The sequence below is a fragment of the Ochotona curzoniae genome, unplaced genomic scaffold (genome assembly GCF_017591425.1).
Source record: "Ochotona curzoniae isolate NIBS_2020 unplaced genomic scaffold, NIBS_Ocur_1.0 contig_50, whole genome shotgun sequence".
NCBI lineage: Eukaryota > Metazoa > Chordata > Mammalia > Lagomorpha > Ochotonidae > Ochotona > Ochotona curzoniae.
Window position 1 is genome coordinate 831,575 of NW_024466446.1, and position 141,578 is coordinate 973,152.

Below are 141,578 nucleotides of genomic sequence, written 5' to 3' on the forward strand. Positions count from 1 at the left end.
TATAAAATATTCCTGAAGTTCACGCAGAGAAACGCTGACAAAGCACTTGCTGACTCTAAGATCCACCCTTGCCTGAATCACAACACGAATGGGTCTACCTACAGTGAAAACCTGGACTAAGCGGCAAGGTAGATTCTAAGCTTTGTGAGAAATGCAGATGATCTAAGTAATGCGTTCAAGGCGAGGACTATTAGCTGCTAGGCCCCCGCACCGGCCCTGAACCATTTTCTAAAAATTGTTCTGTAATATCCTTTTTTAAAAAGACATATTTATTTTTATTGGAAAACCAGATATACAGAGAGGAGGAGAGATAGAGAGGAAGATTTTTCATCTTTTGATTCACTCCCCAAGCGTTCTTGCCTTGCACACGCCAGGATCCTATGTAGGTGCAGACTCGTGTCCCGGCAGGCCCGCTTCCCATCCAGCTCCCTGCTTGTGGCCTGGGAAAGCAGTAACAGACAGCCCAAAGTCTTGGGACCCTGCACCCGCATGAAAGAACCGGAAGAGGCTCTAGGCTCCTGGCTTCGGATCAGGTCAGCTCCAGTCATTGCAGCCACTTGGGGAGTGAATCAGAGGATGGAAGACCTTTCTCTCCGTCTTTCCTCCTTTCTGTATATTTACATTTCTAACAAAGATGAATAAATCTTTTAAAAACATGTTCAGCATGAGCAAAGCTTTGCAGTCGTTTGTTAGCAATAACTGATAAGTGATTTATGACGCTTTACTATTTTCTCCACTGAAGCATAGCTCATCCATCTCGGGTCAGCTGGAGCTCCTCAGATTGCCTCCTGACTTCTTCAGCGATAACCCTGATGGTAACATGTGATAACTTTGATAACTGCTTTGTTTTATAACAGGAAGAAACATCATTGGATTATCTTGTACTTCCCCTATTCCAAAATAAGAGTCAGCTGTATCTCCAAGGAGCCCTTATCTTACTGAGAAGGACGAGGAAAAGCTTCGGCCAGGACTCCATCAGCCCCTGCTTGGACACTCTTTCTAGACTTTTACAGTTCAAAGAGAAACTATCTTGTATATTCATCTATATTTCTTAAAGACTTATATTGATTTTTACTGGAAAGGCAGATTTACAGGGAGGAGAGACACAGAGAAAGATCTTCCCCTGGTTCAGTCTCCAAGTGGATGCAATGGCCAGAGCTGAGCTGAACTGAAGCCAGGAGCTTTTTCCGGGTCTCCCATGAAGGTACAGGATCCCAAAGATTTGGCCCATCCTCTAATGCTTTCCGGGGTCACAAGCAGGAAGCTGGATGGGAAGTGCAGCAGCTGGGATATGAACTGGCGTATGCAAAGCAAGGAGTGTAGCCATTAGGCTACTGCATTGGGCCCTACATATTCATATTTAAACTTAAAATTCAAATTCAGAAAAGATCTTTACCTAACATCTTTGTATTAAATTTGAGTTCTTTTCAACCACAAAAACCTAGATATCAAGGATAGAACATTTTTTTAATTATTTTTATTATTTTCTATGATACATTCTTGCAGGTGCAAGGTCCCAAGGCTTTGAGCCGTCTACTACAGATTGCTTCCCCAAGCCACAAACGGGGAGCTGGATGGGAAGTGGAGCTGCCGGGATTAGAAGCAACGCCCATATGGGATCCTAACATGTGAGGACTTTAGCCACTATGCTGCCGCACCAGGCCCTTCCTTTTGCTGTCTTTCACGTGGACACACACACACACACACACACACAGGCACTCCACAGGCTCCCCACGTGGTTGCGATTTCCAGGAGCCAGCTTGCCACTTCTTTGGTATCTAACCTACTTGAGCAAACTTCTCTGAGCTTCCTGGATCTGTGCCTTGGTGTTTCCCATTAATTTCTGGAAAATCCTAGTCATAAACGGCACACTGGGCACTGTGCCAGGGTTCAGCCCAAGTCAAAAGACAACCCAAAAACAGAAGTGGACCGGACCTTCCCCTCGTGTAATCTAGAGGCAGGAAAGGAAGTCACGGTAGTTTAGGATCCTGTTTTTAGTGGGCTCCCTTCAGTGTTGCCAGCAGACTGAGCAGACAGTGCGCAGCGCAGGATCGGTGCTCGGAGCTTAGAAGAACTCTCAGCCACAGCATTGTTATCAGTCCTGATTATTAATGACCATCTCCTCCCTTCTCAGAACAGCTCATCAGACAAAAATGCGAACTCTGGGAGATGAGCTGACAGATTTCTGCTTGCAAGTGCTGGATAGTAGTATTTAAGTCATCATATGCGATACACTACTTACTGCCAACTACTCAGCTTTTCCGTTGCAGTGCAAAGACAGCTAGTCAACAGGTCAACAAGATGCCTGCGTTCCAGTGGAACTCTGTTTGTAGCAGTAGCAGTGGGCTGGAAACGCCCCAAAGGCCCTCCTTGCCACCTTTTGTTCTAGATGACGTCGGGCCTGGGCATTTTTTAGGCCCGCCTTCACGCTTGGTCCAGACTCCATTCTTCAGCTACATTCAGCAACTACACTCAACATCTGAGTTCATTTACGACGGAGGTGTTGTAAAGAGTGCATTCTAGGAGCCCAGCGCACCTGTTTTACTAGTTGGTTAGCTTCTGGCAGGTGAACTTACATCACCATCTATTCACTGAGAATCCACTGCATGCGGGCCAGTTTGCGGTATCATTATAACCATCACCAATTCTCCCTGACATCTCTTTTTTTAAAAAGTTTCCCTCTTCTAAAGGAAAATTGGAAAGGAAAAAAATGGGGTGGGGATGGAGAGAAAGAGAGAGAGAGAGAGAAATGAGAAAGACATGAAATGGAGATAGACCTTCCATCTCTGCTCTGCAGACGCCCATCCCAGGCAGCGACGAGCCGGTCCAAGCATGGAAAGCATCCAGGTGAGGAGGGAATAACCCACGTTCCTGGCATGCCACCTGCTGCTTCCAGGAGTGATGCTAGAAGCTAGATGGACCTGAAGAGGAGGTGGCAATCGATTCTAGGAACGAAAAATCCCAGGATAGCTTTAACCCACTGCACCCAAATACTTGCCTCCTTGTTTTAAGATTTATTTTTTTATTGGAAAGTCAGATATGTACAGAGGAGGAGCGACAGAGAGGAAGAGCTCCTTAAGCAACTGCAATGGCCGGAGCTGCGCTGATCCCAAGTCAGGAGCCAGGAGCTTCTTCTGGGTCTCCCACGTAGGTACAGGGTCCCAAGGCTTTAGGCCATCCTCCACTGCTTTCCCAGGCCACAAACGGGGAGCTGGATGGGAAGTGGAGCTGCTGGGATTAGAACCAGCGCCCATATGGGATCCAGGCGTGTGCAAAACAAAACCTTTAGTCACTAGGCTATCGTGCCAGGCCCAGAGGTAAAGTCTTAACCTGCCATACCACAGCTCTGGCCAAAATTCTTAGTTTTTTGATTCACATAACATTGTCTTCAGACTATTTACTGAACAGTCCAACTGTGCACCAATATGGGGAGACACTCCAGTGACAATTCAGCTAACTAAAGAAGCTCTTTAAATAATAAAAGTCATTTTCAATAAGAAACTGAAACAATTCTGTTTATCATGCATGTGTCATTACATATATTTTAATCTCTTGGTTTTGGCTCATAGTCACCCAACCACAATTACCAAGCAAACCTAACGGTCAACTTTAGCTGCAAGGGTATGTCTTGTGCATTTCACAATGTCTAACATCTAGCATAAAAGAAAAATCAATAAACAAAAGCAACAGAGGTCCATTCACTTACCCTCTCCACAGCCACAGCCATCACAAATTCCACTCAGCTTCCAGCCACTGCGTGTTGTCCTGAAGTTTTCATCCGCCAAGCAATCAGAGTGACCAATGGAAACAGCGGTGTGAAAACAATGTCCAGATTTCCTTGGGTTTAGCCTGGAAGAGAGAAATCGTCATGTATATAGAGCAAAAGATTTTAACTGTATTTAAGTCAGAGAAGTTTCACTTTTAGCACCAACTTGTGACTCAGACTGCCTGATCGTTTCTTTGAACTCTTGGCCACAGAGGGTCTTCCAAGGAAAACTTATCAGTCCTGGCCTGTGCCCTGTCCCAAGGAGGTGACATTTACCACGTTGAACTGACTATGAAGTATTAGGTTATTCTAAGTAAAAATGCACTTAGAACATTTGTAAAGTTCATTTGGAGTTATCATTTTACTAAACTACTGTCCCAAAATGTTCTTATTGCTTTCCATTTCTATGCCTCTTCTGTTAGAATCCCGGGAGTTTATAAGTAACAGAAGCGAGATCCCCGTGTTGCCTCGGTGTCCTTGTCATCCTGGCTGTGCTCCATTCTAAAAACTTCAGTGCCCTTTTGAACTGTCTGTCCTTGCACTTCTGGAAACCAGGAGTGGGGAGAAATGTGAGAGAATTAATAGACAGGTGTCAATCACACGGAAGCTCTAGAAACTCAACAAATTAGCATTACTTTATCCTGAAAAGCAGCTCTCACCCGACCAGCCCTTCGTGAGAACTTCTGGGGAGCGGGCATTTGTCGCGCTAATTAAGATGCTGGTTAAGACCGCTGCATCCCTTAGGGAATGCTCGGGTTCCCACCCGCCTCAGGCTCCTGACTGCCTTCTGCTAAGTTCCTCGGGGGCAGTAGGAAGGGCGTAAGTAGTTAGACACCTGCCGTCCACATGGGAGGTCAGGATTGGTTTACTTCCCAGCTGGGGCCTCAGCCTACTCCAGCCCTGAGAGGCATCTGGGGAGGGAATCAGCGCCTTTGAATTCTTTCTCTGTCACTTGTCCTTTCGCAAAGAGGAGGAAGAGAAGTGTGAGAAGCCGGAGGAAAGCAGCCTTAGCGAGGTTTATTTCAGTACCTGTCTTGGGTCTTGAACAGGACCTGAGAGGACAGTATCGTGAAGTGCAACGCTGCCCCCAGGCTGTCCTGTGGAGTTCTGCTCCACCCACTGGGTGAAGCGGATTGTGCATGCCCTGCCCTAAGCTCTGTGTGAGTCGAATTAGATTTCAAATGCATAAAGGGTTCAGGAGCTCATAGTCACTGTGTTTATTACATTATGAACTTCACTTTACTGACAGTCCATAGATTGTGGATTTAGAATTAGATGAGGACTCAAGAGTTCTTAACACACTTCTTGGGAAATTTTCAGGAAATTGCCAACTTAATTTTACCAGTTCAGATATGTCTTCTTCCCCATTTCTGTCCCTCTTGACTAACAAAGAAGGTGTTTTATCTATTTCAGTGCTGTAAACTTCTAAATAAATTCAACTAGTTTCTCCCTCTGCACCTATATTGCTACTGTCTCTAAACACAGAAAAATAATTTTAAGAAATGAGACGGGCCCGGCGGAATGGCCTAGTGGCTAAGGTCCTCGCCTTGAGTGCGCCAGGATCCCATATGGTCGCTGGTTCTAATCCCGGCAGCTCCACTTCCTCTCTGTCTCTCCTCCTCTCTGTATATCTGACTTTGTAACAAAAATAAACAAATAAATAAATAAATAAAATTTTTTTAAAAAAAGAGAGGGAGAGACAGAGAGAGAAGTGCTGTGGGTGAGTTTTAAATATTTTAGGACGCTCGTTAAATGCAAGCACTTTGAAGCTTAAAAACAAGCCTTTTTTTTTTTTCTTTTGCTTGGCTGCAACAATTGGCTAGGAATTTGACCAAAAAATGTCCTCTCCCTCCCACACACTTTAAATCACATTCATTGTTTTACATTATAATAGTACAGCATATTGTGAAACACTGAACAATTATCTTCTGTAGTTACTCCATGGCCCCAAAGGTGGATGTCCACAATCATGTCAGAAAATACTTTTCTATTGCTTTATGATACCCTCCCATAAGCTCTGGGATTCCCCCCCACACCACCACCACCCCGCCAAGTCCCTTTTCCCCACCCTAGCCTCACTGATTCCCCTGTAGTATTACAATGGGTGGTCCTTGGTGGCCTAACAGTTTAAGTGCTCGCCTTGAACATGCCGGGATCCCTCGGCCCGACTTCCCATCCAGCCCCCTGCTTGTGGCCTGGGAATGCAGTCGAGGATGGCCCAAAGCCTTAGGACCCTGCACCCGTGTGGGAGACCTGGAAGAACAGCCGTTGTGGTCACTTGGGGAGTGAATCATCCAATGATCCGAATCATCAAATGGAAGATCTTCCTCCCAAGATTAACTCTGTAACAATGCCACTACCTGTTTTTATTTCCTGGGCAACATTATAAGATAACTATCATTACAGCATAGCAAACACTCAATAAAACATGCTCTTGGTGTATGGCCAACCATATCAGAATCAAATAAAGAGAGCCATGCTTACAGGATTGTTAAGACAATTAATCATAAATAATAAGAGTGCCTGAAACCTGTGTCCCTTCTACACAGTAAATTCAAATCTGTCTTCATGTTTTGTTATTTTCATCTAGAATGCAGATGGATCTCCGCTCCACATTCCTTAGATGGCCACATGGCCAGGGCTGAGCTGGACCAAACCCAGTGGTGCAGTCAGCTCTCCATGCAGGTGACGGGGCACAACCGCTGGAGTGGTGAAGTCAGCCTCCCAGGATCCACGTTAGCAGAGAGCACAAATGAGGAGCCACCCACAGGTGGGTATCAAGCCCAGGTGCAGGCAGCAGCTGCCAGGCCAATTACCTGTTCCTTGCTTTCATGTCTAAATTGCTGCAGGAACCCTAACGCCAGCTGTCCTACCTGGGACATTTTCATCCTCTTCCTGTTGGGGAAAGTTGGTGCTGGGAGTAGAGAAGTCCCAAAGAAATGAACTTTGCATAGTGTGGCATTTGAGGAGAAAGAAGGCATCGTATTAAGCCAAAAAGCTGGCTGACTGAAACAGAAAATGTCTCATGCTGGAAAAACAAACATCCCACCACTGCAGCTGGCCAGCCACACACCACTATGGAAGCACCACAGATCCACAGAGCTTTTTCCAATGAGGGTGTCAGGTGTCCAAGCACCTGGGCCATCTTCTGTTGCTTTCCCAGGCATATTGGCAAGGAACTGGCTCAGAAGGGGAGTGCCAGTATGGGATGCCAGTGTAATAGGCAGGCACTTAACGTGTTATATCACAATGCCAACTCCTGGTCTTTCCTTCCTTCCTTCCTTCCTTCCTTCCTTCCTTCCTTCCTTCCTTCCTTCCTTCCTTCCTTCCTTGTTTCCTTCCTCCCTCCCTCCCTCCCTCCCTCCCTTCCTTCCTTCCTTCCTTCCTTCCTCTCTTTTAGGGGAAGGTGTATTTTGGCATTTTAGATCTTATGATTCAACTTGTCAAATATTTACTTAGAGTAAATAAAATGTTATGATTATGGCAGACTTTTCTACAGGAGCAACATTCCCTGCCACAAAGGCTGCTCTTGAAACAGTCTTTTGACTGGCATTAGCAGGCGACATTTGGCCCAATGAAGCCATAACTCCTGGGTCACATGAAGCTCTTTTGCTTAGGATTGACTGCGTCATGCCACCATTAGAACTCCAAAGCAATGAAACCATGCTAGCTAGGTCCGGAATAGCAGTAATGATAACAGAAACTTAAAAAAAAAAAAAAAGTGGTCTTGTATACCCAGGTACAAGTAATTAAAACAGTAAAACAAAGTTCACAACAAAATCATGCCCAGGTCACAGAAAATATAGCAGAGAAGTTTTTCTTTTTCTTGTTTTTTTAAGATTTATTTTATTTTTACTGGAAAATCAGATATACGGAGAAGATGAGAGACAGAGAAAGATCTTCTGTCCGATGATTTACCCACCCCGCCCCCTCCACCAGATGACCACAACGGCTGGTGTTATGCCGATCCAAAGCCAGGAGCCTCCTCCAGGTCTCCCACACAGGTGCAGGGTCCCAAGGCTTTGGGCCGTCCTTGACTGCTTTCCCAGGCCACAAGCAGGGAGCTGGATGGGAAGTGGAGCTACTGGGATCAGAACCGGCACCCATAGGGGATCCTGACATGTTTAAGGTGAGGACTTTAGCCACTAGGCCACACTGCTGGGCCCGAGAAATTTTTCTTATAGGAGCTTCTTCCAGGCCTTCCATGTGGGTGCAGGGGCCCCAGGACTTGAGCCATTCTCTGTTGCTTCCCCAGGCCATATGCAGGGAGTTGGGTGGGAAATGGAGCAGCCGGAACATAATCAGTGCCCATATGAGATCCTGTAGCTTGCAGGTGAAGGATTAGCCAGTGGAACCACAGTACTGGCCTCTACATATTTCCTTTTTTTAAAAAAAAATGAGATTATTTATTTTGAAAGAATTACAGAGAGATGAAGATACTTTAGAAAGTTAGAGATCTGGGCCCGGCGCGGTGGCGCAAGTGGTTAAGGTCCTCGCCTAGCACGCCCGGGATCCCATATGGGTGCCGGTTCTAATCCCGGCAGCCCCGCTTCCCTTCCAGCTCCCTGCCTGTGGCCCGGGAAAGCAGTCGAGGACGGCCCAGGGCTTTGGGACCCTGCACCCGCGTGGGAGACCCGGAAGAGGCTCCTGGCTTCGGATCGGCATAGTATCGGCCCGTTGCGCTCACTTGGGGAGTGAATCATCGGATGGAAGATCTTCCTCTCTGTCTCTCCTCTCTGTATATCCGCCTTTCCAATGAGAAAATAATAAAAATAAATCTTTAAAAAAAAAAGAAAGTTAGAGATCTTCCATCCACTGGTTCACAGTCCAGGTGGCCACAATGGTCAGGCTGGGCAGGAGGGAGCAGGAGTCAGCAATCAGAAGCCTCATCCGGGGTCTGGCATGTGGGAGAAGGAGCCCAAGCACTCAGCTCATCCTCCACCTTTCTCAGGTGCCTTAGGAGGGAGCCGGGTCAGAAGCAGACCAGCCAGAACTTCAAATGGCGCCTATCCTGCTATGGCACAATGCTGGCTCCACATCCATGTATTTTTATCCTAATGATGGAGGCTAGATGGAATTCTTTCTAGCGTTATTAAATATTACTTCTATGTTACAAAATTAACATTTAATTCTCAACTGTACTAATTTTGCTTCTCAAATTTTTGTAAGTATGCTTTTTAAAATACTGTTTTGTTTAAACATATATGATTTTAAATTCCTAAAAAATACTGTATAAATGCAGATAAGAAACAAGCCAGAAAACTAACCATGATTATATCTGGAAAAGTATTTTAACTTTTTCTATGCTGTTTTGTAACCTAATAAATATTCAAAATGTTCATATACTAGCTGTAAAATGAGAAAATAATACACATCATCTTAAAGACTGATAGACTTAATTATGTTTGATTTCACAGCTGCCTGTTTGACAATGAAGCACAATAATCAGATAAGCTTATGAAGTGAAGAATTGGAACACTATTACACACTATTAAACACACCCACTCTTCGGCACCTGCAGCTTTACAAGCTCGAGTTAGAAAACCTATCATTTTAATAGAAATAAAAACATTGTCTTCAGATTTTATTAAGCATTATGAAACTACGTAATAAAGCCTCTTGCAAGTCTGATAATTACCTTTCAACTAAAGGGTGAGCCAACATATTTTAAAGGATTGATTTAGTCTATTGAGCTATTTATAGGAAATGCATTCCTATCTTAAAGATTTCAAATGTTCAAAACACATGTGAAGTCTCATAAATATCCAAACAGTATATTAAGGAGTAACAACGAGTCTGGAGTTTTATCACTGCAACATTTAACACTGCAATTTCGTGTTCCTTACTGGATACAGGACTATTCAATTTATCCATTTCTTCCTGAAAAGCCTTGGTACTTCAGGTCTTAAAAAAAAAAACAAGATTCCACTTGATTAAAATTCTCAGTCTCATGGGAACAATTATTTGAAATGATTGGAAAAAATTATTGGAACATTTTTACACTGAGTCACCAGTCACTGAGGTTCTAATAATTTGGGTAATCTTTTTTTTTTTTTGTTAAAGATTTACTTATTTATTATTATTGCAAAGTCAGAAACACAGAGAGGAGAGACAGAAAGATCCTCTGTCCGTTTTCACTTCCCCAAGCAACTGCAACAGCCAGAGCCACGCCAGTCCAAAGTCAGGAGCCCAAATCCTCTTCTGGGTCTCCCATGCAGGTGAAGGGTCCCAAGGCCTTGGGCCGTCCTCCACTGCTTTCCCAGGCCACAAGCAGGGAGCTTCTCTTCCCATCCAGCTCCCTGCTTGTGGCCTGGGAAAGCAGTCGAGGACAGCCTAGGGGCTTAGGACCCTGCACCCGCATAGGAGACCCAGAAGAAGCTCCTGGCTCCTGGCTTTGGAATTGGTTCAGTTCTGACTGTTGTAGCCAGTTGGGAAGTAAACCAGCAGATAGAAGATCTTAGTCTCTGTCTCCTTCTCTCTGTAAATCTGACTTCCCAATAAAAATAAATGTTTAAAAAATAGTTTAATCCTTCAACAAGGCACATCATCATCATCTATGAGTATATGTGGCACTGTAGAACTAGACAAGACTACAATTTAAAGGGAGAAACAGATAGACAAGGAGACAAATCTTCCAAACACGATTCACCCCCACTATTCACTCCTACAATAACCAGGACGGGCTAGCCTGAGTCTGGTCTGTGTCTCCCCCAGGGATGTACACATATGGCTTTAATGTCAGTTCCGTTTTTGGTTTCCCTTGGGACTATGTCCCAAGCAGGGATGACACAGTGTGAGACTTGGGAGGAAGTTCATATTGGCTTTTGAACTCTCCCACGTGTTTCTCCTGAGAAATGAAAAGTAGGCTTACTGCCAAGTTCACTGACGAATGGTAGGATTCCCTATCCAGTGCTCCCTTCTCCCGAGGTTGTCAATCCTCTCTCGCTCAGGGCAACTCCCTTTCCTGTTCTAGTAATAAAACTATGGGCTTCACTTAGCTTTTGCTGCCTGTACTACACGCTTCTCGGGTTAGAACCGGGAAAGTAACAAACACGACCAAAAAATATCTCCCCCGTATGCTTTGCACAAACTGACTCCCATTGACAACAATGCTTTGACACACTTTTCAGACAGCACAGATCATTCTAGCTAGAGTTCTTAATTAGGGAGAGACACAGAGTGTATTTAGCTCTGAACATCCTCATGTTTTTTACATTTATTCATAAGCATTTTTCTACCACTAAAATTCTTTAAAATATCAAGTAACTATATTCATATATACACACACACCTTTTCCCCAAAGATTTATTTATTTATTTGGAAGTCATTGTGTGTGTGTGTGTGTGTGTGAGAGAGAGAGAGAGAGAGAGAGAGAGCAATGAAAGAAAGGAAGAAGAAATGGAGAGAATCTTCCATCCAATGGTTCACTCCTTTAAATGTCTGTGCCAACCTGGGCTGAGCTAGGCTTCAGCCAGGTGCCAGGCTCTGTCCAGGCCTCCAAGTAGGCAGGAATTTAACTATTTGTGTTAGTATCTAGGGCGTCGCAGGTACAGTATCAGGAAGTTTGATCAGAGGCTTGCAGTATCTAGGACTCCAGTGTGATTTGCAGGCATTCCCAACCATCCAGCCATATCCATCATCTATTCATCTTTTCAAAAGCTACTTTAATTTCTAAAATGTAAGTCTTTATTACATGCAATACTGTGGCATGTAAATTTGATTCTGATTCTGAATGATTTCTTTGAGATATATTAGACCAAGTAGCACCAGTAGATGATGAGCGGATTGGCGCAGCCTCAGGAGAGGCGGCAGGGAGCAGAGCCACTGACCTGCACCAGGCTTCGCAGCACAGGCCGCGACAGGGCAAGGCAGAGCGCAGCCCGAGTCAGCACGCAGATCGCTCTGCAACTCTACAGCTGTTCTGGAGACAGCCTCGGTGCCCATCCCAGCCCATGGTGCCCATGCCCCGAGAGGCCTCCGAGGCACCAAAACACAGACGCTGAAGCCAGCCTGGGGAGACCCACACAGAAACCCAGGAGGAAAGTGGGTGCAGAATGGGAACAGTGAAATCTACCCACAAATGTGGGAGTCACACAACGCAAAGATGGAACCTGCCGAGAAGACCTGCAGATCTCAAAGACAAGGGGCTTCGCCATGTCCACGGTCTCCAGGTGGCCCTCTGCTCGTGGCCAGTCCTCTCTGGTTTCATTGGTTCCCACGCTCCGTACTTCACCCTGGCTAACAACTGTTTACATAGGTCCTCACTCTCTTCTGCTATCTTGATTCTCTCAGTACGATGCTAATGTTAACCAATAATCACATAAGAAATAACAAGTCGGGCCCGGCGCGGTGGCGCAGTGGTTAAGTCCTCGCCTTGCACGCCCGGGATCCCATATGGGCGCTGGTTCTAATCCCGGCAGCCCCGCTTCCCTTCCAGCTCCCTGCCTGTGGCCTGGGAAAGCAGTCGAGGACGGCCCAAAGCTTTGGGACCCTGCACCTGCGTGGGAGACCCGGAAGAGGCTCCTGGCTTCGGATCGGCATAGTATCGGCCGTTGCGGCTCACTTGGGGAGTGAATCATCGGACGGAAGATCTTCCTCTCTGTCTCTCCTCTCTGTATATCCGCCTTTCCAATAAAAAAATAATAAAAATAAATCTTTATAAAAAAAAAAAAAGAAATAACAAGTCCATGCTATTTATTTGAAAGGCAGAGACAGGGGTGTAATCTGCACCTGCTGGGTTCCTGTCACCCATCCCTACAGCAGTCAGGGTTGGGGCAGGACCAGGTAAAGCACCTGGGACCCGCTGGGCTCTCCCACATAGGCGGCAGGGCCCCAGATACTTGGTCCTCTTTCACCTCCTCTGGTCCGTTGGCAGGAAGCTGGACCAGAAACAGGTGTGATGGCAGAGTGGCAATGAGCAACTTAACCTCCTGCGCCACAAGGCGTACCCCAATAAAACTCATTTTAATAAGAGATGGAAGCAAGAAGCAACTCAAAGCAACTTACAGCATCTAAGACTGGGATAATTCATACAATAAATAATGATGGCAATGCAAAACTCATGCAATGATATACACAGTCATCAGTCTACATTAATGTAAGTAACTGAATAATGAAACGGGGATGAAAACGCCAGTTTAGAGTAGTCTCAATGACTCAATGTGGAAAATATGACAGAAATACAAAATTACCACTTTACATATACATATATCAGTTAACTCATCAATCATTCATTAAAAATGTGAGAATATGATAACACAAAATTTATTTAGTTTCAAAGGGTAGAAGATATAGAAATACATGGAAATTAAACAACAGATTCAAGTTGAATTAAATGAAAACAAAAACACAATTTGCCAACATCCCTGAAATAAAGTACAAGTTGTACTACACAAACATCTCAAACCTACCATTGCATCGCAAATAACTAGGAAAAGCCAGAACAGATTAAACTGTAAACTAATATTAGAAACAAAGATCAGAGTAGAGAAATAAAACAGGGAATCAAACACAAAATCCAGAAAACTGACTCGAAATACTAAAATAAAATCAGAAATGAAAAAATATGAAAGGTGACACTGCAGTTATACAAAGGATCATAAAAGATAATTACAAATGATTTTACACCAACAAATTGGAAAACCTACAATGGATAAATTTCTGAACGCATATTACCTACCAAAACTGAGTTATGTAAGAATAAACTCTGAAGACTAAAAATGACGCAAAATTGAATCAGTAATATGAGAATACTTTTAACGTAAAATGTATTTAAAAGAAATGTTTATTTTGGGCCTAGCATGATAAGCTCAATGGCTAAATCTCCCTCTTGCAAGCACTGGCATCCCATATGGGCTCTGGCTCTTGTCAAGCTGCTCCACTTCCCGTCCAGCTCCCTGCTTGTGGCCTAGGAAAATAGCAGAGGACGGTCCAAAGCCTTCACACCCTGACCCACCTGTGGCCACTTGGGGAACGAACCAACAGATGGAGGACCTTTCTCTCTCCTTCCCCCTGTAAATCTATCTGCCTTTTCAATAATTCAATCTTTTAAAAAAATTATTTTCAGTTAAAAAAAAAAAAGCTGAGATTCCCGCAGTTTTGTCCATCATATGCAGCTTCATGAACTTTTTGAAGATTCTTTGTAGGTACTGACTTGAACTTTTTTTCACGTCTTACTCTGCAACTGCTCTTCCGTTTAGTACTTCTTGAAATCCTCCAGCAGCATTCCGGAGCAGGGATTTATCTGACCACCATCCAACTTCTAGATTAGTTCCAATGTTTTATTATGTGATCTCCAGTCACAAACTTTTGTACACACATTCGAGCAAATGACCTAGCTTTGCTTCCAGAAAAAAAGCATGGCGTTCCTTTCGCATCAGCAGGTAAGAATGCCTATTTCTTTTCTAAATTTACAGATATTACTAAGAAGAGAACAGAGATCTCCCATGCAGTCCTCAAGCTCCCTTCAAGGCAGATAAGTCAGCCTGGGTCTCCCCACGGCGGCATGGCGTGTTGCCTCCCAGGCCACACCTGCGGGCGTCTCCACCCACACCCACTCCAAGGCACTTCCTAGGTAACGTAGCATGGATGGATGTGTGCCATATGTCTCGCCCCGCTCTGGGCATTAAAGGGAACAGTAAGTAGCACCATACATTTTCCCACCCGCAGGTCTAACGGAAGTCAGGAACTTTAGCATATATATATATATTTTTTAACAATATTTTTACACAATTTTTTCAATATATTTTTAAAATATTTATTTTATTGGAAAGGCTGATGTACAGAGAGGAGGAGAGACAGAGAGGAAGATCTTCCGTCCAACAATTCACTCCCAAGTGACCACAACGGCCGGTGCTGCGCCAGATCCGAAGCCAGGGGCCAGGAACTTCTTTCCAGGTCTCCCACGCAGGTGCAGGGTCCCAAGGCTTTGGCCCATCCTCAACTGCTTTTCCCAGGCCACAAGCAGGGTGCTGGATGGGAAGTGGAGCTGCCTGGATTAGAACCAGCGCCCATATGGGATCCCGGGCGTGTTCAAGGCCAGGACCTTAACCATTATGCTATCGCGCCCAGAGCCAATTTTTTTACAATGGTAATTCTTTTACACTTGCTTGCTCTGCTTGCTATTTTTAAAATTCTAATGCTTACCCTGAAATTCCTAATAAATGAGGTAAAATGGAGTGAAGTTACAGGAATTATGTCTATTATTACAAAATTAAAACTAATGAATGCACCTTATGGGACCAACAACACAAGATGCACTGACACTAGGACAATGTTTGACAGCAGTGTCCGAGGTAGATAACCTTTATTTCTCATTTCACAAAGTGACAAATCTAAGGCGTGCTGATGAAAAATCACTTGCTTCATGTCACATGGGTGAGACGTTACACCAGACTTTGCAGCTCAGCGTTACTGGAAAGTACTATTACTACTTTCAGTTCATGCCTAAATTCTGCAGACACAAAATTCAAGGGCTTTTGTTTTTGATCTCTCCCATAGGCACCTTTTTCTGGATTCTAATTTCATCACAGTTGTTGTGGGCCAAGTTGATTAGCACTCCTTAAGCTGAGCAGTAACTGGAAATGGGCTTGCCTGGTCTGATTGGGCTCATTGTTAAAGGGCTTGGGGGAAAAAGTATAAAAGGAGTAATAAAGGGAGGCTTCGGAGAGACTTCCATGTCACTGGTTTCCTGTCGGTACTTGATCCCCAGGCCCTCTCCGTGTCCGTGTTACTGGCTCTGCTGGCCGGAGCACACAGAGAGAAACACCCAAGTACAGATAACAAGCACAAAGGCAGCACAGAACTCATGTCATCACTGATGGAACACCAGCACCAAGTGCGTGCTGTAACTGAAAGCAAGCAGAGAGCACGTGTTAGACGCACTGCTCCAGCTCGGGTCAGTCTCCACCATTACACATCAGCCTTAGCCTAGCGGTTCTCACGCAGCAGAGATGGAGGGAGGATGGCGGCTTACACACAGCCATCTCCTCGGTCTACCTCAAAACAGCTAACTCTCATAAATGGGGCTGAGGCCAACGGTTTTTTTTTTTTTTTTTTTTTATTTGAAAGGTAGAATTACAGAGAGAACCAGATGTTTCCTCGCACTGGTTCACTACCCAGATGGCTGCAACAGCAAGGGCTAGGGCATGCTGAATCAGGAGCGTGGCACTTCTCCGGACTCTCCTACGGATGGCACAGTCCTGGGCACCAGGGCCACCCTCCACTGCTTTCCCAGGCACAGGCACAAGAAGCTGGATCAGAGGCAGAGCAGCCAGAACTCAAACCAGCTCACATGCAGGATGCCAGCTTCCTGGGCAATGGCTTCACCATCTGGGTCCTAATGTCTGCCGCCTGGCCACAACTGCTGAGAATTCCAGCTTAAAAGTAGTAAAAATCATGCCCTCATAGCAATTCAAAACCGAGAGACAGACCACATGACACATTTCTTTCCTATTACATGACTAAAGGCAGGTGGGCCAGACACCAGTTCATTTCTCATTGCTCTGTATCCATTTTTTTTTATTGCTGATAGAATTCAACAAATACGCTACTCAAAGTGAAATTCCAACTACTTTACATTAGAAAGTTCTTAGAATAGTTTTTGGAAAGAATCTCCCACTTTGTTTGCATAGATGTCCAAGTCAACTATTTGGTTCAACTAAGAAGAGTCAATCAAATGCATTAGAAAGTACTTTATTAATAAGTTATAAAAACAATTCAATATTTGAATGCTTCCTACATATATTGCTAAAACTGCCAGAATTCTTTACATAAGATCAATAGCTTCAGAATCCAAACAAACTCTTCTTGTAACAATACACATATGACAGCATGTTGTCTCTGACAAATCCATGTCGGGAAGTTCAGTAGTAACGGCAAGCATTGTATCTTCAAAACAACTTCTCATTTTTCAAGTTCGGAAACATCATATTGAGCATGGAAAAAAATGTCCTTAAGAACACATGAATTCCCCAGTTCCGTTCCGCTCCTGTGTCAGGACTCCATGTCGACCTCGGCCGCGCCGTCCCTGTCCTGGCTGGCCGCTTCCGCCAGGCGAGCTTCACTCGCGTCCGTGATATCTGCCAGCTCCACAGGCGGCAGAGGAGTCCTCCAATACTGGAAGGTATTATACTGCCAAAAGTCTTCACTGTGCTTTGGGAGAAAAGAGACACACAAAGGCTTAGGATTGTTCAAGAAACAAGTTTCCTTATTTAAAAAATATAGATACATTTTTAAGTCTTAGCTAGAAGCACTAGCAGGGATGTTAGGGTGACATGACACGCTCCTGGCAGGGACGCACATCAGTACATCGTCATAGAAGACATCATGGAGATGCACTTAGTAAGGAAACCATTGTTTCAAGAGAGATCTTCTCCATCATGTTGATTGCAGGTCTGTTCATGAGAGCCAAGATATGGAATAATCAAGGTGTTCCTTATCAGATAAACAGGCAAATATGAGCTATACACAAAATAGATTATTATTCAGCCATACAACCTGCCGGCAGATGGAAGGAGCCACAGGACAACATGCTCATGAATTAAGCAGATACACAAATACCGTATGTTCCCCCTCACAGGAGCAAGATTGGGGGAAAAACCCCGCATCTAAGCACAGAAAGCTGGGGCTGCTTGAAAGGCAGCAGCTTCTTTCAAGTCTCCCACACGAGTACAAGGGCACAACGTGGGTCCTCTGCCACCGCTCTCCTCCGACACATCCCCGGGGAGCTGGATCAGAAACAGAGCAGCCAGGCCTCCAGGACCAGTGCCGGCACTGCAGGCGGTGACAGAGCCATTACACCACAATGCCGGCACTTGCAGTCTCATTCCTTTGTATTTTCTTTTGTTTTTTAAAAAGATTTATTTTTACTGGAAAGGCAGATATAGAGAGGAGGAGAGACAGAGAGGAAGATCTTCCATCCAATGATTCACTCCCCAAGTGGTCGCAACAGCTGGAGCTGAGCTGATTCAAAGCTAGGAACCCAGATCTTCTTCTGGGTCTCCCATGCAGGTACAGGGTCCCAAGGCTTTGGGGCTTCCTCAACTGCCCTCCCAGGCTACAAGCAGGACTGCTGGGATTAGAACCAGCGCCCATATGGGATCCCGGCACATTCAAGGCGAGGACTTTAGTCACTAGGCTATTGCACCAGGTCCATTCACTTGTATTTTCAACCATTACAGTTTTAATTTTGCCTAAAAGTACTAATCAATCAAATCTATGAATTCTTCATGTTTATAAGTATACAGATATATCTCTTAGGCTTAGAAGAATTTTAAGTAAGAACACCTCCATAACTTTCTCCCATTTTTCACAAATAGAAATGTCTGCAAAATCTTAAAACACTTTACCTTTTCAGCAAACAAAAACTTGTTTTAAAAACAGGAGCAAGACACCTCCTGGTCTGGGCAGAGCAGATAAAACTGGGGCCGCAGTACGAGCATCCCATTTGGGTCCTGGCTCACGTCCCAGCCTCCTGCCAATGCGCCTGGGCGGCAGCACGAGACAGCAGACTCCTTGGGCCCCTGCTCTCCCGTGGGAGACCCAGAAGCTTTGGATCTTGGCTTTGATCTGGAATACTCCCTGCTGCTGCAGCGAACCAGAGATGACAGGGCTCTCTTGCTCTGACTTTCTTTTAAAATAAACAAATCTTAAACACACCAACGCATGACCCTTCTTTTTTTTTTTTTTTTTTAATAATCTTAGTTTATTAGGGTACAAAGGGTCACGGGCTACAGGGTGAAAGTGGGTAATATCATTGTTTCCACACTAATATAATCATTTTGCCCTGTATCTAGGGTTAGGGGAGTAACAAAGGGGAAAGCCCCACCCTACCTCCCACCCATCCCCGATCCCCAACATGAGGCGCTCCAAGGGGCATGACCCTTCTTGGTCTGTCTGTATCCCATGATGGGGCATGGTGGGGTGCCTGGTGCCAATGCACACCCTGGGAGCAGCCGGTGCTGGCTCAAGCCCTTGGCCCTCTGCCACCCACGGGGGCCAGGCTGGACGTCTGGGCAGCTGATTTCCGCACAGCCCAACCCTGACTACTGCAGGTATCTGGAGAGTGAACCAGTAGATACAAAATGTGTTTCATTTAGAACAAAAATTTAAGGCGTATTTAAAAATAAACCCATTTATGACTTGCAGATTTTTCCTGAAGTTTCAGCTTTCTAAAAAGCATTAGGATATAAGCACAGTAAATGACAATATAAGTTCACATTTCAAAGAGTACAAAAATTAGCACAGAATTGCAAAAGCATCCCCACTTTATATAAAGGAAATAGCACAGGCATTGCACTCTTCCAAGGAGACAATTATGAACATTGACACCATTCCAGATGCCTAGACTGTTCTATCATGCTGTTCTGTTCATACTTGCCACAGCAGCACAGAAAATGAACAGGATCCACATAATTTCAATCTTTGTAGTGGGCACTGGATGCATGGGTTAAGCAACTGGCCACCACTGGAACCCAGTAGCGTGGGTTTGCATGCCAGCTGCGCTGCGCCAGACCCGGCTCCCTGCGGCTGTATCCAGGAAGACAGTGAAGCCCAGATGGAGTTCCCGTCTCCTTCCACCTGATCCTGCTTGGCTGTGGCTGGCATTCTGGCACAAAGTTCTCCCTAAGTCTGCCTTTCAAGTAAAATAAATATCTTTTCACCTGAACATCCTTTCTGACCTAATATGATTTAAAGTACTGCTTCAAAATGCAGCCAATATTTTACAAATGAATGCTTTTAGACATTATTTTTGTCATACTCAGTTTTCACAAATCTGGAATTTATTTTACTCTTGCAGTGTCGGGAAGGCTGGCCACAGGTCCATTGTCAGCAGTCACACAAGTCCAAGATGGGTCTGTAGGGAAGTCTGATCTGAGTTCAGCATCCTAGAGCTGAGAGGCTTTGAGAGGCCTCAGCTGGCCGCACGGCCATCCCATGCAGACACCTATGTGCGCTCCAGCTGTTCCACATTCCACCCAGCTCCCGCTGATGGGAGCAATCATCAGAACAAGCTGAGAGCTCCTTCTGGCCTTGGTGGTGAGGGTGCCCCTGGGCTCTGCCAAGGTGGCATCCTGCAGAGCCATGCCAGCTTAGGCCCTCCGCTGCTCCACTCCCATATCTGGGCCCTAGCCCAAATGGGAGACTCTGATGAACCTCCTGGCTTTCACGGGGCCCAATTCCAGCCATTGCAGCCATCTGGGATCAATCCGACTTTAAATAAGCAAATCCTTAGGGAAAGAAGGATAAGAAGCCCCTGGAGCCTTTCCCTGCAGCAGGACTGAGGAAAAACCCACCACCTCCAGCTCTTGCTGCAGGCAAACATGTGCCAGCCACTCAATAACTCTCCCTAACTCTTCCTTTCCCTTTTTCCCTACCCGGCATCTCTGGCGCACTACTTGGTACCAACACTGGTCTCAGGAGGGAAAGTCTCACTACACACTCTGTCATGAGAACTATTCCAAGGACGCAGTACTTCCCTCCAGAGCCAGCGGCAGTGGACGCCTCTCACCCTGCTCAGAATTGCGGACATCTTAGCGCCAACTAAAAAGAAATAAAAAATATCCCATTTTACAGATTCATTTTCTGCGGAGGTGGGCAGCTGAAGGCAGCCTGGGCACTACACTCAGCTGCCCCATTTGAAAGCCATCTGTCACACAACAGCAAAAGGCGCAGGCTGCGGTCTAGACCAAACCTTCCCAGTTCCACAACATGACTTGACAATCTAATTGACTTTTCTACTAGCCATAGTTTAAAAAAAAACTATAAAATTTTATTCAGTCCAACACATCTAAATTATTTCATCTGTAGGCAATATAAGAAATTCCGACTTATTTTTCCTTTTTTACTAACTCGAAGTAGTTCATACTCAGAGGCTCAACAGGCTAATCCTCAGCCTTTAAGTGCCAGCAGCCCATATGGGCACTGGTTCTAGTCCCAGCTGCTCCACTTCCCATCCAGCTCCCTGCCTGTGGCCTGTGAAAGCAGTTGAGGATTCAACAGCAAAGGCCCCATCATGTCCTGTGGGTCCATTTCCCAAAGAGTGTGGCTCCCCACCAGGGCTCAAACTTGAGTACCAAACGTGAGCCTTTCTAAAAGGAGATTCTTCAATATCACGAATAATGCTGTCATCCCCCAAATTCAGCCAACCTGTCCCACACTCTTGGCACGTCCCAATAACTGTGGGTCACCACGCGGGCGACCCTCTTCGGGACGACAACGGCTCACGACTTCGAGTGACCACCGGGCACCTACGCCTGGGGCTTGTCGTCGGGTCAGCGTTGTGTGGACACGGCTCCTGCTGCCCGCGTCCCCTGCCCCTCGCCCCGACGCCCGTCCCCAGCCCCTCGCCCCGACGCCCGTCCCCTGCCCCTCGCCCCGACGCCCGTCCCCAGCCCCTCGCCCCGACGCCCGTCCCCTGCCCGTCACCCAGACACCCGTCCCTGCCCCTCGCACCCGTGCCGCGTCCCCAGCCCCTGCCCCTCGCCCCGACACTCGTCCCCAGCCCCTCGCCCCCGTGCCGCGTCCCCAGCCCCTACCTGCAGCGCCGCGGCCCCCCAGGCTCCGCGAGGGGACCCTGCGCGGCCCGCCCCGTCGTCGCCGCCGCCGCCCCGAAGGGGCCGGGCAGGGCAGGGCTCCTCCTCCGGGGCCGGCCGCAGCGGCGACGGCTCGCCGGGCTCCAGGCTCCGGTCCTCAGGCTCCTCCTCGCCGTCGCCCGGGCCGCTGCCGTCCCCGCTGTCGCGGCGCTTGTTGGGAGAGGCCGAAGGGTCTGCCATGGCTCCCGCGTCGATCCTGCGCTTTCGGGACAGCTCTGGATGCGGCGGGAGCCAGAGCGGGGCCGCCGGCGGCGGCTGCTCCTCCGGGGCCGACAGGTCGTAGAAGGGTCTCTTCCACGGCACGTGAAAGGCCAGCGGCTCGGCCGCACGCCGCTTGGCCATGGGCCCGGCGCGGGGAGAGGGCTGGGCCGAGGGCGGCTGAGGAGGCCGCGGGAAGGTGGCGCGAGCCGGGCGGGCAGCAGGACGGCCGGGGCCGGCGCGAGCTGCCCGCGCTGCCGCGGAAGGACGGCCCGGATCCCTGACTGGAAAGCTACCGCGAAGCGGCGGAGATTCGAACCTGCGCACGGAGCTGCGCGCGCGCACTCGCGCCGGCCCAAGCGGAGCCTCTGATTGGCTGGGGCTTGCGAAGCGCGTTCCCGGACGCTGCCTCGGCCGGAAGAGGCGGGAAGCCGGTGGCGGGAAGCCGTGAGGCGGCGGAGGGCGGGGCGGCTTCCCGGGCTTGTCGAGTGTGGCGGTTCTCGAGTGTTCCCGGGGGGCGAGTGAAGCCCCCCGAAGTCGGCGACCGACCACGGGGGGCAGTGCAGGAGAACAGGGGCCGGGTTTCAACACAGGCCTGTCTGACATTCTGAGGTAAAGAAGCTTTTTATTCCCGCGAACGGCGGGGTTTGGGAGACTGAGGGAGCGTGAGGTAACGGGGGAAGGTGGCGGCCGCTGTGGGAAAGTGCAGGCGTTCTCGAAGGCTTTCTGAGGAAAAACCTCTACAAGACAGCACGCTCGGCCACCCAGACTCGCTGGGGAGTTTGGGCAAGAAGCAAGTGTGGGACCCCAAAACCCCGCGGCTCCCGAGGTCTGTGAGAAACCCAGGCCCCGGCACGCCTTGTAGGCTGGCTGACGGAGAGGCCCCTCAGCACCGCGGCCGCGCGGACACAGGTGCAGGCAACCGCGGACTGGCCCGTGTTCTGCCAGCTTCGTAAAGATGCCAACCAAATAAAAAGTGGAAGGAGTGGGACTTATTCAAGTGCTCGGGAGGAAAAAAAAAAAAAAAGAAAAAGCTCTGGTCTTCTGGGAAAAAACCCAATGGCTGCAAGGAACTTTTCTTGGAGCTGGTAGGTGCTACGTAAACATTAATAACCTTCTACATTTACACTGCAGGGAGCTTGTGAAAGGGTAGCTAGATTAGTTCGTTTCTAAGCCAACCCGGAGTGTGTGGCTTCTTACGGTGGTAAAATATTCTCTTTTCTGTTGGTTCCGTTCCGCTGTGTGAAGGAACCTGCCCGCCTGGGCAGGACGGATTCGCCCTTCTCGACCCTGGACGGTGTGCATTCTTGCTTGACACAGCGTCTCCCCCCCCCCCCCATGAAATTGTAAAATTTATCGAGTAAGTGGGACACATTCTCTGGCTTCAGGTACCCAAGGGGTCACTTTCCCTCTGGAAACATAAAATGGAAAATTCCAGAAAGAACTAATGGGAGACCTTTATGAGTGGTCACGCCTTCTTGTTGCATGCCTTGCAGAACGTGGGTCAGCTTGTGGAGCGCGTGCTGGGGAGGCCGCTACCAACTTAGAACAGCTGCCCGGCTCCGCTGCACTGTGGCCACCGGACACGGTCTTTCAGCTGCCCGGGTAGTGGGCCAGCGCGCCTTTGCATATACAATGAGAGGAACACACGCAGTGTTCCCGCTCACGGGTGGAATGTCCCTCGTCCCAGGACAACTGGCCCTGGTGCCTCTGCCACTGGGGGTGACTTCCTCACTCCCAGTCATTGTGTTTGGAATGTAGAGATTACGATTCCTTCGTGGAGGTGAGAGGACTTCAGAAAGTTGCTGGGGGGAAAATGGGATTTAAACATAGATTTTATCTGTCAACGTGAACTCCATCAGGCTGGAAGCCCTGGTTAGTGATGGTAGCAGCAGGGAAGCCGAGCCCTGAAGAACCGAGCGCCCCGGAAGTGAACGTCTCAGTGCAGTGCTGTTTGCAGTTGTCACGACAGGGTCTCTGCCCTTGAAGTTTTCAGTCAGAGTTGGGTAGACTGAAGCACTTAAGATGTCTGTGGGCTGGCTGTTTCTACTGTTGGGTCTTCTGACAAGATCAAACGATTTTTTTTCCTTGTAAATAAGGGTGATGTTTTTCACAGGCCTGTTTCGATCTGGTCTCTTCCCTTCTTAAAACTAAGCTCTCTGGTTTTTAAACCGCTCCTTTCTTTCGAGGCCTTGCCCCCATATTTTCCATAAAGCATCAATGATGTCACCCTTTATCTAAGCTTTACTGTTGGTTTGATGTTCATTCTTTTTTTTTTTTTAATATTTATTTAGTCCCTTTGGAAAGTCAGATATACAGAGAGGAGGAGAGACAGAAAGATCTTCCATCCAATGGTTCACTCCCCAAGTGACCGCAACAGCCAGTGCTGCGCTGATCTGAAGCTGGGAGCCAGGAGCCTCTTCCAGACCTCCCACATGAGTGCAGGGTCCCAAAGCTTTGGGCCGTCCTCAACTGCTTTCCCAGGCCACAGGCAGGGAGCTGGATAGGAAGTGGGGCTGCCGGGATTAAAACCAGCGCCCATATGGGATCCCGGCGCGTTCAAGGGGAGGACCTTAGCCGCTACACTTATCACACTGGGCCCTCTAGCATAAACATTCACAGCTATGTTTCCCTTGCAGCTCTGCTGTACATTTTGCATCCCACACATTTTGATCAATCATATTTTTATTATTCATTCTGGAAGACATTTGAATTTTGTTGAGTTGCTGAATCCTTTCCTTAGATTAATTGAACATCATTTGAATTTAATATCACGTGCTGGCTTTTCAGCTCTGCCTCTCTGTATTAACATTTAGTGATTGCTCTAATTGCAATATGCCTTTAACTTTGCAGTCTTCTTAAAGTTAACACTGCATCACTTCATGTAAAACATAAGCACCTTGCAACTCCTCTATTCAGAATCATTTTTTATTGACCCAACAGGATTTTCATTCTTCCTTTGCCATAATTTTTGTATGAAAAGCAGACTGGGCATGGATGTTTAGCCCACCGGGTAAGATACCAGTTAGCCAGAACTCCTGCATTCCGTGTGAGAGCACTTCAGCTGGAGCCCTGGCTGCTTTCTCCAATGGAGCCACTTGCTCCTGCACCCTGGGATCCCTGTCCCGCGGGTGGCAGCTCACAGCGACAGCCCTGCCCAGGCCACTGTGCGCAGTGAGAGCAACGAACCAGAATGGGGAATGCTCTCTCTCAAAAAAAATTAAGCACTCATTTTTTTCAGTTGCACTTTAAGTACTTTGGATAATGCCCAGAAATCAACAAAGTGATGAAGGGAACGTTTTTTAATGTCTTCTTGGCAAAGCAGGCTTATATACTCCTTAAGTATCATCTGCTGCTTATCTTGAAACGTACCTGTTTTAGACTGATTGAAGCGTAAAACAGTTTAAAAACTGTGAGCAGCTCCTTATTTGCCAGACCTTTTATGTCCCTGCATTTCGTCCTCTGCGGCATGTGTGGCTGCCAGATTCAGACACCTCTCTCCTGTGTGCATCAGATGTGGCCAACAGAACGGTGCCCATTTGAGTTCAAGCTGCTTTTCTTCCAATCTGGATCCCTGCCAATGAACCTAGGAAAGCAGTGAAAAAATGACCCAGGTCCTTGAGCCTTGAAACCCTGAGCGAGATCTGGTTCCAGGCTCCTAACTTCAGATCAGCACAGCTCTGGCCATTGTGGCCATTTGGAGAGTAAACAAGCAGAGGAGCTCTGTCTCTCTCCCTGTAACTCAACCTTTCAATTAAAATAAATCTTAAAAAAAAAAAAAGAAGAAATGTCAAGAAGGGTCTTTCTGCTGATTAGTACTTTTTCCATTGGTAGATTCCAACCTCATTATAGTACACACCAGTGAAATAAAGAGCAGTTAGTGTACAGGTTAGCGTATTCAAAGGAAATCCTCTTCAGTCACTCTCCAGAAGGATCCAGGCACAGGCCAGCCCAAGTTTGCAAAGTGTGTGTGCTCCATCAGCTACAACTCCCACAGTTAGTTATCAACTTAGATGGAAACAAAGAAGCAAATATAGTTTCATAGCAATCAGCAGACTTTAATATTCAAGAAAAATTAAGTCCATCGTACACATTAAAAATATAGGAAATTTCATGCAGACATGAAGCTTCCAATTCAGCCTTTGTGGCAGCTTTGAGAATGAGTGACACATCAACGCGGGACACTTTACACTCCCAAACTTGATAATTGTTAGACTGTGATTTTACAGCATCTCTTCATGTTGTATATATACACCATCTTATATACCGTCAGGCTCACTTGATTACCGTACTCTTAATCTGCACTACTTCAGAATAGAGGATTTTTTTTTTTAAAGCAAGCTCAATAACCTATTTCCTCCCACTTTATGAAAATGGAGACCTTTGTGTGTAAAACTAAGGGGAAAAAACTTTTAAGGCTCACATTTTAGTAGTTAGCATTAAACATAGGACATAAAAATTAAACCATCCAGTGACACTTCTAATACTGATTCTACATTTTCAAGTTTAGAATATATTAACGGCAAAAGCTATAAGAAAGAAAAAAGGATTTAAATTTAAGTAGAACATTAAAATATTCATGATGTCAGAAAATAAAACCAATTAAAAGGTTTCAGAATTAATATAGCTGATTTAGAAATGTGAATAACATTTTTAAACAATATCACCTGGTAGCAAAAAATTTTAACTTATCAAACTAACCCACCAGTGTCAACCTGTTTTTGCCTGTGTCAGGAAAATGATCATCTGTTTTGATAAATGTTGTAAAAAAGTAAATACTAGTCAATGACTAAATAGTACTTCTAAACTAACCAAAGCCAGCACTCAAGCCTTCTCATTCAATGGATGCTTTTCAAAAGTTTGCTCCTTTTAGGATAATAGAGAAATGTTTTTTTTTTTTTTAAATTTCCCCTTGTAATTAGTTTCAAATTAATTGATATGGGTAAAGGGAATTCACATCAAATGAACACCTGTCAAGTACTGAGGGACACAGAGTGAGAAATTGTTTTTAAAAAGTTTAGGTTATAATCTTGCCTAATTTCACAAGTCAGAGCTACTCCAAGGATCCCTCCTGCACACGGTGGGAGGAGCGATCACAAAACCACCTGCACTGTAGGCCAGTGAAGATGTCACCTCCAACAGCAACTGCCTCACCTAAGTGACAACAAAGGTCTAGAGACTCACAAATCAGTGTCCCTATTAAAACATAACATTTATGCTACAAGCACATGAAGTCCATTTAAACCAAACTGCCAGAGATTCTTTAAAGCATCACAAGAATCTGTGAAAATATTCAGAGTTCTTTCCTCCAAGACAAGGTCTAAACATCAGTCATCTCTATTTTAAAGCTATTGGAAACAGAACAATGAACATTAAAGAACAGTAACAAAAAAGAACTCCCTCTGATGAAGATCTGTTAGAGGTAGAGATTGACAGCAGCATCCACTTTTTAGGCTCCACCAACCAAAGGAACAAAACATGTTCATCTGAAGTTACATCAATGGCTGCTGCTTACAATATTGAAGACACAGACCAAGGGCACTAATTTGTCCCTGAATTTCATATTCAAAATTTTCCTACGTTAATACCATTATGACAGTTTTCACTAGCATATAATTGTTTTTTAAAAAAAGTGCTTTCATAATCCAGATAGTCTAGACATTAGTGTAAACATCACACTGACAAACTGCACTCGTGGCTTTGACATCATCCACTTCAGATGGACATTGGTACTTGCATTTCCTCAGGACCCTGACACTACCTTTACAGCACTGACAAACTGCACTCGTGGCTTTGACCTCATCCACCTCAGATGGGCAGGTGGTACTCACGTTTCCTCCGGACACCGACACTACCTTTACAGAAGCTTCTGCACCTCACGTGTGACGCGGAGATCTCCTGTGTGACCCAGGATGTGTATGCGCTCAGCAAGTGTTTGGTTCAGTCTGGCTGAAGGACTTGATTTCTCAGTTATCTGAGTGCACCTGACTGACCTGTGACGCTATTAAACTTAGCATCTCAGGAGAATGAAATTTTCTGATGCTTCTCTAAGCTCAGCAGAGCTTGAAAAAATAGTTTGAAGGATAAAATACACATATATTTCATGTATAGACTGCTTAGGCCACCATGATTATCTTAAGCCCCAACTGCAGAAGCTGAGTATGACAGGAGAGCCTTAGCCTCTGCCGAAAGCAACAGGTCCCATGCAAAAGGAGAAACAACAAGAAGAGATTATTATGGACTTCAATACTCCTAGTCAGTAAGATGGCACACTTGGATGGATAGCTTCATGAAGACACTGTGGGAAGGCGGACCTGGGCTGCAAGGAAGGCATGCCGTGCCAACGTTTCTTCATCTGGTTTTACTTGTGTAGTACAGACCTGCACGGCAGAGTGTATTTGTGAAAAAGCAACAGACATATTAAGAAAATAGACACTATTTCTAAATTTTGTTAGGAATAAGAAGGCACCACTGATTTGAGGTTGTGTCCTGTCATCACAGATTGTTGATTTTCAGCTGTTTATTTCAGTATTTTTCTTACTAGACTTTTTACTGGGCAATGTCGCTGTAGACCATTATTGTGGCTTACGGACCACAAACAGAACACACTCATAGTAGTATTTCATCATCGAGAGATCATTCACAGTATATGTTGACAAGACAGATTCCTTTTCCACCTGTAATGCAAACAACAACGATGATGACAATGATAATAATACTGCCAACACACTGAGCAGTCGGTAGTAGGCACTGTTTGAAGATTATCCAGTTACTTCACGCAATTCTCCCCATAAACTGGTACTATGAGTAATACCACTTTAAAAAGGACAGGTTAAAGAACTTGCTTTAAGACTCGTCAGCAATGTAGTAGAACTGAGAGTCACACTCAGAGAGAGGTCTTAACTGCTAAACCCTAAATTACTCTAACATACTGTCTCTCTATTCTCGAGAACTGGAACAGACAGCAGGGTTTCATCAAAACCTCGCCTTGAATGTACCAGGATCCCATATAGGCGCCAGTTCTAATCCCAGCAGCTCCACTTCCCATCCAGCTCCCTGCTTGTGGCCTAGGAAAACAGTTAGGACAGCCCAAAGCCTTGGGACCCTGCACCCATGTGGGAGACCTGGAAGAAGTTTCTGGATCCTGGCTTTGGATCGGCGCAGCACCGGCTGTTGCGGAGCTTGGGGAGTGAATCATCGGAAGGAAGATCTTTCTCTGTCTCTCCTCTCTGTATATCTGACTTTCCAATAAAAATAAAATAAATCTTAAAAAAAAAAAAAAAAACCTTTAGTGTACATGATAAAAATCCACCAAACAAGGACATACAGAGAACATCAAGCCTCACTGCCCGCGCCAGTGTGCCCACCTTCCTCCACATCAGAGTCGTCTCTCGGTACCTGTCAGTCACTCAACGAAGCCACTACTCCAAGGATCAGTTACTACTCACTGAAATGCCTCCCCTCTAAATACACTTTATCCCAAATCCTTCACATTCTGCATACCCAAATTACCTTCATGCTCAATGCGTGAGAAAAGAAAAAGATGAAGAAAAGCCAGTATCGGCCATAATATTTTGAAGTTAAACCATGGTAATACTTATTCCATCCTTACCTCTACTTGGAATCCATACTGCAGAACAACATTTTTTATGTCCTCATAGCTCAATTCTATGGAAAGCTCATTTGCCAAATTTTCAAAGTGGTACAAAAGAGGTCCTATGGTTTAAAGACGATGGAAATGAATTGGTTGAAAATGAACATGCACCAAGAGCCATTGTTACAATGAACTCCAAGCTGAATAATAAATTGGGTGGTGTATGAGACAAACATAATAAAAAGAATTAACGAACATTTGCTAAGGAAAATCATCCAGAACTTTTAAACTTAAGCCCCAAAACAGAAATTTGGGGTCAGGGCTTATACAAAGAACAAGAGTGAGCATCTGGTATACCTGCCTTCCACTGTCATTATTCAAGTCAACAGTACTTCACCTGGAACTCTGGGATTACTGAGGAGCCCCCAATCCCCACATTTCAAACTGGCAGTGATTTTCAAAAAATTCAGAAAGTTTGTATTATGTAAAAATTCTGTGCATGGATTTCAAGATTTTTGATAACAAAATTAAATATTTTTAAGAAGACACATTTATTTATTTTAAAGGCAGAGTCAAAGAGAGAAGGAGAACCCTTCTATTTGTTAACTGCCAGGCTGAGCCACATTGCAGCCAGGAGCCAGGAGCTTCTTTCAGCTTTCCTACATGGTGCAGGGGCCCAAGCACTTTGGCCCTGCTCCTCTGCTTTTCCCAGGCCACCGGGAAGGAATCAGATTGCAAGTGGAGCAACTGGGATGTGAACTGGTGCCCATATTGGACACCAGCATTGTAGGCAGCTGCTTTACTTGGCACGCTATAAGGTCAGCACCTATTTTTATTATAAGTTGGAGAGCTAGTAAGAAATTACTAGGAACCTAGGAAATTAACCTGGGGTAAACCTAGATATTTTTGGCTGAGGGTACAGGACTACTTGGATTAAAATGATCTGCAATTTGATTAGATTCTTTGGGCCAAAGAAATGACACCCCACATAAAATGGTAGGAAGTGTAAGAATTATATTTAAAATCAGAATAAGAAATGGGTAAACTTTCTTTTCTTTAACTGCAGTAAATGGCAGGAAAAACTGACCTAGTGGTTGCTAAAGGGCCCCAAAAGCATCTTCTTATAAACTAACTGGTATCTCTGTAAACACTCATTCAATTAAATAAGTTAAAATACTCAAAATTGACTACAGTCAGGCCGAGTGCGTTAGCTTAGTGGCTAAAGCTTTGCCTTGCATGTGACAGGATCCCATACAGGCGCCAGTTCGTGTCCTGGCTACTCCACTTCCCATCCAGCTCCCTGCCTCTGGCCTGGGAAAGCAGTCGAGGATGGCTTTGGATCAGCTCAGCCCCGGCTGTTGCGGCCACTTGGGTACAACCAGCAGATGGCAGATCTTTCCCTCTGTATCTCCTTCTCTGTGTTTCTGCCTTTCCAATAATAAATCTTCATCTACAATCCTTATTTTTCCCTCTTCTCTAGAAGATAGACATGTAAGTTTGAGTAACTGAGTAATCACATCACACTGCTGGGATTTCTCCCCTTGGCATGCTACTACATGTGAATGCCATTCTTACTCATTTGTAATGTTTATAAATGTGATGTAATGTGATAAACGCTACAGCAGATTCCAAGAACACAAATGTACAAAGCCGACTAACCTAACCCAAAGGGTTGCACTATTATGCAGTAAAAATGTTTTTGCATAAATGGAAATATATTTCTGTTCTCTCTGAAACACAAGTTAATCACTGAAAAATGACCAACTTCTGTAGTGGGAAGTATTTCATAAGAGGCACAATTTTCTCCCAAAACAGGCAAAATGGATTCACAATATACACTAAAAACGTGTGCTTTATAAGTGATGTGTGTCAGATTCAGCTAAACATGAATACCTAGCTTCCCACTCCCACTGTCCCTGGAGGTGTGCCCACTAGCAAAGTCTACAGAAAGGTTCAGGTTATAAAACAGGAAGCATTACGGCAATTTTCATGAACACTGGGTCTACTGTGAAGTTAGCAAATGCACAACACCTCGAAGTAATCAGGTCAATGTGATAAAATTTAATAACTACTGAAGAACTCACCTAAATTTATCCAAATTCCACCTGGCTTGAGTATTTTCCATATTGTATCGATATAATCAATCACATTGTGAGCTGTGTCGATGAAGAAACAAGTAGCAATGCAGTCCCAGGTATCTAAGAAAAATCCAATCATGTATGTTATGTTATTCCCCTCTCCTCTCAATTCCTTAAACCCATCACTTAACTCCTACAGAATATCGATGTTTTACTTAACTGCAGGCATGCAGAAGCTAAATTCCTCTCATCAAAACTAGGACAAAACCAAACAATCCTTCATGGAAGATATTTCAATGTATGCAGCTTAAGAAAATTTTATCAATAATCATCATCAATTTGGAGTTCCTTTTTGTTAACAGATTAATAATACCATTACCAAGGATATCATCTTCATTATCTATTCAACTTGCCTTCATTTAGAACCAGGTAAACAAAATAATAGTCATTTGGATTTATTCTGATTTCCCAATTCTGGCAAGTTTCAGAAACACTGCAGGCACTGACTTAATACCAATGCAGAAGTGAGTGACACTGAAATGCCTGCACATCACAGTGCAGAAGCACCAGCAGGGAGTGTCCCCGGAGACAGACTGCGTCTGTCGGAGACTGCAGTTCAGCACAGGGACAACCCCACTCTTCCTGGAGCAGAACAAGGACTCTGCACCCTGCCCCCTTTCCCTTACCATTCCTTCATTTACCTCCTGTGCCCGTTCATGCTGAGGTTCTATGCCTGACACTTTCTAGTTTCTGCTCTTACAAGCTCCCCCTAACAACTCTATCCGGCAGGCCCAGTCACTCTGTACCCCACGGCCCCAGCTCGTGTTCCTTCCTCCCAATACTAGATTTACTAATGGCCTCCTTCTATCTTCTGGTCTCCCTTTCCCTCCCTCCCTCTCTACTAGAATCTTAAGTCTCCTAGAAACAATGCTTTGCTCACTAGACCCTTTTGAAAGTACTTTCAACTTACTGCATTCTGAATAGATCTCCTGAAAATCTCCTGCAGTCATGGAAAAGTTGGACCCAGGAGGAAGGCCGTGCGGGTCCACGTCCGGAAAGAAGATGGGTCGGATCTGGTCAGCTGACCTCCGGTTATTGCTGAACTGATGGATCCAGGGGTAAAGTTTGTATTTGTTAATTTCAGAGCATCTGCAAAACATGAGCAAAAATTCAGGGTTACCTAAATATTTTGCCAAGAAAATCTAATTTAAACACTGTAATAATTATTTAAGGTTTTTTTTTTTTTTAAGATTTATTTATTTTTATTGGAAAGGCAGATATACAGAGAGGAGGATCTTCCATCTGATGGTTCACTTCCCAAGCAGCCGCAACAGCTGGAGCGGAACTAATCTGAAGCCAGGGAGCTTCTTCCGGGTCTCCCACACAGGTGCAGAGTCCCACAGATTTGAGCCATCCTCTACTGCCTTCCCAGGACCCAAGCAGGGAGCTGGATGGCAAGTGGGGCTAACGGGATTAGAACGGGTGCCCATATGGGATCCTGGTACTAGCAAGGCAAAGACTTCAGCCATTAGATTACCACACTGGGCCCTGGAATTCCCATTACTTTCTGAAGAGTCATTTATTCATACTATTTCAATCAGACAACTGACTTAGATGATAATTTGTATATGTCTTTTCATTTTAGCACTTATGATGTGTATTATAATCAAATGCTAGGTAACTATCTTCAAATTCAGAATTGTTAAAAAAAAAAACAAAAGCAAGTCAATCTGATTCTGAGAAATTATTGTATCCAACAAAAACAAATACCTGTTGAGTACAAAGTTGGAAGAAAACAGCATGAAAAAGCTCCACTCGTTTCCTTGACAAGCATAGCCGAGCATGGCTATTTCCCAGGCCAGCCTTCCCAGTCCAGCACCAGGTACCAGAACGTTCACTTTAGAAGGATCCCTGGAATGAAATGAGGCAATTATGTCCAACCCTTGTAGGAGATGAAAACAGTCAGCAGTGACACCTAAAGGTGTGGTCATCTGAAATGCTCCTCAGACTCTGACATCCTAAAATTGATAAAAACATTGTTGAGAAAAAAGTTAGCGCTTTACCACTCATCATCTGTTCTTCAGAAAAAAGGCAGTTGCCATCTATGCTAAAGCGCACAGTTGCCCATGCTCCCAGCATCTTCCGCCCAAAAACCTCTTCGGAAGACATCATTCCAAAGGATCCCAATTACACAGGAAAAGCCTGAACAAAAGAATTCTGTATGTAAAAACAATTACTTATGTGAACATTAGATGCATGTACTTTTAACACATCAGGTCTATGTCTAGAGCTTCCTGTATGCTCATTCCAGCAAGCAAAGCTGGGGAAAATGGAACGGCCTTCTAACTGAGCAAGCATGACGGCAAAGCAGAAGTTCGTAGCCACACCAATTTTATCTGCTAGTTCTGTGTTAACTCACACGCCTTCCTGTGAGACCTGGCGCCTCACTTTCACACTGCTCGAAGACTCCCAAACGAAGGCCCTTCCTCAGGAATTCTGGCAAATCAAAAGAATCCAGAGCAAATTAAACGGTACTCTTACATGGAAAGTATAATCAGGTGCCATTTTATCCATTTCCTCTCTGAAATTTGGCTTGCAAATGAAATGCAGCTTCCAATGCTACTTCCACTTAAAATTATTTTTATCTTTACACAACTTGTATTTGGCACGTTGAAACAGCAACAGCGCCTTGACTAGCCATAGCTCGTGATTTTACATATCCTGCTTTAGATGAAACTAAACGGCACTGTGGGGCTTCTGAAAATTCAATCTATACGTTAACTATAAGTTAATTTTATGACTTTCGCCCAGAGCTGACTTGATCCAAAGCAAGGAGCCAGGGGCCTCTTCCAGGTCTCCCACATGGGTACAGGGTCCCAAGGCTTTGGGCCATCCTCGACTGCTTTCCCGGGCCACAAGCAGGATGGAAGCGGGGTGTCTGGGATTAGAACCAGCACCCATATGGGATCCTGAGGGGACATAGCAGTTAGGCTATTGCACCATGCCCTTTAACTGCTTTAAACATCAGTGTCTCTCAATAATCAAAACCCATAAACTTTGTTCCCCCACTTTGTAGCAAAGTATATTAACAGTATCATGAATAAAACTACATCACGGCTTTCATTTTAAAGAATTTGCAGAGACTACTACTTAAATGCCAATATGCAGTATGACAGAAAAGATTTTAATGGGCACATTATAATATTAAAACAAGCTGTCTTCAACACTGAAATAAAAAGACCAAGAACCAGGCAATGGATTGTTGAGTTAGAGAAGATTTTAATTTTTTCCCATTGGGCCTTTATGAAAGGGGCTCTACCGCACACGGCTGACCTGAGCAGTATTCTAGGCTTTCAGTGTCAGCCTGCTGACCACAGGCAGTTACCAGAGCTTGGAGAAGCAAACCACCATAAATGAGAAATCTCACAACAGATATCCAAAGCAACAACAAAAACTTAAAAATTGCTTCCAAAGCTAGGAGATCAAAGATCATAACTTCATATACGATAAACCATCTTCAATGTATACAACGACAGGCAACAGAGAGCATTTCCTTCAAAGAATTAGGAATTGTAAGCAGTACAGGACCTCACCAATACTACCTGAATAGTAACTACATTAATAGCGCTTTGGCCCCTGAAAATTAAAAAACAAGTGAAATGAATACTGTAAAATATTTACCAAGTCCAGTATTGAATTATTTCATATTAACTTAGTGTTGATGCCATAGGAATAACTTCTTTCTAAAAAATGTAACAAGAAATGTTTATAACATATCTGCATGGCTCAAGACTAAAAAGGCAGTGAATAATTAAGAATACTACTCTGAATCTTACATCTCAGATTCTTACCATAAAGAAGCAAGTAACAATTATTAATTATGTCTATTAACATATGCAGAATAATTAAAACTGTAACTATACTTCGAATTTGCTTCCTTAAGAGCTAACTCTAGGTCTCATACAACTAACATATATTTGAACACAAGCCAGTCTCCAAATGGTTTCACTTCTGTTTTTTTGCTAGTCAGGTTTTTTTTAAAAGATATATTTCTTTTTATTGCAAAGTCAGATTTACAGAGAGGAGAGATAGAGAAAGAGCTTCTATCCACTGGTTAACTCCCAAGGTAACCAAAACGGCGGGAGCTGAACTGAGGCAAAGCCAGGAGCCTCAACCTGGACTCCCACACAGGTGCAGAGTCAGAGGCCTCTGGACCGTGCCCTATTGCTTTCCCAAGGAACAAGCAGGGAGCTGGATGGCAAGCGGGGCAGCAAGGATCAAAGGCACAATGAATATTACTGAAAACCCCCCTGCAAAGGAGCAAAACCCTATGCCAACCTCAGAGTTAACGGAGGAAGACATTGAGAAAATGGGGGACACAGAATCCATAAGACTCATTTTAAAGATTCTGGTCAAAAATGAGAAGTTAACGCAAGAGCTCAAAGAATTTAAGGAAGCAGTAAAGCAAATCAAGACTGGAATATCAGAAATTAAGAACACAGTAGAGCAAATTACAAGTACAGTGGAGAGTCTCCAAAATAGAATGAAGCAAGCAGAAGAAAAATATCAGAATTGGCAGATATCTCCTGTCACCAGGGGGAAGCAAACAAAAAGCTGGAAGCAGAGCTGGATCAGGCCACAACAAGTATTCAAGAACTGAAAGACACGGAGAATCAAGATGGCGGAAAAGGGTAAGGACACGTTTAATCGGACAGAGAAGCATTTAACCAGAATGAAGCAGAGAGGACATATTTCAGGAAATACGAAAGGACAGAAGAGCAGCAGTAGAGGGGCACCTGGAGACCGACAGACACAGGAAAGCAGCGGGCACAGCAGTGTGGTGTGGCAGTGAATGATATTCCAGCACGGCGATCTAAACTCCACCAGCAGCCGGAACTCCACCAGCAACCAGGTGGGAAGGGACTTTCACTGGGAGCTTGGGAGGTGAACCCAGACGGGGAACTGTCTGTCCTGCTGGTCCGTTTGATTTGACCCGGCGCAGAGACAGAGCAGCAGATCCCAGGTGGGCAGTGCGAGAGCAGCGAGGATTTCATAGCCCAGTCAGCCCCTTAGAGCTGAATTGTTCGCCATTTTGCCTAAGGAGGAAAGGGCAAGGAAAAGGACTGAGCATGCTCTGAGCGGGGAGCGAGCTCATTTCTGACTCCGTGAACTGCAACGACGTGGCATTCTACGGGTTCCATCTGGGGCAGGTCTGGGTAGCCCTCGGATCTGACAGCCAGCAGATCAAGAACTGTTGTGGTAGCACGTCGGGCGCCATTTTGAGCACTGTGGCAATGGCTTTGGGACTGCAGGGGACAACAGTGAACTGCGCATGTGCTGAGCTCGCGAGAACTCGCTGAGGTCCCGCAGGAAAATAATACCGACTGTGGCATCGTACCGGTCAAAACAGGTCCGTGGGGCACCCAGACCTAACATCCAGCAAGTTCCAACAAGATCAGCGCCACCAACAACCTAACTAGACAGTACACCTGGTGTCTCTTTAATCCTGGAACCCACGCCAGCCAGAAGAGGGAGAAAGGTTGCAGAGACAACAGCGCAGCCTCAGCACGGTATCACAGGAGGTGGAGAGTGGTGAGCCAAGAGCTGGGGCTGTGGAGACCACGGTGGATATCTGACATAAGAAGCCAGACCTGGAACTCGCTGGAGGTTTGTGGCACAAGCGGCTGCAAGCAAAAAGTTGTGTACCAACTGCAATAAGTAAAATCGCATTGTAGACCTGTGGGTGACACAGCTTAGAAACCTGCCCCAAGAAGAAGACTCTGCTAACCAGAAGTACAATGATCAAGAGCAAAAGAAGAGACAAAGGCACAATGAATATTACTGAAACCCCCCCTGCAAAGGAGCAAAACCCTATGCCAACCTCAGAGTTAACGGAGGAAGACATTGAGAAAATGGGGGACACAGAATCCATAAGACTCATTTTAAAGATTCTGGTCAAAAATGAGAAGTTAACGCAAGAGCTCAAAGAATTTAAGGAAGCAGTAAAGCAAATCAAGACTGGAATATCAGAAATTAAGAACACAGTAGAGCAAATTACAAGTACAGTGGAGAGTCTCCAAAATAGAATGAAGCAAGCAGAAGAAAAATATCAGAATTGGCAGATATCTCCTGTCACCAGGGGGAAGCAAACAAAAAGCTGGAAGCAGAGCTGGATCAGGCCACAACAAGTATTCAAGAATTGAAAGACACGGAGAATCAAGATGGCGGAAAAGGGTAAGGACATGTTTAATCGGACAGAGAAGCATTTAACCAGAATGAAGCAGAGAGGACATATTTCAGGAAATACGAAAGGACAGAAGAGCAGCAGTAGAGGGGCACCTGGAGACCAGATGTGAGGATGCAGTGTGGTTTGCATCTCTGTTTTCAGACAAAGATGGACTTACAGTGAAATTGTTTTTATTATATTTTGACAATAGGATTCTGGACTCTCTGCCATTTTCCATGCCCACAATGGTGCACATATGACTGAGTATGAAGAACTCAATTTTAGTAATGATATAAAGCAACTGGGCGTGGGGGGGGCGGAGTTGCGGAGGTGTAAGAGAATAGAACTGTATCATAAAATGATAGCAACAATAATATAATGTAAAGAAAAAGAGAAAAAGAAAAAGGAAAAAAAGAAAATAAAGAATGGGATTCTGAAAAGCATGTCCCAGGCCTCAGACAGCCCAGGGTCTATGGCACAAAAAGGCCCTAACCGACCCTCAAGGGTGCGGAGCCTGACTTGCTGCCAAGCTAGTTGTAAGGAGAACCAAATGTGTGTAGCTTTTTGACTTTCCCAGAAGCAAAGTCTAAAGATTCATACCGATTGGAAGCAGTCACTCTAACCTTATTTAACTTGTAGAGAACTTCCTACAACAACCACAGCAAAAATTATTCAAAATGTAATCTGCAATTTTACACAAAGCAACCAGTGACAAACATATCACTAACATATGCCAAACACACAGCAACTCTAGAACAGGACAGCGTGTGAATGTCTTCAGGAAAACTCCATGTTTACACATCTGTAAAAATAAGGCAGCATTTACCATCTCTCTTTGGGGAAGCTTTTTAGAATCTCTGTAATGATCGGCTGGTAGCAGGCTTCTCTTTCAGCCTTCCCCGTCTCGCTCCAGTCCCTGACGAACTGTCTCAGTGTGGACTTCAACTTGTCCATGTCAAATGTGGACGCCGGCGTGATCTTCCCGCTGCCCTGTTGAAAGATGAATCAACTAGCATCAGAAAGTCATCATTTTTGAATAAGACTCATCAGACGTGCTCTCAAGGCCCACAGAGCAGCCCAGCCAGTAACTTCCTAGCTCTTGGCCAGCCCAGGAGGCGGTCAAGGGCAGCTTGAGATCCTAAGTCAAGGAGTTTGGTGGTCTCACTTCTACCCTCACTGGATGAAGGCCCCTTTTTGGTAAAGTTATCATATAATCAAGCAGCCATTCCTTGGGAGAGGACAGAACTAAGCTGGCTTTTATTAGAAAGTCCAGACAAAGATCTTCCATCTGCTGCTTCACTCCCTGAAGCTGAAGGCAGGAACTACCTCCACATCTCCTGGGTGGCTGCTTCACTCCCTGGATGCCTGCCGGGTCTGGGCCAGCTGAAGGCAGGAACTACCTCCACATCTCCTGGGTGGCTGCTTCACTCCCTGGATGCCTGCCGGGTCTGGGCCAGCTGAAGGCAGGAACTACCTCCACATCTCCTGGGTGGCTGCTTCACTCCCTGGATGTCTGCCGGGTCTGGGCCAGCTGAAGGCAGGAACCTCCTCCACATCTCCTGGGTGGCTGCTTCACTCCCTGGATGCCTGCCAGGGCTGGGCCAGCTGACGGCAGGAATTTCCTCTACTCTATGTGGCTGCCAGGTACTCAAACACTTGGGCCGTCTGCTGCTGCTTTCCTAGGCCACCATAAGCAGAGCAACAGGGAAACTAGCTAGCGCCCAAATGGGATACTGGAGTTACAGGTAGTGGCTTTATCTGCTGTAACAACGAGGGCCACCCCCTCTCTCCTGAAAGAGGAAATAAGGGCCTTCAGGTCATCCATGGAGTAGCCAAGAGGTTCCCACTCAAGTGGCCCCAAAATATCCTCCAAATACAATGATACTTCAGTTCCTATTATGGCCAGTCCCTTGAGAGAAAAATGCTTGTTAAAACATAAACATCAATAGATATGTTGTAAAAATAAGTTTAGCATGGGAAATGAATTTTACTTACCTAATAAAACTGAATACAAATGTAATGCTCTAACACTAGAACATGTAAAATACCATATCAAAAACCCAACAACTATTTTTGTTTGTGAATCTGGTCTTTGCATATTGGACCTTTAAGCCTAATCAATATGATACAGAAGGAAGAGACACTCTGAAAAGAGCAAATGAGCTGTGTCAAGATTATAAAAATAAAATCCACAAAGATAAAAGGTCTGAAAACATCCCAAAATAGAAAGGAAGAAAAGGAAGCCTTTACATACGTCTTCTCCATATTCCTTATTTTCAAACATATGTACGCAATCGTTCACAATGGTCAGCAGCATTTCTTGGTTATGATCAATACATTTTCGGATCTTGTCCAAGTGAAGAAGGAACTGAGGCAGTAGTTTCTGTTGATTAGCTGGAAGTGATCGAAACTGTCTTTCTGTTCGGTGTACTCGCTCGTGCATACTGGTGCTAAAACACAAAAGGCGTTTTGTAAATTGGCAAAGGCATTCTCAGCAGAGGCCAGTCTTACTGTCCACTGTCTCTCTGTGCAATCACGCCCCTGTGCACCGGCTTCTAGAACAGTCTGCTGGTGTCCCAAGCCTAGCAGCTTACAGTTCTATGCACTTTCACTTTATCGCATGACCTCCAGCAGGCGACTAAGCAAGAGACAAATGATTTATAACCAGGAAAAGTGCGCATACCCATGAGAAGAGAAAACAACATTAAATCAGCTAACATGAAATTATTTTTCTGATTGCAACTGCTCTCAGCAGAAGCACCTGAAAGCTGCGGAGATTTCTGACCATGAAGCAGCAAGATGCTGCTGTGAATACACAATGCACCCCAAAACAGTCAGTGTAACAACGCACTAACCAAAGGGTGAACTGACATGATCTGGCTTGCAATCAAAAAGTTTCCAGATAATTCAGAAAGTACTCTGGGGGACTAGCTATCTGTAAAATCAGAAAACCAACTTAATTATTAAAAGTTACAGAAACATTCACAATGAAATAGCATTTTGTGTTAAATGGGTGAGCAAAATTTAAAAGCCTAACTATATTAAACATTACTAACAGTGTGTCATAGTTAGGACATTTATACACAGATGACTGGTACATACATGAATATGATCGTTTCAGAGAACAGCTCAGCATGACCTACGCAAGCATCATCTGGTACCTGACAGGTCACTCCGTGACCTGGCAATCACCCTCCTAACATTCCCACCAAACGGGGACCTGAAGCAAGAGTAATCTTCAAACTGTTCAAAGTAACTGAAAAACCTGAAACACCCAATGGGGCACTGCCAGTCAGCTGCATAAATTACAGTAACTCTACAACAGCTGCTCACACTCAACACTCCACCAGGGATGCCAAGACACTCTGCACCTGAGCTACTCTGGCATCTTCACAAAGTGCTACACAGAACCCGTCATTTGATGCGAACATCAAACCCCATTCATCTGAGCTTTACTGAGCTGGAGCCAACCTGTTAGCAAGGGTCAAGTAATTAATATGCACACTGAAGCTTGACAAGCACTTGAGATTTTTCATTCTTATCAAAAGAATTCTCCCAAACTATAAAGGTCAAAATGTACCTGCTGTCAGTCTGAGCTACCTCCACTTGTCTGTATGTTGAATTTCTGGGACTCAAAGCCTGACTGCATTTGGCCTCTACCAAAAACCCACACTGAAATTTAATCCATGTTGTCCAGTACTCAGAGGGTAGACAATCACTCACAGTGTTTGGAAATAGATCGTTAGGAGGCAATTAAGGTTAAATGAGGTCCAAATACAAGGGGCCTAATCCAAAAGAACTGTAATTTTCTAAGAAAAGGGCTGCACTGTGTAGCGTTGTCTGTACCGGCAATGTCGGGGCACATTCCAATAACAGACTGATGGACTTCCGACTGCTCATGCAGGACTATACTACTGTAACAACATGGGGAAAATCAAGCAGGAGGTGGGAATCCCAGACCCTATATAATTGTACCAAAAAATTCAAAGTACAAATAAAAAGGAAAAAAAAAAAAAGAAAGAAAAAACTTTATAAGGAAGAAATCTTGAGCCACAACACTCAGAACCCCCTGCTTGAACCGCCTGGGTCCGAGCTCATGACCAGCAAGAAGGCTCTAAGCAGACACCCTGAGACCATGCTGAATTCCTTCAAAACTAGAAGCTTAACAACTCCTTTTCCTCACATTACCAAGCTTAAGATACTCAGTTACAGCAACAGAGACCACGGAAGACAGTATTTTAAGGGAAAAAAGGCAAAGAACTTCAAAAGTAGATTTGCTAAGTCAGAAGGCATAAGGTTTTTTGTTTTGTTTTTTACTGTATCTATAGTTATCTAAAGGCAGAGTTACAGAGGGTGCAAAAGACCACTGCCCGAATGGCTACTAACAGGTAGGGCCGGCTGTCCTCCACTGCTTCCCCAGGCACTTTACAGGGAGCTAGACTGGAAGTGGAGCATCCAGGACTTGAACCGATACCCACATGAGATACCTGTATCTCAGGCAGTGGCTTTATGTGCTACACCACAACACCAGCCCCCTATTTTTGAAAGACAGAGTGACAGAGATGTTTGACCCACTGGTCACCCTCCATCGGCTGCCAAAGCTGGACAAGGCTGAACACAGGAACTCCAGCCTGGTCTCTGCCATCAGTGGCAGCGGCCCAACTGCTTGGGGCTTCACCTGCCACCTTCCCGAAGACAGCCACAGGAAGCCACTTCAGAAGCAGAGCAGCCAGCTGAACAGGCGCTCCTGAAACTAAACAAGTTCACAAAATCCCCTTCCTAGGATTCCTGGGCACTCAACGCCTCAGGCCCCACACAACCTTGAACTGCTTCCTACCCAGCTAACACTGAGCAGCTGCCTCTTCTCTTAATCCCCCCTCCAAGTGCTATCCTCAGCCCAGAAATGTTTAAAATTCTGTTTGTTACCTGCAAATTACCCATGTCTGATGCTTTACATAACATTCCAATCTCTCTCACAGGTCCCCGGGGGGGTCTGCCACCTGGCAGCACTGCCACAGGCTGCCCAAGCCCACCCAGGCAGACGGATCCTACAACACATCCTGAACCTCCGTATTTCAGCATACGTAAGGTAAGCACTCAAGTGCAGGGTACCCGGAAGGCAGCACTTAGGTTCTCCATGGAGATTGCTTCATGACCCTGTTACAAGGCAGCTACAGCACGCTCAGCAGGGTTGTCCATTCACGACACAAAAGTGAAGGAGCTACCCAGGATAGGAGGGACACAGAGCTGCTGGGCACAAATACCCAAGGACGCCCTTAAGACAGGTGGCATCTACCAAAACAGAGAACACGCTCCATCCAGCCCTGCTATACTACTGTAATTAAGGCTAACATTGCCTACTCAGGAAATATTTCTCACCAATAAATGTACTTTCAGGAAGAGGTGGGCAACTCAGGCCCACTGGCTACTTGGAACACAGTCACTGCCATCTGTTTGCATAATACCCAGGGTTGCTTCTGTGCCACGGCAGAGTGGAAGAGTTATAAAAAGGTTCTCAAGTATCAGAGACATTTACTAACTCTTCTTGAAGAAACGTGGCTGGCCCTGCTATGACGGGATATGTAACATCACACTCTCCTGAGTTCTAAAATCACTCAGCCTCAGGAAAAGTCCACGCATGGTTTCTCCACTCCCAACTCCCTGTAGAAAGCTGGTGTCAGCAGTTCACCTGCCACTTGCAACATGGCGGGTCCCCAGAGGATCTGAGCCAAGCACAGTGCCACACCATATTCTCATAGTGGCTGAACCAGTCTAAAAAATTCCAAACAGGAAAATATACTTATCTGTTGCAACTCATTTTAAAGCATTCTTCATCATCATCGCTTCTCGGCCTTTGGGCTAAGATCAAGGGTAAAGCATTCTTCATTATCTAACATTGGATTTTTCTTACTCATTTCACTGCTTGTTAATGTGAGATAAATTTTACTGAATAACTTTGAATTTTCATTCAGTTGCCATCACAACCTGGTGGTGTAACCACAAGCAAGTTGCTCATCCTACTTTTTTAAATTTACTTTAGATTTGTTTCTTCTTATTTGAAAGGCAGATTTCAAAGAGAGAGAGGGGAGACAGAGGTCTTCCTTGTGCTGGTTATTCCCCAAATTGGCTGCAACGGCAGAGCTGAGTTGATCCAAAGCCAAGAGCCAGGAACTCCTTCCAGATCTCCCATGTGGGTGCAGGGGTGGAAGGTCTTGGGCCCTCCAAGACCTAAGCAGGGAGCTGGAGGGCAGGAGCCGCCAGGTCTAGAATCAGCCTTTTGGAGATGCCAGCACCACAGGGGGGATTAGCATGCTAGGCCACAGTGCCTAGCACCCATTTCATTACGTGTAAAAATAAGCTCTCAATTTAAAAAAAACCTTTTCAAATCTTACCTACAAATGGTAAGTTGCTAACAATCTGTGGTTTTTCACATGTAATATCCTTCTATGTATTTAGGTATCTTACACATAACAGTGATTTTAAAGCTAGCAGTTTGGCCATTCAGTACAATGCTATACCTGGCTGGCCAGTTGAGCCCTGGAAAGAGGTCGAATGAGACAGATGGTGACCACAGTCGTGGACAGCGGAGTGCACAGTCAGGAAACCTCAGAATAGACAAAGCCTGGCACTCTGTGGTACAGAAGGCTTGCAGCAAACATAGCCTCAAATTTAGAAAGCAAATTTCTGGCATTACACTGTTTTCAGTCTCTTTTCAAGAGTACAGATGTGAAAACACGAGGTCCCGAGCAGGCCCTCTCACATCCGGCTACCCCTCCAAGCTCACCGCTTATCTACAAAAATCAATTCTAAACTCGTCCTAATGTTAAAACCAGGTTCACTTACACACAGATAACTGGGTTCACTGTAATTTCAAAGTATTTCTCCATGTTCTTTCTAGTTATTCCATACCGAGATGTATCAGGCTTTTCAGCATCTACCACTTAGCTTTGTGATGTTCTCCCAGTCACAATCCTTTCATCAAATTCTCTCACGTCCTCTCTCCTTCCTCTTGTTGCTACTAACCTGGAGAAATAGAGTACTCAGACCACAGATTCCTTCTGGGCGCCTCTGCCATGCAGTCCACGGTGAATTACTCAAGATAGTGGAACTTCAAAAATGCCCATGAAAACGTAATCAGATACTAAGTACCTTCCAACTTGTGCCGAGTTTCTAAATCCACAGGAGTAACAAGCTGGTCATTAGTGGAAGACAAGCCGATTGGGAACAGGAATGTATTTCTTTGCTATTATGTTTTTATTTGTTAAAAATAGAGCTCCAACAACATATGCCAAGCATGACTGACCTAAAAATAAATGAAGGTTCAGGCCCTGTCCTTGAGAGGGTCAGTGAGCTATCAAAGAAAGCACTCAAGTGAGAGGGACACAAGGTTTGCCCAAGGACCTGCAGGTCAGCTTCAGCTGCTCGGCTGCTCCTACCACAACTGCAGGCGCACACTGCAGCTGCCGCCCGGCTCCAGGGGTGTCCTTCTTTCCCGGAAAACCCAGTTAAGTCCCTTTCAGGTCTTGGAATTATAATTTCGTGCCTAAGCTATTCAAAGGCAAACGTGGAAGTTCGGGGGAATCGGTATTCTCAATAAGGAACGCACCAGCACACCCAGCACCAAAGGAGAATTCTATCCGTATCTGCGGACTCCAAGAATCTAGGGCCAGGCTGGCCAAGCTGCCTTTCTGGACGTTTCCCTCCTTAGCCATGGGGGGGTGGGGGACCACCACCGCCCATAATCACCCCACCACCAGCTCAAAAAGACCATTCAAAGTGCCCCTCGCAAAAAGCCAAGGTGAGCCGAGGCGAGTGGGTCTGGGCAGCCCTACAGCGGCCTTGGAAGACTCACATTAAACAGCTTAAGGGGAGGAAAAACAAACAAACAAAAAAAGGCATGCACCCGCAGCCCCACGTGCATATCCGGGCCGGGGACGGCGAGGGCCCGCCAGATCTGAGTCGATGAGCGGGGAGGGCCCCCCAGATCCGAGTCGGTGACCGGGGAGGCCCCCCAGATCCGAGCCGGTGACCGGGGAGGCCCCCCCAGATCCAGATCCGGGTCAGGGACCGGGAGGGCCCCCCAGGCCGGAGCCTCCCGCGCGCCTCACCCGTAGTAGCGGAAAGCGTTGATGATCTTCCAGAAGTGCTCGCGCTCCAGCCGCTCCTCCTCCTCCTCCGTGCTGCGCGCGGCGCTCCCCGGAACGGCCGCGGCCGAGCCCGAACGGCCGGCCGAGAACTGCACCTCGTCGGCCGGCGGGGACGCGGCGGGAAGGGGCCGCCGCCGCCGCTGCATCGCCGCCGCGGCCCTCGGCCTGGCCCGCCTGCGAGTGGCGGCCGCCGCCCCGCCCGCCCCTACACGCCGCCCGGCGCGCCCATGCCCGCCGCCCGCCGCGCGCTCCGCCCCCGCCGCCCTCAGGCCTCCGGCGGCGCCCGGCTCGGCCAGGGCTGCGGGGCTGCGGCGGCCTGCGCCTGCGCCTGCGCGAGGGCCCGCCCAGGGCCGCGGCGGCCGCGATTGGCCGTGGGCGCGCCGACGTCGCGGCGACGCGGGGCGGGGCTGCGGCGGGGGCGGGGCTCCGGTGGGACGGGGCGGGGCTCCGGCGCGGCTGGGCGGGGCTTGCACCGCTGGCACCTGTGAGCGGCGCGCACGTGGAAGGGCTTCTTGTGCAACCAATGAATGATCTTGGGCTAAAGCACTGAGCCCAGGACCGGAAAAAACGAAAGAAAAAGTTGCGCTTTGGTGAATTGATTCGGAAACTTTCTTCTTCAAATGCCAAGTCTTTTTTTACTTCACTATGTCAATACATTCCTAGTTTTAATTACGTAAGAGGAATGGGACGCACCATCAGGAAATCCCAACCTACATGGAGGTGGCAGCAGGTGAAAAACTCGTGTTTAAGCCTACAACGACCCCAAGCACTTGGCAGCACCCATTAGCTGAACTTGACCTAACCTTTCCTCTTTTTCTACATTCATTCACTGTTTTTGCTGCTTTACTCCGTGAACTCATGGCTCTGAAAGTGGCTGCCTTGGCCCCGGCACGGTGACCTAGCGGCTAAAGTCCTTGTCTGGAGCACCCTGGGCCTGTTCTAATCCCGGCACTCCCTCTTCCCATCCAGCTCCCTGCTTGTGGCATTGGGAAAGCAGTCAAGGACAGCCCAAAGCCTTGGGACCCTGCACCTGCGTGGGAGACCTGGAGGAAGCTCCTGGCTCCTGCCTTCGCTGCAGCTGTGGCCATTGTGGTCATTTGGGGAGTGAACCAGAAGATGGAAAAACTTTCTCTCTATATATAACTCTGCCTTTCAAGTAAATAAATGCATCCTTTAAAAAAAAATTGCAGGAAAAATGTGATTTTTCTGCCTCTCAAAAAATTTTTTAAAAGCCACAGATTGAGGGGCCCGGCACGGTGGCACAAGTGATTAAAGGTCCTCGCCTTGCACGCCCGGGATCCCATATGGGCGCCGGTTCTAATCCCGGCAGCCCCGCTTCCCTTCCAGCTCCCTGCCTGTGGCCCGGGAAAGCAGTCGAGGACGGCCCAAGGCTTTGGGAACCTGCACCCGCGTGGGAGACCCGGAAGAGGCTTCTGGCTTCGGATTGGCATAGTATCGGCCTGTTGCGCTCACTTGGGGAGTGAATCATCAGACGGAAGATCTTCCTCTCTGTCTTTCCTCGCTGTATATCCGCCTTTCCAATGAAAATAATAGTAATAATAATAATAATAAAAGCCATAGTTTGAGTTAAGAAGTGGAAGAAGAATTTGAAAGACATAAAAGATGCAAAGTGAGGAATGGATTTCACTTGAGGAGGTAACGAACTAAGAGCAACCTGTTCAGAGTCAACCTCCTCAGATTGGCTTAAACCAAAAGGAAACAAGGAAGGATTCGTCGTTTCTAATTCTTTAAAAAAGAAAACTCTGGCATAGATAGGTATAGACTCTCCAATCACACTGCCAGGAACCCAACACTCATTTCTTGCACTTGCCAAACTCCATTGTTTTTTCAAAGTTTCAACAGCAGGCTCAAACAGAGCTCTCATTGGACCAGCTTGGGTCATGTGCCCTTCTTTGAACCACCTGCTGCAGCCAATTAGAAATTAGCCACAATTGTGTTTCCTGCCATAAATGGAGAGAAAAGTTTTGATGAGGCTCAAAGTAACTCTGAGAAACGTTACTGTTTAGTCCAACTCTGTTGCTAGATGGCAAGAGGTTAACAACAGAACTTTCGAGGTTGCCAAGTTCAAGTAAATGGCACCAGTACCTGGTGAGGGACTTTGTGCTGCAGAAATGGCAGAAGAGCAAAACAACGGATTCACGCATGAAGTCACAAACACACTACTGCATAAACCAAGATAACTACTGCACTCCAGCAAAAATGACACTTTGAGCAGAACAGAGCTACAGGTCCCTCTCACCTCCTAAAATGTACATGTTAAACAAGAAGAAATGGCAAATTTGGAAACAATGAGCTCACCCAATTTTCCCTAAACCTCAATTCTTCCCACCCTGATCAACTATGTAATCAATATAAAAAATAAGTGTGTGTGTTGCAGCAGCAACTACATTTCAACATAGACTTTGGAGGGAACTTTCTAACTATGGCAATTACCAAAAGGTCACATTAATTCTGGCTAGGAAAACACGGAGGTCTTTGTCCTAGTGGGAGAATAGCAACATGAACAAGGTGAAGAGGAAGGTGACATGAAGAGCTGAGAGAAAACAGACTTCAGGTGATAAAACTTCTATTTTGAGCAACAATGCTACATCTGTCAGTGCACGTCCCAGAGGGCCCCTGCAGCCTTACCACAATTGCAGTTGAGGCAGTGGTATCACACAGCTTGCCAAGACAACTCTGGAGTGTGGAGTCGGCTGGCTACGGAGAAAATGTTATTGTCAAGGCCACTGGCGAAGAATCTGCTTGGGCGGACTCAGCAGGGAACAAAGGAAGGCAGGTTGAACAAACGCTGTGGCTATAGGCACAGGGCAAAGTCTGAATTTAATGTTTCCAAAGCAAAAAGAATAGGATTGGGGAGACTGGCTCCACAAGTGGGTTGGAGATGGAAATGTATTGAGGTTGCTGGGATAGGGTATGAGTTAGATACTGTTCTTTGAATTGGTGATCTTTGCCATTCAGATTTTCTAATAAGATTATATACACATGCATGCATATATATATATATACACATAGTTTTAAAGTTCATTTGTAATTTATGTGTACAGTAGGTATAGTTTTAAAATTGCTGTCAATTTAAAATAGAGAGACAGATTTTTCCCATCTGCTGGTTCATTCCCCAGATGAGAGCAGTTCCTAGCAGCCAGGATTGAGCCTCGCAGTAACTAGGAGCTGAGAACTCAACCGGTGTGTCCCGCATGAGTGATGGGCATCAACTATCTGAGCATTACTCACTGTCCCAAGGGTGTGCCTTCGCAGGAAGAAGGAATGTGTGGTGGAGTCTGGACTTCCTTAAACCCAGGCTTCCCAGCACGGAATCCAGGCATCCCAAGGAGCATCTTCACTGGTACGCTGAGCACTCACTAAGGGTTTATAATCGTAATCTCCTGGTGAGTGGCTGTGCTAAGGGGTTGAATAGGTGCCTGGTGGAACAGAGAACTGCTCAGTCACTCACTGACTTTGGTGTTTCAGTGTCAGGTTTGGGAATTCAGTTTATGAGTGACTAGACAAAAATGTCAGTATCTTGTCATTGCCTTCATCGTCTGGGTAAAAAGGAATTTTCATATGGACTCAGGAATATTGCTTAAATCTTTGCTTGAAGGAATCGGAATGTCTGAGACTGGGGGATAAGGGTGGGCTGGGAACAGAATATGAAGGGAGCAACTGTAAAATCCTCCTACAATTAAGGTTTCTTTCACGTAAACTGTCTCTCGTCTCCCTTGGAACAGTGAATCCTGCAGAGAAAGTAGTGAAAGTTAGTCTTTATTTGCTCATTTCTCTGTTAACAGATGGGCAATGATAGGAAAAAAACAAAAAAACCCCTCCTGTTTCCCTAATGTTGGAGAACTATGTCTGAGCTCCCATTGACCTAAAATTTGGGCCTAATTCTCACAGTATGCCGTGGAAGAAAGATGGAAATGTAGTTGATTGGAAGCTGATATGTGACAGTCACATGATAAGCAGCTACATTCCCAAATAAAACAGAGATTTCCCAGGGGGTGCTGCACATCAGAATCATCTGGAAAACTTTTCAACAATGTAGATGTCCAGGACACATCCCACGGGATTCTGCCCTAGCAGGTGCCCCATGAAGAGTTTTGTGGGTTGGGAGTGACAGAAAAGCAATTCCAATCAGCCTTTGAAAATAATTTGGACTGTGTATTCATTATCTAACGTCACTTAAGAAATTACGCAAAGTTTAGCAAGTGAAAATATGGTCACTTTACATTCCTTGTGTGGTTAGGATTTTTGACGTTGCTAGTTGCTTAGCTGACTTTTTGCCAGTGAGTCTCTCATGGAGTTTAAGTCAACGTATGAGCTGGGCTTGAGTCACCCAAAGGCCTCCCAAGGGTTAGACTCACTTCCCAGATAACTCAGTCATGCGGCTGACAAGCTGGTTCTGGCTTGGGGCAGGCGGCCCTATTAATTTGCCATATGGGATTTTGTGTAGGGCAGAGTGAACAGGGAAAGGAAGGAGGTAGAGTTGTGATGCAATTTTACGACTGCCATTAAGTTGTCCTGGGGCAGGAGGAAGGACATGAGAAGTGCAAGTTGGAAGATTCACTTGTTTTCTTCTGCAAAGGCTGGAGAGCACTGTAATGCCGGGTTCCAAGTCCTGAAGGAGATATAGCATATGGTCTACCACACCCATCCATTTTTTTTTGGTAGGGTGAAAATAATTTAAATGACTATCAAGGAAAGCCTTGAAGGCTAAGGAATCATAATTTTAAAAAACCCCAAGAGTTTATGGGCGACTCACCTGTAGCCACCGTGAAGGACTCAAACCTGTCTAGCCACGCTTTAACATCTTTATTAGCTGCAGGACCTTGAGACTTTCTCAGACGATTTCATAACATGCATTTGATCTTAAGGACGGTCTAAGGCTTGATGAAGTGAAGAAGGTTGAGACTGAAATACAGAACTAATAACAGGCGTTGTCATTTGTATGCTTGAAACTCCTTAATACTTAGCATCAAATATGATGAGGTAGAGATTAATGAATTCAATTCTGAAAAAAGCTTAGACTTCTTAGGTTTGAAGAAGTTAAATGGTGTGCTCATGTTCAAATGTCACAGTTTGAACAAGAATCCAGATTTCTGGGCCAGCATTGGGGTACACCTGCTAAAACCACACAGCCTGTAATGCCTGAATCCCATAGTGTCCCGGTTGCTCGCCTCTGATCCGGCTCCCTGCTAATGCACCCAGAAAAGCAGAAAAGGATGGCCTGAGGCCTGGGGCTCCTGTACCTACATAGGAGATGTGGAAGAAGCTCCTGGCTTTAGCTTGGCCCAGTCTAAGCTGCTTGGGACATTCGGAGAGTAACACAGCAGGTAGAACATCTCTCTCTCTCTGTTAACTATGCCTTGCAAATAAAAAAAAAAAAAAATCTTAAATAAAAAAAAGAAACGAACCCAAGTTTTCCTTCAGTCCCATGAGTTCCCACTTAGTTGCTTCACTTTGCAGCATGATCAGCCATGGCTCTGGCTTATCCCCTGACCATTCTTCCTCAGGCAGCACAACACTCCCTGAAAGGCAAAGGATGCTAAGTGCCAAGAGTGGAGTTCTGTTGTTGTTTTTGCTGCTGTTGTAATTATAGTGGAAAAATAAGCCCAATTAAAAGCTTGCTGGGTAGGAAAAAAGAGCTCGGAGGAAAGTTCAGCAGGCCCTTCTGGGTCTCCAAACTCTATTTTCCAGCTGTACAGTGGGAACCCTGAATGTATGATCCCTGGTCACCAGTGTCGATGTGACATAGGAATGTGTTATGATGGGTCGAGGGCTGGCATTTGGAGTAGTGCCTTAAGCTGCTGCCCGTGACACTGGCATTGCACATGGGCGCCGGCTGAGTTCCCAGTGCTCTTCTTTTGCGCTATTCCCTGGTTGGGAAGGCAGCACATGATGGCCCAAGCGCTTAGACCACTTCCACCCATTAGAAGACCAAGCTGGAGTTCCTAGCTCCTGGCTTCTGCTGGGTTAAGCCCTGGCTGTTTCTGCAGTTTGGGTAGTGAATCAGTGAATAAAAGATCTCTGTCTCTCTCTCTTTTTCTCAGCCTTTCAAACTAATGAAATAAACTTTAAGATTTATTTTATTTTTATTGGAAAATCAGATATGCAGAAAGAAGGAGAGACAGAGAGGAAGATCTTCCATCCAATGGTTCATTCCCCAAGCAGCTGCAATGACTGGAGCTGTACAGATCCAAAGCCAGGAGCCAGGAGTTTCTTCTGGGTCTCTCACATGGGTGCAGGGTCCCAAGGCTTTGAGTTGTCCTCGACTCCTTTCCACAGGCCACAGGCGGGGAGCTGGATGGGAAGCAGGGCTGTCGGGATTAGAACCGGCGCCCATATGGCATCTTGGCACATGTAAGGTAAAGACTTTAGCTGCACCAGGGCCCAACTTTTTTGTTTTAATGGCATATACTGGGGCGAGCATTGTGGTGTAGCAGGTAGAGTTCCCACCTGCGATGCTTCCCCCATCTTCAGCCCCCAGTGACTGCACTTGTGACTCAGCTCGCTGCTAACGACCTGGGAAGGCAGCACAGGATGGACCAGACACTTTGGCCTTGTTCACCATGTGGAGACCCAAGTGTAAGTCCTGACTTCTGAATTTGCCTGGCCCAGCACTGGCCTTGAGGCCATATAGGGAGTAAGCAGCAGATGGACGTTCACTCATACTCTCTCGAACTCTGCCTTTCAAGTAAGTAAACAAGGAAGTAAGTAAATAAAATAAATATCAGGGTAAAAATCGTGTTCTAGGGCCTGTCTCAAACTCTGGGTTTGAGGCCAACCAACTGTTGTAACAAGTCCTCCACAAGGTTTGGATACATAATAAGGTGGGAATCATGGCTGCAAGCAGGCTGTTCCAGGAACTTGCTTGTGCAAGCTTGAAGAGTCCACAGAGATTTTTCAATAGAATCTGGATGCAGAGTAATTTTTTGCATTGCTATCATGCTTATGATTTTATGAGTGTGACTGTCGTAGAAGTGTCGCTGTCCCGCAGTGATGGACTTGGTGCACGGAGCCGATAATGACACGCATGGACCCTGACTGATGGTCAAAAGCCGAAGTTTATTAGTGGCATCAGACTTTATACACTGAGGGTTACATTGGTTAAGAGAAGAGGTATTGAGCTTAGCAACAAAATGTACCAACTGTTTCTTTACTCTCGTTTGGAACTCCTTTTGTTTTGCATATTCTGCCAAGTGTTCTCATTCACATACGGTCCACTCAACTGTTCTCATACAAATGATTATAAGTCAGTTATACAGAAGGTAACCATTCGATTGTTCTCATGCAAATATTATCCAATCAACTGCAATGCTGTGCTCGCTGACCCTCTAGGGTCACAATGTCCTCCTACATAGAAGTTTAGGTAAGAAATTCAGACTTGAATACTCTTGTAGATGCTGCAATTGTCATCTATTTGTGTGCGCAGACATGGCAAGCAATGCCTATTCTTCCTGTTACAGTCTTACCTTTATTTCAATTTTTTTTTCAAAAACTTATTTATTTGAAAGGTGTAGTAACAGAGAATGTGGGGGACATGGAGAGAAAAGGAGATCTTTCAGTTGTTGGCTCGTTCCCCAAGTGGCTGCGTTAGCTGGCACTGCCTGTTTAAAGCCAGCAGGCTGGCACTCCGTGATGGCCTCTGGATGGGCGTCACGTTCTCTGCCACTTTCCCTGGAGAATGTGCAGGGAGCTGGATGGGAAGCAGAGCAGCCGGAACTGGAACCCGTGCTCTTAAATGGGATACTGGCATCAATAACGGCAACCTAACAACTTGACTCACAGCACTACCGCAGTGGGAATCTATTCTTTATATGCGAAAGGCAGAAAGACAGTTGGAGACAAAGAGATGGAGGGAGAGCCACCGCTCATTGTTCACTCTTCAAGTACCCCCAAAATGCACAAACTCAATCCATGTCATCAGTGCGGGGACCACACACCTGAGCTGTCCTCTGAGGCTCTCAGCTTGCAGCATTCACACTCAGAGCAGAGCTGAGATTCAAACCCAGGCTCTCCAATATGGGATGTGGGGCTTCTTTTTTTTTTTTAAAGATTTATTTATTTTTTTATTGAAAAGGCAGATATACAGAGAGGAGAGACAGAGAGGAAGATCTTCCGTCCGATGATTCACTCCCCAAGTGAGCGCAACAGGCTGCCTCTTCCGGGTCTCCCTCGACTGCCTTCCCAGGCCACAGGCAGGGAGCTGGAAGGGAAGCAGGGCTGCCGGGATTAGAACCGGCGCCCATATGGGATCCCGGGCGTGCAAAGCGAGGACCCTTAACCACTTGCGCCACCGCGCCGGGCCCAGGATGTGGGGCTTCTAAGAGACATCTTAACCACCATGCCAACTGCCTGCCTTTTCAAAAAAAATTTATTTCCATGTTATTGAGATTCCATGTTGAGAGGGCGGTGAGAACCAGCACACTGACACGAACTGGCACGGAACTCCCTGCAGCTCACCGCTGCTCCTTGACCCAAGGCTCACCTCGGTTCTTGGCTTCCCTTCTTGACCAGGCTCCACTTAGCCGGAAACACAAGCCTCATTTTTCCCTGACACAGCTCTTGCCTTTCCAGACTCCACACTTCACTTCCTGCAAGGCTGGCGGGGAAAAGTGACATAGTTTTCATGCACTCTTTATTTCAAAAATGAAAACCCCTGTGTCCGTGCAGGTGAGTTAGCAGAACTGTGGCCTGTCCCTGATTGTACCATCTGCTTGCTGCCTGGGTTGGGACAAGCCACCATCCCTGCTTTCAGTCTTCGCTCTGAGGAGCATGACATTGGACCAGCTGTTACTGCTCCCCCGTTTCATGCTCTGTGTAATATCACCGGCACATCCTTAAAAGGCGAGCTGTCAGGACCGAATCTCTCCTTTAGAATGACCACCTGCTCCCGTGATTACTGTGATAAAAAATGACAGCTTCCGACAGTAAATGCATTCTAATGCAGGGAGACTAGAGACTGGAAGATTGCACCTGCCTAACATAAAGTGTATCTTTCAAAATGCAGCCAGTATTAGTCCTCACTGCTTCGATGTAGAAAACTTACAGAGTCAAGTACATTCAGAAACGGTCTTCTTTATTTCAAATTTCTGATGCATCCTCATTAACAGTAACCAAAAAGACACACTTCTTGCCCACATTATTTGAGTAGTTTCATTTCTAACGCCGGCTACTCAGTCCTGCTCTCCCACCCCACCCTGGCAAGATAACAAGATGCTCTGACCTATTTTCACATGCTGAAACTGGAGAAATGGCAAGTGCAATGGCTAGATCAGCAAGAAGGCGAGGGAAGAAGAGAGCATGCCAGAAAGGCTGAGCAAGTTGGAATAATAATTATTATATAAAGGTTTATTGAAAGGCAGCAAGACCCACTCAGAGAGAGACACAGAGAGATCTTCCATCCATGGACTCACTTCCCAAATGGCCGCCATGGCCCAGATTGAGCCAGCCGAAGGATAAGGATCCTAGGACTCCATCATGTCTCTCTTATGAGTGTCCGGGCCCAGTTCGGGCTCTTTCTGCTGCCTCCCAGGGTGCACATTAGCTGGGAGCTGGATCGCAGGCTAGGCAGCTGGGAGCACTCGAAGCTGGCATGTGTGCTTCTGAAGCAACAGCATAATCAATTGTATCAACTCCAGCCCTATGTTACAATTTTATCCTAAAGAAACAAAAATGTGAGTAAAATTAAAAATTAAAATTAAAATATTGCTAGTGTATTTAGAAAAATACTTTATTCATTTGAAAGGGAGACAGAGAGAGACAGTGAGATCTTCCATTCCCAGATGCACTCCCCAAATGGCCACAGTGGGTAGGAGTGGGTCGGCTGAAGCCAGGAGCCAGGTCTGTCACATGTGTGGCTGGGCTCGGCACTTGGTCTGTCTTCTGCTGCTTTCCCAGCTGCATGGGCAAGGAGCTGGGTCAGGAGTGGAGCAGCCAGGACTGGAACCAGTACACCTTAGGGGATGCTGGCACTGCGGGGGGCAGCTTAACCCATTATTCCATCAGACAGACCCCAGCCAAAATATTGGCAATACAAATTGCAACCCAAGCTTGATAAAGCAAGGCTAGAGAGATTATAAAGAACAAGGCTGCTGTGAACTGGATTGCTTTTCTAGTTCTTCTGGGTTGCTTGCTAAAAGATGCTTCTTTTGGTGGTGTCATCCCAAGGACATGAATCACACACACACACCGACACAGACTAGAGCATATGCAGATTGGATTATGACGTCGTCCTCACGTTTACTCTGGGTTCCAGCCAGGGAAGCCTTGCCATCATTGTTCTAGAGCAGCCGGCCCCTCTTTGGTGAGCTGTGTCGTAGCAATGCACTCCTCCCACTGGGGGCATTCCTGTCCACTGGGATGGCTGCTTTCTGTCCCACCTGTTGAAAAAAAATCATGTGTAAAGAAAAACAAAAAACCCGGCTGTGGCTGTCACTGCACCACAGTCTGTGGTAGTCTTGGCCAACATTCCTGAACACCCTCATTCGCTTCAGAAGGCGTGCACTGCTTTGCGTCCTCATGCTGTTACTTGCAAACCTAGCAAATGGATACAAGAAGAAATTAATGGAGAATCCCAGTCCTCATTTTAGCAAATCTCCACATCAACAAGAAAACTAAGGATGTTCAGTGTACGGGGTTCTCAGGTAAAAAATGCTGCTCTCTCATGAATAATTAAATCAAGTCCAAGACCCCTTCTTTTAGTCCATGCATGACATGTTAAGAAAATCTTTGTTAGGCATCCAGCACCGTTTACCATGGGAATACCGGTCCTGGACTTCAGGGCATGAAGACGCAGCCCCATGGTGGCTGGCTGCCGTGCAATGCTTGTGGAGTGCTAGCTTTAATGTCTTGTTTTAAATGAATGAAATATAACTGAATATGTCATTAGGCTTAGAAATTCCATGAAAAATAGGAAATATTATTATACAGCTCATACTGGAAAAAACACATTTTAATCTGGTCTTTGGTTTTCTGAAATATGTAAGAAAAAAAATGATTATAGCCTTTGACCAACTAAGAGCAAAGTCTGAATTATTTTTAGGAATATAATTAAATAGAAAGCTAAAAGCACGTGCAGATATTTTTACAGCCTGTGAAACACTTATAAGAACATTACATATCCAGTAAGTGAAACCATGTCGATTTGAACTATTACCTTAGATAATTATACTATTATTTTCTAACTACAAATTATGATTTAGATCAAGTGTAGAAAAACACAAGAATGCAAACATCTGATAATTAAATTTCTATAAATTCTATAAATTTCTATGCTGTAATTTCTTCTTCTTTTGAATTGGAACCAGACTTGTGAATTAAAATGTCAATGTCAAGTGTCAGATTTCACTTTAGTGTACAAAACAGAATCTAGCTCTGACTCTTTGAAATGGCAGTGATACTCAGTCAATTTCATTATAAAATAAACTCAGTAAAGTTGTCTGATTATTAAGAATTCACTTAGAAATGAGCGTGGCTGGTTCACCACCGTCTCCATAAGTCTCCTAAAATGCAGACGTGTGAACAACCAGAGGCTGGAGACACTCATGAGAGCTTCTCAGCTTGGCTAAGTGCTAGGAACACAGGGATGACTTCTTCTTTTCTGCTTTCATATCTTAAAAATATGCCTCACGTAATGATAAAAATTAACATTTAAAAAATAAAATTTGAACATCCTGGTAACCAGACTCCTTTGTTACAGTGACGATAGGTGATGATCAGATTTGCATCAAACTTTGGATTAAATCAAGGATGACTTAAGTGTATGATTTTATATCCTTGCTTTCTTATTTACTTATTATCAGTAATTCCATTTTTAAAAATTTCTCATCCATTACTGTCGCTGCATCATAATTATGATCTTTACAGGGAAATGGAGCTAACAGGTTTGCAAAACGGTTATGAGAAGAAACCGACAGGGTGGTCACTTAGACACTTGATAACGTCTCCTCGGCCAGCGGAGGGTAACACAGCGGACGGGCTGTGTGCCCGTCGTGCTGGCTTACTGAGGAAGAATCTGGAAAGGTGAGGGGTTGCTATACATAGCACAGTAGCATTTAGGCAGCTGGAAAAAACTGTCATAAACCTTGGAAGGTAGGAAAATTGATGAGCTTGATTTCATGTCTCCTGTACTGTTTCTGCTATTTTCTTCTTTTTTAAGCCTCATGCAGTATCTTCAACATAAAGAATCTTCAATGGCATAACTGAATACTTCCTTGCCTGTTCCTGGGGCGCATACCAGGAAACAGGTGCCACTCACATGGAGACACACTTTCTGGTGGGATTGCAGCAACTGTGACAACATGCCAGCTGCTCTTAGGCCTCGGGCAGATGACAAAGGCTGGATGTGGAATGGAATGGGGTACAATTTACCTGAACCACATGGCCGCGGCTCCTTTTATTTTTCTCAGCAGGCATGTTATGAGGCCAAAGTCCAAAGTGTGATGTAATTGGTAGAAAAGAATCAGATTGGAGCACTGGGCACTCTTGGGAGAATAGGGAGGTAGGGCGGTGTCCCTGACACATCTTATTAGAGCCAGGGAAAGGATGCCATGAACTCCCGGAGAAGCAGCCCTGTCCCGGTGCTCTGCGTGAAGGCTGCACCCTCCCCTGCACCCTACACTGAATATCCACTCGTGTCAGCACCTGTGAATACCCACAGTGTCCCTGGGGGAGGCGGCTCGCCATCAAAGTAACAGATGGTAGAGGTGGGTGGGCGGAGCAGGCAGGGATTATAAATTCCACTTACAAGGAGAAGTAAGTGTGAGCATGTCCTCAGATGGGTTCATGCCCGTGGGACAGGAGGAATCTGGAATTACGAGTTACATGGTTGGGTTCAGTGTCCCAGTCAAAGTGGAACTTACAGAGGACAGAGGAAACCTCATGCGGTTGGACGCGGGCAGATGCTTCTCCACAGAACACGCGTGATGTTCTCTGCGGGAGTGACAGCGTGCTGCCTGCATTAGCACAGAAACCCTTTCAGCTTAGGTAACTTAAATACCATAGCAGATAGATCTCGTTGGACTCTTTCATCTTTCTTCTGATTTCTACCACCCGCTGTCTTTTCCTTTCCAAACATTTGGAACTAAGGAAGTCTTAGCTGTAACAAATGTAATTACAAGGCACGAATCCTGAGCCATCTCCTGGTCAACGTGGATTTAGCAAGTCACGTGACCTGGGCAGGGTCCGTCAAAATCTTCCCTGAGACTTTTCATCTTAGCTAAAATGGAAAGTTACTTTAAAAAGTTTAAGACACAGAATTTTAAAAGTAGGTAAAATCAACAAGAATAGCAATTGAGTCTCCTTGAACCCGAAGCTCGTTCCATTATTTATTAACTCAGGGGCAATCATGAAAAAGTTCCAGCTGGGCTGTTGAATCTAGGAAGGGACAGCGCCACCGTGTGGCACATCTGTTTATAAAGCATGACTGCAAAGCAGGCTCAAACAGAAAGTGGATCGTAACAGGCCTCTGGGGAGCAGCAGCCCCTGGGGTGTAGCAGGCCCCTGGGGCGCAGCAGCCCCTGGGGTGTAGCAGGCCCCTGGGGTGTAGCAGGCCCCTGGGAGCAGCAGGCCCCTGGGGAGCAGCAGGCCCCTGGGGAGTACCCTTGGGCCCCTGACTCAGCAGAGGCCAAAGCCACTGATGCTGCACTTTCTTTTTGTGTATTTCTGTCACTTAGGAAAATATTGTCTAACATGAGAACCTTAAAAAATATTCAGGCCCAGTGCAATGGCTCAACTAGTTAATCCTCCCCTTGCAAGTGCTGGGCTCCCGTTTTATTTTGATGCATTTGGAAAACAGGATTTTTTTTAAAGATTTATTTTTATTGGAAAGTCAGATATACATGGAGGAGGAGAGACAGAGAGGAAGAACTTCCGTCCGATGATTCACTTGGAAGAAAGTGACCGCAACGGCTGGAGCTGAGCAAATCTGGAGCAGGATTTCGGAGCTTCCGGGTCTCCCACGCGGGTGCAGAGCCCCAAGGCTTTGGGCCGTCCTTGACTGTTTTCCGGGCCACAAGCAGGATGGGTAGCGGGGCTACGGGATTAGAACCAGTGCCCATATGGGATCCCAGCGTGTGCAAGGCGAGGACTTTAGCCATTAGGTGGAAAGCAGGATTTTTAAGAAAAATCTAAAGAAATAAAGGGGAAAAGGTGATGGCAAACATATTGGAATAAAATCATTTTATTTGCATGCTGTCCAAAGGCTGAGTTCAGGCCTTGGGATAGCCATCTCATAGAGATGTTAAACCAAGCAAGTGAGGAAAGGTGCTACAGAATCTCCGGCTCGGAGGCACCCTCAGTTACACAATCCCCCCACTGGCATTCCAGCAGGCTCCTCTGGGACTGTCCTCAACCATTTTCCCATTGTTCTCTCTTTATTACCTGGTAGGACAGTACTTACGCTTCCGTTTTGCTAGTTGCTGCATCAGATCTTCATGTACTTGTGCAAACAGGTCTTCTTCCGATTTCATCCCATCTAGGTAAACTGAGCAAGGGGGGAGACGGCAGCTCAGAGCTAACAGCTTTACCAGGAAACGGTGCTTACAAACACCAATAGCTTTAACCGAAGATAACAGAGCTCAGGCAGGTTAAAAATTCGGGTTTGTGTCAGAGAAATTTAAACCAGAGAGGAAGGAAAGGGGAAAATGAGGAGTCCTCACTAGCCTTGTGCTTCTGGCGCGTTAGGTGGAGCGGAGAAGCACCTGCCCCAGAAAGCATCTCCTGACAGCCCCAGAAGGACTCTGCAGAACGTTCATGTACTTAGTTTAAAATCTCTATGAGATGGCTACCTCAAGGACTGAACTCAGCCTCCAAGCAGTTGGCTTGGTCGTTAAAATGCCATTTGAGATGCCCACGCTCCACACTGAAGTGCCAGGTTCCTGGTACCCAGGTCGTAGACACAGACTGAATTGTCAGCTTCTGCCTGGCTCAGTCCTAGCCATGGCGGGCATCTGGCGTATGCGTCCACACATGGGAGGCTGTTCCCCCTGACTTATTCCAAATAAAAAAGGTAGAATCCACTCTGCATTTTATGAAGAACCAAAGAGAGAAAATCAGTTTCCACACACAGACATAAAATCAAAATGTGGAAACACTAGTTACCCCGATTTGATTATTCCACACTATACATGGGTTATTATCGTATCATACCCCATAAACCTGTATGCCCCAGACCCCAGGAGCATCGGCCAGGAGCATGGTGTCCTGGCTGGTGAAGCTGGCGATGGTAACACCCCATCCGCTGCTGCTCCAGACATCCTTTACAATCTTGTACATGACAAAAGTGCCTCCCCAGGCCTTTTTTGCTGTGCGTGGAGGCCACCTGTGGGAACAGAAGCACTTACCGACTTCCCATGGGATGGTCTTCAGCTCTTGTCTGTGCTTGAGGTACATGGGCCACACGTGGCCATCAAAGTACCCTGGGGGGTCGGGAGGCTCATAGACCCTCGTGCTGTCAAAACATGCAGCCGGTTTTATGCCAGTAGAAACATACAATTGATAAAGTAAGGATAATGAGAAAATCGCTCAGAGATTAAACAGACTTAATTACATGTTTTAGACTCAGTGGCAGTTAGACAAGCAAATAGAATTAGTTCTGAGATCTAAAAGCTAATTCTCCATCATTCATAATGTTTTCTTTCCTCCAGTGTTTTATAAGAGACTAAGAAACAAACACTAACATAAAGGATGGAGATACTGACACGTCAATTTAAGCTTTTAAACTGATTGTTGTTGTTTATGAAACAGTGTACAATAGAAGCCACTAACAAAACCATAATCAACCATAAGGTTAATTAATAATAACCAATGGGATCTCTTTATTTCAAGGCTTAGGAAAAACAGGTCAAAATAGTAGGATATATGGCCCTTTTCTTAGAAAAATAGTTTGCATTTCTCCATTAGAAAGGACATTTGTAGAAAAACACCTTGCTCCATGTGTAACGGAGTTGAGGAATCTTTTGTCAGAAAACAGATGACCAACATGTGGGGCTGGTATGATGGCTAAATCGGCCAATCCTCCCCCTGCCAAGTGCTGGCATCCCATGTGGGCGCTGGTTCATTTCCCGGCTGCTCCACTTCCCAGCCACACAAGCACACTCCCTGCTTGTGGCTTGGGAAAACAGTGGAGGATGGTCTAAATCTTTGGGACCCTGCACCTGCATGGGAGACCTGCGGGGGCTCCTGGCTCCCAGCTTCAGATCAGTGCAGCTGCGGTCATTTGGGGATTAAACCAGCACATGAAAAGATCTCTTTTTTTTCTCCTCTCTGCAAATTTGTCTTCCCAATAAAATTAAATAAATCTTATAAAAAGAAAAAGACCAATATGCCCTGCTCAATAGTGTCTACTCCTTGTTTTTCCTAATTTTATCTTTTGTATTATAATCCACAAAGATGACTTCAAAACGCACCTCCTCCTCCTCTTGCATTCTTCGTATGGAATGGTCAGAAAATAGCTTCGGTTCCATATAGTATCCAAGGGCCTACAACAAGGACACATTGAGTTCACGAGGTCTTGGCCAGTTCATTCTGGGTCGGTAGTACAGGGAGATACTTACCTGTAATTGAAGAGTAGGAAACCTTCAATGATCAGAATGCGAATGTCTCCATTTGTGTCTGCCGACTGCTGACTTTCCATCCAACAGGAAACAGCTGACATCATTTTCTCCATGTTCAGCGCTTCAAGCACTTCAAATACAGAAGACATGACAACTGGGCAGCAAACTTCTGTGGCTCTGGTGTGCATGGCAAGCCGCCGTCTGTGACACCACGTCCCACTGGAGCAGCTTCCGGTCCTGGCGGCTCCAACCTCCCATCCTGCTTCCCGCTGATGTACTTTGGGGAAGCAGCAGCAGATGACCCTAGACCCTGTGCGCCTGGCACCCAGGTGGGAGTCCTGAATGCAGTTCCTGCCTTTGACCTGGACCAGTGCTGGACATTGTGCCATCTGGGGGCTGAATTAAGGGATGCAAGATCTCTAACTCTGCATCGCAGATAAATAAATGCTTTAAAAAAATGTTTTGCAGGAGGGTTTTCTGTGATGGGTAGCATATCCAGGGCTTAATAAAGGTGTAGAATGGCATAACTTTATTTACCTTAAAAATGCCTCATAATCCCCTTCCCCCCAGATACAGGAAGGACAAAGGGAGAATGTGGAAACGGTGGTCTCGCCCACCTTCCTATAGCCCTTGACCCTTAGCACCCTCATCAACTATGTAAAAATCATCAAAAATAAAAATAGTTAATAGAGATAAGCAGTGAGAAGGCCAAGCTGGAAGACCCCTGAGGCAGTCTCCCCCCCCCCCGGGGGGCTGCAGTTGTATTTTGAGGGGTGAAAGGGCTGGGAAAGGAAACGGAGGATGGGTAGTGAACTCCACCTGAGATGAGCTTTTGGTGAACTGAATCAAGACTTAAGAAAAAAAAAAATGCCTCATGACAGTGGACACTGTCCTGCAGCGCGGTATGGCAAGTGATTTCCAATGGTGTCTTGGAAACCTCAGGCTCTATAGTGCTTAGTTTTAGGCAGCTGCCCTGTTGAGGCGCAGGTGTAGATTGAGGTTTCTGCTAGGTCCTGGTGGTACAGGCAGAGGGGAATGATGCGGCAGGAAGGGGTGAGGAGAGTTCTGGCGTGGCTCCACTGTTGACAGGTGAGGGCTCAGCTCGCACTGCAGCCTCCTGGCTGCAGCCGACACCGCCGGACTGTGGAAGCGGGAGGGTCAAGCTGTACCACCTTGCACTGCCTCCTCCCGCCTCTCCCGTCATGGGTGTCTCCGTTCATCTCCTGTACAGGATCTACTAACACAAGCCTCTGGGTGGGATAACTGGCCAGCTCAGTCCACCTTGCTGGTGCTGGGTCTGAACGGCTGGCTCTCCACTTGGCCCTGCCTAGAGCGGAGGGCGGGTGGATTGCCCTCTTGGGTTTGAAGGGAGAGCGGTGACTATTTCCATGACTGCGACTGCTCCTATTCCTCTTCTGGCCCTCTGTGCGCAGGACACAGGTGCGCCTGTTGGTGGGCCCGGGCTGCATCCAGAGAACTGGCAGCCGTGTCATCACTCAGGGCAGTGGGCCCCTGGCTAGCGCTCTGCTCTTTCGGGTTCCCCGTGCTGTGCCGTGCCCAGGGTTTTTAACTGTAACACGGAGGCTCAGTAAAGGGACACTCACTCATCTTGGCAGCAGTCAGAAGACCTACTAACTGTGATCTAGTTTTGTTATTACTCAATTAAAATAGTTTCTCATTTTCTTTTTACTTATTTTACTTACTGAGACAAAGAAAGATATCCCACCACTGCTTTAATTCTTGAAACTGCTTCAACCTTCTGGAGCCAAGGCTATACTAGGTTGGAGCCTGGAGACGGGATTTCCAGGTGGGTGGGAGGGACCGCAAAGCAGGTGCTCCAATAGGGGATGCCAAACACGGGATGCCAAACGGTGGCGTGGACACTATGTCCAATGTCCACACCTTGTTTCTAATTTTTACAGGATTTTTCTTTGAATCCATACAATATGTAAATATTTCGCTTCAGATAAAATTAGATGATGAAGTAGGTGTTTAGTTCAATGGTTAACACAGCTACATCCCATGTTAGAACCTGTGCTTCTGAGCCCGGCTTCCTGCAAGGCAGGCCCTGTCTAGGCAGTGGTGGTTGAGCAGCTGTCCCTGCTTAGTGTAGGGACGAGATTGCACTCCCGGCTCCGGGCTTGATCTGCAACCCGGTCCTGAGTGTTGTGGGTATTCAGAAGCAATCAGCAGAATGCGAGCTCTCTTCCTGTCATGTTTCTCTGCATCTCAAATAAATGAATACCTTAAGATTTTATTTTTATTGGAATGTCAGATATATAGAGAGGAGGAGTAACAGAGGAGGATCTTTTGTCTACTGATTCACTCGCCAAGCAGCTGCAACAGCTGGAGCTGAGCTGATCCAAAGCCAGGAGCCAGGAACCTCCCCCAGGCCCCCTACGCGGGTGCAGAGTCCCAAGGCTTTGAGCCGTCTTCGACTGCTTTCCCAGGCCATAAGCAGGGAGCTGGATAGGAAGCAGGGCCGCTGGGATTAGAACCTGCGCCCATATTGGATCTTGGTGCATGCAAGGTGAGGACTTTAGCTGCTAGGCTACCACACTGGGCCACCAAATGAATAATTTTTAAAATTAGATAATGTTAAGCATTTGCTTTTAACGTAGGAGGAAGAATGTGAGGGAGCCCTGAGGTGTGAAGGGCTAAGGGTATGTCCTTTTTTACTTTTTATTCAGCATGTGTCAAAGATGTAGTATCAGTTAAAAAAAACCCAAAAGCACTAAAGAAAGAAAAAAGATGAAACAAACACGAGCATTGGACAAAGATCTTCCTACCTGCATTGAACAGAGTGCATTTATATTTCTACTGGTCAAAAAGCACGTGAGCCGACACCCCTCTCCTGTAAGTTAACATCTGCCCTTCTCCACTTTTCATACTGATCACCTAACGGAGAGGCTCCAGCCAGGGCGGGGAGGGCCGCACCGTGGGGATCGGGTGACGTCGGCGTGGTCTTCCCTCCTGTGTGTGGGCTGGGGGAGCGGCCTGCTCCCAGCTGTCCAGCTTTGTCCTTGTCAAGCCCCATGTTGACAGGTAGGAGTCTCTTGCTTTTCTGCCTAGTATTGCTTATGTCTGAAGTTTTCCATAAGCTAACGTGTGTGCGTGTTTAATCAGAAAAACGATGCTGTTAATTCTGACACCTGCCTTCGTTACTGGGTTCTCGTTCGGTTCACTGTGACCTATGCTGTCTGTGACTCCGCTCCGTCGGCGTCTCGGGGACCTGTTCCATGCCCTCGTGTGTAACCTACCTGAGCTAACGCTCCACGTACTGGTGCTGTGCTCGGCTGTCCTTGAGCGCGTGCTCACAGGGTGTCCACTTGGCAAGGTCTGCTGAATGAACACGCCAATCTCTCAGACTGGCAGGGTTTTGATTTCCGAATTCCACCTGTTGCCGAGTCAGGCCACACGGGCCCCTGCTCTGCCCTGAGTTCGTCTTCGACTGTGTGGACTCCTTAGGAAGCAGTTACTGCTGGTAACGAGTTAAGAGGGGATCCTAAGGGGCCCTGACTGACTGGCATCCTTACAAAAGCCTTGAATGCACACACCCACAGGAAGAATGCCCTGTGAAGACAGTGGCACACTGGGTGAAGATGAAGACACCGAGCCACTGCGAGGATTCCAGCAAACCCAGGGGCAGCACGGGAAACACTTCCCCTGCTGTTTCCAGAGGAACCAACACCGCGGACCCCTTCTCAGACCTGTAGCCTCCTAAACGGAGACCATGGACTCCTTTTGTTGGAACTGCCCAGCCTGTGGCAATGTTATCATAACCGTAGCAAGCCAGCACAGTGAACTGTGTTTCAAGGGTAGTGTTGTGGTGTAGTGGCTTAAGCTGCCACCCGTGTGGCTGGCAGCCCTTATTGAAGCATGGGTTCGAGGAGGCTCTTCAGCTTCCTGCCAACGCACCAGGGAAGACAGTGGAAGGTGTGGCCCGTGCTTTGGCTCCAAGCCTTTATATGGTAGAGCCTGATGGAGCTGCAGGTGCAGCCCCAGCAGTTGTGGTCATTTGGGCAGTGAACCAGTGGATGGAAGACCTCTGTCTGTAACAACTTTTCTTACAAAAACAAAACGGAAACAACCCTCCCCCCCAGTGTAACCAGATTGGCTTTCTTTCCCTTTTAGTAACGCTGGCTTTTCCTTACTGTGTTCGGATGTTACTGGGTGCATGCAACTTGGACATGGCTTATTTGCCTGCTTGAATGAGTCAAGACAGAGGGAGACAGATCTTCCACGTGCTGGCTCACTCCCAAAGTGACGTGGCCACGTGAAGCCAGGAGCTTCTTATGGGTTTCCCACAAGGCACAGGGGCCCAAGGCTTCTGCTGCCTTGCCAGATCACAGCAGGGAAGTGGACTGGAAGTGTAGCAGCGGGGATGAGATCCGGGGACACAGGCCGAGGCTCAGGCACACCAGTCCCAGGTGATCTCAATGATCTGAGTGGCTCATGAAAACCCGCCAGTAGCTGGCACTGTGGGGTAGTAGGCAGAGCTGCAGCTTGATGTGGGCGTCCCTGCTCCACTGTTGAGTGCAGCTCCTGCAAGGGAAGAGCACTCCTGAAGACCCCGGGGGGCCAGCTGCCCACGCAGACCTAGAGGAAGCTCCTGGCTCCTGGTTCCAGCATGGCTCAGCCCTAGCTATGGCTGCCATTTGGGGAGTGAGCCAGCGGATGGTGGATATTTTTTGTTTTCTTTGCAACTCTACCTCTCAAACAAATCAATACAATCTGTAAAAATAAAATCCAAATAGCCTTCAGGCCGCACACTCGCTCTCCTTCTGAGAACGACTGGATCCATTTATACTTCTATGTGAAGTTTGCAAGAAAGCTCGTTTTACTGAGTCCGAGATGTCCTGAGATAATTCATATTACTTTAAATATCATTAGTTAGTTGGTAACTGGAGGAAAAAATGATTTACAACTCCTGGACTCATCTTGAGGCTGACCTTTCACTGTGCACTTATAGTCTACCTGGGGACTGCTTGCTCATGTCCTTAGGCCGTTTTTGTTTTCAACAACCGAGGTAGCAGGCTTTCTCATCACAGATGGCACAATGAGGAGGGATTATATTTTTGCCCATTGTCAAGAAAAGTTCTTCCCCGTTTGATTCTTCTTTGTGATAATCTCTTACTAACCTTTGGAAAAGTTGTAACTCATGGCCCAGGAGCACAGCAAGTCAAGCATTTTGTGACTATTTTAAAGAGATCCTATTTCAGAATGTTTTAGAAGAGCGCCCTCTGCTGCCAGGCTGATCAGCTGACACTATAGTCCACTAGCAGGACATTCCCTCCAGGGAAGTAACCTCCCGACAGACTCACACAGAGAGGCCTCCACGCAAAAGTACCCACACACCTGACTAAGCAGTGGGAAGTGAGAGAAAATGCTTGCCCCACATCTTGCCTAGCAGGAAGGAAGGAAGCAGCAGAGAAAGAGAATGCTTCGACTGTAGGACAAAAGCCCATCATTTCAGTGTCGGCAGTTGTAAGCATAAAACTGGAGGAATTAACTTATTTATATAGTTCAACACATTCTACACATCTGAAAAGCAGGTTTAAAGTACAGCTGGATATTCAGGGCCTGGCACGATAGCCTAGTGGCTAAATCCTTGCTTGCATATGCCACATGGGCAAGCTGTTTGTGTCCGAGCTGCCCCACTTCCCATCCAGCTAACTGCTTGTGGCCTGGGAAAGCAGTCGAGGACGGCCCAAGGCCTTGGGACCCTGCACCTGCGCGGGAGACCTGGAGGAAGTTTCTGGCTCCTGGCTTTGGATTGGCTCAGCTCCGGCCCTTGTAGCCAGTTGGTGTGAACCAGCAGACGGAAGATCTTTATCTCTGTAAATCTTCCTTTCAAAAATAAATAAATCTTTAAAAGTGAAGCTGGATATTTGAACACACTGTAGAGTACCTCCATAGACAGTGAAGTTCTTTGGATTTGAAGAATAAAATGAACTCAAGCATGTAATGTTTAGAGTCTACTTACCATCATACTGCAAAAATCCATTTTTATCTATTTCTATCTCAGATTCTGGCTGAAAAAATAACAAAGTGCAAATCAAAAAATGTAATGTTGTAGGGCAGAAAAAGAATACATTTGTAGAATAAAGAGGAAATAAACCTTTAATAAATGCTTTGGATGATGACAAACTTAAAGATCTGCATTGATATATGGTGCCACCTAGTGGCAGAGTGGCACCATAGCACCAAGCCTACCTACGTCACAAAGGTACATCACTCGAAGAAATGTTTTGGATATAATGCAATTCACTTTGTTACTGCACATTTTTATGGGAAATAAACCATCCCAGAGGTGTTACAGATACCTTGAAGAAGTCATCTTGGGATATGACACTGCAGTGTGGCAGGTGTTCCTGCAGTTTCTTAGCCAGTGTTGTCTTCCCACCATTGGTCACGCTGAACCAAAGGAAAAACACAAAGTTCCGAGAAGGAAAATGCATTGAGAACACAGACAACATCTTGAAATGACAGAGTTGAAAAGTAATGTTTATATTTAGGAAGAATGGACCTCTTTCATTGATGTTGCTTTTTCTGTTGGCAAAACCACGGGTCCTGGAGAGACGTTAACTGGTGCGGAAGGGCTACTAATGACTACGGGAATGTCAACTAAGGAATGCTACAGCTTAGAACTACAGCTACTCTGCTGGAGCAAACAATTCGTTTTCTAAGGCAGAACATGCACAGGTTTACACGGGACAGGATGAGTGGCGCCCTCTCGTGGAAGCATACATGAATACAGCTGCCTAGCTCCTAATTTTGTTTCAGTGCAGTGGGCAAAGCGAAGTGCAGAGTAATGCAGGCTTGTCCACTCGGTATTCGGTGTTCTCTGTGGGGTGTGGGCGTCCCTGAACGGAGCCATACTGGTCAGCGAATTGTTCCTTGCTGCACACTCTGTCACATAAGTGACAAGGAGAAGGAAGCGCCTGACCATCCCAGCATCTAGCACGGGGCACACACATGGGACAAGTCTCAATTTCATCTTATTTAGAGACGGCTTAAGTACCTCCAAAGCTGTGGACAGGATGCACACCTCTGTGCACTTGGCAAGGAAACTGCCTCCTTGTTCTGCCTAAATCCCGCGGACTTGGCAGCCCCTGTGACTGCAGGGATACACTATCGCAGTCTGAGAGAGCTAATGATTTTGTCTCTAACAGAAATGGCATTGGGGAAGATTTTTTTTTTTCTATTTTCAATTGCGTTTATTTAAACACAGTCCTCAGAACATCTGAGTGAAATTGGGTCTCCTGTGGTAAACAAAGGATCTGAAAATAATATTTTACAAATGAACAGGCAAGGTCTGAACATGACACAGGTGCAGTGTGCCCTTCTCTCCCACTTGGAAGCACCCCGTTTTTCACATGGTCTACAAGCAAAGACGAGAGCACACTGGTGGTGGAGATGTACTGCCACTTGCTGAGAACGAGTTGAAATAGCACGAGTCCCCTTGTCAGAGCTTTAAGGAGCCTTTTACAGGCTCGCACGTGTAACTCTTCTTCCTGCCTGCTGTGTGATGCAGGCTGCACACAGCCGCACACCCACGACTAGAGCAGCGGGAAGCGGTGCAGTTCAAACACTAACAGTACAGAGTTACAGAGCATAATTTTTAGCACTTAGTTGTAAGTATCACAGGTATGGATGTTTGATGGACTGGTTAAGTGGGAATTTTTCGTTTAATTTACTACTGACCACTTAATCTGAACTTTCTGCTAAGCACTGATATGTGAGAAAGAAAAGTAAAAACCAAACTTTATTGTTGTTTTTTTTGCCATTTGGTAGCATTTTACACACAGGCTTCGATCTTCAGAATACCCTGGATTGAGTAGAAAAACCTTTTAAATGAAGCTTTGTACAATAGAAACTTCTCAGCAGTCAAAATTGAAGACTGTAAAAAAATACATGCAAAACATACTTCTCTGGAAACACTTAACTTTGAACAAAGCACCGAACTACACAAATGCAGAATGAAAACAGCATTTCAACTCCACCACAAGTGGTCACCAATCATAAAAGGCGTGACAGTCACCTAAGTCCACTAGGCACCGTCCACTTTTCAAACAGGAGACAATGAAAAAGGATCGTCCACAAACCAGAGCCCAGCGCCAGGGCGCTTCCAGAACGTTCGCCGGCACCCGTCAGTAGCGGCGAGGGGAGTAGGAGCGCGACCTGGAGCGCGATCTGTATCCGCCGCGACTATAGTAGGGCGAAGGCGAGCGTCTTCTATAGATCTCCTCTCTCTCCTGGGCGGCTCTCCAGCCACCCCCTCTATACGGCCTGCTATAGTAGTCTCGGTCGTCATAGCCTCGGTCATACCCTCTGTCGTAATAATCCCGACGGCGTGAACTGCCATACGTGGGCCTCCCCATGTAAATTCCTGGTGTTGGAGTATGTGGTCTTTTTGTTATAGAGAAATCAACTCTGATCCTGCGCCCATCCAGCTCCATCCCATTGGTGCGCTCCTTAGCTTCCTTGGCATCATCTACGCTCTCAAAATAAACAAAGGCAAATCCTCGGGAGCGCCTAGACTGCTGGTCATACACGACAGCCACGTCGGCAATGGGCCCGTACTTAGAAAAAACTTCTCTGAGATCTCTCTCTGTGGTGTACAAGCTCAAACCAAATACTCCAAGACAGCGGTTGGGGTCAGGGTTTGCCTGGTTCCCAACGTGGCGCCTACGAGTGGACATGGGAGAATGGCTGTGGCTATGCCGTCTGCGATAATCGCGACTGTACGACCTGCTACGGGAGCGTCTATGGGACCGGGACCGGGACCGCGACCTCGTGTAACGCTTGCGCGAGCTTCTTCTGGATCTAGACCTAGATTCGGATCTGGACCTGGACTTGGATCTGGAACGCCTGGAATCTTCCTTGGAGTGAGACCTTGCAGGGCTATGCCTTGCGGAATTCCCCGATCTGTGAGCGCTTCCGCTTCGGGAAGCAGAGCGGGATTCCTGCTCGCCGTAGTTCTGCTCGCCGCTGTCGCTCATGACGCTGGCTGCTGTCGCCGCTTGCTGGCCCTCCGTTGAAGCTGTCAAGCTCTCGGCCCCTTCTGCAGAAGGTTCTACCGCAGTCTCCCCGGACGCAGGCTTCCGAGCTGCCACAGATGAAGCGCTCCGCACCGTCTCCACACGAGCTCTCAACTGGGAAGATATTTTGAAGCATTCTTGATGTTCATTATTATTTCATATTTGTAAATATTGTGAATATTTCATATTCATTGAATATTTTTATTATCTAACAAAAATGCATATGAGTACTTCAGAAAGTCTGTGGACCTAGTGGGTGTTAGGGGCAGCAGTGGAATGACTGCTCGGGACGGCCAGTCACAGCTGAGCACCTGCTCTGGACCTGGTTACTACGCCTGTGCTCTACCTTCTTGCTCATGCATCCCAGGAGGCAGCATGCACAGCCCAGCAAGCGGAGCACGGCATCGCAAGGCGGGAGACTCAGCCTGGGCTCCTGGTGCGTGGCCGCACACTGCTCACTCTCGAGGAGCAAGCCGGCAGCTGAAAGGTCTATTCCTTTCTGCCTTCCAAACAAGATAGAAATAAATGATTCTTAAAAGTACTTTGTGGAGGGCCTGGCATGGTAGTCTAGTGGCTAAATCCTCGCCTTGCATGTGTCAGGATACCATATGGGTGCTTGGTCCTAGTCCTGGTAGCCCCACTTTCTATCCAGCTCCCTGCTGTGGCCTGGGAAAGCAGTCGAGGGCGGCCCAAAGCCTTGGGACCCTGCATCTGCGTGGGAGACCTGGAGGAGGTTCCTGGATCCTAGCTTCAGATTGGCTCAGCTCTGGCTGATGTGGCCACTTGGGGAGTGAATCATCGGATGGACGGAAGATCTTCCTCTCTATCTCTCCCCCACTGTATATATCTGACTGTATCTGATTTTCCAATAAAAAGACAGAAATTCAAGTGCAGAGGCCATTCTGAAACAGGTAGAAAATAATGTTCCTCGTATTTAGATGGGGAAACTAAGTTCAAAGTTGTATCTTCTCAAACCTGCCCAAATTAGGTTGGACTGCAACACCAGCCATTTCACATGAGAGCTGTGAGTGCGTCAGGCTAAGCCAGGCTGTGCCACCTGCTGGTGACTGCTGAGACTGCGGGCAGGCCACTTCAGACTGGGCCACAGCCCCTGCTGGCACATGCAAAACCCTGGGTTGCGAGCCAGCCTGGCAGGGGAACTTTGGGGGTTTCCTTGCTGAGCTGCTGCCTCTACTAGTGATTATGCTGGCTGCAAATGCTGGTGGGGCAGTCTGGGCTAGGCTACTGCACCCACTAGCATGCACAGGAGCTAGTAGGCCACAACATCAGTTGGCAGTGGACTGGGTCTCAGTCATGTCAGGCTGGACTGCAGTACCCCCCGACAGGCCAAGAGCCAGGTCTGGGAACATGCCAAGCAGGGCAACTGTGGGCACTCCCCTGTTAGACTGCACCTACCACTGGTGAGCCCTGGATCTGGGGCAGGTTGGATTGGACCAAGTAAGTTTCTGTAGGTGTGCACGGGAGCCAGATGGGACATAGGCTGGGCCGGGCTAGGCCGAGCAGAGGCTGAAATGCACACAAACTGGAGCTGGGGCAGGGCTGAGAGTAGGGCTGGTGGGGTTACTGGAGGCACCTGCTGGTACGTGTGAGGACTGAGTGGCAAGCTGGCTGGACTAGGCTGCAGCGTGCGCTGGTCTGTGTGAGATACGTGGCTGGGGTGGAAGTGCCCAGGCAGCAGCATCCACAGGTGTGTTTTAGCTGGTCTAGGTGAGAGCGCACACCTGACCCTGCACTGCTGGCACGCCCAGTGTCAGGTCTGACATCAGCCCAGGTGAGCTTTCTTGGGGAACTCTATCAGATCCTGGCCACAGGGAGCGTCACAAGAGGTCAGTCCGACCTTGGAGTCCACATCAGGACTGGGCCTCCTCAGCTACCACACCTCTGCAGTGGACAGTATGTCCAGATGCACGTGGGGGACACGATGGCCAGCTCATCTAGGCCGCCTCATCAGAGACGGAGAGCAGAACAGGTCAGACAGCTGTCCTGGCCAAGCTGTGCAGCATGTTCCTGGGTCTGTGGATGCACTTAAGGCAGACTCTGTCAACATCAGAAAGATCTCACCCCGGAGCAATGAAACGGACTGTTTCAGGATTACTGAAGCCCTCCAGTAACACCTTCAGAACACTCTTTCCACCACATGTGTGTGTGTGGGGGGGTCCGGAGGCGTCACCAAAGGACCATCCCCATCCTTGGGTACCGATGTGGTTTGACAGCAAGAAGTGGCCCCCTTCCCCTCCTCCTCCGTGGACACAGGAAGAAAAAGAAAGACTGAAACATACGTGCTACCCATCTCTCTCCACCCAGTCAGAGGCCCACAGGGGCATGCGCCCCTCAGCTATTGTCAACAATATTAAAAATCAGATAATGGCCCAAATTAGGGGGGCAGCAATGAGTGTGGAAGGAAAGACAAAAGAGAAGATAGAAAAAATGAACTTTGCTCCTGATTAGATGCACACTAACTGGAGAGGTGAGATGTCATCAGGTAAGCTCACGCCAATTGGCAACGCAACAGAATAATACCATGACCTCCCTCAAAACGCAAACTTTTACTGAATGGGCCAGAGTATGCATGTCTCGGGAGAAAGCAGGTGGCAGGACAAATCACACCTTTCAGCTGCTGGGGAGGCCTGACCTGGTACCCGGGGAAGGTGACTGTCTAAACAAAGAGTATGCAACAAGCTGAAGCTAGGGAAACACAGGACATAAGGTCACCCCACGTATGAGGAAGGAAGGGACGTGACACCGACCCACACTCCACCTGGGCGGAGATGAATTGAATCTAACAAGAAATATATGTTTTCCCCTGTTCTACTGACAGAGCACCAGCGAGGAACACGACATCACCCTGAAATCACAGCTGTATTTGTTACTTGCTTTGCCTCCTGCTTGCTCCAGAAAATAAATGGAAAGCAGCCAACTGCACGGGCTGGCTCTTCCACTTCCTTGTGGATACTCAGCCAAATGAGTGGCAGTTCAGTTCTGAGGCCAGCGCTGCAGGCCACCCACCCAGCAGGACGAGGAATGCCTGGGGCTCTCCTTCCTCCAGGAGCTCCACAGGAAAACACACTTTGGAAATCCCGAGTTACTTCACTAGCTGTTGGGACCAAAAGTACTCACCCACCAATTCCAATGACAAATGTTTTCATAGTTAGCTTTCAACAGCACGTCTTCCTAACACGTCCTAAAATCAAACAAGAAATCAAAGGCTGTCACTGAGATGTCTTCAGAGGTTAAAGAACGAGTGCTGAACGGAGAACCACCTGCCGAGCCTACAGCGACCGTGATCTCCCAGGAACTCGGCCCTGCATTTTTCTGCTCTATGGGTTCCCTGCTGTCAGTCAACTTGTAGGTGACAGGAGCTGGTGCGAGCCCAGGGCCTGGAGAGTAATGTTGAGTGAACTGAAGTGGGCCCCCATGGCCGAGTACACAGTGGCTCTGCTTCAAAGGGCGCGAGAGCGGCAGGCTCAGAGTGCGGCTTCTGGAGTCGCCCTGCCCCGGGCCAGTGTGCTTGCCACCTGCAGATGGAATCCTCTTGCCAGACCCTCCAGGCGACCTTTCTCTGTCCTCTTGGGAAAGAGGGAGACAGACACTGCAGGCCAGCGGCAAGCAGAAACTTGTACCTTCAACGGCACCATGTCCCGGACCTTGACTAGGCGAGCTTTTTGGGAAACAGGCCAGAGAGCGAATATCTGAGGCCAAGCTAGATATTATACAGGACTTAAGAAACAATACAATTTTACAACTTTTTCTTTAGTAAAAAAAAAAAATATCCTTTTTTGGGGTAATAATTATTTAATTAATTAAAAAGAAAGCAAAGCAAAGGCTGTGGTCAAGATGCCTAGAGGTGTGTTTAGGTTGGCTAGGCAGGAACCTAAATTGTGAAGTCCAGAGGAGTGGCAAGAAGCTGAAGGCTCGCACCGGAGCTCCCAGTTCCCCTGGCCAGCAACAGGTGAAGAGCCTGGAGAACAATACTGTTGATCCTCCTCTTCTAGACTTATCCAGAACATTCCAGACAATGCAATTGCTAAAGGCTGGGTTGCACTTTCATTAGCAAGCCCAAGTGATAAGAATTCAATGACTGACATAAAAATGAAATGGACATTTCACTGGGAGTAAAATTGTTGAATACAAAAAAAAACAAAACAAAACAAACAAACCAATCAAAAAACCCCTGGCACAGTAGCCTAGAGGCTAAAGTCCTCGCCTTGCACATGCCAGGATCCCATATGGGAGCTTATTTGTGTCCTGGCTGCTCCAGTTCCCATCCAGCCCTGTTTGTGGCCTGGGAAAGCAGTTGAGGAAGCCCCAGAGCCTTGGGACTCTGCATCTGCGTGTATGGGAGAACTGGAAGAAGCTCCAGGCTCCTGGCTTCTTGTGGGCTTAGTGCCAGCCGTTGTGGCCACTTGGGGAGTTAACCAGCATAAGGAAGATTGTTTTCTCTATATATCTGCCTTTCTAATAAAAATAAATAAGTAAATGTTTAAAAAAATGTTTATTATGTGAATACAGCCTTTTTGGGCAACAGAATAAATTTCTTTTTTAATCCCATTTCCCCATGAGCCTTCTGAAATCCTCACACGTGTGTAGGACCAAGCTGCCAGCGGGCACCAAAGGAGCAACTGCATGCAATGAGCACTAGATGCTGTCTTCGTTCCACTCTTTCATTTCACTCCAGCCTTTTGTTTAGCAACGTTAAGCCTGCCAACTGCACCTTCTGTGGGGAAGGAAGGCTGCCCTTTATACAGGGTAAGCCTTCTTATCGTTTTGGTAGTAAATGATCTACTTCTTGTGAAATTATGTTCTCCTGCCAGAGCATTCTCAAGCTTGGAGTACCTGGACCACTTGGTACATAAGCTACTTTAACTGTGGAAGTGGAAATCGGCCCAGACAATGCATGGCTAGTAAGTGGGAGAGCCAGAAGCAGAGCTAATCCAATCCCGGGAACTCATTCCACACTACAAGGCACTTTATCACTGAGCGCACAGGCTCCCACACACGTGTGACCAGGCTCCGGTACAGAACTGATATCATTATTGCGTGTATTGATACGCCATAAATCCGCATGCACACTGGATGCAAAGGGGTCCCGGCGGCCTGTGCTGTCACATCTCTGCAGACATGAGACTAATCTGCAAATTACACAGTGCCAACGGGCTTGAGGGAGTTATTCCGGGGCTCAGGAGAGAAGTCCCACAGTCAAATTCAAGTTCCTGCCAAAACAAGAACGCCTGGCTCTGAACTGGTTGGAGCCCGGACTTTGAAGACATGCAGAGGTACGCTGGGCGTCTGCCGTTAGCGGGAGACACGGCAGGAGATCAGTGGGAACTGGGACGTGTGCCACAGGCCACAGGGCTACGGTGAATGACCAACAAGCCCTTAAACAGCTAAGTTTAATATCAACGCTAGCTCCAGAGCACTTTAAGGGAGCTCCAACCTCAGGCTGTACTTCCCTTCTCTGCCTATTACTCCACTGCCTGTTTCCCCCCTGCTTTCCCAGGCCGCAAGTAGGGAGCTGGATGAGAAGTGGAGCAGCTGGGATACGAACCATCACCCACACATGGAATCCCGAGTGTGCAAGGTGAGGACTTTAACCGCTAGGTTACCATGCTGGGCCCTACCTCTGTCCTTCTTTAGGAAAAAACAACAACAACACAAAATCTTAAGAAATAGGGCAACCAGGAGTGAGCGTTTAGGCTGGCTGTGAAGACGACACATCCCAGAGGGAGTGGTGCTGGCTCAATCACGTGGGTTCCTGCCATCCACAGGGAGACGTGGGTTGAGTGCCTAGCTTTCACTTCTAAGCTGGGAATGAACCTGTGGATGGCAGCTCTTTCTTTCTTTGGCACCAAAAGAGGAAAGAACAGTAAACACAGCAATCAAGAGTCGTGGGGAGCCGGTGCTGTGGCACAGAGCTCAAAGCTGCTGCCCATCTCCCCAGCAGCCCACACGGGCACTGGTCCATGCTCTGATCTCGCTCCCCACCAGTGGCCTGGGCTAAGCAACAGAAGACGGCCTACGTGCCCGGGGCCTGGCCTGGGAGACCCGGATGAAGCTGCAGGCCTCTGGCCTTGGTCTAGCCCAGCGCTGCCTGTGTGGCCCTCTGGGGAGTGAACCAGAGGGTGAATGATCTGTTTCTTCCTTTCTCTCTTTAGTTCTTTCAAATAAATAAATACTCTTTTTTTAAAAAAAAATAATTTTCAGGTTCAAATTATGGTGCCAGACTTCATGAAGCAAACCCGAGTCTAATGACAAACTGTAAATCACTTGCCATCCTCTGGGATGCGGACCACCTGCACTTTGTGGCCTCCAGCAGCCCAGGACTGTTGGCAGGGCAGGTGCTCCCTCTCCTGCGCTCTTTACCTGGGGCACACAAAGCTCTCCTCCGCAGGAGACCGCCAGAGTAAGCACCGCATCAGCCATAGACACATATATTTCTTTATTTCATCGCATTTGAGAGAGGTCTTTCATGTGCTGAGTCACTCTCCCAGGTCTGCAGGAGCCAGGATCAGATCAGGCCACGTCCCACACAATCCGGGTCTTTCCCGTGGGTGGCAAAGTGCTTCCCAGGGTTCCCGTGGCCAGGAAGCTGGGTGGGAAGTGGAGAAAGTGGGACTGGAACTAGGCACTCCTATGCAGAATCCAGGTGAACCAGGTGGCACCGTGCCTTCCGCGTCAAATATTCGCCCTCTTCAAACCGTCTGAGCGACAAAGAGATGCACACAGAACTCGCACTCACTGGCTCTGCCTGCTGGGCCTAGGGTGGCAGGAGCGCTGCCCGAGCCGTCCCTGGCTCCTCCCAGGCTTAGGCAGCGGGCACGCGAACCCAGCCTCCAGGAGGAGGCCTCTCAACGAATGCAACTCTGAGGTCCAGCACCTGTCCCCCGCTCAGTCTTCTTTAATAACGCGGGATGTATGGGCACAGCGCCTTCCCTCCAAGTGCTGACGGTCCACATGGGCGCCGGTTCTAATCCCAGCTGCCCCACTTCCCATCCAGCTCCTGCCTGTGGCCTGGGAAAGCAGTGGAGGACGGCCCAAGGCCTTGGGACCCTGCACCTGCGCTGGAGTCCCGGAAGTCTCCAACCTTTGGATGGCCCGGCTCCAGCCCCTGCAGCCATGTGGGGAGTGAACCAGCAGATGGAAGATCTTTCCCTTTGTCTCTCCTTTCTGTAAATCTGTCTTTCCAATAGAAAGACATAAATATTTTGAAAAGAGAGAAAGGAGAAGTGTTTTCCTGGTTACAGCCAACATCTCTCTTATCTTCCATGAGACACAGCAGCCTTCCCCCACTTTCCCTTTTGGGGAACACTAAAAACGGACTCAGGCTGGGGTTCCTGAAAACAAAATGCTTGTGCTTCTCCCGATAGTCTCTCTCTCTCTCTAAAACTCCACCTCCTAGAGACTTTACAGCTTTACTGATATAGGCCCGTACGAAATAGTTTTTCTTTCCCCAGATATACAAAGCAGTGTAGAGGGGTGACCAGGCCACAGTGAATTTGTGCCTGAGCTGCTGGCCCGGAGGCTATCTTTTTATTTATTTATTTTTCCTTTTTAAAGTGGCAGATAATGAACGCTTTAGGCGGCCACTCAGCTCCGTGGTCCTTGGTGAACAAAGTGACCATAGACATTCCACACGCCAAGCCACCACCACGGCCTTCGGGAATCTGACCTCCTATCATTTTCACATGCCCTCAACTCGTTCTTTGGGTTTAAGCGAGGGGAGTCTTTAAAAAAAAAAAAAAAAAAAAAGGCCGTAGAGAAAGAGAGAGGGCCCGGCGCGGCAGCCTGGCGGCTCAAGTCCTCGCCTAGCACGCGCCGGGATCCCATATGGGCGCCGGTTCTAACCCCGGCGGCCCCGCTTCCCATGCAGCCCCCTGCCCGTGGCCTGGGAGGGCGGCGGACGGACCCAAAGCCTCGGGGACCCCCGCACCCGCGTGGGGGGCCCTAGGGAGGATCCTGGCTCCTGGCCTCGCTCGGATCGGCCGTTGAGGCCGCCTGGGGGAGCGAAACCAACCTTCGGATCCTCCTCTTTGTATATCTGACTTTCCAATAACAATAAAAAATAAAAATAATTAAAAAAAAAACAAACCCAGAAACGCCCGCACAGAAGCAGGCAGGTGGGCCACAACATGGGGACGCCTTTGGGCCCCGCGGACTCGGACCGAGGAGGAAGCGGCGTCGTTCCCGCGAGGATCGAGGCCGGATCCTGTGACTTTCCCCCCCCGCACCCCGCACGCCGCGGCGAGGCGCTCCCCGGCGGCGAGACCCCGCATCCCGGCTGAGGGGGGCACCCAGAGGCCCCGCGTCGCCCGCGGGAGCCGTCGGCCCAGGGCGGCCCGGGGATCGGCCCGTTTTCGGGCGGCCAAAGTTCCAACAGGGCTTCTTTCAGGCCAGCCCGGCTTCCGGCTCGAGCCGTTTTTTTTTTTCCTCTAGGCCCAGCGAGGCGGCGCCGCACGCCGCAGCGGCCGAGGGCCCGATACTCACCAGCCGGGGCTGTCCGGGGCTCCAGGCGACGGGCCAGAGGGGCTTCCGCGTCGCTCCCGCGGCCCGCTGAGGTAAGGGGCGACCGCCGAAGGTTCTGTCCCACGCGGGCCGGACGTGTTCCGGCTCGGGGCGGGGCTCCGCGGAGCGTGGCCTTTGGCGCGCGCGCGCGACAGAGGAGAGAGAGCGAGAGCGAGCGGCCAGAGCGCCGCCGCGCCGTGCTGCAGCGCCCCCGAGCGGCCCCTGCGCGCAGCGCCGCCGCACCCGCAGCCAATGAGCGCTCGGCGAGGCGGCGGCCACTTCCTGGTCGGCCGGGCGGGCGAGCGAGGCGGGCGAGGCGGGCAGGGCGGGCAGGCCGCGGGGCGGAGCGGGGCGGAGCGGGGCGAGGCCGGGCGGCGCGCTGGGCCCGAGCCGCCCCGAACGAACGGCGTCCGCTCCTCGCGCTGCCAACAAGGCTAAGGGCGCACGTCCTGGCAGGCGCGCTCGGGCTGAGAAAGCAGACATTAAAAAAAAAAAAAAAACCACAACTTTTTTTTAAGGGGGGCAAAGGCGGTGCCCTGGAGTGCCGGCTTGACGGGCCGATTCAGATTTTTGGCTTTTTAAAAAAATTGCTGGAGGGGGTCTGAAGGGTTCGCCCGCTCCCAGGAAGCGAGATGTCGAAGCCGCCGCCCAAACCGGTCAAACCAGGTAAGGCGGGCGGGCGGGCGCAGCCTCGGTGCCCACTGGGGTGCCCAGTGCGCGTCCTGCGCCCCTGGGCCGGGCACACTGACCCACCAGGACCGCAGTTCTCAACTCCAGGGCAGCGATTGCTCTTCATAGCAAGGGCACCGAAAGCATTAAAAAGAAAAAAAAAAGTCATGAGAAAAGTCGAGCTGGGAGTTTGCGATGTTGTCATCCTCTCCTGGTTCCCAGGGGTGCAATGGCCAAGTCTCCTTGAGACTGTCCAGGGAGGGGCAAGGGGACCATGCATCCCCTTAAAACAAACAAGAAAAAACCAGTGGAGAGGGGGGACAAGCAGGGCTTTGCCATGATCCTGCGCCACTTCCTCCTTACTCAGGGTGTGTGTGTATGTGTGTGTGTGACTGTCAAACTCGAGTTCTGGAGCAGAGCGAACGGGAAGTGTGCTGCCTGCTGGGTGGGGTGAAGGCCGGCGCCTTTGGGGGCTCCGGCTCCGGGCAGGCTCCGGGCAAGGGCGTTCCGGGAACTCTGCAGGCTGGGTCGTGCAGGGCTGCACAGGGACGTCCTCAAAGCAGCTTCCTTAGCACGCCGTGGCCCTGGCTCGTGGGGACTCTCCAAGTGCGTGGGGAGAAGCGAGAGTGCTTGGAAAGGGGTTTGACATTTCAGTTCAGTCTGTGGGACCTTCAGTGGAGTTTGTAACGAAGGGACAGTTGGGAAAAGGTAGACGATGCCTGGCCCGGGATTTAGGCTTCTCAGAGGCGGAAACTGAGTCTCTATGCGTTAGATTTGGGAGTAACTTGCAGTGGTGACCCATTTTTGCCCTGCTCTTCCTGAATTTTGGCCGAGCACCTTCGTGTTTGTCCAGCTGTCCTTCCCGCTCACACAGTGGCGGTCTCGCGTTCCATCCCCAGGACAGGGCGTGTACTCGGGTGTCTGTGGCCCGCTGGGCACGAAGGAAGCCCCTTGAGACTGGCTCTGCCAGGGGCTAAGGTATGGCAGGGCTATGTCGGGTGTGGCTGGTTGAGGAATTGGCATTTAAAGTGAGGTCCAGATGTAGATCTGGACCCCGGTGACCCCCAAAGTGGAGTCGCTCAACAGGATACATTTAAGAATGTCCGGGAAGGGTGCAACTCTCGGGCAGTAGGGCTGCCTGTGTTACCGTTGGAGGGTAGCGGTAGGCATGTGTGTGCGCACGTGTGTGTGCTGGGACTGGGAACATGCTTGCTTGAGTATTCATACGTACTTGGGTGTAGCTTAGGGAATCTCCTGTTAGCCGTAGAGGGCTCTTTTCTGGGAACCATGTTTGTTGTGTAATTTGAAAGGCAGACAGAACGAAGCCAGGGGAGAGAGAGAGAGAGAGAGAGCGAGAGTGTGTGCTTCTATGCTCTGGTTCACGCTTCCGTGTTGGGTCCAGCCAACAGCAGGACCCTACAGCTCCATCCCGGGTTCCCGCACGCGTGGCAGGCGCCCACTCCTTCCCAGGAAGCATCGAGCTGTGCTCCAGTGCTAGCACAGGCAATGCAGGCACTGTCCTAACCCACTGAGCCACACGCCCACTGCTCCGTTCCTCCTGAGCAAGCCCAACAGCACAGATGACTGCTGTTGCGGGAAACTGACTTCACACTAAGTTATCAGTGAAACCCAAACACAGAACAGACTCAGAGAAATCACTTTCTTGGGATCTGCATTGTGGCGTAGTGCGTAAAGCCACCACCTGCAGCGCTCTTTTCCCATATGTACACAAGTTCAAGACCGGACTGCTCCACTTCCAATCAGCCCCCTGCTTGTGGCCTGGGCACACAGGGGAGGATGACCAAAATGCTTAGGTTCCTGCACCCATGAGGGAGACCCGGATGAAGCTCTGGCATTGCAACAGCCCTGGCTGTCGTAACCATTTGGGGAGTGAATCAGTGAATGGAAGATGTCTGTCACCCCTCTCTCTGTAACTCTGCCTTTCAAATAAATAAATCTTAAAAAAAAAAAAAGTAAAAGAAATGTTGGTACCTGCTTTGTAGTGTAACAGGTTAGGCTGCTTTTTGCCATACTGACATCCCACATGGGTGCCACTTCAAGGCCCAGTTGTTCTGCTTCCTGTCCAACTCCCTGCAAAGGTGCCTGGGAAAGTTGCAGAGGACAGCCCAAGTGCTTAGGCCCCTGCGCCCACAGAGCAGACCAGGCTGGAGTTCCAGCCCAGCTCTAGCTGTTGCAGCTCTTTGCAGAATGAACCAGCAGTCTCGGAAAATCTTTCTATTTCTGTCTCTCCCTAACTTTGTCTTTCAAACGAATAAGATAAATCTGTTTTTTTTTTTTGATCAGTTTGCTTGTTTAGTAATTTACACTACGTAGTCAGACTAGGGACTTTTGTTTGCGTTGGTTTGGTTGTGAGCCTGCACGGTGCATGAGTTCTCGTAGGCCTTCCACCAACCCGGGGAGGCTCAGCCCACTGAGTGTGCTGTTGCACAGGCATAGCTCTAAACGCAAGGCTCAGAAAGTTAACATCGGTAGCATGATGGCTTAGGGTACACTTCACCCTGCCGTAATCTTGTCCTGGGCTTAGTGCACCACTCACAGGAGGGGCTGCGTGTGTGTACAGCTGGTCGGCGGGGAGTGGAATGGAAGAGGCAGCGCTAACCGTTAGGCTTCCTTGGAACTAGCGTATCTTCCAGGATGACAGAAATACCCAACCAGGGGGCCAAGTTAAAGAGGGAGGGGACCACAGGGCGAAGGCCTGGTCACATCCCTACAGGAGAGCCACCCTGAGGAAATGGCAGAATCACCTTGCTTGCAGGTTGGCCGCAACCAGAGTCCATTTGCTCAGTGTGTCTTAGCAACCAGAGCTTGGATTTTCAGCATTATACCAGACCCCGGGGTTCTGTGGACCAGTGAGATGGGGCTTCATCCGCGGGAGTGGTAAGTCCTGTAAGGGAGCTCGATGTGTTTGCAGGTAGTATCCTGATTGTTCCTGATCAACAACTGAATGACTGCTCTCACCCATTTTGTTTAAAAAAAAACTTGTAATTTAGACCATATAGGACAGATAAGTGAAAAATGAATATGTTAATAAGAGAAGTCGTCCCCACCAGTTGTCTGTGATAATCACGATTTACAGTTGGTTGACTATTATCACAGGGTTTGCTTCTTCAAAGCAATGTCATTCAAAAAAAGAAAAGGAAAGCAGTTACACTCAGAGCCATGTCTATTGTAGTCCCATAGCCGTGTCTTGCCCCATGGCCGTGTCTCGGTCCCATACCCGTGTCTCGGTCCCATAGCCATGTCTCAGCCTTGGCCTTAAATGTCTGGCCCTTGGCCGATAGGGGTTTCCGATAATCTGCACAATGTTACCTTTGAAAAATCATTTTTGTCGCAGTGTGACCATCTCTTGCTTACTGGCGCTTTTTGGCAGGATCACTCTTGGCACTTCAAGGTCTCTTGTTGAAGCCTACACGTTGACTTGTCGGCTGCTGCGTGCTGGGATCGCGTGGCTCCAGCTCCTGCCTCGCTCCCGCCTTGCCTTCTTGTGACCCAGTGTGACTGCCTTGTCTGCATACGTGTGTGCTGTTTTCAGGCATCCCCAGGGACCATGAGGACACATCTGCCTGGCCGCTGCTGGGAGCATCAGCACACTTGGTGCTCACCCAGGCTTTTCAAAGGAGAGCTTGTTCTGAGACTTGAGCCAAGGATGGGCTCAAGGATATTGAGTAAGCTCTGGACTTCATTCCATCCTCTCAGATGGCTGGATAATAACCCGTTCCTGTTGGAAGCCTGATGCCTGCCTGGCCTTGGTGGTGTGTCTTTCTAATGGTTTATTGATTCTGGTGGTGTAAGCAAAACAGCATAAATATTGCATGTGTCTTGTGAAAATAAATTCTCGGACCTTTGAAGAAGCAAATATTAGTTTTTTGAATTCTTTAGTTGGTCATTCTAAAAGCGTTGTAAAACTTCAAAGGCATCACACATAGGCCTCCTCTAAGATCATCTGAACTTTTGTGTAAAGTTAACTGCCCTGAGTATACCAGTCAATCAAAAGTGAGGATATGTGGTTGGCTTTGAAATGTGCACATGCCTTTTAAGTTTGAACATTCATGAAAATTCCAGAATGTTTGTGATCATGTTGACTGCTGAGTTTGCTTAGCCATGTGTCAGACACTACCAAAGCGTTGATGTGTGAGCTCGGTCATTCTGGCATCCCCATAGACTGGGTCCTTGTAGCTATGTTTTATGGATGCAGTGTGACCTGGGAGCAGGCCACATGCCTTAGTGTGAGGCCGTGCTCGGCAGAGGAGCCTGTGAGCTTGTGCTGGGCTGGGCTCGCTTGGGCGTGCAGCCCGCTCTGTGAGCCAATGCAGTTCAGTGTCACCGGTCCTTGCTGTGTGTCACTGCCCTGTTCACTGGAACTGCACTGGCCTGTGCTGCTTCACCCTAACTGCTTTGTGACTTTGCTTCTTTAACTGCTCACGAGTGACAAACACGTAAAATGTCGGTCATGGAAGTCTTTTGGCTTGGGTACAAGTTGGGGAAGCGTGTGGTGTTCGCCCCTGAAAGCTTCCCTACAAAGCAGCGAAGGCTGAGGCTGCAGCCTGGGTCCTCCCAGCAGCCTTGGTGGAAGCAGCAGGCTCCCCCTCGTGTTCTGGCATTGCCACAGCTTGGCTTCCTGTTGCCCAAGGCGCTAGGGTTTCTGTTCAGGCACAGTGAGAACCTTTGCCCTGGTCGTTCTCGCTTGCTTGAGGACAGGGCAAGACAAAATGCAGGCTAGCATGCGTGCACTTTGAGGGTTATCTGTTAAACAAATGAAGGAGGTAGGACAACAATTGTGCAGCGTTTTTCCAAAGGAAACTCAGAGTTCATGCAAAGAGCTGAGTGATACCCAGTTCTACCCTCTTAACTAGAACTCCATTGTGCTGCACTCAACTCCTTCCTTTCTTGGGTTTCAGAGCCACCTTGTCATTTATCCATCACGTATGTGGGCTTAGATCCGGGCAGAGAGGTGGAGGAGTCTATGAGGTTTGTTCACTGTCACTTTTTTTTAAAGATTTATTTATTTTTATTGGAAAGGCAGATATACAGAGAGGAGGAGAGACAGAGAGGAAGATTTTCCATCCAATAGTTCACTCCCCAAGCGGCCGCAACGGTTGGAGCTGAGCCAATCTGAAGCCAGGAGTCAGGAACTTCCTCTAGGTCTCCCATGCAGCTGCAGGGTCCCAAGGCTTTGGGCCGTCCTCCACTGCTTTCCCAGGCCACAGGCAGGGAGCTGGATGGGAAGTGGGGCTGCCAGGATTAGAACCAGTGCCCATATGGGATCCTGGTGCGTTCAAGGAGAGGACTTGAGCCACTATGCCATCACGCTGGGCTCCGTTGTCACTTTTGTTTGCTGTCCGGCAGCCAATGATGACATGCGTGGACTACCGACTCATGGTCAGTAGCCCAAGTTTATTAGTGGGATCAGGTTTTCATAGACTGAGGGTCAGATAGGATAAGGGCAGAGGGATTGAGGAGCTTACATAGTTCCCTGTAAGCCTGTCTACAGAACCCACTGATTGTTTCCACACCCATGTCTGAAAATCTCTTTTTGTTTTGTATATCCAATCAATTGTTCCCATTCAGATGATACCCAGTCAGTTGTCCTACAGTTTTCACCAGCATCTTCAAGTTGCCCTTCCAAAAGTTCATACCAGTTTCCCTTCCTACCAGAAACATGTGCTTGTACCCCAGGAGGAGAACAGTGACACCTTAGACTGAAGGTAATATCCCAGTGTGTCTGGAAGCTGGGCAGGTAAGGGCGGGGCTTGCGGGGCTGAGCGGGCCTCCCTGGAGCGGCTCCTGGAGTCTTGATGCTGAGTAAGACTTCCATGGCCAGAAAGGCAGCAGTCACTTGATCCTAGGAGAAGTGAGATGACGCAGTCTTCATTCCACATTTGACTCACTGTGTAGGAGCTAAGCTTTTTGCAGACAACTTGGCGCTCTCATATAGACCTGCTAACAGCAGATTTTTTTTTTTTTTTCTGAATTAAAAAAATTTGTTTTGGGCCCAGCACAATAGTGTAGTGGTTGAACACACTGGGATCCCATATGGGTGCTGGTTCTAATCCCGGCAGCTCCACTTCCCATCCAGCTCCCTGATTGTGGCCTGGGAAAGCAGTGCAGGGTTGCCCAAAGCTTTGGGACCCTGCACCGGCGTGGGAGACCCAGAGGAGGCTCCTGGCTTCAGATTGGCTCAGCTCCAACTGTTCCAGTCACTCGGGGGGGGGGGGGGGGGGGGGGCGGGGAGTGAACCATTGGACGGAAGATCTTCCTCTCTGTCTCTCCTCCTCTCTGTGTATCTGTCTTTCCAATAAAAATCCTTAAAAGAAAATGCTGCTTTTGAGAGGCAAAGAGAAAGATACCAAGAGGTTTTCCCACCTGCTGAGTCACTCCCCAAAGGTGTGCAGAGCCAGAGCTGGGCCAGGTCAAAGCCATGGGCGGTAAACTCAGTGTAGGTCTCCACGTAGGTGCTGAGAACACCAAGTGCTTGCATCATCCCCTGCTCCTCCCAGAATGTGTGTTGGCAGAGGCTGGGACTGGTAGGACTGGAGCCAGGCGCTTCTTTTGGGCCTCCTACCTGGGTGTGGGGGCCCAAGGACTTGAGCCATCCTCTGCTGCTTTCCAAAGCCACAAGCAGGGAGCTAGATGGGAAGTGGAGCAGGTAAGCTTGAACTGGTGCCCATATGGGATGCCGGCCCTACAGATGGAGGGTTAGCCCACTCTGGCACCATACCAGCCCCAGTATGTATTTTTAACTAGTTCTTGGGTCAGTGTAACTTTTTAGAGCCAGTGCAACTTTTTTCTGATGGTAGTTTCTTGGTAGACCAAAACTAAGGGTTTTACTATTTTTTCATGTAAGCAAGCTGTCAGTAAACATTGCCACAGACGTGGTTCCCTCTGAAATTAGTATTCTAAATAGTGTGCCAAGATTGCCATGACATTCCACTTCATTTTGTGTTTGGCAATGAATTGTTCTGTTTTACTTTTCTGCTCTCAGAGTCTAAAGTTGCTCAAGGAGCTGTGAACCGGAGCTGGGTCCACTGCAGGCTGAAATACAGTGTTAGAATTGCTGCCTGCGGTGGCGGCTCACTTCCTCCTTGTGAGCACCCTCCCATCTTGCCTAACAACTTCCTTTCAGAGGACTAATTGTGTTGTAAGTAGTGGGCCTCTCAGGTCCCTGGGGAGACCCTCGGGGTCCCAAGCACTGGCTCTGAGCTCTGTTTTTGGCCCTTGGCCCCTGCCCATGCCCTAACTCTTGGTTGGGATTGGGTCTCCCTGAGGTCCTGACACCTGTTATCTTGCCACGCCGTCTGCCCTGAGCGCTTGTTCTGTCCCCCCTCTGCCCTAGCTCAGGCATGTGCCCCCCGTGTTTGGGATTTGGCTGGTAGTACCTGTGTCTTTCTGATGTAGTGGAAACTGAAATTGATGTGTGACTTGGGTCTGAAATGGCACCCTTCCTTTTCCAGACCTAACCTTTGCCAGACCTGAATTGGCAGGGCTTTCTAGGGCCACCTGCCCAGGGAACCTTACGGCTCGAGCTTGTTCGGGACAGCCCTAGCTGTCCTCATTGTCATTGATTGCAACTCTGCTTCCTCTTACTGCAGTCCATTATTGGACTCTGAGAACAAATCCCTCTGCTTTTCATCTAATGGATAAATTCGCTTTTTGTGTAAATCCTTGATTTGTGATAATCCTCTTCCCAAAGATGCTTACACTAACAGAGCAAGACTGGCCACAAAGATTCCTGGATGACGTAATTATCTTTTTCCAGCGAATGGCTCTTTCATGACTGGATGTGGGACAGAAAGACTGGCCAGTGGGGTAGGCAGAAGAGGACCGAGCTGAACCCTGCAGAAGGAAGCCGAGTTCTCGGCAGCGATGGGGATTAGTGCTGCTTTGCAGTGAAGCTTTTCTGGTTCTGATTGTGTAATTAACTTAGGCAGTGCGCTATCTTGAACCTCATTAGTCTCACATTCTGTGTGTCAGACTGACCTATCAAATGATTTCTACATTTCTAAATAATTTCATGCCATGCTGTTGCTCATAAATGCCCGAAACGTTTGTAGATGCTCTCAGTGGAGTCAAACATAAGGAGGAGTTAGCCGCTCCAAGGGGTCTATAAGTCTAGATTGCCTTGAGAGGGAGGGAAGGAGAGAGAGAGAGAGAGAGAGAGAGAGAGAGAGAGAGAGAGAGAGAAATGTGAGGTGAGGCCCAGGGGGTGGGGGTAACCTGGGGTGGGAGCACAGTGGAGCAGTGGCTGGGTGGGGGGAGCCTGGGTGGGTGTGGGGCGGGAGCACAGTGGAGCAGTGGCTGAGTGGGGTCTGATTTCACTTAGCAGAGGCAGCGTTTTTTTGGGCAGCTGTGGAGACAAAGAGAACACTGGGGTGGGGGTGGGGCGGCCCGGCAGGAGGTGTCAGATGCTGTCTCTGGTCATTCTTTGTGGCCGTAAAGACAGTCAGGACTTTTATGATTGGAAAAATGTGAATTTGGGTAGAACGCACTCCATCACATCAACTCTGTAGGTCTGAGGCCCAGGAGCTTGCCTTGTCCAGTTTGTAGAAGTTAATTCTCCGGGGAAAACTTCATTCAGAATCCCCCTTTTCCCCTCATGTTCCTAAGACCCACCTTTCTTTCTTTTGGAGGTAAGAGATTTAAAAATATATTTCTATTTGAAAGAGTTACAGAGAGAAGGAGAGAGAGAGGTATCTTCCATCTACTGGTTGTTCCCTAAATAGCTGCTCTAGCCAGGCTGAGCCGATCCAAAGCCAGGAGCCAGGAACTTCCTCTGTGCCTCCAAGGCTTTGTACCATGCTGCAGTGTTTTTCCAGGGCGTAAGTAGGAAGGATTGGAAGTGGAGCAACCAGGACTTGACCACATGCCCAAATGGGATGCCAGCACCATGGGCAGAGGCTTAGCCTACTATGCCACAGTGGCAGCCCTTGGCTATGACAGTTTTAAGTTCCTCACATTTGATTCCAGGTTTTCTTTGCTTCTGTTAGGTGAGAGGTGAGTCTTCCTTTAAGAGGATAGCTCTCTAGCCATGCATGCTGGCTGTGTTGGTCTAACACAACAGACTAGGAAGGCGTCTCCTTAGTGCGCTGCTGACATGATGGCAATTCGGAGGGCCTGGGATTGCACTCCCAGGAAGAAGTTCTGTTGTTCTGGCTGCAGAATTCAAACAAAAATCGTTCTGTCCTTGCTTAAAAAAATTATAGTAATGCTCTTGAGGGTTAGTTTTCCACACGTATTGTGAAAGCCAGGATGATGACAGGCCATCTTTGTATCTGGGCAGTGGGGATGGATGGAAAGTGGGTCCTAAAGCTGATCCCGATTGCCTGAGGTATAGGCGACCACTGCTGGTGGTGGTGATAAGCCGTCGCCCTGGAGAGCAGCGTTTCTTGTCTGTGTTCCTGTGGCTGGGAGGCTGCTCTGTCACCTGATCCCCATCGGGTCCCCATCCCCGGAGTGAGAGGTTCTGCAGGATCAGCAACTTGAGGACTGACTTGGGGCATTCCTAGGACTTTAAGGGAAGAATTTTTCTGACTCAATCTTTCTTTCCCCATCATCGTCCCATGTTCAGAAATCATAGTTATATGGCGATCTATCAAAGAAAAGAAAATTAAAAAAAAAGGGGGGGGCAGATTTCTTCGTTTTATTTGAAAGAAAGAAACAGAAATCTTTTGTCTGCTGATTTATTCCCCAACTAGCCAAAATGGCCAGGGCTATGACAAGCTGAAGCCAGGAGCCTTGTCTGCGTGGTAGGCAGTGGCCCCTGAGCTTGAGCCATGTCCCACGGGATTCCCCAGGAAATGGAGCAGCCAGGACGTGAGAGAGAGAGAAATCTGTCTACCTAGTGTATCATGCACTGGTTTACTTTTTTTTTTTTTTTAAAGATTTATTTTTTTTTATTATTTTTATTGGAAAGCAGGATATACAGAGAGGAGAGACAGAGAGGAAGATCTTCCGTCTGATACTATGCCAATCCGAAGCCAGGAGCCTCTTTCGGGTCTCCCACGCGGGTGCGGGGTCCCAAAGCTTTGGGCCGTCCTCGACTGCTTTCCCAGGCCACAGGCAGGGAGCTGGAAGGGAAGCGGGGCCGCCGGGATTAGAACCAGCGCCCATATGGGATCCCGGGCGTGCAAGGTGAGGACCTTAACCACTTGCGCCACCGCGCCGGGCCCGCACTGGTTTACTTTTCAAATGACCCGAAGGAGCCAGGGCGGGGACTGGCCAGAGCTAGTAACCCAGAGCTACAGGAGGTCTCCTTTGGGGTGACAGGGACCTATGGGCACGCTCACATCATGGCCTGCGACATCCCAGGGCACAGATTAGCAGGAAGCTGCACCCAGGAGCCGGTCCCAGCTGGAGATCCCTGCCCTGCCAAGTGCAGAGGTGCAGCGTCAGCTGGGCGAGGCTTTGGGCCTGGGAGTGGCTGCGGAGGCAAGGCAGGGAAGAGAAGAGGGAGACCCAGCAGGGTGGTGTCCCCACTCTCAGGCATTTCCTGTCATTTGTCCCGTTTTAATTACAGCCCCAGAAAAAAAAAACCCCACAGCTTTTCATGTGTCTAGTCTTGTTCTCTGAGGAAATCCTGAGAGATGATCTCTGGGGCTCCCAGAAGCTGAGCCGCTTTGTTTTTGTTTGTTTGTTTTAAACATTTATTTGAAAGTCAGAGTTACAGAGAGAAAAAGGGAGCGTTAGAGAGAGGGATCTTCTCTCTGGTTCACTCCCCAAATGGCTGCTGCGGCTGAAGGGAGGAGCCTGGCGCTTCCTCCCGCCTCCCCTGAGGGGGCAGGGATCCCAGGCTTGACATTCTGCCTCACGGTGCCACAGCTTTGGCCCCTGGGAAAATACCTTGACTTTCCTTTTGGTCATGCTTCTCTGCTGTCGTTTTGGGGTTTACTTGGGCTTCTTGGGTCTTTCCCTTCTAGCTCCTTTGCGTAAGCAGCCTCCACTTTGGAGCACCAGGCTCTGCCTGAGAAGGCTCACTCGTGTGCATGCACAGATGCCAGGGCCAGCCCTGGGTTGGTGGGAGGAGGCCTGCTGTCCTGGTCCTGGGCCTCCAGGGAAGCCTGGCCACTTTCGGATGGGAACAAGGCTCTGGCAGCACTCTTAGAGAGATAGGGGCTTGACAGAGCACGCCACGAGGGGGATAAGGTCCAGTTGAAAGGCTCTTTTCTCAACAAGCAGGTGCACGCCCAGGATCTGGAGGGCTGCCTGTCCGGGCGGTTTCTTATCAGTGGCTTCTCTGGCCTGCCTGCTTCTTTACGGTTCTGCTACAATTGGAGATCTGAACTTCCATGGAAGACCTGGGTGCTTGTTGAGGCTGGCTTGGAGAGCTGTTCCTGCTGTCCTTTTGCTTTGGTGAGGGACTTGACGCCTGTTGACTTAGATGAGTTGGCTGTCTTTGTCTTTTGTGTCGTCTGGGTATGTTCTCCATTCTTGCATGAGGCTCAGGAACTGAGATGGCCCAGCCTGTAACACGTGTTCCAGGATCAGACCTGGTGTTCATGTGATTCTCTCTGAGGTCACGGGACAAGCTCAGTCATTTAGTTGGGGAGTCCTTAAGAGATCTCTCCTGAGAGACCTTCACACCCTACTTTTTCTTGCCTATGCCAGCAGGTGCAGGATTGGACTCAGTCTGCCCCCTGTAGCAGCCAGCACACGTACCTGTGGGTGTAGCTGCCCGATCAGTCCCGCTCCCAGCACTGGCTCTCGTGCTGACTGTGGGTACTGCAGCCTAGGTCAGCCCAGCCCGCCCCCAGCACTGGCTCTGGCACGTACTGATGAGTTCTATGGCCTAGCAGGGACATCCCCAAAGATCCCATACCAGGGCTGTATCCAAACATGGCTTTTGCTGGCACCAGTGGTTCTGTGACTTGGCCTGACCAGGTCTGCCCCCAGCCCCATCTCTTGTGCATGCAGGTGGTTGCTTTGGCCTGACCCAGGGAGGCCTTCTGGATTTCCCCTTCTGATCCGCTCCTTCTCAGATCCTCGATTATCTCTGGATGCCGTAGGATGTTCTGGAAGCCTCTAGAAATCATTTTAAGTATCTCAAACATACTTAAACATGTGTCAGTGGCTCTCATTCTGAAGCAATACCTGGTCCCAACACTCGTGTGTGTATGTGTGTGTGTGGTGGTGGTAATGGCAGTGCAGTAGCCTTGGCTGGTGTGTACCTGTGGTAGAATGGAAAGTGTTCTGTCCCCTTTCTCCTTAGATCTTAAAAAAACAAATAAACAAAAAAAAAACCCAAAAAAACAAGAATAGGCAACTATGCTGACACTTGTATCAATTTGTTTATCTCAACTTAATCCTGAGTGCCACACTGAAAACTCAGGCCTGTGTGCCATGTCCAGAGCAGTCAGAGTGTGGGCTCCACAGTCGGGCAGCCTGGGTAACGTTGGGCCTCTGGTACCTTGCCCTCACTGTGGACATGGACTAGTTACTGGCCCTGTCAAACCTTGGTTTTCATAAGGTAGTAAAGTAATTATACTGCAGGATTGTTGCTAGGATTAAAGAAAGTTCTGGAGGATAGTGCTTTGCATGTAGCTGCCTCATGCAAGCGTCTCTAGGATGTGTTTAGCAAGGTGTTTAGGTGTGGCTGTTGCTGCTGCGTGGGCTGTCTGCTTCCATATGGAGTGCTTCCATTTGATGTTGAGATGCTGCTTGTGGGCCCGGCGTTAACAGCACTGCATCCCCTGGGCTCTGGTTCTAATCCCGGCGGCCCCACTTCCCATCCAGCTCCCTGCCTGTGGCCTTGGGAAAGCAGTTGAGGACGGCCCAAAGCCTTGGGACCCTGCACCTGCGTGGGAGACCTGGAAGAAGCTCCTGGCTTCTGGCTTTGGATTGGCTCAGTTCTGGCTGTTGCTGTCACTTGGGGGAGTGAATCAGCAGATGGAAGCTTTTTCTCTCTGTCTCTCCTCTCTGTAAATCTGACTTTCCAAAAAAAAAAAAAAATCTTAAAAAAATGCTGCTTGAATTGCCTGATTCCCAATAAGAATATCTGAGGTCAGTTCCCCTCTTTGTTTCCTCTCGTAGCTTTTTGCACCCTGGGAGACAGCGGCTGATGAGTTACGTAAATGGGTCCCTGCTAACCATGCCGGGAGAACTGGGCTGAGGTCCTGGCTTAGAACCTGGCCCAGCCCTGGCTACTGTGGGCACTGCTGTGTCTTTCTGGCATTCAAATAAATAAGTACATTTTCAAAAATAAGAGAAAATAGAAGGGTAGTTTAGTTTTGGATTAAAGATTTTCATGCTGAACTTTCTGTCTCTAATCTGGGCATGTGAAGTCTGCCAGGGACTCTCACACAGTAGGTGGCTGAGACCTACCTCCACATGGCTGTGAGGGGCAACATTTTGCATGGAAAGGCTCCGCTTCTTCTGTCCTATTTGTTCTTTGTAGGAAAAGGGATCATCAGATAAAGGTTGGCAAAGGTCTTCTATTCAGGGCCAGGTGGTAAATATTTTAGGCTTTGTGGGCCTCAGCGACATAGCACACACAGCGCTGTGTGTATGCTGGGGACAGCAGTCCCAGGCAGCATGCAAATGAATGGCAGTTTTCCAACAAAACTCCTTTCTTGAATACTGCAGTTTGAATTTCAAATCGTTGGGTCATGTCTCGATATTCTATTTCTCCTAACTTGTTTAAACGTGTGTAACCACTCGTATCTCCCATGGACCGTACACACAGGCCATCGTTCTGCCCTCTGCCCTCGGAAGTCCCTGGTCTTTGCGGTGTGACTGGAGCAGCTTTGCCTGCAAAGTTTTATTCCATTCTTCCTTGTTTTCTTCTCAAACCTAGCACTTTCCCTCAGGAGGAAGAGGTTTGGGCGCCCTAGGTCCTTTTCTTTTTTTTAATTTTTAGCCACTTGGGACATGTTATTGAAAATTGTGAAGCTCTCATTTAGGACTTTTATGTTACGTGGTGGGGAAGACATAAAAATAGCCAGTAGATGCCGATCCCGTAAAGTAACTGCGTTTGCTGAAAAGACAGAGCCAAGCGAGAAAAGACACACTGTTGCTAAACAGAACCGTCTTGTCAGCACACACACTGGTGCTGTGTTGAACAGGGTTGCCATTCCTGCGGCTCAGATCAGCCCTGCTTCATGTGCTCTGCGTTTTTCTGTTTTGGGAATGCCTTGGAAGGTGGCAGGGAAGAGACTAGGTCAGAGTGTGGAAGGATGACAGGGCTTCTCCAGTCTCCTCTGTCTGTTGTAAAGATGTACAGAAGGAAAGAGCTGATTGAATTTGGTGTTAGTAATCCAAGCGTATGAGGGAATACACAGTTCTCACGTCAAAACATTTTGCGAGTTACTGTGTTCACATTATTCTGTTTCCAAGACTTATCCCCTCCTCTTTTATTTTCAAGGGAGGGGGACTTCTGTGGAATTGACACAAGAAGAGAGCTGAGCGCACAAGCCGGCTGTGAGCCTAGCACGTCATGTGTGGGTGTTGGAATCTGCAGAGCCCAGGGGAGTCCTCTGTTATCCCAGCAGAGCCCAGCTGCTTCCTCTTGCTGCAGGAACTGCAAGGATGGCCTTGACTCTTGGAAACCTTCACATAGATGCCTTCTATTTAGTTCTGAACAGAAAACATCCTGTTTCATCATGCATGTTTAAGCATAGCTTTAAAAAGGCTGGTAGAAACACTGCATTAATCTTTTTAGTGACCCTGAAAAGTATCCTGAGGAGGCCATGCTATTTCTTTTATATATATACTGCCACGGTCTAAATTAAGGTCAATTCTGTTGTAACCTTAGACAAACATGAGGAAATCTGCATGTGTAGAGGGTTCAGAGGTCGCTGTCGTTGGACTGTTTCTGGAATCTCTGAGGTTGCAATGGTCTGCTTTGGGAGACGAGAGACTTATCACCTCTTCTGGATGTTGAAGTCCATGGAGTAGAGGAAATATACTTATTCCTTAGCCTGCAGCAGATCTGTGATTTGATCATGCAGTCTCTAGAGCAGTGACTTCTAGTCATTCTGAGTTCTAGTAAGATATTTGTATGTATTTTGTTCGACGATGTAGTGTGTAGTGTGTGTGTCTATATACCGCCCCCCCCCCCCACTCCCCCACGGGCTAGAATGGGTGCAGAGTTCACATTAGCTGCAGATTTCTTCCAAAATCTGCCAGTCAGTGGACTTTTCAGTTTTGGGTCCCTGGACCATTGGTGGGGTACCAGCTTCCTCAGTATCATTTCCGATTGAGCAGGGACTGTAGATTGCAGAGACAGTGTGACTGCCATGGCAGCGCCAGGGAAGCAAGGCGTGCCGTGTGGGTTGACTGTGAGCCCGCTGCTCTTAGTGATCAGTGGGCAAGCTGATGGTCTGCATGGGATTTATGTCCAGTCTGTGCTTCATCCGTTGCACTTTCTATTTTGTATTTGTATGGTGAGGTTCTCTCTCAGTCTGCTGTGTTTGCAGTGACAGACTAGTGTGCTGATGGTGACTGCGAGGCTGTGACTTTGAGGCCCCAGGTCACTGTAAAGACACAGGCTCAGGGTGAGAAATAATGTGGGGAGAGTGAACCTGCTGGTAATTTAGGGGAGATCATCGTGTTTTTTATGGTGACATTGCATCACCATCCTTAAGTACATCGTGGGCCCATCGTTAGGCTTGACCTTGTCAGTTTCCGTTGAGAGAGGAAGGGGAGCTTACAGGTGCGCTAGCGACATGGTCCCGGGCGGTGGCAGCGCGGACAGCCGATGTTCAGCTGGCTGGCTTCTGTGGTCAGTGCATTCATTCAGTTTTGCACAAATTCCATCAGGCTGTGAATCCCAGAGCTCAGGAACTGTAAGATTCCTGTCCTTACAACGACCTTCAAAAGTGGATTTACAGCAATATTTCATGCTGTATCTTTAATTATAGTTGAATTTTTCTTTTAAAAAAGGATTTATCTATTTATTTGAAAGGTGAAGTGGCAGTGCTTTTTGTTACTCTGTGGGCTGCAGAACACTGCCTAACGGTGAATTGAATATGGTATAAAATGGCAGTGAATTAAGTAGTAGTATTGTTCTCAGAGCAGAACACAAGGATGTTGACCATCAACGTTACAGTCATCTGTTTTTAAATTTTGGGGGCATTTTGCCATATTTTTTGGCTTCTTATGCATTCTCTCATTGCTATTTGACTCAGCTTTGAAACAGAATAAGTTATAAAACACAAGAGTTTTCTAGTAAGTGGATTAAAAGGGACCTGCAAGAGGCAGATGGGTTGTACACATGAAAGCATTCTTTGTGCCACAGAGCAGCTAAGAAGACCCGCTGCACCGAACACACCTCCACTTCAGTTTCGCTGCGAACACGTGAAGCAACGTGATCACAAAGGACAAAATTACTGAAACAGCTAACTTAGCCTCATTCCGCGTACTTGTTTCCAATTTCTGTAATTTTCCTTGCATTTTACCTTAGTCCATTAACTTGACATTGGATCCTGCTTCCAAAATTAGCCGTAAGACATCTTGTTGCTCACCCCGCTCCCCTCAAAGGAACAAGGAAGCTCCGTCGATATTGATTTTGGTCACAAGTGCGCTGCTTCTTTGTATAACTTCTCTTTGAAAACACAAAGTATTGGCAATAACCAGACTCGGCTCCCCATCACATCAGCAGGAGACGGTTCTCCTGGCAGCTCCTCCTTCCGCTGCGTGTTTCCTTTCGCAGGCTGTGTGGGTGTAGGCGAAAAACAAACTCCGAATCAAAAGGGGTTTTCACTTTTGCTTCTGCCCCTGTCAGACAGGAGAGCCATTGTTCTAGAATGCAGGTTGCAGAGTGTTTTCTAGAGACACTAAGTGTGCGAGGGCTCTGACGCTGAGGAAGAGGAATGAGCGCTTCTCCAGTGCAAGCAAAGGTGGAGGTGTTCCTCTTTCCGTTGGTTATAAAGTCAATGCACACCCAGTACAAGGGGTGTGAATAAAGTGAGCTAGATTGGGAAGGGCCCCCATCATTGGTGCCGTTAGTATGAGAGTGTGTGTGTGTGTATGCTAACATAAGCAGGGTGACACTTAACATATTGCCATATAACCTGCTCTTTTTTTCCACTAAAGTAAAATAAATTTTCTTGATTTATTTGAAAGAGCTACAGAGAGCTCTTGCATTCATTTTTCACTCCCCGAAATGGCTAAGGCCTGGCCAGGCAGGAGCCAGGAGCCACCTTCCAGGTCTCCCAGGCATCGGGGCCCAGGCAGCTGAGCCATCCTCGACTGCTTGCCCAGGCCATCAGCAGGCACTCGTAGGAGCTACGGGTGTGGCAGCCAGCAGCTTCACCCGTCACACCCCAGTGCCTGCCCCTTCTCCAAATATTATCAATACTGCTTTTATATCAGTGTCTGTGGATCTTCTTTCACATTGATAAGTGAAAGTGTTTTATATATATATTTATTTATGATGTACTGTATGATATTTATACACACATTCTGTGGAATAACTGAACTAAGCTAAGTAGTACTTGCATTACTTCATGCACATTTTTTTTGTGTGTGTGTGTGGTGAGAGCCTTTAAAATCTATCTTAGCAATTTCCAAGCACACAATATGTTATTGTTAACAATAGTCAGACCTGTAATTGGCCTGTTGAAATTACCCCTCTGGTTGAACTGCAGTCTTGCGTCGTTTAACCCAGCCACTAGCAACCGCCATATTCTTCCACTTTGTGAGTTGAGCTTTTCTGGTTCCTGCTGGTGGTGAGATTCTGCAGTACTTACCTTTCCTCTGTGCCTTATTTTGCTCAGCCCCGGGCCCTCCAGGCCCCTGGCATCACGGACGACAGCGCCGCCATCTCTGTGAAGGCTGAGTCCCATCCCAGTGCTGATGGTGCACGTTTTCTTTGTCCACCCATCTCCCGATGGAGAGATCGTAGCAGGAATAGTGCACAGCTGTTTTTAATGGCTTCGTTGTGTAGACAAAGTAGAGCTGGTTTGTAGCGCACCTTCTGAAGGGACTTTCTGTCATTTCCTCTTTTTGGATGTTGTAACCCTGAAATTCTTCAGTGTGCTTGCCATCAGTTGTCTGTGGCTACTTAATGATTGAAATGCAGTGACACTAGAATCAATTCATCAGGCACAATTCATCCTCGCGCTGCCGTGGAACTTGCTGGCCCCTTGGGAGGCTCTCTTGAACAGCACTGCTCCACCCCATGGCTGTTCACTCTTAGAACGGCCTGCTGCCACACGTTCCTTGATTCAGCTGTTCGCCTCTCATTATTGGATGCCTCTCGAACGCTAGGCTCTCATTCAGGAGATGTGCATTTAAGCCAGCTTGCCATCACTGTGCTGCAATGCTTGAGCTGGCTTACTTGATCACGCTTATGGGTCAGTTTTGGCTTATGGCTCTGGAGGTTCCCAGTGCCCGGATGAGGCTGACCCCTCTGGTTTGTTCTGTAGTAGTGCCATTCTGGCTGACGGAGTCTCAAAGGGGTACAGGGTGTTTGTGGCAAGAGACACGGAGTGCCTCTCTTCTGCTTACAGAGCTGTCCAGGTTCAGTCATGGGGCCTTACTCCAATGACTTAGTCCAATCTCAATTGCCGAGGGACCCATAGCTGAATTAAATATCCATTGTCGGGCCCAGCACAGTAGCCTGGCAGCTGAAGTCCTCACCTTGCACATGCCGGGATCCCATATTGGTGCTGGTTCTAGTCCTGGCGGCCCCACTTCCCATCCAGCTCCCTGCTTGTAGCCTAGGAAAGCAGTCGATGACAGCCGAAAGCCTCGAACCCTACACCTGCATGGGAGACCCGGAAGAGGCTTCTGGATTCGGATCGGCGCAGCACCGGCCATTGCGGCTGGTTGGGGACTGAATCATCAGATGGAAGCTCTTCCTCTCTGTCTCTCCTCCTCTCTGTATATCTGACTTTCTAATAAAAACAAATAAATCTTTACAAGATTTCTACCTTCCTGGTATTATTCATTTGTAACTTGGGAAGTTTCAACTCCTGCACAGTTTTGGGAGCCACATATCTGAACATGGCTTTCCCTTGTCACATGAAATAGTTCTCCCCACTAAGACCTTCCGTTTGTATTTCTGTGCAGAGGTATTAGGGATAGGAGGGCACGGTGCGGGACAGGAGCCTGGCACAGGTCAGGAGGAGGAAGCTGAGCCCTGACATGCTGGCGCAGTGTGTGCCTGCTCCTGCATTCAAAACCAGCCATTTCTGATGTAGAAACGCCACTTTATTTGGAGTAATTTCTGCCGTGGGTTTTTAGTTCGGAGTTTCTAGAGGGCATAGTAGATACTATCTAGAGCAAATTTAGAAATGAAAGAATTGATCGGATGTTATTTTTCACTCTTTTAGGGCAAGTTAAAGTCTTCAGAGCTTTGTATACGTTTGAACCCAGAACTGTAAGTATTTTGTCTTTTAGTTTTTCAAATGCACATGACAACTTACAATGATTTCATTTAGAAACTTCTCGGCCTAATTGGTCTATCCTTTTTTTTTTTTTTTTTTTTGAGAAGTGTCGGTCACTCAGGAATGCCCAGGTGCCACTTCCGCTGCCACCCAGAGGTGTGGCGGGCAAGGTGTCGCAGGTCCCCGGGCTCCGCACTGCCTGCACTGCCCCTCTCCTCACCCTGTCACCTCCTGCTTTCCGATCAGCAAGTGACTTGCATGGAAAAAGCATAGCAAGCCTGTGTTTTAAAACTGCTTTTGTTGTTTTACTATATTTTTTAAGAAAAGGCTTATTTTTATTTATTTGAAAGGGAGAGAGGAATGGGGAGGCAAAAAAAAAAAAAAAAAAAGCAGAGGGAGAGGAAGGGAATGAGGGACATTTCAGATCTTCCGTCCACTTGTGTTTCCTGCATGTCTGCCACTCATGATGAGGAGGACTGTGTGGGAGAGAAGACAAGTGGGAACTGACCAGCAGGACCAGCCGAGAGTCAGGAGCCATCGTCAGGGCGTGAAAACTCAGGTCGCTCTCTGCTGTCTTCCTGGGTACATTAGCAAGAGGCTGGATTGCGAATTGAACAGCTGGGACTCAAGCTGGCTTCCCCAGTGTTCCCCATCCCCATCCCATTGTGGGCCCTGCTCTGCTCGCCTCCTTCCCCCTCCTAGGCCACAGAGTTCAGGTCTGACTCACAGAGGAAGTGGTCTCTGAAACCCAGACCATGGCCTTGCCCTTTCTAGGCGCGTGGTGAATACTTCTCTTCCGGAAAGACTTCTTTGACCTAGAAGCAGGACCTCCCCACTTCTCCGCTGCCATGCCTGCTGCTTCAGGGCTGCTCACAGCGTGGTGGCCAGGGCGGCAGAGACCACGCCGGCCAGAGCCAATCCTGGGCCTGGGGAACCTCTCTACCTCTTTGGCCCTGGGGTGACAGTAATGGATTATGTAACCTCTGTCTCAAGGTGCTCGTTTATGCTTGCTTTAAAGATTTATTTATTTTTATTGGAAAGGCAGATTTACGGAGAGACGAGGAGAGACAGATAAAGATCTTCCATCTGCTGGTTCACTCCCAAAGGCCACAATGACTGGAGCTGAGCTGAGCTGATCTGAAGTCAGGAGCCAGGAGCCTCTTCTGGGCCTCCCACGTGGGTGCAGGATCACGTGCTTACTATTTTCCCACTTCCCTTCCATGAAAACAATACCAAGAATTGAAGAGTTGACATTTATCAAGCGATGTGCTCATGGCTCTTATGCAAATGTGGACAAGGGGGAGTCTTGCTGCAGCCAGTGCGGGGGGGCCTGTTGGTCTCCGTTGGCATCAGGTCTGAAGAAGTTGGTACATCACCTAGGTTTAACTAGGGGAAGAAACCTCCCTTGCTTTCTTTGGAGAAGCTATTTTACAGGTGGTTGCATTGTGTATCTGGCAATAATTGACTAAAAGTGAGCAAATTGCCCACTGTTCTTTCTCAGCATGAAAAAACAAACAAGTCTGTGTTGACCAGACTGACGCTGACACGGTTGCCTCAGTTTAATTACAAATCTGACCAACTGAGTGGCTTGTGGAAGACACGCGCTGATTTAAAAACTGAACAGTGCCAAGAATGGAAATAACCATAGGATTTAATGTTGTTTTCAAAATGACATCTTTCACCAAACCATGAAGGATGAAAACTGCTAAACAGATTCAAAGAATTTCAGCTTTTATTGAATTTTAAAAAAATATGAGATGGAAATCACATAAAATTAACTGTTAATGTGAAACACTCAGTGGCAGTTAGTAAATGTATGGAATTATGCAGTCACCACCCCGTCTAGTTCATCCGCTGGTTCACTCCCCAAGGACAGGAACTAGGCTGGAGTGAAGCGAGCAGCCAGGCCCTCCCTCCAGTCTCCTGCGCCTGTAGGGGCCCAAGCACTGGGCCGTCCTCTGCGGCGTCCCCAGGCATGTTAATGTGGAGCTGGATCAGACACAGAGAAGCCGTGTCTCCAGTCAGTACCCACATGGATTTCCTTTCGGGGTGTTCATTAGGAGGGAGCTGGGATTCAAATCCAGGCGCTCCAGCGCGGGAGGTGAGCAGCCCAGGTGCCTGCACCTTCAGGACTCACTCTAGGAGAAGGAATTTCCTGTATGTGCACATCTGTGCAGGCTTTGTTTTTTAAATCTGTTTGCCTTATGATTTGTTTTCCTCGCAATGTGTCTTGTTTTTAAAGGTGAGTGATTTAATCAAATATGGGAATTTAGGCAGATTTGACTTTTTTTGATTTTGAGAGGCAAAAACTGTAGAGAAAGATGAGTGTCTGTTAGCATGAGTCGAGAATTTATTCCAAGGCATGAGTGGGTAGCTTGGCTGTTAGAGACGCCAGGTGGCCAGAATGGCTTTAGGGTGGGAACACGCTCGTGGAGCCACTGGGCTCGTCCAGAGCTCCAGGAAACCGAGGGTGTTGCAAAAGGAGCCTGCGGCTCACTCCTCTCCTCTAGCCCGGGTATGGTGCTCCTTTTCCTCGCCAGCCTCATGCCCTTCCCTGTTGCTGTGAGGTCCCGGGGCCACTGGTGCAGCTGGGTGCATGGTGTGACGCTGGCTGCTGTCTCTGAAAGTTTGCAGCAAACGCTAGAGCAAGCAGTTTCTTCTCTAACTGTTTTGTATATACATCTCCTATGAGCAGTAGCATTGGCCATGGATCACAATTTTAGAGATAAAGATTAGAAAGAAATCTTAGAGGTGTTTAATATCTCGTCTCCTAAATATGTCAAATAATACTGAAGTACATGTCATTAGGGCTCACACTCTGTATAAATGTAGGCTCGGTAAGCCAGAGTATAAATGCCACAGGAAGTTACAGTTTAAAGGCAAATATTGGCTGGATATCATTAGTCATCGTTCACTAATTTTAATATTTGAATTACGATGTATTTAAATATTCATGTATTGCGGTTGCCTATGGCCTGGTGTAGTTGATACAGTCTTCATTGATACCCAGAGGGATGTTTACAATAATTATAATAAAGATGGGCTTGGAAAATAAATTAATGACTAAAATAGAGTCATATTTACTTGCTCTAATCTGCTAAAAGGAGGTAAAGAAATGGAAAAATGAATGGACGAACTAATAATTTCTTTTCACTAGCATAATTTTATTTATACGGAATAAAAGATATGTCCTCCACCAATGTTATCAACTTAATACATGCTCATAATAAAAATTGTGGAAAATTTTCTGTGCATAATTCATGAATAATTATAACCTATCCCCCTGGGAAATTTTGTGCCCTACGTTTTTCACTCAGCATGAAGATGTGAGCATTTCCCCAATGCAATCCACTCTTTTTTTTTTTTTTTTAAGATTTACTTTTATTACAAAGTCAGAGAGGAGGAAAGACAGAGAGGAAGATCTTCCATCTGCTGGGAGCTCTTCTGGGTCTCCCGTGTGGGTGCAGGTCCCAAGGCTTTGGGCTGTGTTTGACTGCTTTCCACGTCACAAGTAGGGAGCTGGATGGGAAGTGGGGCTGCCGGAATTAGAAACAGTGCCCATATGGAATCCTGGCGTGTTCAAGGCGAGGACTTTAGCTGTTAGGCCACATCGCCAGGCCCTATGTTTCTGATTTTAATATATGAAAACCACACTGTCTGTAAGGATGCTTCAGGGTTTGGAATGCAATTAAAAGAAATCCTTATATTCCACCTGCTGCAAATCATATGAGTCAAACCTTTTTTTTCTTTTTTTCTTTCAGCCAGATGAATTATACTTTGAGGAAGGCGATATTATCTACATTACTGACATGGTAAGCACAGCTAACCTTTTAATTTTATTTATTATTTTCAATTTTTAAAAGTAACTATTAAAACAATAATTTAAAGTAATTATTAAAAATAATTTACTTAATTTATGATCCAGTTGCAATGGCTCTGGAGTTTCCTCTCCCTTTCCCCCACTGATTTCCCCTGTTTTGTTACGATAACGTGGTCCTTCAGAGAGCAGCTGTCAGTCCATCCTTCTGTTATTTAAGTGTATCCTGACGTTGTAGGTGTGGTGAATGGCAGAGTCCAGCATCCTGTTGTCAGAATATATTTATCACTTCGATTGGGAGGCATCTGTGATTTGGAACAGAGATGTACACTGCACTGTATCTTCACATCTTGATGGTCTTTACTCAATAGTTCCTCCAGCTGACAGAGTTAACATTTTTAAAACTATAGGTATATTCAAGATATGCAATGTAACACTGGTCTAGCTGGATATTATAAATTATTCAAATGTGCTTAAGCTTGGAAACACATGGACATTATTCTGTCCGTTTTACCACAATGTATAGTAGCATAAGAATGACTATATCCTTTGCATTTACTAATAGAAAATGGTTGAATAAGCTTAGGTATATTTGCAAGTGGAAAATTATGTAGCTATTACAAAGGAATAAGAAATATGGGGTGGGGTAAGCAGGAAGAGCTTTCCATCGTGATCTTGTTGGAAGGGTGTTGGTGTTTCTGAGCTTGTTGCGTGTGCATCAGCATTCAGAGCAAATGAGTCGTTGATGGTGATGTTGGCCAGCCTGCTTTCAATAGTAGAGAGAGAAAAGATGTAAAATCCTTGATACTAAGGGCAGATTCAGTCATTGGTGACTTGAGTCAGAAGTACCACCTCATGTGTTTTTTAGTTAATTGTTTCAGAAGGCAGAAAGATACACAGAGAACCAGGGAGAGAGAAGGAGGGGGATTATCTCTGCCCAGAGGCTCCCAGCACCGGGGCCTGGTACACAGTGCAGGTCCCCCCGGAGGAGGGAGGATGAGGGGTCTATCACCACTGCCTTTCAACCTGTGTGGGAGGAGGAAGAGCAGAGCTGGCCCCAGAACCTGAACCCTAGCACTCCAGTGTCATTTACCAGCATTTGCCAGGGCAAATGCTCACTCCTCATGTCATATTTTGTTTGAAATTAAAAAAAAAAAAATTCTTCTCTGCTTTGTTACTTGAAAGGGCCTAGAAAAAGTGGCCAATTCAATAGTACTGTTGCACTGTACTGGATATTATGCTGTAATAATACTTTAAAAATTCATGGAAAATGGGAAATCCACCATGTTTATTTGTGTGCAGAAAGGCTGGGACTCGTGCACATGTGTGGATGTTCTGAAGCGCCCTGGGACGGTGTTTCCTGTTGAAAGAACAGGTGTTTGAGTGGTAGTTGGGGGTCAGGTGTTCAGGGCAGATACCGAGAACAGCTAGTTATCTAAAAGCAGAGAAGGTCCTAATGTCACATTGCCCAGGACTCATGGAGTAACTTACGAGGGCCGAGGCCACCGGCAGACAAGCTGGCATGAGGTAGGGAGGCAGTTTGCAAGTGCTGAAGCTCATCATGTGTGAGCCCCTCGTGTGCCTTCAGTACTAACAGCTGCCATTGGTTGGCGTGAGAATGCTGCAGAGCCAGCCTGTGGTTCTGCCATTGGTCGGAGTCAACGTTTATGCTGCCCTTTCTCTGTGAACTTGAATTTATGTAAAAACATTCCCAGTGGAGAGGGATAGCATAGTATGATTGTATGTGTGAAATATGTCATGCAATTGAGAAATGGGTCATTATATTGTCCTTTCTCCATCTGTATAGGTTCAGACACCCTCATAGCTCAAATGTTACCACACAATGGAAGTAAATAATTTTTGGTTTAGAAAACCTCCCAAATACATCTTGAAGATCAAGGGAAAAACATCTCTAGACAAAAAAAAAAAAAAATCCTGGAGCTAGGCTCGTGTCATTTCCCCATCCTTTCTTGGGGTTTGGTTGTGGGGTCTGTGGTAAAGGGCCCCGTTTGTCTCTGTCGGGTGTCTATGGATTTGTAACTCAGTGTTAAGGGGAACGGATGGCCACGGTGTGAGGAAGCCTGGTGCGTGTGGGGAGAGACTGGCTGTTTACACAAAGGTGTGCCATGTGAGCCAGATGATTTTAAAAGTGTGTAAACTGGATTTGGTACCAGCCACTTCACCTCTTCTCTCACCAGAGTGATACCAACTGGTGGAAGGGCACTTGCAAAGGCAGGACTGGACTCATTCCCAGCAACTACGGTGAGTGTGGCCGGAGTGGCTGTTAGAGCTGTGCTTTGCTCACTTCCAACCCTCTGATTCTTGAGACCTTTCGGCTGGCTGCTGTGGCTGAGAAATCTGTGGAATTGCTGCCTGTCCAATACATTTTCTACCCCCTAAGCTTTTTGTTCATGCACTGGGCATGAGTAGGAGTTGTGCTTCAGCCAGACGCCTTTAATAACCAAGGAAACATTTATGGTTTTACTTGGTTATGAAGCACGTGTTCTGCCATGTGGTTAAGCCAGATCTCACAGACTGTGTCTTGGCCAGCCCTTGCTTTTTGGGACGGTGGTGTTCCTTCTTACCACAAGCATTGGGTACCTTCAGGTACCCAAGCATTGAGATACGGCTCTGTCACGAAGCTGCTTGTAGTTGAAAGACATACCAAATTGATTTACACACTCTACAGAGGACAGTTCAACACCAAAACCATGAGCCTACAACTCAGTGCAGCTTTCCCATGTGGGTGACAAGCTATCTGACCCGTCACCACTGCCTTCCAATCTGAGTCGGGAGCAAAGCTCGCACTAACTTAGGCACTCCACAGGTGTCCCGGGCAACTCTGTTCCCTGACTTTCCAGAGATTTGAAACATCCCTTCTCTTCTCTTCACCCTTGAAAGTGCACATAGAGCTTATAATGCCACTCCCTCCCCAGCCACCCTGGATGTGGGCGCTCAGGGTGGAAACGGGACCTCTGCTGCTTTGGGGTCCAGTAGCCAGATCCGTTTGAAGTCCTCCTTGACTGCTCAGCTCCTTCTTGCGCTCCCACTGGCTCTAAGACGTCAGTGGACGCACCTTCACTACGGGCAGGTGGGCACGCACCTCGTCTGCTGAGTGCAAGGAGCAAAATGGTTCACCTTCATTCCTTCTTCCGTTACATTACACAGGGTCATCACTTCTAGGCATCTTAAAGTGGGGTGTTTTTATCGCACGTAAAAATGATCATCATCTTTCTTTTGTATTTTTGTTGACAATTTATTGAATCCTTGAGTAGACTGGTAAGCAGGTCAGGGATATGTGTATGTGTGTGTGAATAGTTCCAGCTAACCGCTATGCTTGGTTCTGTTTATATTTCTACTTAATTGCTGTGTTGTTGCCTGTTGCTTGGCTTCTATTCATTTGACACAACATTTAGCTTCTCTTCAAAGCTGGATGCATCACTTTGAGTCTCTGTGGTTTGTCTACGGGGAGCTGTAGGACCAAGGGCCCGCTTCTGTGAAGCCTGGGGATGAGAGAGGGACTAGATTGGTTTTTTTTCAGTTGAATCAGTCTCAAAACCAGGTTTTCAATTTTTGTTCACAATCTAGTGGCTGAGCAGGCAGAGTCCATCGACAATCCATTGCATGAAGCTGCAAAAAGAGGTAGGTGTGGTTCTTTTTGACTGAGATACACAGTTCTGTGAAATGCACAGATTTTAATGGTACGGTTCTGTGAGTCTTAAAATGCGTACATGTGACTAAGCAAGCATCCAGATGAACATTTCTGTCATCCCAGCAATGTTACCCATCGCGTCCTTGCTGCCCCTTCACAGTTACATTCCTGCCGCCCCCAGAGGCAGTGCTGGTTAGCAGCAAGCCTTTCTGAGTAGCCTACCAGAGGGCAAATGGAAGTACATGGTTTGTGACTTCCAAAGCCAAGTGTGTGGAACAGAACGTTGTGGCACAGTGTGATAAGTACAGTAATGGGAACAGGCTGGGGGCTGCGGTCACTGCAGGGCAGGAGGTTGGAGGCTTCCTGGGTGTCAGCAGCTGGGGCAGAGTGAGTTGTGGTTGGTGGGGGTTGTGGGAAGGAAGTGGACAGTAGAGCTGAGTCTGCTCAGCCCGACAGAGCAGTGGGAGGCCTTTTGTTGTAGGTCAAAGGCCTTCAACTCGGTTACCCCTTTGCACATCCTCTGGGGTTATCTGAAGAGACGTTTGCTGGCAGGATTTGAGGGATCTTCTGCCATCTTCGGGGTACAAGGATGTGGTAAAACATTCCACTAGGAAGGACAGTCACCTTGAAATCTGAATATGCCAAAGGAAATTACTGGCTTAAGATAATGCATAAGTAAAACTACTTAACTTACACTTAAGATTTTCTTTGGAAATTAAATATGTAAGGCAGACTTAATAGTTATGCTTAAGAACTTAAGAGCTTGGGGTGAGGGGTATGGGAGGTGCGGGGGGAATCCCCAGCGCCTATAAAACTGTACCACATAATACAATGTAAACAACAATAAAAAAAAAAAAAAAGAACTTAAGAGCTACAGTTCTCTGTAGGCTATCTGGTGTTTAAAAATTGAAAATGCATTTAAAATATGAACATGAGTAGTGCCTGTTTGTTCTTAGGTTTGACTGTTTTTCTCTAAGAAGAGAAATTTTTCTCAAAAAAACTTATGTGATATGCATATTTTTTCAGAGTGTAAATACCTTAAGTAGACCCGTTGAAGCGGCTCTTCCCAGTAGTGTTCCATTAAAGACCGATGTGAGTGCCTTCCATTAATAAGCTGGAAGTCCAAACGCATTACTGAGCACTTCTTAGTTTAAGACTCATGGACTAATACAGTGCAAATAGAAATTTATGTGGGGAGAAATTGATTTAGAAATGAAACAAGATAGGAAAGCATTTTTAAAGGTATTTTTTCTGAACGTAACAATTCTTGCAGGCAACTTGAGCTGGCTGAGGGAGTGCCTGGACAACCGAGTGGGCGTCAATGGTCTGGACAAGGCTGGGAGCACTGCTTTGTACTGGGCCTGTCACGGAGGCCACAAAGGTATCCTATTTTGTGTATTACTTGAAATTTCTATGTTGCTGAATATGTTTCTCCCAAGGGAACCAGGTTGACAACAAACAAACAAACAACGCCACAAAACCAGACTGGTGGTCCTTTTTGAGTCCTTTAGGGCATCACCCTAAAGAAGCTGTGCAGAACCCGGAGGAATACGGCCAGTTAGCTCATGGTGATGTAATAGCATTTCTGCAATATGGATGATGCATGAGAATACAAAACCCAAAAACTATTTGAAAACGGAATTTTCCCCAAAAGGATCCATGTTTTAGATTCCTCAGTGCTTCTGTACATAAATTTAAAAATAGTTTGTTCTAAGGCTTTCCTGGTAGATCTCTCGTGGAGTGCTATCCTTTAAAATTTTTGGACTTTATTTTTTTTCCCCAGGGTTTCAGTTTTCATTCTGAAAAAAGAAACTCTCTTGTGTTTGCTTTCAGATATAGTAGAAGTGCTATTCACCCAGCCCAACCTTGAGCTGAACCAGCAGGTAAGGCAGCTGCTGGGAAATCCCTGCCTACGTCCCCTGGCTGCTTGGGCCCTGTGCAGCTTGCGGGCCTGGGAAACGTCTTAGTCACAGCAGCACAGCAGCAGAGCTTGAGAGCGGTCTGTGCTCAGGTGGGAACGGTGGGGTGCTCAGATACCCTCCTGCCTATGGCCTTTGCCTTTTGTTGCTTCTCGTGCTTACCGAGGAAGGCACTGCTGCTGATGCTGCCGGGCCCTGCATAGCAGTCTGCACATGCGTTTGGCCTTCCACCTGCACCTGCGTGGGGAAGGTCTGAGCTTCTCAGAGGGTCCAGTTCTCATCTCCCGCCGTGGATGTGGCGGGTTTCTGTTACCCTGGCTGTCTAAAGAGTGCTCATGGATAGTCATTCTTTTTCAGTTAGTCACTTTTACTTTTTATCCTCTTGTATTGCGCTCAGATGCCTATTATGTTCTCGAGCTGTATTCTTCCGAAGTGACTAAGACCATCAGTGTCACTTGCATTTCCTCCTGGGCTCCCACCTTCCCAGAGCCCTCCTGCCCTGTTCTGCAGTATGCGTCACTCGCATTGCCCTGTCCTTCCTGGGAGTCCCCCAGGCCTCTGCTGAGCTCTGTCTTCACTTGCCTAGGCCCTGTGGCTTTCTTGTTTGGGAGAGCTTCCCCAGGCGGATTCCTTGGATGATCCAAATTCCAGACAAAAAATGCTTTCCCTCCGACTTTGAAGGGCCTGGCGTCATGGTCTTCATGTTCTGCCTGTAGGTCTTTCAGCCAGCATCCCCTTTCCGAGCCTCCCCAGCTTTTCATTTCTGTCCTGAGTGCCACCTTCCCTTGTATCTGTGTCCATGAACTTGAAAACTATTTGGTTACTTTCTTGCCAGGGTGATTCTGCCACCTTTCCTGGGCCATCTGGCAGCCATGGAAACAGGAAGGGGCTTGGAGACTGTAATTACTTAGAGACACGTTCACACGTTCAGTCTGTTTCCATCCCCATCCCTGTCCCCACCTTGGTGTCTCCCCGAGTCTCCAGGTCCTCATCTCGGGAGTTCCCTGCGAGGATGAATCTTGCTTCCCCCTTGTGTTCACCAGTGTAGACATCTGCACTTCAGCTCCCACTCTGTCCACTTCCCACCCAGCCGTCCCATCCCCTTGTGCCATAATGACTCGTCTTCCTAGCCCCTTTCCTGTCTTCTTTGCAATTTTATTTTCTCTGTACCTTCTTTTTATGTTTAAATATATTGAATATGAATTACCGTGTGCCCCCAGCCCACGCTTCTCCGTTGCCTTTCCTCTCTGTCGCCTTAGAACAAGCTGGGGGACACAGCTTTGCATGCCGCCGCCTGGAAGGGTTACGCGGATATCGTCCAGTTGCTTCTGGCCAAAGGTAAAGTTTGTGCTGCCTTTATTTGAGCTTGAGTTGCTCTGAAAAAGAGCCAGTATCAAATGAGACTTTTTTTTCTTAAGCTTTATTTATTTAGTTTTGACAGATGGTAGAGAGAGAGGCAACCAATCCTCTGCTGGTTCTCTCCCCAAATGGCCACAGCTGTTGGACTACAGCAGGCTGCACCGGGATCCCACAGCTCCCTCAGGGGCCAAAGCACGTCCCGGGCCTTGCTCTACTGCCTGTGCAGTCACGTTAACAAGGAGCTGGCCAGGACATGGCGTAGCACATCCCCGGCCCTGTTCTACTGCCTGTGCAGTCACGTTAACAAGGAGCTGGCCAGGACATGGCGTAGCACGTCCCCGGCCTTGCTCTACTGCCTGTCCCATCACGTTAACAAGGAGCTGGCCAGGGCATGGCGTAGCACATTCCCGGCCTTGTTCTACTGCCTGTCCCATCACCGTTAACAAGGAGCTGGCCAGGACATGGTGTAGCAGTTTGTATTTCTGCCTGTGGCACCAGCATCTATTTGGGTACTGATTCGAGTCCTGGCTGATCCACTTCTGACCCAACTCCCTGCTGATAGCCTTGGAAAGCAGTGGATGATGGCCCAAGTTCTAGAGACCCTGCATCCACATGGGAGACCCAGAAGAAGCTCCTGGCTCCTGGCTTCTGATTGGTCCAGCTCCAGACATTGTGTCCATTTGGGGAATGAATCAGTGGATGGAAGATTCTCTGTTTAACATTGCTTTTCAAAAAAAAATTAAGTACATCTTAGAAAAATAATGTTTATTTAAGTATTTGATAAAAATTAGGACTAGCCTCAGTGCTCCACAGTAAAGTGGTAATTATATAAATTGTGAAGCACTCATAAAATAGAACACTTTGATGTTTGAATGGATTGAGCTTCAGCCTGGGCCTCTCCCAGCCCTGGAGGTGATTTGGGGAATGAAGGAACAGATGATGGAAGATCTCTCTTTCTTTCTCTCTCTTTCTTCCCTCCATCACCACATCTTCTCCCTAACTTTCAAAAATTTAAATCTTAAAAAACAGAGGAGAATAGAAGATAATGAATAAATGGGACTTTCGTTGGGTATACTTCTATACTTTTTGATTCTTTAACAATGCAAACGTATTTATGAATTCTGATGTCATTTTTAATGCAATAAAGACAAAATGTGTAGAAAATGGTTTAGAGGAACAATGCATTGCCTCTGGATCTCACTGTGCTGCAGTTCTCATTTGCATGCAAGCCTACTTACAGCTATGAAATGTGAGTCCCCTGAGACTCAGCCCACATGGTCTTTCCCAGAGACCCCCAGAGCAGGTGAAGAATCCATGGAATGTGAACTCCACAGTGTCACGCTGAGCCACCTGTGCCCAGTGGGATCTAAGTGATGTTTTTCTATTTGCCAAAGGGACAGTAAAGCACTCTGCAAGGCCGCCAGGCAGTCACATGGGCACCCGGCACCCGGGCACCCGAGGGGACAGGCTTAGTGGAGCAGAGTAATTGCAGGTGCAGCCACACACTCCCTCACCAGAGCTCCCCAGTGTGTGTGTTCAGTGTTTACTTCTGAGTCAGAATTGTTCGCTAGTTTGCTTTGCCAAAAGTGACTATTTTTGAAGAAGAGAGGATTGGTTGCCACTGTATTGTCTTTGAAATCACCTGATTAACTTTTCTGGTGTTCTGAAGGAGCGAGAACGGACTTAAGGAACAATGAGAAGAAGCTGGCTTTCGACATGGCCACCAACGCTGCGTGCGCATCTCTGCTCAAGAAGAAGCAGGGGGCAGGTGCGTGGCCCTTGATCTCCCTCTCGCATCCTCATGGCTGAGGTGGACCAAGCTACTGTTGGGAAAGTCTGTTTTCATGATAGCTCTTTAGATGATTTGGAAATCTGGTTATATGTGATTACATGTCTTGGTCTCACTAGAACCAGTGTATAGTGCACCCTCAAGAAAACAGAAGGTTAGAGAGAGAGATAGGTCTTTATTATATTGTTGTTGTTGCTAGGACATTTGTTTGAAAGGGAGAGCAACAGAGAGAGAGGAAGAGAGAACGAGAGAGCTCTTGCATTTGCTAGTTCACTGTTCCAATAGCTGTGACGGCTGAGGCTGGGCCCGGCTAATGCAGGAGCCAGAAGCTCCCGTCCGTCTTCCGGGAGTGGCCGAACCCCAGTGTGTCCAAGTGAAGGTTGAGAGGCAGAATTAAAGGGATTTAATACCTGTCTATTCAAACTTTCTACCTTTCTTTCTTTCTGTACCTCTGATCTTGCTAATCACGGGCTAAGAGGCTGACAGTGAAGAGGAGAGACGTGGGGTGGGCAGGTGGGAAAGCAGCAGCCAGCATCTGCTGCTTCCCGGGCACACTAACAGGAAGTGGGATTGGAAGTGGAGTAGCTGGGACTGCAGCCGTGCTGCGACATGCGGTGCACCCCGAGCAGCCTGACCCCTGCTGCATGTCACACCCATCGTTACTGTTTCTAAGTTTATTGCTATTCTTCCTTGTATTCACCTTCCAATCGTCTTGTTCCTTATGCCATTCTTATGCCATGTTCTCCATGCCCTTATTTCAGATACATGCTTACAAGTGCTTACAACTGAAAAGAATTTTTAAACGTTCCATAGCTCCATTTTGTATCTCGTTTCTAGTTTAAACAAAACTATCAATAAATTATAATTCAAAGTCTTATAGATTTTGCTAAACATTTAAAAATTTATCTATTGTACCGGGTGTGGTTTTTAAAAACTGTGTAGGTATACATTCTTAAAAAGATATATATCAATGTGGGAAAATTAGATTGAAAAAAATAAGCTTGTATGGTGGTTTTGAAGGAACGGCATTAAGCATGCTTGCATGGTCTGTGAGTATAGCTCAAAGAGTGGCTGTTTTCTGGGCCGCAGTTTGTAGCCTGTTGAGCTTTGTGCTTCTAGTTGGACTTTGCACTTTGATTGCTTCTTAGAAATGCTAGGAGGACTGGCTCCAGCCTTTCCTCTCCGTGTTCCTTGATCCCCTCCTTCCCACTCGGTGTTGGTCTCCTGCCCCTGCCAGGCCCGGAGATGGGGAAAAAAAGAAAGAAGGGTTGCCTGTATAGATATCGAGTCCCTCTAATTCTACCTCACAGCCCTGCGGCACTGTGTTTGAACATGCTAGAACACTGTGTTTGAACACACTGGGACCGTTTTTGGAAGCATAAGCAACAGTTACACATTTTACCACCACTTTCAAGAAAGAAATGAGCATAGTAAGACATTGTTTGTAACTGCTTGCCATTGCTGTTAAGTGTTCTAAACTTTTGCCTGTGTTGCTTCAGCGTGTGAACTTCAGACTGCTCCAGAGGAATCCAGTAAGATTCCAGAAGCAGCACAGCAGGTGTTGAGTAAAATGACTCCCAAATGGAAGGGCTTCTGGTTCCCAACCTTTGTGATAGCTTGCTGCCTGCCTCTCTGTTTTGATATGTAATTTAACTCCCACTAGTGTTGGAAGCCTTAGCAAATGAACTTCTCCCTGTGTGTCCTTGGTTTATGAGAGGAGGTGGTGCTGTGCCTACTCCACTGATCCCTTTGTAGCAGAAACTGTAAAGCAGAACAAGAACCCTGGTCTCCTGCATTAGTGCATCAGTGCTGGCTTCCAGAACCATCCTCGTCACCTATGGTCACATTCCCATCAAAGCCCCCTTACAGATCTAGTTTCTCTTATTCCCCGACTTTAATTTTGCTTTTTAACCCCAGCTTAGATATGGTAAAAAGCATTGATAGTTTGGGGTTGTTTATTTAAGCTATGAATGGCACAACTGCTCTTTCTTAAACAGTTTCTTGTTGCTGGGGGTCTGTTACTCAGCCGAGACTGTTTATCAGCTGAGCTTCTGCAGCCTGGTGGCATGGGCACTGGGGAGCTGAGTTTTCAGCTGAGTGGGAGAGGCGTGCTGGCTTAATGTAGGCGTCTACTCCATGATTGGGATAGGAAGTAGGACCATGGCCTAACTTCCCTTTTCTGTTGCTGACTTCCTGTTGCTCTGTGGGTGCCTTTAGAATGTCCTGACTGAGCAGTAAGGTTCGTTATCAGCTGAATTGTCAGAATATCTTAGATATGGTGCATGTGAGCACGACTGCCATGGAGAGCAGCAAGCCTTCCCAGACCCCAGCCAGCTGCGTGTACCGGGCCCCATCCTGGGCCGCCGGACTGGGGAGAAGCAGGCGGTCACCTCCTCTCCCCTCACCCTCTTGCAGCTGCTGTGGGGAGGGAACTCCTTTCTCTGTCTTTAGTCTACCTCCCTGAAAACTCTACCAGTTAAGTGATGAATTTGATCATAAGACCCTCTTTTCTTTTGATAACTTTAAAATATGTAATGATAAAATAAATTTAGTTAGCACTTCTATTTCCTTACAGACTTGAAAAAAACTTTTGACGTTTCCGATTTAGTAACTGTATCTCTGGGGACAGAGTGATATTTTAATAAATGTACAGAACACGTGCTAATCGGGGCGTTGGATGTCCGCTCTTGTGTGTATAATCCGGCTGGTGCTGACTTGTCCTTGTCGTCCCCCTGTGCTGGAGGGACTGCACTGGCTTCTCCGTCTGATGGATTTGGAGCCATCCTGTCTGCTCTTTCACTACAACTCATTGAGGTCATCTTGATTCTGGCACAGGCAAGACATGGATTTTCACACTTCAATTTTCATTTATTTGTTAAAATATGTTTTCCTAGTCATCTGTTTTAAAAAGTTAGAATTTGTATTCATGTTTATAGCTGGAATGAAAGCTGGAGTATTTGATCATGTAGTGAATTGCAGGCACGAAGCCTCAAGTGGAGAAGGTATTTTCTGGTATTGTTCACTTCATGAAGTACAGCTTGAACTTTTTTACAGGGACAGATAATTCACATGTTGCGATCCAGGAAAGCGACTGCAGGATATACGTGTAGGGGCTAGAGCTGAACTGAAGAATCTAGCTTTTAAATTTTGAACTTTTTTTTCCCAATTTAGAAAAAGTGGGGTATAGTGTACATTAGTGAAGTACCTGGGTATCCAGGTTGAAGACATTTTCCTGCTGTGCCTGTTCAAGGCTACCACACCCCCGGGAGCCGGTCTCGGCGTCTCTGCTTCCTTCACTGTCATTTTGTCTGCTCATGAACTTGATAGAAATGAAATCAAGCACTGTGTTCTTGCACCTGTCTCTCCCTGTGTCAGTAAATCACCTGCGGGAGTGCGGTACGTCTCCACCTTCTGCTTACGTACCTATTGTTTGCTGGTATTCAGGGCCAGTGGTTACTTTGGAATGTGTAAACCTCAGGGCAGTGGGATTCATGAAAAATGGGAGTGAAGTAGGGGAGGATGGAGGTGCTGCTAGGAGATTGGGCTGACCTGTTTTTGTTTTGTTTTTAATAATAAATTATTTTTGATTATGTCTGCATAGTTGAGAAGGATGCATGGCCCTGAGGACCACTGATCAGGGTGCAGAGGGTCGAAAAATAGGGGAAAATGGATGAGGCAATTGTTTCCAAACCATCTCCTTTCCTTCCTGTATCTGGGGAAGTGAGGAAAGAAGGGCAGAGGGTCACTCCCAGCAGCCTCACTGCATCAGCTCCCAGAGGTGGGGACGGCCAGTTGATGTCATCTAGGGTTCCCCATGTGGAGCATCTTCCAAGGGCTCTGCTTAAGTTTTGATAGTTCTGAGATGTTGTAGATTTCATTGCTCCAAGATTGAGGAAATCCTTCCAAGGTCTGTTGGCTGACACAGTCCACCTTAGAGTCTCCACTGGCACAGACAACTTGCTGTCAAAGCTTGGCTGGGAGAACTGCCCAATTTATTCTGCCCTCCGTGGTACTAGGTGTCCTCTGCAGGTCTCTGTGATCTCTCACGTCCCCCATGTGCGTCTGGGCATGCCATCCACGGCACAGGCTTCAACAGTCAAGGACATCCAGCTGACACATGCACTCGGTCAGATCACAGAGCCTGTGCTTTTTCCTGTGGTTGGAATTTTGAGTCCAGTGATCCAGTTGGGAAGGCCCTCCAAAGACACCTCAGCAGAGGTGACCCCAGACCTGACTCCTGTGTGTGCCAGCCAGTTGGGGTGCGGCTGATTCTGTCACCCCCATCAGCCCACACACACACTGGTGGTTGCAGTTGTTGGGTCAGTTCTAGAACGTACCCTGGGGCAGACCGAAGGTTGCATTTTGTTGAATAATCAAAAGTTATCAAAGTAAAATAAGCATGGCTCGGTCGGTTGGTGATTGCTCTGGTCTGTCATTTGCAGGTGCAGTTCGGTCATTAAGCAATGCCGAGGACTATCTTGATGATGAAGACTCCGACTGATTCCATCCCGAGCTTGGAGAACTCACATTCCCGTAGCTTTTGCCACTCCAGAACCTTGTCTCTGCCAGGAGAGTGTTGGAAACTGTCTTGTGTTTTAATGTATATGAATGTGGCAGTGTTGCACGATGTTTGAGCAGATCATGTATGAATAGTTCTCACCTTGGTTTGCCAAAAAGAGACTGCTTATTTCGCTGTATAAAATATGTTTATGTTCACCGGAATAGAGCAAGAAAAAGATTATTTATCAAACTAAATGAAATTTAAGAATTAAGTTTTTTTTTTTCAGTTAAAGTACTTTACCTCAAGGATTCAGATATTTTAAATGAGTTTTTTTGGGGGGTGGGTAAAAAGCTTATTATAGTAATAAAATACTTAATAGAAACTTGTCAGCTATTCTGACAAAAATAAACATTTTCAGAGTTTTTTCTTTTGTCTTTGTGATATCCACCGTTGCTGATAAATAAAGCCTTTTCTGTTGAAGAACTGATTTTCTTTTCTTTTTTAGATTTATTTATTTATATTAGAAAGGCAGACATACAGAGAAGAGAGACAGAAAGAAAGATCTTCCGTCTGATGGCTCACTCCCCAAATGACTACAACAGCCAGAACTGAACCAGTCTGAAGCCAGGAGCCAGACACCTCTTCCGGGTCTCCCCCGCTGGTGCAGGGTCCCAAAGCTTTGGGCCGTCCTTGACTGCTTTCCCAGGCCACAGGCAGGGAGCTGGTTGGGAAGTGGAGCCACGAGGATTAGAACTGGCGCCCATATGGGATTCTGGTGCATGCAAGGCAAGACTTTAGCCGCTAGGCTACCATACCAGGCCCAGACTGATTTTGTTATTTTAAATTATCTTTTAGACTGACTGCCTCACAGTAGCCGTATTTCTGTTTAGCTTCTTATTTCTACTTTGACCAAGCACAGTCATCATTGAGAAGATAACATGTCTGTATAAATGTAATCGTTCTGAGACACTTTTATCTGTAAGGTAATGCCTACAGTGAAGAAGCCTGCAGTTTGCTTAAACTTTGAGGGATTGAGTTCCCGAGAGCCACTGTGGTGGTGTGGTAAGCTAAGCCTCTACCTGTGAGTGCCAGCATAAGGGTGCTGCTTCATGTCCCATCCGCTCCACTACCCAGCCAGCTTCCTCCTAATGAGCCTGGCTGAAGCCCTTGGGCACCCACGTGGGAGACCTGGAAGAAGCTCCCGGCTCCTGGCTTCAGCTGAGCTCAGCCCAGGCCATTGTGGTCATTTGGAGAATCTTTGTCTCTCCTTTTCTCTGTAACTCTGCCTTTCCAAGAAAGTGAGAGTTCTTGCCATGGTTTTTCTTTGCGTTCAGCTTTGCCACTGAATAGCATGGCTCACAGGGGTCAGCGTGGCAGCGGGCCCTGCATGGCACTCATGGGATATTCCAGTTGAGCTTGTAATTGAACATCGCTCTCCTTGATATTAAAAATGCTCGGCGGGCCCGGCGCGGTGGCGCAAGTGGTTAAAGGTCCTCGCCTTGCACGCCCGGGATCCCATATGGGCGCCAGTTCTAATCCCGGCAGCCCTGCTTCCCTTCCAGCTCCCTGCCTGTGGCCTGGGAAAGCAGTGGAGGACGGCCCAAAGCCTTGGGAACCTGCACCCGCGTGGGAGACCCGGAAGAGGCTCCTGGCTTTGGATCGGCATAGTATTGGCCCGTTGTGCTCACTTGGGGAGTGAATCATCGGACGGAAGATCTTCCTCTCTGTCTCTCCTCTCTGTATATCCGCCTTTCCAATGAAAAAATAATAAAAATAAATCTTAAAAAAAAAATGCTCGGCCATTGGAGTTTCTGTAGGTCCTGCGAGTAAAAGGATATTTTCCACGAAGACTTCTGTGTTCATGTCGGAAAGCACTTAGGTGAGGAGAAGGAAGTGTTTGAAGGAGGAAGTGGGTTCGTGCAGAAGTGACCGCTTCTCTCAGAGCTCCCCCTGTCTGTCACTGCTTTTTCTCTGTGGGTGCCAGGGCTTCCCGGACCAGCTGACCACAGGGAGGAATCTGAATAGGCAGCGACAGCCCAGAACGGCCGTCAGTTCCGGGACCAGAAACCCCGAAGTCCTCTTGCAATTGTGTCGCTTCCCAAAGACCCTCTGAGGTTTGTACCTTGAGCAAAAGTTTTTGCTCTTGGAAGCTCCTGTCACTTTTTACTTTTCTCTGCTTTGGGCCTGTGGTGTTGACACAGATGCCCACAAGGGCTTCTTAATTTTTTTTTTTTTTGTTGTTGTTGTTAAGCTTTATTTTCTTTTTGAAAGTTACGAGAGAGGAGAGACGGAGCACTTCCATGTGTTCATTCACTCAGTAAACACTGTTAACTGCCAGAGCTGAGCTGATTTAAACCAGAAACCAGGAGCTTCTTCTGGATCTCCTGTGTGGGGGCAGGGGCCCAGGACTTGAGCCATTCTCTGCTGCTCTCCCAGGCATATTAGCAGGGAGCCGAATTGCAAACGGAGGAGCTGGGACTAGAACCAGTGCCTATATGTGATGCTGGTGGTGCAGGCCGGAGATTAGCCTGTTAAGCCATTGCGCAAGGCCCATCTGCCCCTATATATTTTTTTTAACCCAGGCAGCAATAATAGTGCGAGGGTAGACACTGTTGAGTACTGTGGACTTGATTTCGGGGATGGAATGGAACTTTGCTGTCACTGCTTTTAACACTGGAACTTACGGAGATTCTTGACAGTTGGCTGACTAGTTCTTGGGGTTTGAGGAGGCGGTCTCGGGGTTCAGCCCTGCCCGCCGGCCCTGAGGTCGCCGAAGGTGGCAAGAACCACCGGAGACAAGCCGGCGAGGAGCGCGCGCTTTCTTCGGCACGGGTTTGCAGGTTTTATAGGGTAAGGGAGGGGAGGGCAGGGGGGACCCTTCCGGCAGACCCCACGCCCACCAAGCACGCCGTCATTGGCTGTGTGACACGTCTGCCTCCCTAGACCTTCCAGTCATGTCCGAGGTCACGTTCCAGGTGTACTCCCCTTGACCTAGCCAGGTGGAGGTCACACTGTGGGGCTGAAGGCTGAGCCTCAGGCCACGGGAAGGTTAGGCTTGAGCGCAGCCCTCCGGGCAGCGGGCCGGGGCTCCGGTGAGACGGACTGGCCGCGCTCGGGTGAGTCTGTGGGAAATGTCCGAGGTGCTGTGGTGCTGAGCTCAGCAGCTGAACCGCCCTGCCCTGCCCGCATTGCCCGCCCTGCCCGCCCTGCCCGCCCCTGCTCTCCCTGCCCTGCCCTGCCCGCATTGCCCGCCCTGCCCGCCCTGCCCGCCCCTGCTCTCCCTGCCCTGCCCTGCCCGCATTGCCCGCCCTGCCCGCCCTGCCCGCCCCTGCTCGCCCTGCCCGCCCCTGCTCTCCCTGCCCTGCCCTGCCCGCATTGCCCGCATTGCCCGCCCTGCCCGCCCCTGCCCGCCCCTGCCCTGCCCTGCCCGCATTGCCCGCCCTGCCCGCCCCTGCCCGCCCCTGCCCGCCCTGCCCGCCCCTGCTCGCCCTGCCCGCCCCTGCTCGCCCTGCCCGCAATGCCCACCCTGCCCGCCCTGCCCGCTGGCGGGAGAGCCTGCCTTGTGTTCTGGAAGGCCTGCTTGGCTGTAACCTGAGCTTTCTGAGTCCCTGCGGCCTGGCTCCCTCCCCGCCACAGCCTCTGGTAGAAAAGGACCTCCAGTGTCCAGCCCGGGGCGCAGGCGCCACCGCAAGGGGCGGTTTGATCAGGGGATCCCATTTTCTTTCCTTTCTGGGATTAGTCTGTAGCAAGTCTTTGGAGAAGTCGTGCAGTGGCAGGTACAGCTTTGGTGTACCGTTTTCTTAGGGAAAAGTGGCAGACCACAAATTTATGGGTTCTGTATCCTTATTTCTTAATGGCAAGTTTTTAAGTCTGCTCATCCCTCCCACTGACATAAAATTAAGTAAAAACTAGCAATGGTTAAGGACCTGGTGTGCCAGATTCTGTGTGAGACATCTTCATAGACATGATGTCGCCTGATGTTTGTACCAGCCCCAGGGGAGCAGCGTGGATTCCCCGTCGCTGCAAGGAAGCTGACATGTGCAGGAGCTAAGCACCAGATCAGGATGCCACTGCCTAGACCTATGTGTGTGAGTCTGGTGCTGAGGCTCTGCAGTCAGCTGTCCTAGCCCCGTCCACACATGCCGTTCACATCCTTTCAGAAAAGCCCACTCACCTGGGCTGCTTCGGGTGCCCATCTCGTAGGGTGGTGGCCAGGGGTCCAGCTGTGTCTCTGCTCTGCTGCCAGCTTGGTATTCGTGTGGAGCTAGGTAGGCACAGCTGCTGTCCCCGGTGCTCAGGGACCTGCCGCCCAGGCGGGAGGCCCAGGTTGGATTTGTGGGCTCCTGGCTTTGACCTGGCCCGGTCCTGGCTGCCCTGAACACCTGCAGAGGGAATCATGGCTGAAGATCTCTTCTCTCATTCGTCTCTTCTTCCTCTCTGCCTGGGATGGGCTGGGATTATGAAGCTGGAATTGAAGTGCGACTTAATCAAAAAGGAACTTGATAGGCAGGGTGGGAGGGATGACAACGCTTCCGTATCCAGGACAAGAAATGTGCCTCAAAGCTGGCCAGGGCTGTTCTATTGAGGATAGGAAAAGCAAGGCCAGGACAGAGTGGAGAAGGAGGCTCGTCAGGTCCCAGGTGGAGAGTGAGTCCGTGCGGGGTGCGCGCAGGTCAGCGCCAGTCCTTGCACGAGCGCTGTCGTGAGAGATGCAGAGACCGGAAGCACTTAGAGCCATGACATGACAGATCGGCTTGCCATCCATTCAGTCGAGTAAATATTGTCATGTCCTTTTCCCCGGTTTCATTTTTTCTGTAGTCACTCATTTTTATTAGATGCTATAAAAGTATCTATCTGAGTGGGATAAGAAGTTAAAAAAAGTAGAATCTGGCTTTTCATCATAGCAAGTTTGAGAAGCGTGCTATCAGAGCTTTAGAGGGCCCATAAAGAGTTAGATTTTCTTTTAAATTTAGGGGCAAGACATTGAAAGTTTTATGTGTTATGTGTCACTTGAATGGATCTACCGTTTTGAAAGCCCACTACATCAAAAGGTGGGATCCTTGGCGACGGGAGCTATTTTCCCCAGAACTTCTACTGACAGAAAAGGTCAATAGACCCATTAGTGGGAACACGAAGATGACCTCTTCAAAATAGTAAGAAGTGGAACCTCAACTGTGACTACATTTGAATAAAAAGATGCTGTTATTCCTTAAACAATACACTGTCAGGACTGAATACACAGCAGTTACATAGCATTAGCTAATTCAAGTCACATTAAAGGTGATTTAAAGTATATAAGAAAATGTGCAAATACTGCTGTCAGCTGATCATTATTCACGAATGCCTGGGGTGGGGACACAAGACCATCTCCACGGGTTAAACCAAGGACTTTGATCTCTCCCCAGAGCCCATCCACCCAAGACTACCCCCTCTGCAGCGGATCCCCTTTGCAGCTGAATGCATTGTCATTAAGTAGGACTGTGTTGCCATATGTATTATCCTGTGACTCTGGCACTTACATCTTGAAGGTCCCTGACGGTCATATTCTGAGGTCCTGGGGTTGGACCTCACCGCATGCATTTTGACAAGACCTAATTCAGCCCCAACAGAACGAGTTTATCTACTAAAGGCTTGGGATAATATGAAGGAGGGGATTTTTATAACATAGGAGGGAGATTATACGTTTTAACCGGAAGACACTAAAACTGGGGCTCCCGAGGAAAGCGCCGTGGAGAGGGGGCGTGCTTTGCAGGAGCCTCTGTGCCTCCAGCTCTCAGAAAACCCTCCACTGGCCCCTGGCCCCACGCCCGACGCTGACCCTCTGTGCACCTGCTCCAGCTGTGCTGCCCAGCTGCATGGTCAGCCGTGTGTCTGACAACGGCCCCTTCCCGATTACCCACCTCTGCATGTGCAGTCTCACGCTGTATTTCTCGTACTTCAATGGGATTTAGGAAGAGAAGAGGCAAATCTATGTATTCAACTGTCTTGAATTAAATGCTTCTTTTCAGAGGAAAAAAAACCCATCATGCTTTACTTTACAGTTAAATACATTTCAAAGAGTTGGAAGTTTCGTATCAGCATGTACAGTTCCTTAAACCACACTCAGTGTTTCTGACTTGAGTGCCAACTGTGTATTTAATTTGTTTTCATATATTAGAAGTTTCTGGAATTATCCTGCTTACTCGACTTGCAGTTTTACTGCCCAGTAAGTCTTCAGGGTTGCTACTGAATTGGAAATAGCTTTCATGGATTCTTATCAAGTGACTAGTCTAATGAGCATCTCTGAAATAATATGGAGAAAAGGTGAACTGATGGGGAGAGTCTGTGCTTTGTCAAGATGTCTCAAAGCGACAGTGACACTTTCTGACACACATTGTTTCTTCGTATGTTACTGAATCAGTAAATACGTTTTTCTTCTGTCAGTTCCTACGTTGGCCACTAGAGGGCACCAATTACCATGATTTTAGAAAAAAGTTACCAAAAAGGGCGCACATTTTAACTAGGATTTGAAAATTCAGTTTGATTACATTTTCTGTGCAACGTAGTATTTGAGATCCCCTCCGAAGAGGGAAATCTCCCCCGAAGGAATTAGGAGCAAAGGAACATTGGTTCTGAAGGAATGTGAGGACGGAGGAACATCTCCAACAATGGAAGAGAAACCGAAACTCCAGTCACGTGAATAAGAAGGAAGAGAAAGGAGTCCTGGGACGAAAGGACAAGGAGTGGAGCTTGGCAAAGAACTAGCACCTCATGTTACACAGTGCCTTGGCATACCTGCCTCCCACAGCCACGTGCCTGCATTCAAGTTTTGCCTATATATTTTTAAAAGATTTATTTTGTTTTTGTAGGAAAGTCAGATATACAGAGAGAAGGAGAGACAGAGAGAAAGATCTTATGCGCGTTGATTCATTCCCCAAGCAGCAATAGCAACTGGAGCTGCACCGATCCGAAGACAGGAGCGAGGAGCCTCTTCCAGGTCTCCTACGCGGGTGCAGGGTCCCAAAGCTTTGAGCCATCCTCGACTGCTTTCCCAGGCCACAGGCAGCAAAGTGGAGCTGCTGGGATTAGAACTGGGGCCCACATGGGATCTCAGTGTATTCAAGGCGAGGACTTTAGCCAGTGCAGGGCTCTCAATGTTTTAATGATGTACAAAACACTCGGTCATCATGATAAGCATTGTTTTAGTGCACTATTAAAAAATAAAAATTAAAGCAATCACAATTTTGAGTAAAGACACTGTTAGGAATGATGCTGTGTTGCGTCATGTTGGAGCCTTAAGAAAAAGGAAAAAAATATCAAATATTGATCTTGCCTTTAGCCCAGTGTTGAAATACATAAGAATAACAATATGGAAAATAATGCAGTTCACGTTGCAACTTTTAATTCGTTCCAGCAGAGGGCAGTGTTGCCTAAGGAAACAGAGGCTTTGTGTTTTTTTTTTTTTTTTTTCTCTTCTTTTTTTGATTTTCATCTGTTACCATCATCATCAAACTTCGAGGGGGAATTACCGTACAGGTTATAAAGTTTTTGTTGCCACAGAAATATATGTTACGTGGAGACTTTATATAACACTAATGCGGGAAAATCAGAAAACTGAAGCTTCCTTTTAGTAGACAAGGAATACTTCAGAAAGCACAAGAAAAATGAACTTATCCGATGTGCCAACGTTGGTAAAAAAAAAAAAAAAAAGAAACCATGTATAGATTTCCCATAGCATTCATTTTTCAATGAGCTTTCTTGCAAATTTCTCATTTGCGTGGATTTAAAGTTTTTTTTTCTATACTCAAGTATATTTATGTTTTTTTTTTAAAGATTCATTTATTTTTATTGGAAAGGCTTATATTAAAAAGAAGAAGAGAGACAAAGAGGAAGATCTTCTGTCCACTGGTTCACTCCCCAAGCAGCCGCAAAGGCTGGAGCTGAGCCAGTCTGAAGCCAGGAGCCTCTTTCAGGTCTCCCACGCGGGTGCAGGATCCCCAAGCCTTGGACAGTCCTCCACTGCTTTCCCAGGCCACAAGCAGGGAGCTGGATGGCAAGTGGAGCCGCCGGGATTAGAACCGGTGCCCATATGGGATCCCAGCATGTTCAAGGCGAGGGCTTTAACTGCTACGCTATCGCGTATAAACATCTGTGTGCTCTGATAGACCCCGCCACGAGGGCCTGCTCCTGGAGAGCGTATACTATTAATCTTTAAAATTAACAAACAAATCATCATTGATTTTTCTTATAAAGACAACATGCTTATTTCTGGAAAATTAAAAACAAGAAAATACAGGATGTGTATATAATTGACACTTCTGTCGGAGCATGCCATGCTGCTAATCTGTGCAGTCCAACGTAAGCTTGATGGACAAGCCTGAGAACTTTTTGTATACAGACTGATGTTTTAAGCATGCCGATGTTTTTCATATGGTAATGCCATGAGTTTTTAATCTGGCTCACAGGAGGAATCAGTCTTTTTTATGAAGGGCTTGGAAATGATAGATACCATAGATACTGCCATTAGCAGATCGTGCTGTGGTCCTCAGCGTGTTGCAAAATGGACTTCTTTCACTTTGTTCTCCCTGGAGTTTCTGGTCCCTGCTGCAGGGAAGGTAGCGATCTTTCTCCTCATTTCTTCCACCTGAGTAATTCTCTGACTGCATTGGATTCGGTTCATAAATATCCAAGCAAATGAATAATCCAAATGGTCTAATTAAATCGTGCTGCTTTCCGCGTGGCATCCGGCGTTCCAGCAGGATGGCAGAGGCGACATGGCACCCTCGGAACTTGACCGCCAGACCACAGAGGTCTTCACAGTTGAGAAAGGGCTGCCACTTCGGAATAAATCTAAAGATCACTTATTTATCTTAATGGATGGATTCTGTTTAGTCAATCCAGTAATTGAGCCTCAGGCACTAATAAATTGTGGTTGAGACTGAGGTTGGAAATTCACTGTGAAATTAACTTCACTCTCACTTGCCCAGATAAGCGAGAATTACACCCATTTGCTAGGGGGAAGAGTGGGCTGGTCTGGGGGAGATAAGGCCCTGATGACAGAGAGGGCCTGGGGTGTGTATGCAGCACTTTCCCCTCAAGCAGCGAGGGATGCTGCCGCAGCCAAAGGCAGGCAGCAGATTGCTTGATCTGAAAGTGTGAAGTGCCTCCTGCTTTATGTATTAAACTCTTGACCTGTGATCATTGTCAAGTAAAGAACCGTATCAATTATCGTAACTGTAATTGCATTGCTTTTAATATTATCTAGAAAATCATGCGCATTAAGAGTAAGCTTTTGAATCGGAGGAACAATGACTGCTGAGCATTTATTATGCTCTTGAAGTAGATGATTTTTGTGCAGAGGAAATCCCAGCCTTCACGTATCATTTAAAAATTGTGTGGTTTTTTTTTGGGGGGGGGAGTGGGGGCAGTGGGGAGAAGAAATACGTTAAGTTTCTGAAACAACAAGATGTTTTACTGCAGGAGTAATTTTGTCTTGTAGAAATGCTGATGATCAGTCTGTTTTATCTGGCGGTATATGATAAGCTAAGCTCGAATGCTTCTATGTTTTGTTTTTACAAAGCTTTATAGTTTCTGTGCTATTTCTTTTTGCCTGTGGGCTATAGCAGCTTAAAAATAATTATTTTAATATCTGGAATCGGTAGAAGCAGTCGAGAAAGAAATAGAGCAAGGGTTGCATTCTATCTCCGCTTAGAAGGTAATGGCCGTAATAAGATTGGACTCACAGATGAGCTGGTCACGTTGCCTGCTTCATATTTCCAGTAACAATATCCTCTTCTTGCACAGTGCACACCCCGTACGTATAGTTATGCTTCTCAGATCCTTGGTGGCTATATGCTTGCTCAACAGGTGACAGCTGTGTTGGTTTTTCCAAGACCACCACACTAAGACAACATTTTGAAGGTTCTAGTACTAAAACAGGTTTCTGATTGTTCAATGGCTTCCAAAGACAGCTACTGGAATGTGTCTCTTTCCTGTTCTATTCTTTTTTGTTTTTACCGAAAGGATTACTTTCTTAGAAAGCAAATATAATTCTTTTCTTTACAACTTTTCCCTGCCCCCTCCCATGTATTCTTTGCAGAAAAATTTGCCCTTAACACTGAAACCATCCTGAAACCATCCTAAATATATAATCAGTTGAGTGATGGGGCTCCCAGGACAATATGCTGGCCTCCAGGGTTCTGGCTGGAGCCTCTCCCAGGTTCATCCGTCATGGCTTGCGGTCTGGGACAGGATGGTCAGTTCTGGAACTTATCTCGAAGAGAGACCCAGAAGGTCTCTGCTTGGCAAACTTTCACGTTAGTTTTCCATTTTGTGCATGCCGTTCTGGAATCCCACGTTTATTTTCTTCCAGAACGTTCTGCCATCTTCTCCAGGGGCTGCAGGGGGGTGTCACCTGTTAGCGTGGAGACCTGAGGCCTGTTTTGCTTAGTAAACCGACTTCCAGATGTTCTTTTTGTTTTGCTGTCCCTCTCCAACTTCTGCCTTACCAGGGATCTCAAATTCTTGAGAATTGTTTGAATTATGTAAACTCGTTTTTTTTTTTTTTTGCTAGATGATTTTTCTCATTCTTGTATCATTTCCTCACATTACATTTTGGTTCTGTATTTTATATTGGCTTCCTGGTCTTATAAAAACGGAGTTTGTGGTTTTGTTTCTCATTCACGTTGGTGTTTTTGGAATTAATTTTAGAGCAAAGACTGGGAAAGTTATGCTCAATGTTATAAAGTATTTACATCTCTAATCATTATTCCTTATAATAAAAACATGAAGAGAACTTTATGCATACATTTGGTAGTTATTTATCTTTATTGGGATGTTAGATGATGCTTTCATTAGGAGCTGTATGCTTTTTTTTTTTTTCTGTTGAAAATTAGAGAAATAGGGCGTCAGAAGCCAGTCAGGCTGAAGTAGCTATGATTATATGAACATAAAGAGAATTCATTTCTGAGACAGTTCTTAATATAGTAATGTGACTGAAATGAACAATTACACGAGTAACTAAAATTTAGAATGAATTAATCACTTGAAAAAGAATATAACAAGCCTTAGGCTCAGAGACTAAAAGGGAAGAATGGTTGACTTGTGCCTTCTTCTTTTTCTGTCTTTTAGAAAGCAGATAGTCTTTTCCAGGAGGAGCTCAGGCAGGGTTGGAGGCTGCTTCCTCTGCTGCTGTTTGCATCCAGCCCTTGGGATGCCTGATTTCAGTCTGACATAGTCCACACTGGAAGGCTGCCCACTTGCATCCAGATCTTAATGGTCCTCACATGGACTCTTGCATTTGAGTGATAAACATTGCAATTCGCTAACTCAGGAGGCAAAGGAATACTGCAGTTTAAAAGCTTTTCCGGAAATCAACTTAAGTTCAGGTTGGGGTCCCAACCTTGAGGCAAGGAATTGGACATCAGCCTTGTCTCTCTGCAGGTCCCGTGACGTTAGGCGCTGTCAAGATGCTGGCAAGACCCCTTTTGTCGTGTGTCTTCTGTACACAGCAGTTCCCCGTGAGAACACTGTTGTCTCAGATGCCTTTTAAATCTGGTGGCTCTAGTGATGTGGGAATGTGCAAGATCTCTCCAACTTTCATCTCTCAGTTCTTTCCTCCTAAAAGGTCCTACAGCTTTTAGAAATGAAAGCTAGGAAAGGAGTTTTATGATGGCAACTGCTGTGTTCTAGCGTGCCCTCTGCTTCCTCTAACGAATGGGCGTGTTGATTTCTTCCAGAGCAACCGATAAACCGTGGGGTTCATTTGGAGGACCGTGCATTCAGAGAAGAAGCAAGCTGAGAGATCAGCAAATCCAGGCTTTTCATTTCTCAGCTGAACAATCTCAGGGCGTGAGAGAGATGACCTGATGTGTCCAGGGCCGTTCTTTCTGTGTTGTTACTATTTCCATTGATTCCAAGCTGGTGCTGGATCAATCTCATCAAGGAATTGGGATTGAATCCCAAGGATCTGATGTTGGTTGGATTTTCTCTTTTGTTAGGCAATGTTTGGAGTCAGGATTTTAATCAAGACAATGTCCCGAGCCCTGGATTTTAAATGGTATTACACAGCGGCAGAAGGGGCGTGTTCACTAACACTAGGTGACCGAGAAACGCAAATGGGGGCAGATCTGGATGTGACAGTACCCTTTCCTGATCTAAACATCCCATTTATTCACTGTTGAAAGTCAGACACAGTTCCATATCGACTCCTCCTGTGACGCGGGCAAGACTGCCTTTGGCTGGTAGATCACGTGACCCTGAATGGCTTGAAGTCTAGCAGCATAAGTTGCGGAAAGCGTTGCTATGGCCAGTCACGCTAGGCATCTTTGCTCAGCTGTAAAGTGAGCTTCGAGGTACTGCTGCCTCCCTGCCTCCCAGCACAGCTATGAAAACCACGTCGTTAATCAGAGAGGGCTTTCGGCAAATACGTTCCCTATGCCTATGGTAGTCTGTGGTATGTTAGGCACAGTGAGGACAAACGTGAGAAGAACCATTTCCATTATTGCCCCTGCAAAGGTAGCAGGCACAAAGTCCCTGATTTGGAAGGTACCCATGGGTTGGAAAAGATGGAGCAAAGAACAGCAGAACCATGCTATATGGATAAAGATCCCCCGCTCCCACTGGAAAATACCATTCTGTTATCGTGTTGCTGTGTTTGTTTCACAAAATAACTTCATTTTCCCCCCTGCATCCCAAGTCTTTTAAATTTTCTCTTATATTTGGACTCTGCCTAATCGCGATCCGCTTTCCTTGTGAAAATCTACCCTTCGGAGTTGGAAATAAGAATGGCGATTGTTTCCTTATGATTGTGTTATGGCTTTCGTCTAAGTCCTGTGCTAATTGGTAGTAGGCCCATGTGGCCTGCTTCCTTCCTGAGTGTAAAATTTCAGCAGCTCGGTGTCAGAAACGTCAAATAGGGCTCATCTGTGGCGGGAATTATGCCATAGCAGGGAATTATGCCATAGCAGGGAATAACTTGAGCCCCTAATAACGAATTTTTAATGTGTTGTCAGAAAGGAAGTCCAAGGGGAAAAAGAGAGAGGAGCAGTGTTTTGTAAAATGGTCTCTGTTGCTTCATCCCTTGGTGCCCGTGTGAGGAGCGGCAGGCTGGGCTCCACTTCAGAGCTGAGAACAAACACCTCCTCTGCCCAGCCTCCTTGCGTAGCGTCACTCCGCCTAGGAGAGACCTGGGCTTGATGGTGAGGGGCCGCGTGGTGTGCGGGGCTCCTGTGCTGCACGTGTTCCCAGGGAGCCACAGCGGGACGCATCCCGCAGGGACTTGCTGTCAGAGGAAGTGGACCCCCAGGGGTTCTGCACTGGGCATCAAGGATTTTGCTCCAGATCTATTAGGTCTAGGGAAAATTCTGAAACTACAAACCAACAGACTAGCTCTTTCTGGGACCATGCTAGGACCCATGGGCAGGCTGGTCAGGGGCAGTTATCTTGCACACGTGCCTGGTTGTGTTACATCTTAGCTCTAAGGAACAGGGGAACACTGGGAGCCCGCATCTTCCTGCTTCAAAGAGAGTGCTCAGGATTGTTGGTGCTTGATGTGGGAGACCACTCCTCAAAAGTGGAAGCAACCGTGGAGACAATATGTAATCAAATGGGTTGGCTTGGGAGAGCCATTTTCATTATGTAGTCATTACTTTTTACTAATTATTTTTTATTTTGATGACTTTTACATAATTTATTAGGGTGATAAGGGTCAAGGGTACAGAAAGGTGGGTGAGATCACCATTTTTGTTTTAGTGTGATGATAACTGGCATCCATATGGGATGCTGGTGCTGCGGACGGAGGGTTAGCGTGTTGAGCTACTGCTCTGTCCACTGCTAACAGTTTTTTATACAAAAAGACATTTAGGGCCCAGTGCGATGGCCTAGTGGCTAAATCCTCACTTAGCATGTGCTGCGATCTCTTATAGGCACTGGTTCACGTGGCAAGGGAAAGCAGTGCAGGATGGCTCAATGCCTTGGGATCCTGCACCGGCATGGGAGACCGGAAGAGGCTCCTGATTCCTGGCTTCAGATCTGCTTATTCCAGCTGTTGTGGACATTTGGGGAGCGAACCAGTGGATGGAAGATCTTTCTGTCTCTCCTTCTCTCAGTATATCTGTCTTTCCAATAAAAAATATATATCTTAAAAAAAGATATTTATTTGAAAGGTAGAATGATGCATGCATGCGTTTTGCACACACACAGAGGCAGACAAAGAGAGAGTGCTTATTAAGGACCTTTATCCACTTGCCACAAAAGCCTTTGCTGGGCCAGGGTGAAAGAGGGTTCTGGCACTGCATCTTGGTTCCCTGGGTCGCAGGGGCCCAAACGCCTCAGCTGTCTGGCACCGACTTCGCGGTTGCATTAGGAGCATCACAGAGTCGGCCCAGTGCTCTGCTAGGAGATGAAGACATGGCAGGCAGGGAGTCACAGTCAGCCACTCCACTTAGCTTGTAATTCCATTTTCTTGTGACGCTTTTGAGGTATCCCTGTGAATGACAGAGAGACCCCACCTGGGTTCCCTCCCTTTTTCTTGGCTTCACATTCCTTCCCCAGGTTCTCTAAGTTCATGTTTAAAAATGCAGGTGTCCTCGTGGCAGGCATTTCCGGCGTGAGTGCACAGGTGCTCCCTGTTGAGGGGATGGCAACAGTGGAACTCAGCCCTCCTGCTCCCCTGACTCCACTGACTCCTGGAAGATCTAAGCCACGGGTCTTGCAGGCTGGAGAACTGACAGAAGCCAAGGTTGAGAAAGAGAAAGCCTGTTTCCTGCTTGGGAGCAGAAAGAGCCTCCCCTGTCTCAGTGCCGAGCACTGAGCAGCCACGTGGTAAATCCTTGTTGCGTGGACTTGAGTCCACACGTCATCAGTTGATGCTGACTTCGAGGAGTTCCGAATGTGCAGCTCAGCTTTGTTTGTGTTGCCGACCTAGCATGACGGCGACATTATTAACTCGAGACGATTCATTAGTCATTGCCAGAACAGTTTTATTGGGATGACTATTACCATGTATTTAACTTCTCAGCTCCCCATAGAATTTTATGGCTGATTATTGTTCCACTAATCCATTCAACAGTGATGGAGTTGTACTGAGTTTGAGCAAGGCCCAATGTGTTCAGCCAGCTGTATGCCCAGCGAGCCTCTGGCTGGAATCCCCACAGAGCCCCTCCTGCACTCTATGCAGACCTTTAATTACGCACTGCTAATAGAGAGCTCACCGATTTTTCCTGTGACATTTTCACTAGGCATGTATTCTCGACATCTGTGATTACACTGCGTAGAAAACTTAGTAGTGCAGGTATAATTGAGACATATTTCAAGGGACCAGTGTCCAGGAAATAATTGAGCTTTTTTTTTTTTTTTCTGGAGAGAAAGAGGAGATTCCTGACCAATATTTAGGACTTTCAAGTTTACCCTTAGAACTTACAGAAGCCAGTTATTTAAACCGATCTTTTGTTCTGACTTTGAAAGAATACTATAAAGTCTTCTGATTTGAAGATATATTCATATATGGGTAAGGACAGTGAATGTCTATGGAATACAGTTGGATCGGCTCAATAGACTGTTGGGGACACTTGCGGAGTGAACCAGTAGGTGGGTATCTTTCTCTTTGTTTCTCCTTTCTGTAAATCTGCCTTTCCACTAAGAAATTAATAAATCCTTTGAAAAACAACCCATGGAAAGTCTCGAAGTAAATATTCAGTAGTGTTGAATATGCAACTGCGTTTTCTTTCTTGAGATACACTCTTTGAGATCTGCATTTAGTCTGGGAGAGTCTGATGGAGGAAACTTGAATTATACAGCACTAGACTTGTGCTGCTCCCACAAGGGGGCGTGTTAGCCCGGCTGAAGAACACTGTTTAAAGCTCTATCTTTTTTTTTTTTTTTTTTTTTTATTGTTGCTTACATTATATTATGTAGTACAGTTTTATAGGCGCTGGGGATCCCCCCCACCCCTCCCATACCCCTCCCCCCATGGTGGATTCCTCCACCTTGTTGCATAACCATAGTTCAAGTTCAGTTGAGATTCATTGCTTGCAAACACATGCCTAGCATAAAGTTCAGCGTCTTATTGTCCAGATAAGTTCAGTGGCCTCTTGGGGAGACCTTCTATGGTCTGAAGATAGGTCTAACAGAGTAAAGATCCAGTCAGTTAAAAGCCCCAACAAGGCCTCAGTATCATTATACAACATTATGGAATTAATTGACATAGTATTGGGTAAACAATATGTTAAAAATAATGCAAGTTCCATTCTTCGAAACATCTGGGTTGAGACAGTATCAATGACAGGTTCAAAAAATAACAAACAACCAAACAAAAAATTACAGGTTAAATCAAGGCAAACATGTGGTATCTAATCTTTTGGGATTCGCTCATTTCCCTTAGCATTATAGTTTCCAGTTGTGCCCATTTAGCCACAAAGAACTGCATTTTGTTTTTTTTAATAGCTGAGTAGTATTCCATGGAGTAGATGAACCAAAGCTTTCTTATCCAATCTTCTGCTGATGGGCATTTCGGTTGCTTCCATGTTTTCGCAATTACTGATTGTGCTGCAATGAACATAGGGATGCATGTTGGTTTGTCGTAAAACAGGTGTTTTGGATATATTCCTAGGAGTGCTATTGCTGGGTCATATGGTATGCAGATTTTGAGTTGTTTGAGTGTTCTCCAGACTGATTTCCATAAAGGCTGTACCAATTTGCAGCTCCACCAGCAGTGGAGTAGGGTTCCCTTTTCCCCGCATCCTCGCCATCAAGCGTCGTTGGTGTTCTTGTTTATGTGGGCCAATCTTACTGGTGTTAGGTGGTACCTCATCGATGTTTTAATTTGGATTTCCCTTATTGCTAGGGAGCTGGAACATTTTTTCATATGTTTGTTTGCCATTTGGACTTGTTCCTTTGTAAAATGTTTGCCCATTTCCCGTGCCCATTTCTTGAGTGGCTTGTTTGTTTTGGTTTTTTGGTTGTTTTGAAGTTCTTTGTATATCCTGGAAATTAGCCCCCTATCGCCTATATCGTGTGCAAAGATCTTCTCCCACTCTGTGGGTTGCTTTTTTACTTTGTTGATTGTTTCCCTTGCTGTACAGAAGCTTCTTAGTTTGATGAGGTCCCATTTGTTTATTCTGTTCTCAACTGCTATTGCTTTTGGTGTCCTTCTTAGAAAGTCGGTACCTACTCCTAGGTCTTGCAGGGTATTTCCTACATTTTCTTGCAAGAGTTTGAAGGTTTCTGGATGTAGGTTTAGGTCTTTTATCCATGTAGATTGGATCTTAGTGTATGGTGATAGATGTGGGTCTATCTTTTTGTTTCTACAGGCTATCAGCCAGTTGTCCCAACAACATTTACTAAAGAGTCCTTCCCACTTGCTTAAGCTGTCATTGGTCTTTTTGTCAAAGATTAATTGGCTGTATCTGTGTGGATTCCCTTTTGGTGCTTCTATTCTATTCCATTGATCTTCCTTTCTGTCTTTGTGCCAATACCAGGCTGTTTTGATAACCACTGCTCTATAGTATGTCCAGAGGTCCGGGATTGTGATTCCCCCTGCTAAATTCTTATTTTTCAGGATGGTTCTAGCTATTCGTGGTTTTTTGTGTTTCCAGATGAACTTTTGAATCATTGTATCCAGTTCCGTGAAGAATGTTTTGGGCAATTTGATTGGAATTGCGTTGAAAATGTATATTGCTTGTGGTAGTATAGACATTTTAATGATATTGATTTTGCCTATCCAGGAGCACGGGATGTTATTCCATCTTTTGAGGTTTTGTTCAATTTCCTTTTTAAATAGTTTGTAGTTTTCTTCGAATAGGTCTCCTACACTTTTGGTTAGATTTATTCCCAAATACTTCATACTTCTCTCTGCTATTTTGAATGGTATCCTGTTGGTTAGATCTTCTTCCATCTTGGTGTTATTTGCGTACACTATGGCTGTTGATTTTCGTTCGTTAATTTTGTACCCTGCCACTCTGCCAAACTCTCGTATAAGTTCTAGCAGTTTCTGTACCACCCTGAATGCGCCCGATCTCGTCTGATCTGGGAAGCTAAAGCTCTATCTTAATGCTTCTTCCAGCCAGCTGTGTTGATAAAAAAGGATATAGACAACCATCATGTTCAACTCAGTACCTAAAGGGGCAGGTGAAGAAAGGGACGTGACACTATTGAGCAGTAGGGGGTGGGGAATGCATATCTGTCTGTAAGTATAAAGATTTTTTTGTTGGTAGTAGCTGGGACAGAGAAGTAGGGGAATTGGGAGGAGTTATCAGCCACTGAGTTCATCGAGATAGCTAAATTCCCAGGCTGGCAAAAAACAAATGAGATATCTCTGCCACCAGGATGACAGAAGGGATTTGAAGACCAAGGAAGCCTCGTATGGGGTTTGATTTTTTTCCCCATTGGAATATGCTGCATGGGATTTAACACACAACATGATTTTGTTGTAATAATGAAGTTAAACTACTTGAAAAAAATCAGAGAAACTCATACAAGAATATAAATAGCAGGAATACGTTGCCTAGGCCAAAGCAAGTCATCTCTGATCTGTTCTGGAATAGAGATATTGAGGCGATATTTGAGTATTTCTAACTGTATGCAACGAGCAGCCATTCCTCTCTTGTTTCTTTGTTCATGCCCGCAGACCATCAGTAACCCTCTTGAAAAACGATCTTCGCTCTTTTCTGTCCATTGCTCTAAATGCTGCTTTTGGCTTCCCTAGTCAGATGAAACATTCCTGGAATATTTGGTTTGTTTTATGGCTGTGGCGCTCCAGGAAAGCAGGGCAGCTTACCTGCCCCACTCCATGGCTGACTGCAGCTGGGAAAGCTCCCAACAGCTCTGTCTATAATAAAATTCTACAGAAGCCAAATAAATCACTTTTTTTCTGTTTGTATTTCTCCTGTACATTAAAAGCTGATCACTTAAGGTCACGGTTCCATCTGTGAACTGGGCTGCAGCATCCTGTCGGATGGTACAGAGCGACATCAATATCTGTCACCATTTACGAAGTCAATGAAACATAAATGAGGAAAGAATATTTTCTAACTCTGGCACCAAGCGGTGACTGGTTGGGTGCTTGCCATACTTTTGGTCAATGAAAAAAGGAGAGCGACTCTATTTAACAGCAGGATAGACTGTATTAGAATGATATTTTGTACTATTTCTACTTCTCTTTATTGATCTTCAAAAAACGATTTGAAGCATGCTCATCCTTGCTAATGTTAAGTGCTCTTGCATCAACATGGCACCGACGCCTCTAGTCATGACTAGAGAAAAGTGTGAAACCAGTGGCAGGGGTGATGGCTCTGGGCTAGAAGCATTTTGAGCAACTATGCTGATCTTGGCAAACACAAGACAATGTCTTACCTAGTATCTTCAAAGAATGTTTTAGAATTGTGACTAATTTGATAACCAAGGAATAGATGGGCGTTCTCTGTTCTTGCATTGCCATTATACCTTTTGCTGCTTTGGGTTCCAAGACTTTAAAATATCTAAGCTGGAAGTAAATGTTTTTTTTTTTCCTGATAATAACTACGGAGGAGAAATAATTTAAGAAACGCGTAGGAACAAAGGAAGAAGAAGCTTCGTCTCAGACATGCTACCGTCGCCCAGCAGTAATCACTGATGGCATCTCAGCATTTTCATTTCTAGACTTTTTTTTTTCCGATGCGTTTTCAAACAAGTTTCAATGTGTGTGATCTTTATGGGAACAGAGGAAGTAGCATCCCCTTTGCACTATTTTCGAATGGATTAAAATGATCATCAAAAGTTTGATGCAAATGGAGGCCAAAGCGCCACAGTAATTACTGATATGTAAATGGGAGCATGGTTTTTTGTGGCACACATCTCGCCATAGCCATTGTTGTTCTGTAGATATCTCTGCACATGAAGCAAGCTCGTTTGAAATGAACCACATCACAAGTCAGAGAGGAATCTAGACTGTTGCTCACGCTGTGAACAACCGAGTAATGAAGGGGATAGACCACGCATGTAGCTTTCATTTGTAAACTCAATTACTCTTTGTTTTTTGGAAAAAATTTGGGGTAGAGAGTAGAATGTAATGGTAGTAGGGACTTCGTTTACTGTTTCTTGCTGAAAACACTATGGAATTAAACTCTTATTTTATATTGATATTCATTTTTAAAAACTTTGAACAGTTTTTGCTTTTATCCTAAAATATTCATTATGCATTAATATATTATAATCCTATAATATATAACCATGTTTTGGGTGTATTATATATTATAACCCTATAGCATTCATTAATTAGCATGAACTAATTTGTTTTATGCTATAATATGCATTATATATTACATACTGTTAGATACATAATATATAATCCTATAATATGCATTAATTAACATGAGCTAATTAATTAAAAAAATCTCTATAGGGAGAAAGAGAGGTATGGAGGAAAAAGATCTTTTTGGTGATTGACTATTCAAATAACTGCAACAATTGCAGGTGGGCTAGGCTGAAGCTAGGCGTCAGGAATTCCACGTGGGTGGCAGGGACCCATTCCATGTATTGTTTTCTGCTGTTTTCCCAATTGCATTAGCAGGAAGCTGGATGGGAAGCAGGGCAGTAGGGACTCCACCTAGAACTCCTATGGACTGCTAGTGTCATAGACTTTGACTTAACCCTCTGTGGTGCATGCTGGCTCTTGGATGAAATAATTTAGAAGTTATTTACATTGCTTCCAACAGTGAACTGTTACTGGTTTTATACATCCTTACAGTTATTTTGATTCTTGGGATATATCATCATTAAGATTAAGCAGTTAATTTATGCTTGAAAGAATCCTTTCGCTTGGTCTGTTCTCCATTTTATAAGTCATGTTTGTCTGGTTCAGTTTCTTTTCAGATTTGGTTGCTCCTTCGTTGGAATGTAACCTTTGAACATACTGAACTGTTGTATCGTGTGTCTTCTGAACTTCCCATCTGGGTCGGCCCTCAGGATCCTGCCCGCTTAGTGATGCTGGGGCTGCAACTTGCAAGCCACATGTCTGTTTCCCAGCTGATTCTTTGCAAAGATCTTCTAAATGGGATCCTGCAGGGGAAGCTGTGAGGCTGGAGAGGAAGGCACTTTTTCTATTTATCCCCACAGAGCTTTCTGTCTGCTTCCTGTCCCTGTGTGTGTCCCACCCTCCCCAGCAGTGCTTTTTCTCCCTGAAGCCCACATTTCTTCTCACAGCTGAATTCAGTTGGAGTGTTGCAAGCACTTGGCAGAATCAACCTCATCAAGGCTTCCAGCTCCGTGAGCTCCTCCTTGGAGCTCTGAGACCCCGATGTCATTGGAGCAGTGGTTTCAAAAGTCTGAATTCAGACTCAGAAGGGCTCTTACAAATTTTAAGCATTTCTGAAGTGTAATGATTCCAGCGTCTTCCCATTATCCTCCAGGACCTAAACATAGTGTCTGATTCCTGCTGTTACTTCCGTTCTGCTACTTAGCTCTCTGTCTTTTCACTTATCTAGTTTAACAACATGATGTCTAGTGAACACTTCTTTAATTCTTTTGTTCAAATAATAATGTGCTTTTATCTCCAAACTAAATCCTAACCATAAAGATGTAAAATCATGAAAGTGTGTATTACTTGAGTGTTGCCGAGAGAAATCTTTTTTCATCCTAAGTCTTCCCTTCCCATCCCTGCCATCTTCTTAAGAGTTAGTGATTTTGTTAGTCATGACTTTTGACAAGAACTTATCAAGCATGCATATACACACTCTGACTTTCTATTACAAATTGTAGCTTTACAGAGGTATTATTCTGCGTCTGACTTGTTCAGTAAATAACTACTCTGGAAATAATTTCCTACCAGATAGACACACCATGGTTCATCCTGCTGTTCTCTGGCACGTAGACTCTAATATTTTGAAGTTGCAAACAATGCTGCAATGAGAAGTGGGGAGTGTATTTTTTTGTACTTGGGTTGGTGTGTGAGTCCCTGCTCGGTATGGTGTTTGTGTGTTTTCGGTGTATTGCATTGAATGTGTTATAGCATGCTCTTTCTATGCCTATGTTGTTTAGGGTTTTCAGCATGAAGTGGTTTGGACTGTATTGAATGCCTTCTCTACATCTATGAAAGTGATCATGCAGAGTTTTTCAGTTTATTGATGTGATATGACACAGCTATTAATTTGCATATATGAAACAGTCCCTTCATGTCAGGGATAAATCCCAGCTGGTCTGGGTGAATGATCTCTCTGATGTATTGTTCTAAATGCTAGGTGAACTTGTAAGAGATAGCCAATTGAATGGCTGATGGCATTGTGCCAGGTTGAATTGTAAGAGAAAGAGAATTTTAGATAAAAGAAACCATGTGAAAAAATAATGCACGAAGTTTATATTCCATACTCCAAAAAGGCTTCAGTCTGCAAGACACAACTCCATGTATACATTTAATTACTATACAAGCTTGTGCCTGTGATTAAACTTAGCTATTTTTTGGGTAAGATCTAGCTGAAAGTTTTAAATTTTTTGCAGTTGTAGGAGACATGGTAATTGTATCTATTTCAGTAGGAAAATATATATTAAAAACTAACTCAAAATAAAACAGAAAAACTATACAAGTTTTTGGGGGATATTATGTTTTAGTTGATGTATAAATGTTCAATTAAGACATATTCATTCCTTTAAGTATTTGAGCTTTGTTTATATTAGAAGCATTCTAAAATGCTATCTTCTTTTTAAAAATAAATATACAGTGCATTAATATTACCTACTTTCAGCCTTTACTGCAGTAGACTCAAGCCCCTTACTGCTTTATTTCTCTATTCTGTTACAAATACTTTCCAATGCCTTCCTTCCTAGTTTTTCCCCAGTCTCTTACAACCACAATAATATTTTTAAACTGCTATGAGGTCGCTTATGTTTTCAGGCTCCACACATGAGATCATCTGATGATTGTCTTTCTGTGCTTGGCATATTTCACTTAGTATAATGACCTGCAGTTACACCCATGTTGTGGCAAATTCCAAGATTTCATCCTTTTAATGGTTGAGTAATACTTCATTGTGTATGTACGCCATATTTTCCTTATTATTCATCAGTTTATGGACACTTAGCTTCTTTCTGGTTCTGGGGTCAGCATGGTGATGCTGGAGCCCAACCTTCTATATGGGTGTTGGTTTGTGTCCTGACCATTTCTAGTCCATCTCCCTGCTAACGACCTGGGAAAGCAATGGAGGAAGTCCCAAGCCCTTGGGCCCCTGAATTCCTGCGGGAGTCTCAGGAGAAGCATCCAGTTCTGGTTGTGGCAGCTTTTTTGGGGGAGAGATGGAGGATCTCTCTGTCTTTTCCCTTCTTTCTCTGTAAGTCTTTCAAGCAAAAATAAATAAATCTTTAAAAAAGACCTAAGAATTCGGATGTCTCTTCAGCATCTGGATCTCATTTTCATTTGTCTTGGTTATATCCCTATAAGTGGGATTACTGAGCCATGGAGTAGTGACAATTATATCTTTTTGAGGAAACTCCATTTTGTACAACTAGTGTGCTAATTTACATTGCTAGCAACTGTGTGCAAGGGTTTCCTTCGCTCCACGTTCCTACCAACACATTCTTTCTCTCTCTTTAGTCTTTTCCATGATAACCAGTCTTGCTGGTGGAATGTGATTTGCCATTGTGGTTTTGCTTTGCATTTCCCAGATGACTAGTAATATATTGATAGCTTGATGGAATTCGGTTTGTGCACATTCGCTTTTATTTCTTGTACTTTGGGTTCTCGTTCAGCAATCCTTGTCCATTTAAATTTTCTGAACTGTTTTGTCCTTTAGTCTCAAGGTTTCAGACCTCACGATTACATCTTTAATCTATCTTTAAATTACTTAAGTGGTGAAAGATAGGGGTCTAGTTTCATTCTTTTGTATGTACATAGGCATTTTTCCCAATTCTACTTATTAAGAAGACTATCATTTTTCAGTACCTGTTCTTAGCACATTTGTGAATTATCAGTTGTCTGTAGATGTGTGGGCTTATTTTTAGGGTCTCTGTTCTGTTTCGCTGTTCTGCTCAGCTGCTTCTATGCCAATATCATGCTGTCTTAATCACTGTGGCTGTGTAATACGTTTTGATGTTGGGTAGTGTAACACCTGCTCTGTTCTTGTTGCTCAATTGTTTAGGCTTTTTGGGTCTTAGACAATTTCCTAAAAATTTCGGTGCTTTTTTCTAGTTCTGTGAAAAATGTCGCTGAAATTTTGAACCGTTGCATTGCATATGTTAATTAATTTGTGCAGTATGCATATTTTAGCAATATTGAGTCTTTTGATTCCTGAACATAGAATGTCTTTCCATTCCTTTGTATCTTCTTTACTATCTTTCATAAGTGATCTATAGTCTTCTTTTTAAAGATTTATTTATTTGAAAGTCACACACACACGTGTGTGTGTGTGTGTGTGAGAGAGAGAGAGAGAGAGAGAGGGAGAGAGATCTTCTGTCTGATGGCTCACTCATGAGATTGTTGCAGTAATTGTGGCTGCACAAGGCTGAAGCCAGGAACAAGGAGCTTGACCTGGGTCATACGTGTGGGAGACCAGTGCCCAAGTACAAGTACCTGGGATATCTTCTATGGCCTTTGAAGGCATGGCGGTGGTAATTGCATCAGAACCGGAGCATCTGTGACATAAACTGAGGCCCAAATGAGAATCCAGTAATTACGATATTACCCATTATGCAATAATACTGGCCTCTACAGTGTTTATTGTAAAGGTCTTTCACATCTTTGGTTAAATGTATTGTTATCTGTTTGAAGCTATTGGAAATGAGATTGTTTTGTTGATTCCTTCTTCACTAGGGATGATACACGGTTGGTATGTCACAAGACCATTCATTCT

At 46.8% G+C, this 141,578-nt stretch overlaps 5 protein-coding genes across 10 annotated transcripts; 1 reads left to right on the forward strand and 4 right to left on the reverse strand.

Moving 5' to 3' along the window:
• Positions 1 to 16,443: 16,443 nt before the first annotated feature.
• On the reverse strand, positions 16,444 to 21,733 carry CUNH9orf40 (chromosome unknown C9orf40 homolog). Its single transcript, XM_040988766.1, has 2 exons — positions 21,304 to 21,733; positions 16,444 to 16,918 (listed from the first exon to the last, which is right to left on the reverse strand). Exons 1-2 carry the CDS (start codon positions 21,700 to 21,702, stop codon positions 16,760 to 16,762), a joined length of 558 nt encoding a protein of 185 aa, XP_040844700.1. The 5' UTR covers positions 21,703 to 21,733; the 3' UTR covers positions 16,444 to 16,759.
• Positions 21,734 to 26,569: 4,836 nt separating this feature from the next.
• Positions 26,570 to 62,457, reverse strand: CARNMT1 (carnosine N-methyltransferase 1). 4 transcript variants are annotated; one of them, XR_005884750.1, is made up of 9 exons: positions 45,565 to 45,650; positions 39,711 to 39,906; positions 38,283 to 38,446; positions 33,001 to 33,141; positions 32,201 to 32,379; positions 31,237 to 31,350; positions 29,171 to 29,274; positions 27,339 to 28,235; positions 26,570 to 27,244 (listed from the first exon to the last, which is right to left on the reverse strand). XR_005884750.1 is itself a non-coding variant. In XM_040988767.1 (9 exons), the coding sequence occupies exons 3-9, from the start codon at positions 39,897 to 39,899 to the stop codon at positions 28,134 to 28,136; spliced, it is 993 nt and encodes a 330-aa protein (XP_040844701.1). In that variant the 5' UTR covers positions 39,900 to 39,907; positions 54,484 to 54,490; positions 62,453 to 62,457; the 3' UTR covers positions 26,570 to 28,133. The 4 variants fall into 4 exon arrangements, 3 of the variants coding, with proteins under 3 accessions (XP_040844701.1, XP_040844702.1, XP_040844703.1); XM_040988767.1 differs by lacking the exon at positions 45,565 to 45,650 and adding exons at positions 54,484 to 54,490; positions 62,453 to 62,457 and having other exon boundaries at positions 26,570 to 28,235; positions 39,711 to 39,907; XM_040988768.1 differs by having other exon boundaries at positions 26,570 to 28,235; positions 45,565 to 45,745.
• NMRK1 (nicotinamide riboside kinase 1) lies at positions 59,713 to 79,808 on the reverse strand. 3 transcript variants are annotated; one of them, XM_040988773.1, is made up of 8 exons: positions 79,721 to 79,808; positions 74,357 to 74,420; positions 68,501 to 68,591; positions 68,161 to 68,209; positions 62,175 to 62,304; positions 62,028 to 62,099; positions 60,963 to 61,069; positions 59,828 to 60,103 (listed from the first exon to the last, which is right to left on the reverse strand). In XM_040988773.1, exons 2-8 carry the CDS (start codon positions 74,383 to 74,385, stop codon positions 59,997 to 59,999), a joined length of 585 nt encoding a protein of 194 aa, XP_040844707.1. In that variant the 5' UTR covers positions 74,386 to 74,420; positions 79,721 to 79,808; the 3' UTR covers positions 59,828 to 59,996. The 3 variants fall into 3 exon arrangements, with proteins under 3 accessions (XP_040844706.1, XP_040844707.1, XP_040844705.1); XM_040988772.1 differs by lacking the exons at positions 74,357 to 74,420; positions 79,721 to 79,808 and adding an exon at positions 59,713 to 59,747 and having other exon boundaries at positions 60,020 to 60,103; positions 68,501 to 68,653; XM_040988771.1 differs by lacking the exons at positions 74,357 to 74,420; positions 79,721 to 79,808 and having other exon boundaries at positions 68,501 to 68,653.
• Positions 68,280 to 74,420, reverse strand: LOC121162028 (transformer-2 protein homolog beta-like). Its single transcript, XM_040988770.1, has 2 exons — positions 74,357 to 74,420; positions 68,280 to 71,332 (listed from the first exon to the last, which is right to left on the reverse strand). Exon 2 carries the CDS (start codon positions 71,177 to 71,179, stop codon positions 70,328 to 70,330), a length of 852 nt encoding a protein of 283 aa, XP_040844704.1. The 5' UTR covers positions 71,180 to 71,332; positions 74,357 to 74,420; the 3' UTR covers positions 68,280 to 70,327.
• Positions 79,809 to 80,118: 310 nt separating the features above from the next.
• OSTF1 (osteoclast stimulating factor 1) lies at positions 80,119 to 117,267 on the forward strand. The gene is made up of 10 exons (XM_040988774.1): positions 80,119 to 80,404; positions 99,697 to 99,743; positions 103,512 to 103,562; positions 105,766 to 105,829; positions 107,156 to 107,209; positions 108,493 to 108,600; positions 109,053 to 109,102; positions 110,398 to 110,476; positions 112,167 to 112,265; positions 116,729 to 117,267. The coding sequence occupies exons 1-10, from the start codon at positions 80,371 to 80,373 to the stop codon at positions 116,785 to 116,787; spliced, it is 645 nt and encodes a 214-aa protein (XP_040844708.1). The 5' UTR covers positions 80,119 to 80,370; the 3' UTR covers positions 116,788 to 117,267.
• The last annotated feature ends 24,311 nt before the right edge of the window (positions 117,268 to 141,578 follow it).

Coding starts and splice junctions, on each gene's coding strand:
- CUNH9orf40 (XM_040988766.1), bottom strand. CDS start 21,702: ATGGCCAAGCGGCGTGCGGCCGAGCCGCTGGCCTTTCACGTGCCGTGG. Junction 16,919..21,303: donor GGGGGGCCGCGGCGCTGCAG/GTAGGGGCTGGG, acceptor TTTCTCCCAAAG/CACAGTGAAGACTTTTGGCA.
- CARNMT1 (XM_040988767.1), bottom strand. CDS start 39,899: ATGCACGAGCGAGTACACCGAACAGAAAGACAGTTTCGATCACTTCCA. Junction 38,447..39,710: donor ATAAGGAATATGGAGAAGAC/GTATGTAAAGGC, acceptor ATCTTTCAACAG/GGCAGCGGGAAGATCACGCC. Junction 31,351..32,200: donor GGAGATCTATTCAGAATGCA/GTAAGTTGAAAG, acceptor GATTTTTCTTAG/ATACCTGGGACTGCATTGCT.
- NMRK1 (XM_040988771.1), bottom strand. CDS start 68,653: ATGTTGTCTGTGTTCTCAATGCATTTTCCTTCTCGGAACTTTGTGTTT. Junction 68,210..68,500: donor CCCAAGATGACTTCTTCAAG/GTATCTGTAACA, acceptor TTATTTTTTCAG/CCAGAATCTGAGATAGAAAT. Junction 62,100..62,174: donor TTCCTACTCTTCAATTACAG/GTAAGTATCTCC, acceptor TCCTTGTTGTAG/GCCCTTGGATACTATATGGA.
- LOC121162028 (XM_040988770.1), bottom strand. CDS start 71,179: ATGAGCGACAGCGGCGAGCAGAACTACGGCGAGCAGGAATCCCGCTCT.
- OSTF1 (XM_040988774.1), top strand. CDS start 80,371: ATGTCGAAGCCGCCGCCCAAACCGGTCAAACCAG. Junction 105,830..107,155: donor ACTCATTCCCAGCAACTACG/GTGAGTGTGGCC, acceptor TTCACAATCTAG/TGGCTGAGCAGGCAGAGTCC. Junction 108,601..109,052: donor CTGTCACGGAGGCCACAAAG/GTATCCTATTTT, acceptor GTTTGCTTTCAG/ATATAGTAGAAGTGCTATTC.